This window comes from Epinephelus lanceolatus, chromosome 2, assembly GCF_041903045.1.
Source record: "Epinephelus lanceolatus isolate andai-2023 chromosome 2, ASM4190304v1, whole genome shotgun sequence".
Lineage (NCBI taxonomy): Eukaryota > Metazoa > Chordata > Actinopteri > Perciformes > Serranidae > Epinephelus > Epinephelus lanceolatus.
In genome coordinates, this window is record NC_135735.1 from 29,494,135 (window position 1) to 29,638,313 (window position 144,179).

The 144,179-nt window shown below is 42.1% G+C and overlaps 3 protein-coding genes across 13 annotated transcripts; 2 read left to right on the forward strand and 1 right to left on the reverse strand.

The window, feature by feature from the left end:
- The first annotated feature begins 4,074 nt into the window (after window positions 1-4,074).
- pax6b (paired box 6b) lies at window positions 4,075-35,523 on the forward strand. Of its 11 annotated transcripts, none has more exons than XM_033625046.2 (15): window positions 4,075-4,192; window positions 14,123-14,192; window positions 20,430-20,611; window positions 23,400-23,453; window positions 24,351-24,374; window positions 26,848-26,978; window positions 27,305-27,340; window positions 27,426-27,641; window positions 27,973-28,138; window positions 31,184-31,342; window positions 31,585-31,667; window positions 31,770-31,920; window positions 32,536-32,648; window positions 32,906-33,047; window positions 33,765-35,523. In XM_033625046.2, exons 3-15 carry the CDS (start codon window positions 20,599-20,601, stop codon window positions 33,848-33,850), a joined length of 1,374 nt encoding a protein of 457 aa, XP_033480937.2. In that variant the 5' UTR covers window positions 4,075-4,192; window positions 14,123-14,192; window positions 20,430-20,598; the 3' UTR covers window positions 33,851-35,523. The 11 variants fall into 11 exon arrangements, with proteins under 11 accessions (XP_033480937.2, XP_033480960.2, XP_033480979.2 ...); XM_033625069.2 differs by lacking the exons at window positions 4,075-4,192; window positions 14,123-14,192 and adding exons at window positions 14,223-14,381; window positions 23,103-23,176; XM_033625088.2 differs by lacking the exons at window positions 4,075-4,192; window positions 14,123-14,192; window positions 24,351-24,374 and adding exons at window positions 14,223-14,381; window positions 23,103-23,176.
- Window positions 35,524-39,173: 3,650 nt separating this feature from the next.
- On the reverse strand, window positions 39,174-100,774 carry elp4 (elongator acetyltransferase complex subunit 4). The gene is made up of 10 exons (XM_033642225.2): window positions 100,578-100,774; window positions 98,046-98,081; window positions 90,936-91,057; window positions 88,884-89,018; window positions 87,282-87,418; window positions 84,335-84,419; window positions 80,970-81,158; window positions 76,057-76,165; window positions 72,271-72,377; window positions 39,174-39,913 (listed from the first exon to the last, which is right to left on the reverse strand). Exons 1-10 carry the CDS (start codon window positions 100,753-100,755, stop codon window positions 39,785-39,787), a joined length of 1,227 nt encoding a protein of 408 aa, XP_033498116.1. The 5' UTR covers window positions 100,756-100,774; the 3' UTR covers window positions 39,174-39,784.
- Window positions 100,775-100,849: 75 nt separating this feature from the next.
- immp1l (inner mitochondrial membrane peptidase subunit 1) lies at window positions 100,850-117,355 on the forward strand. The gene is made up of 6 exons (XM_033617497.2): window positions 100,850-100,940; window positions 109,692-109,802; window positions 109,901-109,989; window positions 110,129-110,255; window positions 116,525-116,635; window positions 117,195-117,355. The coding sequence occupies exons 2-6, from the start codon at window positions 109,698-109,700 to the stop codon at window positions 117,279-117,281; spliced, it is 519 nt and encodes a 172-aa protein (XP_033473388.1). The 5' UTR covers window positions 100,850-100,940; window positions 109,692-109,697; the 3' UTR covers window positions 117,282-117,355.
- Window positions 117,356-144,179: the final 26,824 nt, after the last annotated feature.

Genomic DNA, 144,179 nt, shown 5'->3' on the forward strand with positions numbered 1-144,179 from the left:
AAGAATTTATTAATACAAGGGACTACATTTACCTTCAACACTGATAGGACATCCACGTAATAGGTGGCAAATTTTCCCTTTGAGAGTGTATTTGCCCTGTGCAGTCAGTCAGCTGCAACTCATGGCAAAAAAGGCAAAGTGGGTTCATTGTCCTGTTTCGCTTCTAGCTGCCCCATTGCAGCTTTAAACCGGAGAGCAGAGAGGAAGACGATTCACACTTATAACATGGCTTTAATGTTTAATGAAAGCCTCATATATGATTGATCTGTGACACAGAAACTGAGCACGATGCCAAAAATGAGGGTAATGTTAAAAAGGTATTGTATGTTCTGAAATGTACTCATACCCAGAAGGTCCCATTTGCATTATAATATTTGAATTGAAGCAGATCAATTAGTCGATCAACAGAATATTTATCGGCCACTATTATGTTAATAAATGTATGATTTTAGTCATTTTTCAAGCAAGAGAACCAATATTTCTTGGTTCCAGCTTCTTCAATGTGAGGATTGTATGCCTCTTAATCATATATGACAGTAAACTGAATGTCTTTGGATTTTGGCTATGGAAAATCATACAGCATTTTTACGTTTTTCTGGCATTTTATAGAGCAAACAGTAAATCAATCAACAAACTGATGGATTAATCAATGTGGAAAGTAACTGCTAATTTGCAGCCCTGGATTAAACAGAAAAATTCTGAATAAAATGTGCCTAAAATGTATCTTGGATGTGTCAATAAAAGTGCGCAGTAACATTTCCTTCAAGTTGTTGAATGAAAGATGTAAACAGTAGAGTCAAAAAAGCAGATTAGACTAAAACAATTACTAGCCGACCAACAAACAGTGAAGCTCACTGTAACTGCGTGCGGATTTATCCAGGGTCATACTAATAGGTGAGAGAATTTGGCACATTTGCTGTTGTTGTTGCTGTTGAATTTTATAAACTGCAATGTCATTATTTCTTAATTCACTTTCACCCCAATTTCACCAAAGTTCCGCCATTATTTTAACAAATTGTTTGGGGTTGCAGTGTGTTCGTGGGATTTCCCACAGCTGTTCCTATTGAATATTAGTTTTGTGTCACCTTCTCTACAACAGTTTTTCCGTCAGGTTTTTTTGTTTGGTGCAGGAGTTGAAGAACATTGATATGACTGAACAATAACAGGGAATATAGAGTCTCTCATCACACAATTACTCTCCACAGTTTGCCTCTCCCTTGTGAATTTTCATAGTTATAATAACTCACCGCCCCTACTATTCTGGATAGATTAATAAACTTCTCATTGCTGCCACATAGGAGAAAAGAAACCTTTGCTCTGTTTAATGACAACTGTAAAGTGGAGGCAATCATGGGATGCCTCCCATGACATTTCCCCGTTCCTGTCCGCTCCACTTATCTTAGACAAATGGCCGTGCCAGGCCACTATCGAGATGAAGCGTTTTCCCCGAGTCATTACGTCTGTCACCGGGGCCATTTCCATATTGAAAAATCTGAAACAATAAACGACGCCTGAGCCTTTAATAACTGTGAAGGAATCATATTTGGAAAATTGCATTGAAGCAATAACCTTTTCTCCCTGTAATTAGATGACAGAGAGGTCCTGGTTTTAATTAAGTCAGCAATTTATAGTCGCACAGCCATACCTCAACATGCTGATTAGTATAGGAGGGATCACAGAACAGCGTTGCCTCAATTTGAACAGATTTGATCTAGTAATTACTGTGTTATATGGCAAAGGCCGCAGCAAGTCTCAGGCTCAAGACTCTGGTGATGCAGTGCTCCGTGAAGCATGGCCCTTCCCATCGTTACTCGAGCTGCAAATATGTGGCGAGCAAGTGTCTGTCTGAATAGGTCTTCAAAGGGGGTCATCAACAGAGGACATAATGTTTGAGGAGGCATATTAAGGTGGAATTGTGAATGCGAGGCCCTGAGTGTGTGTGTGTGTGTGTGTGTGCGTGTGTGTGTTAGAGGGGGGATTTGTTTGGGCGCAGCATCATTTATGCCACATCTTAATTGATCCCATTGGTCACTGTTAAACGTTAACATTTGCACGAGGGGGCAGAACAGTTAAGGATGCTGTTTTAGTGCTGTGTTAATAAACATGACAATTTACTGTCAATTTATGTCCTGACAGGTCGTAATGAAGACCATGAAAAGAAGATTAGCTGACAGCAGACCGTCTGGGGACCGTCATCATGAGACTGTGGGGACCAGCGCTTGTTGTGTGAGCTGGCACCCCTCTGGCTTTCTGTAGCCGTCCACATGATTGACATTAATGGTCCGGTTTTGGGAAAGAATGGTAAATTCGTGTTCCCTCTTTTGAGAATATGACATTTATCACATTATACAGACATGCATCTATAGGCGATCAGAACAATAGCACATGGCAGCCCCCTTGACACATCATTAGTGACATCAAACAGATGCTTGTGATCTGTGCCGCTAATTTCATTAGCTTCTCCAGCTAACCACAACTGTGTTACAGTGTGGTAAAGGCCTGTGTTGCATGTCAGGAAAAGTGCAAGAACTTAAGAGAGATTTTTGGATTCCTTGTTTGATATTTGGTACTTATTTGCATTTCTTTTCTAATATATGTGTTAATTCTGTGGCCTACAGCATCAGGAATTGGCTAAACAGTCATCCTTAATGTGGGAATAAGGCATACCAAATCATGTCCTTCAACAAATGTGACTTTACTGTGACACCTTACAGAGGTAGGAAGTCTTTAAAACTGAACAGGAAGCGCACAAACCAGGTAGAGATTAGAAGAACCGTGCATGTAGGCTCCTCTTGATGACCTCTCCCAATCTAAGCAATGCAAATCCCAGAGGCCTAATGGGAGAATGGGGTTAATTAATCCCAGAGGACTTCTCATATTGAGTAGAGGGGCTCCTCAGCGCCCTAGATCTCCCCCGTCATAAAGGTCATACTTCACAATAAGACAATGCATGTGTTGCCCCTCTTGACTGCTTCTCAGCCTCTCCCCCAAAACATCTACTTCCATCGCCTTCCTTCAATCAGCGTAACTATATGGCCCGAGAACAAACCCTGGAACACACTGGGACATTAAGTGCTAATACTAAATGCCGTCCCCGGGCTTTGAATCATCCATAGATCTGTGACAAAGTGGCCTCAGAGGCGCTGGAGTCTGGTGCTAAATGTCCGCCACTGGCTAAACATAATTTGAGTGCTGACGTTAGATGCTAAAGACTGTCTCTAGGCCTTGGCTGCGTGACTGCGGCCTGTGATTTATGGGTCATCATTTGGGTGACATTTTCCTCTGGTCCAACACTCGAGTCAGTTGGCGTTACGATACTTTCTTTACACCTTCTCTGCACTGTGGACATGTTTGAGGGAAACTGTGCTCAAGTGTGCGCACGTGCCACAGACGCCGTTTCCAGCCTTTGTGCTGTCGCTGCAGGGTTGTTCTGTGACAGAGGACATGTAGCTACAAAGACCTTAATACTGTGTGATGTAAGGAGGTTTGCCTGCATAGTCTAATGACCCTAATTCTTCTCAGAGCACTGCATCAGATCAATGTCGGATCAATGTAAAAAAAATTGTGCTATAATTAAAACACTGAAATCAAGAGACTAAATATCAGCTCTCTATCTGTACTACATCTTCGTCCTCACTGTAGGTGATCGACACCACCAGCAAACTCTTTCTCTGTATCGTCTGACTTGATTCCCCACTCCTCCATCCAGCAGATAGGATGGTGGTGGAGCAGTTTTGGCTGCAGAAAGAGTGTCTCCCCTGGGCTGCAGCACAGCTCCTGTCCCCTTCTCTCCCTGCAGCTGGAGCTACCAGAGCCAGATGCTACGTAGCTCCACCACCCTCTGTCCCCCCTTTCTCTCTTCCAGGAGGATGGTGCCCAGAGAGGAGGATGACAAACGCCTCTGCCTCCTCGTACTGACGGATTTGGACGACCTGACTCCAGCCCCGCACTGTTCCAACCGCCAGCACAAGATGTTGACTTAATGGAAGGGGGTTGGCTGTGGATTGGCCCATATGCGTTTGTATTGGGAAAATATGGCAGGGCGGTGTGTCTGTGTATCTGTGTATTCAATGGGATTGTGTGTGTGTTTGTGCATGTGTGTGTGCTTCTTCACCTAGCCCAGACTGCCTACATCCATCATGCCATGGCGCTCTGGCAGAGAGTGGGACTCAGACAGCTTCACTAACACACGGTCAGTTAAATTGCCTGTTAAATTGTCCTGGTCCGCAGCTATCTTAGGTGTAGATAAAAACACTGCACTTAAAGCCTGCACTTAAAGGCAGAAATTGTCAAGTAAATGCCAACCTCCCTTCATGCATAGAGAGAGAAGAGAGGGAGAGAGAGAGAGAGAGACAGATATCCTCTAAGGGAAACACATTTCCATTACAAGACAAAATATTGCAGCACACATACACAGTGTGTCTATTGTAGATGCCACAACTGTTAAGAGTCATTTATTAAGCTAAAATATTTTATCAAATAATGTAGTTTACATTCTGATATTTTGACCTATGGAATATTAAAGTATATATTCCAAAGTCAAACTTTTTAATCACTTTGGAAGATTCACAAATTTATCCAAGAAGCCAATATATTGTCCGTATGAGCTCCAGACTCACCTGATCAATAGGCAAAATTATGCATGAGCAGCAACACCGCAATACCTCTTCATCAACCTTCGCTGTGCTCCCTTAATGATTAAAACGACGGTCTCAATCCAATACGTTTGACATTTCTCTCCATGCAACCAGATGGAAAATTAAGCCTCATTCTTTTAACATTACTGGGATATTATGGATAATTGCCTGAATCCTACTTGTGTACCTGGAGCAGAGAGCTTGAGAGAACTGCTCTCCTGTAACCAGTGAGGCAGTGGGAAAGAAAAGTGTGGGTTAGTTCAAGCCTCTGGTCAGTTATTGTCAGAAAGAAAAGTGACACAATTAAAAGGGAAAAATAGTTATTTTCCCACAGAGATGTTGATTTTTATATCAATTTTGAATTTAGACATGAATTTAGATTTATAAGATTGGAAAAATCTATTCAGAAAAAACTTTGTTATACTCTCTGCTACATCACTAACTAAAATGTAGTGTAATGAAAAGATATGTTAAAAAATAATGAGAATAAAATAAAAAAATCACACTTAATGATTTGAAATGTGTTATAGGTTTTCCTTTGGCTCTGAATTTGGCCCAAAATTCAAAATGGCAACCTCTGTGTGCATTCAAATAAATTTTTAATCACTATATTAATAATTTACACTAGTCATATATTAATGCTTTCTAAAGCTACTTTTATTATTTCATAGATCACAAGCATTACCTGTGAATCATGTACACAGCCAGTGGGTGATAATCTGACACTAAAATCTAAATAGTTACAGTCTGTTGACTCACATGACTCTTTTTTTTCTATTATGCCCAAAAATAATCATAATAGACCCATAAATATGTAAAGCAAACATAAACATATCTGTAACATTTGTTTAATCAGATAGTGTGTCAGCTGTTATACCATATTTAATGCCACATACTGTGACATTTATAGCAGTATTAGGACCTTGATAAGTAGATGGATGGACGTAGTGTGCCAACATAAACACAGTGATATGAGAGGTCGTCTCTATTGACACACCAGGGAACTACATACATACATTAACTGCATCAATGAACAATGTGTGACACTGACAGTAAAGACATCAGTATGTGTCAGCAGCTCATGGAAAGCCATGGAAATATTTTAATTTAACAGCTACAGTGTGTAACACACAGAAATCCTGATGTATCTCATCAAATTAGTTGTCATAGTACTTATAAAGTTACATTTGTTCTCACTCATTGTGATGATTTATGATGGAGAACCAAATTATAAATGCCATTATTATAAGATTTTATTAAAACAAGGAAACTATATGACTTTAGAAGATGTCAGTATTAAGATTGGCAATAAATATCACCAGAATCTGTGCTCCCACCTGAGCCTCAACACACATAAACATAACTTACATATTATCCAAACATTTCTCATTTCATTCTATGATGTCATTAATGCCATAACTCTGAGAATGGACTCAAACAGTGAAAGCAATCATTCGTCAAACCACCTCACCTGAACACAAACACTGCCTGGTCACCTTTTGTTCAGCAGAGCGCAAATTAACCCAGCAGCATGTTCCGATATTTAACTCCACAACATCATCACTCAGAGTGCGTGCGGGTCTCTGGTTGGGCGCTAGGGGGCAGAAAAGCTCCACTAGAGGCGATGATGGAGAACACAGTGGCTGAGAAGTGCTGCAGCACACAGGCCAAGTTTTCTCCTGTATGTTATCATGTGAAGATGGTTTTTGTAAGAATTTGGTTTGCAGTTAGAGCTTCAGACATACCTCAAACTATTTTTATCGTTCATAATTACCTGTTCATTGTAAGCATGGCCTGCTCATTAAGTTTGCAAAGATCACTAGATCACTTGTGTGTGATTTAAGTGATTTCTTAAATATAAGTGCACTTAGCTACACAGCAGTGCAATGTAGAAAGAGGCACACCACATTATAACTATAAATTCGGTTTCTGTATGTCAAAGTTATATCACAGCTGTTACAGTGTATGTTTCTACATAGGAATACAGGGGCTGATTTTCTAGCTGTTCTTCTTGCATGCATGTTTGTAGGAGAAAGGTAGAGTGATGATGGAGTTTTCCCACTGGAGTGTTGCTACTTTGGGTCCACCTGATAATATTCTCCCTCCCTCCGTCATCGTTTGTAAGACTTCTCCAAAGTCTGAATCCTGACTCATTTTCAGGCCTGCTATTTGTTTAAGGGGAGATATGGCGAGGTCGAGATGCCAAAGTGCACCCTTCTTGTAGGCCCTCTCCATTGGTGGCTAAGCATGCAGGGAGCTGTCTGTGCGGGGAATTTTGGCTAAACGTCCGCCCATCTGCTGGCCCATCTGAAGAGGGGCAAATCTTAAAACTTCCACAGTGCAACTTATGGAGGACGTCTCTTAAGTGTGTGAGAACGCGTGCGTGCGTAGCAGAGAGAGGGGGATAAGTGTTGGGGAATGATTGAAGCGGATGTGATGAATATTCATAACCACACATGACACAGTTTTATTGTATTTCTTTGTATACCGAGGTCTGCGTGATTGATTCCAGGTGCACTTTTACGCACAATGTATGCAAAATAATCTCTTTTTTTTGCAGGTTTGGATTAGTAATTAAAATAATTTGCTGCCCTGTTATTACTGCGGTACCTGTACTGAAACCTGTCTTTTACTCCGGATCATTCATGTTTGATTAGTTTGTTACATCAGCGTAACTTTTGCTCAGGAGACTCTCAGTTGGAATTAATTTCCAAATCGTCTGGACAGCTTGAGAATCATTACCTCAGATAAATATATTACTGGGAACAAAAACGGAAGAATATTTTAATTTAAAATCCAAACGCGACTTCTTTGAGTGGAATGATAGTTAATGTGTGGCACCAACTTTTACGCGCGCGTTCAACCGCACTCCTAATGATGATAATGTCGAGCCCCCGTCCTGTTTGGACCCCCAGATGACGGGCTATAGTGCGCAGGCATCACGCTAATGCATTGTGACCGGGGGCTCTCTCCTGCGACAAAACCCCAGAGCTGTCCTCAAATCAATACATGTCAACGAAATATGAAAACAAACACCCAGACTCTCCTCGGTTAATGGGAATGTGCCTCTGATCCCGAACGAGGGGTTAAATACTGTATTGTATAGTGGAAAGTGTAAACTAACCTGGCTGTACCTGCCTTGTTCATGGCACCGTTACCTTTTATAATCTGACATAAATATACTGTATGTTTGATGCGTAAACCTGAGACAGAAAATATATGTTTTGCGAATCATTTATTCCTGTTTATATTTCATGACAATGAGCAACCGCTAATCCATGATTATTTATGAATACATACATCTATGCATGGACGACTGTGCGCGTCTTGGTTTGTGAGCTTCCCTTTTCTGCACCAACGCAGGAGGAGGGTTGCATCTGTTAGGGTCCAATGTTAGTCTTAATTACTGGCCTTCATGTTCTCCATGGCCCTCAACCGTCTTTAATTAAAACCTTGATTAGGGGGGAGGAGGTCTCGGGCAAGACTATTACCAGATGGGTTTCCAGCAATAATAATAAAGACTTTATCCGCTGCCGCTGCTGCTGCCTGTGTGCCATAAAGCGCAGAGCTCGCTACCCGTCCATATCAAAGCACAGCGAGCAGAAAGAGGCTGTTAATTACGCCGGTAATTACTTGTCTAATTACGGTTCGTTTGTGATTAGATTTAGAAACGTTTCGTGGTCTATACAGAGGCTTTCTGTCGCCAGTGCGCAGGCTTAACACTGTATAGGCTGAAATGTAGTGTGTATCCACAGCGGGGTGCTGCTGAATAACCGGCCTATAAGGGATGGAGTGAATAAGATCAATAGTGAAGCACTGACCCGAAAGTTATCTTTATTTCTCCCACAGAAGTCCTCAATAATCTATATGTTCAAGGTACAACAAAGTGCCTCCCAGAGTAAGTCACAAACATATTCGCTTTCCTCTCTCGCCTTTTGTCTGCATTATGTTTTGCACATTTTCCCCCCTCTAACCCTTCCCTTCAGAGTTTAGCAGCCTTTAGTGAGCTGTCTTAAAAGCAGTGAAGAGGTCAGCTTGTGTGTCACATTTTAACGACGAGCTTTTTCAGGACCTTTGAGAGTCTCTGGGTCCCCGTCTAGCTCACATTTTCAGTGTTAAAAGAACATTTGCGGGGGAAACACACAAAAAGCCAAATCAATAATGCATCCTGACGTATTCCGCAGAATTGCATATTAGCAATTTAAGATTCGCCACATTATGAATATATCTTGCCAATGGTCTGAAAGTCATTATGAGTGCGCACAGGCGCGCCGCCGCTTTTATATTCAAGACAGAGAAACTTGCAAATAACAATCAGTTCAATTATCCTCAAAATATTTACTCCAGGATAGGATTTGTCATCCAGACACAGAGAAGGAGGGAGGGGACAAGAAGTGATTTCTTGCTGCACTATGTGCGTCCATTTTCCAGACGGTTTGTCGTCGTTATTGCCTGATTTAGTGTGTGTTGTTTTACATAGCCCAGTTATCTGTGTGAGTTCACGTACAGCGTTGTGCCGCTGCATCCATTTATACATATCACACAGATCTGCGTTGAGTTTGTCACATTTGGTGTTTTATGTTCTGTCTCCTCTCTTGCTTGGAGCTATAGGTTTGTTTGCAGAAGGCCCTGTGCGCAGCCCAGGCATCACATGCGCGTTTATTCGGACATTTTAACATTTGTTGCAGTTTTACGCACAAAAATAGGTCTCATCCATTGTGTGGCTGGGTGCTACTGTATGTGGCCATGTGTGCAGCGGTGCCGACAGTATAATTACCTCTCCTCCTCGGATCCTCTCTAGCTGCTGCTGCTCCTCCTGCAGCAGGTGCTCCGGCCTCTCCGACCCTGCACAGAAAAGTGCCAGAGGCCAGGTGATGGCATTAGTGAAATTATATCTGTTTTTACGCGCACATCCCGCCCCCTCCATCAGGAGAGAAAAGGAGCGAGGGGCCGAGTGAGATCTTTACAAATGCCATCCCATCACCTGTCACTCACCGGGCTCGTTGAATCGTGGGGAGGTGAGCCTCTATGCTAAATAATGAGTATTTACCATCACAGTGGACGAAAGATCCGGATTACCTTCCCCCTTTTTGACACACATATATTATTTTAATTAATATAACTGCAAACGAGGCTGTGGGGAAACAACTCTTACTGCCATGGTTGGATACAGTATGATGTTAAGTCCATGCGTGGACCTAAAGTTGCTTTGTGTCAGTCAAATTTCTGTCATACTTTTGTCCTCACTTTCCCCAGCTCATTTGAACGCAACATTTGCTTATTTATTCATACTCGGAAAAAAATGCTGATCCCAGACACACTGAGTCAGCTGACTGATTAGACAGAAAGCATCATGTAAACCTGAGAGTAAGAGCAGATCATCACGGGTCTTTATAAGATAGAATAATAAAAGATCAAATAAATTAATAGATATTACCAAACAAACATAAACTGAAGTCTCCAATACAGCCCGCAGCTCTGTTTAGTTAGAGCCCAGCATCAGCCCTGCCCTGGGGATTATGTATCATGACCATAACTACCATACCGTGTGTTGGCTATATCGCACACCATGAATTACACAGGAGAATGCACAACCTCAGCGCTCAACGTTATCCACAAAAATCAGTCAGATCACAGCCCTGACACAAGTGATGAGGGAAACCCTGTCGGTGCAGAGCGTTGCAGAGGTTCTGACAGAGTTACATTTAATCTAAACATTTACACGTGGAAAAAAATCATCAAAATGTTGTTACAGTCCCAGTCTTGGTTGGATTTGAACGCCAGACCTTGACGTAATTTAGTGAGTGAATAAACTCAGCTAAAGAGCCCAAAGTCCTACACTCATGTTGGAGCAAAAATATTGTTTATGCAGTCGACTGGTTTAATATTTCTTCTTTTGGGTCCTAAAATGAAAATATACTCGAGAAAGGACTCATTACATAACACACATAACAAGTAAGCATCAAGAAGCATCTGGTCATTCTGATATATAGCACATCTTTGATTTGTTTTTGGCCAATTAACAGGTGATTTTGACACGTTAAAATATCTTCCAACTGTTGCAAAGATGTGCTCTGGTAAGACCTTTTCACAAACTGTGACCACATGTCGGAAAGTCAATTTAGTTTTAATTATTTGCCAGTAAACTTCAGTCTAATTGCTCGTTGAAAGTACCAACACAAAGTCCAAGGTCGAGACGGTCTGTTAAGTACAAATCATAGGTGTTATATAGATACAATCCTCTTCGGTGGTGCTGAATCCAGGCCAACACCCTTTAGCTGATGCGTAATTTACCTCGCCGTGCGTAATTAACTGCGTCGCCGCCAGACCCCGGTATGTGTAACACTTTATTTTGAACGGTGCAATACGTTTCCATTAAACGTTATTAAAGCGCAGGGAGTGACGAGCTCTCATTTGTCTTGTCAGGACATCTGACAACCTCGTTAGCTCCCATTTTCCCCTGTCAGCTCACAGCGCGACACGGACACTGACTTCAGCCACTCCTGGCAAGCGAGTGATAAATGCGCCTACTCAGCCCTGCGCAAAACAGCAGCATTATTGTTGCCAGCACGAAGCATCAGAATCAATCACAGGCAAGTCTGCGTGGCAGGTGTCACTCTTACGTTTGTTTTTTTTTTCCTTTTTAGATCCAGCCCACTGTCAATCTTTAATCTAATTTAAAGGGTCATAGATTTGGGGCATAATATCCCCTCGTTTGGACTTTCTCTCTCTCCAGACTCGGAGGACTGACCATGTGCACCACCGCCGACACAGCCCGCATTTAGCGCTGCACACAGGCCTCACTGGCAGATTAGAGGTGTCGCAAATGGAATTGTTATAAATATTTGTGAGCAAATGGAGGATCTTGTTATTTTGAAAAAAAAAAAAAGAAAAAAGAGAGGGGGGAGAAGAACACTTAATGGCATGGGATCTTTCCGCTCGCTGCACTTTCAGATGCAATTGTAGATCGAAGTCAGACTTGTCACGTTGAGCCAAAGTGAATTCCTAACATCCAGGACGTGCCTGTCTACTCCGGACAAATTGCATCCAATCACCCCGGGGGAATTCGGCTAATGTCTCGATCCAGGGCCGGGGAGCATGGAGAGAAAACAAATCAAACTCTGCACACAGAGCGTGTAGGGCTTATTAAAACATTTCACACAGGGGGAGAGAGAGAGAGACGAGGAGTATGTGCATGTGCATGTGTATGTGTATGTGTGTGTGTGCGCGTGCGTGTGCAATGTGGGGTGTGTGTATGTGGGGGTAATTAGGCTACATTATCTTTGGAGACTGTATCTTAAATTGAAAATATCAGATGACCAATCTAAACATCTCTGCACACGACATGCCTGCTGTTTGAGTGGCAGCAGGAGCAGGCCTGACAATTTTGCCCACTCCACGCCACATCAGGCTCCACTCTGACTAACTTTGTCCTCTCTTTACATTTCTTTAAACTATTATAGGTCTGTTAAGTTTCTCTTGACGCGAAAAGACAAAATAAAATGCAAATTACAGCCCATCACCTCATGCATACAACAAAGTTTCACCCAAACGCAGGGCCCTATTTCACAGCCTGTTTCAAACTTGACGCTCAGATCAAACTCACCTCCTCGTCTCCATTGCAATTAATCCTAATTTAGATGGATGAAATGCCCCCTTTGAACAGCAGCATCCACTCCGCGTGCACCCTCTGCTTTCTGGTAACGTGCTCGGTCCCCTGGACATTTTTCTCTGTCTGCTACAGCGGCAGTAAACAATAAGCTCATGAGGCGTAGGCTATGGCAGCATAATGTTCTGCATGGTTAGAGAGGGGAGGTCGATCATTACACAATTTGTTTCAAATTTGATCAGTCAGAGCGAGCGAGGGATTGGCATATCCCTGGAAAGCGCGCGCAGGGGTGCTCCCACAGGTTTAGGATTATTTCCCATAAGTTTTATACATGTTGTCCACGCAGGCCTGTTTACATCCACGTCAACATGTAACTCAGATTAATGTCGCATATTTAACTTTTACTGTAATGTTTGCTAAACATGCATCAGCAGTGGAGACTGAGATAACATGCAGGCTGATGTTTGCCATCACGAGTATTTGAGTTGCAAAATAGTTTCCATATATTCATAAAAAAATCAGAAACAACTGTCAGTGTGGTTTAGAGTGAGTGTGTGTGTGTGTGTGTGTGTGTGTGTGTGTTAGAGAGCGTGTGTGTGAGGGAGAGGGGGGAGAGGGGGGGAGAGAGGTGGCGTTGTGCAGCAGCGTGGTGACGGCAGAGGGAAAACCGGCTGGACAGATTTGCGTTTACGCCTGATCTGCTTCTGGAGAGCGGGGCTGTGTGGGAAGGGAAAGGGAGCACCTGGCCCGACCGCTGTATCCCATCTCGTTTTATTGACAGCCTGATAAGCAGGGACCAAGCCGTGCGGTTTCCAGCGCGGATGTCGAGCACCCTGCTGCGTTGCACAGTATCAAGGCCTCTTAATGGCTGTCCCTCCAAATAATGGCCCAAACACAGCCAGTCCTGACTGGCCCGTACCTGCGCTGCCCCGGTCTCTTCCTGAGAGACAGGCGGCGGCGCGGTTGCCCATTTACTCACCGTCTTGTTCAAATTGACACAAACATCAGAGGTTGTGAAATAGGATTGGAGGCTTTTAGCCCGCCTTAGTAAAAGGCAAGCCAAAGCCCCATTACGACAACTTTATAGGGCTGTAGAAATAAAAACGTTTTTAGCGCAGGCTGAGGGGAATTGTCTCCAACATAACTCGTGTTTATGATTACTATTCTGACTCTCTGACACAGAACTGTGCCAGGGTGATACCAGGGCTTTGGGAATGTGTCTGGACCTACTGCTCAAATATAGGCTATCGTGAGGAACCGTGAGAGAGGCATTTTCACAGGTCTACTGAGTGGGACTTGCCTGCACCTGTTTTGCCCACACCTGTTGCACACTGAGCATGCTCACATTAAAAACACAACTTGTTCATGTCTTAATGTCACTGCCTGGCCTCTGTTAGTTGCTTGCTGTTGAGGGGGGAATGCAGCTTTCAAAAATCCATTGTGATGAATATGTCATGTCTGTCTTTATCTTGCAAAATGTCTCCGTTTTAAAACTTTACAACTAAAAAAGGCTACATCATTCAAGTCCACGCTGCGTGGAGTGAAAACGCATTTTATTAATCTGTTTTCAGTTGCAGGATGCATGACTTTAATTTTTAAAATCACTGGACAAGCATCTTGTTTTGTTTTTTGTGTAACCGTCCTTTTAATCTGGCACAACAGGGGACAGTGTGGATAAAATAAAAACTAAAATATAGTCAAATTAGATTAAATTAAATGTAATAAAAGATAAAACATGACGTGGCCCTGCAGAGCAAGGTGTTAGCTGTCAGTCCCTGCACACAGCAGATAGTGGGACAGTAAACAGGCCGGTGTGCTACACATGTATACGCTACCTTGTGCACTTCCCCATTCTGTGCTCTGTGTCCTGTCCAAGGTATGACGTCGACCCGTCGCTCCAGCCAATCACTGCCAACTTGAGGCTGATGCTGAAAGGAAAGTTGCTGGTAAGAGCCGCAGATTTTTTTTCCCACTCTCATTGACATTTCAACTCCACGACGGATCCAAAGGTAGATAGATTTTAATCGGGACCTATAAGTTTCTGTCGCTGTGACACGGAGGAGAGATCCGGGGAGGGAAGAAGCGACTTTTTACGCACAGGATACCGGTCACACACAGCTGCTGCCTTTCATCCGGTGAGTTTGGACGGACCATATTTCAGTTTCTTTTTAACATTTAAAGCTCTTATATGTTTGCAATTCTCCTTTTGGGTGTGTTTAAACTCTGGAAACGTGCGTGCTTTTCCTGATATGCTCCAAACTTTAACAGGTGTAGAGAAAGCAGAAAGTTGCACGCAGAATGATCATGAGCCTGATGCATGGGCAAAGTTAGGTAAAATTACGGGTTAAGTGGTTGCACGTTGCTCCGTGTTGCCTACAGGAGGTGTACACTCACACAAAGTTGAACACAGCGAAGTGACTTAGTTTTTGTTGTCATCTATCCCACACACACGCATACAGCGTGTAATTAGCGATCTTCACTGAGGAATTAAGCGCACGTCACTCCGTTAAAAAGCGCCTATTATTGTGAGCTTTACGCCGGGGGGAAATTAAAGGCTTCGACCTGTACAGTAAATTGAATGCGTATGGGGGATCTATTCAGCTCTGCTCGATCCATCAGCGCGGTGGAAATGACGCTGTCCATCAGCGGAATATTTCACTTTGCTGGCTGCGCTTATTCATCGCGCTGCAATCCACGTGCGAGTTTTGGAGAAGCATCTTAAATATTTTTGGCTTTAATGTGGAGTGAAAGAAGTGAATGACCGTGTTGTAAAATAAGTTTTCTAAATTTTGACTCCAATTTGCACAAAAAAAAAGAAAAAAGTAAAGTGTCAAAATTTAAAGTAGTACAACTGAACATGCAGGGAAATGACATGTGCGCCCTGAGGGTTTTCACATTGATGTGGGTTTATAAAAAAGAGCATGTCTCTTGGTTTTTTTGTTTGTTTGTTTGTTTGTTTGTTTTTTTAAATATATATGTTTCTATTTTAGTGCCACCTCCAGTAAGATGAGATTTTATATGTTTTTTATTTTTCCAAAGTGAAGACAAAGATATAATCTGATTTCCAAACAGTAGCTGGGAGACTTTAAATGTCTCAGGTCCAGGCTCTTGTATGTTTGGGTCCAGTGTTTCCTTCTGTCACGCTTGCCGAGCAGCGCTGTGACACCATTAGCCCCGGTGTTTATCCCAGCCTTCAGCCTTTTGCCAGGAGAGGGCTTCTGTGGACTGTACACCTTCTGTGGGCTGCACGAGAAATCCTCGATCCTCTGCGTGTTTCTCTACAAAGTTCAAAGATCGTGCACTTTGCATCAGTTAAAATAAACTAAATTTATAGTCATGTATTTATTTGTCAACACCTCCTGCTCCAGGAGGAGGGGGGTGCACAAATACACTATATTTATATGTAGACCTTTAATGTGATGGAACATGTTTAAAAAGCGCCTGTGAGACAAATGTTTCTTATAGAAAGGCAGAATAAGAACCATCTGCAAATATTTCTATTTTCCCAGACGGAGTTATGTGTCTTTATATGTATTTAATGTGCTTAGAAATGAGTGGACATTAATGGTGTTGTCTGTTCCGGGATGCGCCTCATGTGCAGCACGCTTTTTTTTTTAAAAAAAAAATAGGAGACTGATGAAAGATCTGCGCAAAAGTCAAACAAGCATGTGACTGTTTAATCATTGTTGACAAAAACAGAATTGCACGCTGTAAAAAGTGCAAATAATTTATGCAAATAACGCAGCGACGTCCTCATGAATCTCTTTGGAGAGAATAAAATCTGACAGTCCGGGGCTGTGTGATGAATGACAGGTCACCTCAACAAGAATGCTGCTTAGGAAATACAGGTTGACATTTTGTATAGTGATCATTGAGATTACAAAATTATGAACACCGATGAAAAATAAAATAAAAATTGTTCTAATTGTAAGCTCATTTTGATTTGATTTTTAAAAATAAACATCAATTGAATTTTTTAAACCTCATTTACTTTTTTAATCGTGCTTCCAACAATATTTTCAGAAATAAGACTGTTAAAATTACCAGCTAATAATTAGTAAGTTTCCTCATCATCAATAATAACTAAAGTAGAAATAATAATAATACTAATAGTAGTAGTAGTGATGATAATAATAATAATAATAATAATAATAATAATAATAATAATGATGATGAAAATAATGGATCATTAATTGCTTAATAGTGCTTCTACATTAATACAAAATAAAATAAATAAATAAGATGTGGATTAATGCATTAATTTTCCTTTTTAAAAAAATCTACATAAATCAGGGGGATTCAGCTCGGTCATCTTTTATTAAAGACAAACAATCTTGTCACAACATTGTAACATTTTTAAATAGACCTCCCCAGATGTCCTGCTATATAAAAGGTGAGTGAACTATGACCTCCAGTGGGGGATCATCACAATGGCAAACAAGTGTTAATGAATACAATAAAATAGAAGAGGATTTAACAAAAACTAAAATAATTGGAGGCAATATTTCCACCAGTTTCACACTTGATGAATTTATCTGGTGTAAATGTGTATCAGGCAGTGGAGGGTAAACTGTAATCCCAAATAAAAGAGTAAATTAGGGGGGGTTTAACCTGCACTGCATCCTCCTCCCTGTCCCCAAAACAATGTCACTGTTTTTCACTGGAGCTCCCCTTATGTTTTTTCATTCTTTCTTTTTCATTTTCTTTCTTACTTTTTTTTTTTTTTTTTTTTTTGCATTTAAAGTTTCTAGATGGGTACAAATACCACATTGCCTCAGGGGAAAATAGCGACCAGATTAGGCTTTCTTTTCAAGGCCTGTGGCATTAGTTGCTGCTAATCCGAATTGGGCTAATTGCTTTCCCAACATCGGCCTATTCCGTTTTTTTTAACAGACTTCCACGGCAACCCTACCTTACAAAACAGAAATCATATATAAATATATATACAGAAAAATATATCTTATTACAGTGTTGTTGTTGGTAGATGGAGGCCTGCTTGGCATTCTAGTGAAGGTCGTGAAAAAGAAAGAAGAAAAAAAAATCTCCCGAGAGTGAAGACAACGAATTAGCTCCTGGAGCGGATTTACAGCTTAACCAAAGAAATCAATAACCTACTGGAGGTATTGTTTCCAAAGAAAACTACTTGACACACTCATCGGGGAATCTGTCTTTTCAGCGAGGGCAGGTTAGTGGTGTGAATTTTTGACAGCTGCAGTCTGTGACAAGTGAGTGGCAATAACATTTGCACTACAAAGGTGGGCTATAACCACAAGTAGTTTGAATAAAGGGATGAAGGCTGTTTTTTTTTTACTTTTCTCCCCCCCCCCCTTGTTTTTTCAGTTTAGATCATATTTTAACATTAAATTGGACGAGATGTCATCAGGATCTTGTTACACAAATAAGCTCAGTTTTCAGAGTTAAATATTTAAATTATTATTGTTAAAATTAAATAGACAGTTCTGAGCCAACATGGTGTCACTGAGGCTGACCGACATGAGAACGCATAAACACTGCAGGAGTTCACTCTTCTTTGGTCCTGCATTCAACTCTGCATTGTGCATTTAAAAAATAAATATGAACACAATGTTTCTAACTTTAACTCTAACTAACATCCTCTCTGCAAAATAAGTTCAATCCATTAACCTCTAGGAAATACAATTAATTCTGATTTCTGTTGTTTGAAAGTTTAACTCCACCTTCAGCCTGTCCACTCATTCAGGTTTACAGTAAATCATAACCAACACGAGGTCCCATCATTGCACAAAGTCCAAGCGGGTGGGGTGACTGGGTGAGGTGGGGGGAGGAGGAAGAGGGGGGGTGTTTGTGGTCTAATGCATGTCTAATAGGGGGGTCCTTGACGTGAAAATGTTTGGGAACCCCCCCTTAGCTGATATAAGCTGCAGCCATTCACGGTAGGCCTATAGGCTGAGCCACCAGTCTAAGTGAGTAGAAACAATGCAGGAAGGAGAAACAGATGAATGTGCTCGTTTAGTTTACGGGTTGTTTGATGAAGGAGTATTGGCCAAAGTGTTGTTCCTCACCGCGGGACCCTCGGTGACAGTTTGAGCCGGTCCTCTCAGCTCATTATCTCGCCGGCCCACTGAGGGCCCCATTCAAGCCGGGCAGTCCCCTCTCTCTCTCTCTGCCTCTCTGTCTCTCCCTTCCTCCCTCCCTCCTCTCCCCTCCCTGCCTCTCTCTCTCTCTCTCTCTCTCTCTCTCTCTCTCTCTCTCTCTCTCTCTCTCTCTCTCTCTGGCAGCGTCGTTTGTCTACTCATTGAACCCATAGTCAGGAATGCGATGGTTGTTAGGGAGCCCTCTTTCACCTCCAAAGTGTTTTATTGATGAGCTCTGACTTCTCCTACTTTTTCACATGTCAAAGAAAGTCAAGTGTAGGCCTCCATGACTTCATTTCATGGCCTCCCCATCCAAAAAAAAAAAAAGAAGCAATTTCTCTCCCCTCCCCCTGCTTATGCTTGTCCCCTCTCTCCGCTCTCTCCCTCTCTCTTTGCCCTTTCATGCACCTCCTTTTCTGCTTTAGTTTGGCTTCCACATCCATACAACCCTCATTCTCTCCCCTTCGGGTTCTCCTCCTTTTGGAGTAAGCGACGGGGCTCCTCAGTGCTGAGACTGGTGCTGCCCAAAGCTCCGGGTGTATGCTCAAACACGGGCGCAGAGGGGTTGCTTTTGGGTGCGTTGAGGTGTGCGTTAATAGCCAGTCATTCAACCGGCGCAGTTTGGGAGCGTGTGGCCATGGCTACACAGTCATTTGCTTTACTTTATTTACGCGTGCTATTTGCTGTCAGGTCGCAGGAGTGACGTCGCCGCGCCTCGCAAATGTGTCCATAAAAAGCACCGGAGCTTGCCTAAAGGCTGCGCTCTTTACGCATGGTGTTCTTGTTGACAGGAGGGGTAAGGCTATTCAGGGGAAGGTGATACCCAAAAAGAATCAACAAAAGCACGTGGTGGACATTTGTGGCTGTGTTTTAGTGCAGGGAAGGTCAAAGGCAAAAGATTTTAAAGTAATATGCTTCCGTTTGAAGCTTTTAGTGTGACAAAACAACAACAACTTTCCCCAACTCAGCTGCACTTGCCATGCTGCACTAGAGCTCTCCTCTCAGGGATGCATTTCTAATTTAGGACAATATAGAGTTAATTCATGTGCTGATTTAATTTAAGTCTGTATGCTTTTAAGAGGAAAAGTGGTGCTTGAACATTTAGTATTTTGCCAAAGTGTAAATTGTTATCTGTCAGTGATGATTACCGCCTGCTGGTCTGCATTTGACACGTGGTTGCAGAAGCCACAATAAACAAATAAACAGACAAAAACACTGTGGTGACATTTCGCAAAACTTTTCATCACAGCAGCATAATTACACACGTCCATGTAGCATTAATACCATCTTCCATCTGATTTATGAAAAACACGGTGCTTTGTTAATTTTCATGTCTGAGCTCCAACATTCACGCGTGCTGCTACTGCTCCACTGCCACTTCCCGTCCCTCCTTGCAGCACTAGTTAGCCTCAGGTTGGAGCTGAACATGCCTCAGATTCCCTGCGCAGACCCAATTCAGCCTGGAAGAATAGAGCCTTCCGACCAATGGGCATTTCCGAGGCAGTTGCTTTGCAATAGGGCAATATTCAGCAAGTGAGCGCAGGGTATTTGCATGCGTGGGCTGATTAGTGGGTTGGGGAAGACGAGACTCTCTCTCTCTCTTTCTCTTTCTCCCTGTCTCTCTCTCTCTCGCGCGCGCTGTGGCTCGGCCCCGTTTCCCGCTTTGGCTGTGGTGCAGGGGGAAGTGTTTATATGGGGGATGATGACAGAGGTCGGGTCGCGCTAATGGGCCAGTGAAGAGCGGCGGAGGGAGGCGAGGAGAGGAGAGGAGAGGAGAGGAGAGGCGCGCACGGCAGACCAGGAACACATACATTAATACACTTGTTCCATCACCAATCAGCATAGGTGTGTTCATTCTCTTACCCCCACCTCCTTCTACCACCACCACCACTCTCCCTCCCCTCCCCTCCTTCCCTCCTCCCCTCCCTCCCCCTTCTCTCTCTCTTTCTCTTCCCCACTCTCTCTCTTTCCGACTCTCTCATTCGCTCTCTCACACGCCAGCGCACATCCTCGCCAAACTCCGTGCGTCCTGACATCTGAGTTCACTGTCAATCTCTGTCCCCTTCGCAGGGATATCCCCTCCGTCTCCGCCGAAGACCACTGGAAACTAATTTTTCCTCTTCTAAACTTCCCGAGAGAGACTGATCCTGGTCGGCTTTTTTTCTCTGTCTCTCTGTGGTGTGTGGAGAACTAGGCTGCACAGCCTATAGTTTACCAAGGACTTTGACAACGACGCAGGATGCCCCAAAAAGGTGAGATCCTAATTTAAAGTTTGCCTGTGTTGCTAAATAATATAATTATTATTGTTGTTATATTCTCAGTATTTATTATAATCACATGTATTATTGTGTAATATCATAGTATCTTAGGTCATTTATTCTCGGCTGTATAGGTTGAGGGTTCAGTGGTGAGGTTGTGGGTGTTTTATCGTTTGGACTGTGCAAGCCTGTCTCCTGACTGGACACTCTCAAAAGTGCGAACAGCCTTTAGCGCCTCTGTCTGTTTTATCTGCTCGATTTTGTTGGTGTGTTTAGGCCCACGGATAGCTTACCGCTTATTTATGACAGTAAAGAGTAAAAAGTCACGTTGGGCCAGGACAGTGATCATCGTGGAGAATGGGGCGCAATGACCCGTTGAGGAAAGGTGTCAGATTGATTCATGCAGGCGAGTCACCCAAGCGCCTTGTACCAAAAAAAAGCAAGCTCCATGAAGCAGTTGGGGAGGAGGAGGCCCGATTTAACGTGTTTGTGTGTCAGAGGAAAAAACAACTTTATTTCTAAGCTGTTTCCTTTAATGACAGCGGGTTCAAGTATTACATTTTAGCAGTGAGGCTGTGCAGTATTTTAAAACAGTCAGACACTATCTTTGACAAACCAACAGTATAGTAAATAATGTTTCAGATAATTTCAATGACAAAATAAAACAAAATATACGGATGCAAACTGCTGCTGCTTTTATATAATTTTGTCAACACAATTAGACAAAAACACGAAATAAAACATGCATTAATTTCCTGCAATTGTGTATTTTCTTGTGTAATGTTAGAAATAAATTCATCCTAAAAATATAATAAAATAACACAAAAATAACAAAAGGCCCTTGCTTTAATAATAAGTCAACACACACTAGAATTTTTGATCATTTCCTTTCAGATTAAACCTGTTGGCCACATGCATGCTAATAATTTATCCACTAAATGTATTCTGCAATATGCAACACATTTTTAAATTTATTTCTACATATATGTATTCTCTTTTAGCCTGCATCTTGCACCAGGGCCATTGTAGCCAAGGCCTCCATGCACTATTTCTACATATGAATGTTGTGTGCGCGGCCCGAATAAGCATATTGAATTAAGACATTGTTGTTACGGATTACTAAAGGAAAAGAAATGCAGATTAGATCGTAGTTAACCTCGGGAACAACAACGTTTGAGCTTTCGACCTTAAATAAATGATTAACCACTTGGACCTTACAAGGCTAAAAGCTACTGACTGCAGAGCATTTTCAAGCTGGTCAGGATTAAAAAATGTTGTTTTTTTATTTATTATTTCCCCACATTGACATCATGGCATTAGGTTAATAATACAAATAATGATGTGTGAATTAGTTGCAGATTGCTTGGGTAATTTTAGGTTATGCTAAACAGGCTAACTCGGGCTATGTGGGCCAGTGTGATGGAATCTGAATTTGATTAATGCAGCCTATTTGTTAAACATGAAAGAAAGCTACAATCTAAATGCAATGGCGGCCCCTGCGTGCGCGCATCCCCACACAAACCAGCCCAGGACTGAACACAGCCTGTTAGAGACGTCGCTATCAGGGCCATTTTGCTCTGCACACAACACAACTTTGCATGGAGGGAGAAAACCCGAAAAACTTCAGACTTCTCCCTCCCTGGCCCCCTTTTTATCTGTCCCCCCAGTCAATAGCTTCTTTAATGCATTTGTCTTTTCCAATTGAGCGCCCTACTGCGCTGTTGTGTCTTTAAACCCGCTTTACAACCCGCACCAGCAGCACAAAATAACCACCAAATATTTGTAACAAGAAATTACTTTTTAAATTTTTTTCTTCTTCTTTAAAAAAAAAAAAAAAAAAGCAGGAGCAACAAAACCACATTCACGCACAAGCGGCACCGGGGTCACGGTCGTGTGTGTGCGTATGTGTGTGTGTGTGTGATGTGTGTGTGAATGGTCCCGGAGGGGGTGGATGCATGCCTCCGGCTCTTTGTATTAATCTGAACTTGTTGGTGTGTTTAGTGGGGAAGCTGTGTGTTTCTAGTCGCGGAGGCCGAGTTTTCGCCCCGGGTTTGAGGTATACGGAGGCAGAAAAGGGGGTGCATTGTTGGGAGTCCAGCAGGCTTTGTGCACCAGCTTTGTACCCCCTCCTGGTCTGGACTTTTGCAGAGCAGTGAGGCGAGGCAGATAACGTGTGTCACTGTACAGTTTGCACGATAGACTCCACAAGAGGAGGGATATCAAGTTAGAAAATATAAATAAAAGCCTCTTGCTGTGACTATAAGAGCTGCTTTATCAGCCTCGAAAAATAGTGCTGTGAAATAGTTGCAGGCCCAAATTTCACATTTATTTCTGATGTTCAAATAAGCTTGTCCCCCGCGCGTCAGTTTTCATTTCCTGCTTGGTAGCAACATTTAGGTTAATTGTTAAATGTAGGGCACAAATACAGTGAGTGCATCAGTATAGCTGTGGCTGTGCTAATGTGTTGTTTTGCTTTGTCCTATAGGGAGACATTAAGTAGTGAAAACGGCAGATGATTGACTAAATTGTAATAGAGTGGACAGTCAACTCTGTTTCCAGGCAAGTTTAATTAAAATACATACATACACTGAGGATGTGAAAATTCATTATGCATCAGTAATGTTTTAAGCACAAAGATCCGCAGACATTATAATCGAACGATGCAGATGAGAAACTTTATTTATATTTTAAAAAAAAATATTGCAAATAAATTGAAATGTGATAAAAGAGATGTGTACATGATGCCAACCAGCTTTGTTTTTTCCCCTCTTGTGATGCTTAGAATACCACAACCAAGCCACGTGGGAGTCTGGCGTAGCCTCAATGATGCAGAACAGTAAGTTGTTTTCATATTTATATTGGTTTTATTTGTGTGTGTGTATGTGTGTGTGTGTGTGTGTGTGTGTGTTTGAAACTTCTGATTACAGCCACAAAGTTTTAATGTGGCTGCATGGAAGCAACACCCACTGACATTATGCACAGGTTGTTATAGCGCAATAACTTTAAGAACACTTTAAAGGGGAAGGGAAATGTACGTGCAGGCATAAATTTGCATGACTTTGAGGTGCAAGGGGGGAGGAAATATTCTCAGTTATTTGATGGCCGTTTCATTGCTGTTAATTTATTTTTTTTGTTGCAATGATAGGTAGAGAAGTTATTATTGAACAAGTTAATCACACGTCGTCCTGCTCCAGAGAGAGAGGGAGAGAGGGGGGGGGGGGTGGGGGTGGGGGGGGGTGGGGTGGGGGTGGGGGGGGGGGGGGGGGGGTAGAGGGGGTTGGGTTGAGAGGGAGATTTTTGTTTCTGCTTGAGTTGGTATTAAATAATTGCACAGCCGTCTGCATTAGCGTTAGAGCTGGCTGCCAGGCTGCATACAAGATTAGCTGCGTAGAGAAGAGCCCTGCATGAAACATGAGGAATAGCAATAATGTCTTATGTAGATTAGTCCATATTCTTTACGGACAGACAGCATGAGCTAGAAAGAAAATGCTCGTATTATAACCGCAGGCCTCACTGTTAGGTGCACAGCGGAAGATAAATATTAACAACCATATTGTCGTGGGTGCCAATCAAAAAAAAAAAAAAAAAAAAAAAAAAGCTACATGAAGTTGCTTTATAGGCCTCTCTGTGTTTAAAGTGGCCCAACATGAGTTGCATATCTGTCTTATTCCTGGTGTGTGTTGAAACAAAGAAGGATAAACATGAAACATTTTCTCTCTTGCTGCTGGACAAGAGGTGTATGACATCTGTGATGAAGGTGTGTGGGATGATTTTATTATATTATTCTCCATATACCTTGATGACGTGTCTGTGCTGTAATCTGTGCGCATTTAGTGACTGATTAAAAAAACAACATATGTTTGAATCCAATGTTGGACCACATGACAGTTGGATTGTTTGATGTGTGGAGGTGTGACAGCAGAGATACTTTTACAAACTGCTGGCATTAGAGTTTTATTTTATTATTTTATAAGCCGCGGTGCTGTTTTTTTTTTTTTTGTCTTTTTTTGGTGCTTGCCAGTGTTCCATTATAGAGATGATGGGTCCTTATCAAAGCTGTGTACAATACCCAGTGCTCCTGCTTTGCAGCGGATTGATGATAATGGGATGCTCCCATGGCTTGGCGTGTGATGTCTGGTGCGAATTGCCGAGGAGATATCATTGGGCCCAGCCCTTTGGGTTGTCTAAAGGTCGCGACGGCCTCGGTGGCTTTTGTGCTAATAACTCCTGGGTGTATATGGTGGGGAGCGTCCAAATTGACACCATATGTTTTCCTATTAGTCGACTTGCAATAGAATACAAGGCGCATAATCAGCGCCAGCGGGCGAGATCGACTCTGGGCACTTGAGGGAATTGTGCCATGATTAAGACTTAACCTTAGGAGAGTTTGATTTTTATTTGATGTCCTTATCTGACGGTTTTATCGATCCGGAGGATTTATATGATAGCTATAAATCAGAGGTGACGGAGCAGCTCTGGAGAAACCCGCAGAGCAGGACTGCTTAATGCGGGCAGGCCAATTTCAGCATAAGAAGTCTATTAATTCCACTTAATCCTGGAATTACCAAAGAGCAGGAGGGATGATAATGGATTTACTATCAATCAGATCCACGCTGGAAGATTATTACACACAGCGGCCAAAGGGGATATGTTACTCAGTTAAACAGGTTTATTTTCAATCATCTATAACACACACAGGCCCCTTCTGATCATTGCTATAAAAATAAGTCTGCAGTTTAAAGCAGAGTCCTGTGACATATTTCAGAGCAAAGACGCCTACCGATTGCACACAACAGGACTGCAGTGGCTGTGAGCATTTGTTGTCAAATACAAACAAGGGGGGGAGAAAAAACTGCATGTCACTTTTAATATGTTAAGAATCCAGGCGCGCCCTCGTTTGTGTGACCGCGCGTAGCCCCTGGCCACCTTAAAACGAAGTCTCCCTCGGAGGGTAAACGAGTAGCGTCCAATTTTGTCTGAGTGGTATCCAAATGCAGACAGAAAGGGTCGTTTTATCATGCTACTATTTGTCGTGACGATGCGATTTTCAAAAGCAGAGCGGTGTCATAAAGTGACATGCCTGCCACAAGTGCTCCAACTGATCTTTTCAATTAGCCTCCCATGCATGATCCGAGGCGACTTCCGCCTATTTCCAGAAATTAAGCTCAAACTTGACGTGCAGCTAGCTTTATTTTAAAGACAAATGTCAGGCAGGCTCATCATATTTTCCCCCTCTTCTATATTTGGAGCTTATTTATTGCTAAGGAGCCTCTGCTCCCGGAGTCAATGCACCGGGCGGCAGCGCAGGGGAAGGGAGCGGAGAAACAGAGAGCAGCTCAGGCACTCCGGGGAGTCAGCTCTCCCATTTGGCTTCAGGTTTGCCGGTTTATTCTGTGCTTTGCCGAGATTCCATACAACAATTAAGGAATAATTTCCAAAAGGCTATCTTTTTTAGACAATAAGCAGCCATGAGAAAATGCTATTTAGAGCTAGTATCCAGTGTGGTGTCTGTCTTATTGGTGCGTAATTATGGTGTGTTTTGGAGGATTATCGTGGACAGATTTAAAGTCACTTTCCAAATAGCGATGCTTTTGAATGAAGGCTAATTTAACACGTTATTTCAGGTCTTGTATTTTATGTGGTTGTCGGTGCTGCTGGTTTTTATTTTGAGGTTAGTTTATGAGTGAGGTGCTGGTGTTGGTGACGCGCAGCTGTATATGAAGGCATGGATAACGGTGCGACTGTTTTGATAGCGAAGTTTGCCGGTTTCATAAAAGGTTGGTTGAGTTTCCTCGTTGCAAAAGGCTGATTTAGTTGTTAATTTATTATTTTGAAAAACATATTGTGATGTTTTGGTTTAGTTTATGCGCGACTGTTGTCGTTTAATCCATGTTCTGCATGTGTTTCTTAACAATTGCGCACTTTCAAGTTTGTCTTCAGAGGAGGAATGCACCGAGCTGTGTGACAGTTTCTTAAAACCATTGTTTTATGAGTGCACTTGGATTTAAACCCACCTTTTTAACCAAATGACAGTTCATATTTTGAAGTCGATTGCAGTAAAGCGTGTGTACTCCTGTTTGCTGTCTTCATGTTTCATCTTTAACTCGGTTATCCTGAGCGCTTCTCACCATCTTCCTCCTCATTGAATGAAACCCATTTGATTTATCACATGTCTTTTAATTAGAGCTGTAATGCGATGTGATGACTCCGATGCTTTTGTCTCCATGTAGGTCACAGTGGCGTAAACCAGCTTGGTGGTGTGTTTGTTAATGGTAGACCGCTGCCGGATTCCACCAGGCAGAAAATAGTTGAACTTGCTCACAGTGGTGCTCGACCCTGCGACATCTCCAGGATACTACAGGTGACAATCACACTCATTTCTGAACAGAAAACAGGTTTTATACAGACTTTTGTTTTCAGTGCATACACAGTAATTTTTTTAAAAAAAATATGGAATTCATAGCGGTAGGTTTTTAACATTAAATCCACATTGTATGTAGCATAAATGCTGCATTTTATGATTGTTTTTAAGTCAGTAAAATAATTATTTGCTAATGACATCACTCCGTTTAATGGATATGTAATAAGGCCGACAAAAAGGGAAGTATCTGCCTGCTATTATAAAGAATAAATCTATTGTAGGAAATGCCTAATATACCATTGAAGGCATATTTTTTGTGTTTATAGACCCATGATGAAGTCCAAGTGCTGGACAGTGAAAAGGTGATAATTATTTGACGCCATCTTAGAAATTCCGTTAATAGTCGTAAATAATGTATGTCAATTGTGTCTTTTGTTTCCTATCCAGGTATCCAACGGCTGTGTGAGCAAGATCCTGGGCCGGTATTATGAGACTGGCTCCATAAGACCGAGAGCAATAGGCGGCAGCAAGCCCAGGGTCGCCACTCCAGAGGTGGTCGCGAAAATCGCGCAGTACAAGCGGGAGTGTCCGTCTATCTTCGCGTGGGAGATCCGTGACAGACTTCTGTCAGAGGGGATCTGCACCAACGACAACATACCCAGTGTAAGTGTGCTGACTGTAAGTTGTGTGCATGATTTAATTTGCCACATGAAATGACTTTTTTTTCTCATGCACTGGAGGAAAAGGAGATGGGCAACCAACCATTCAGTCTTATTAAACACACTGCGTTTCAAAGTGTGGGGCGCGCGCATTGCTGCATATGTGATCACCCAAACATACAGTCAATTAGGAGCAGCTCGCTGTCCATTTGCGCGCTTTGCAGGGACATCACATTGTGCGCATTTATTATGATTATTATAAGGTCTGCATGCGTGCGTGTGAGCTGCGCGCTCCGTCTAATCTTTACTTCTATCATATGCAATTTGTCATTCAGGTGTCATCGATAAACAGAGTCCTCCGCAACCTGGCTAGTGAAAAGCAACAGATGGGCGCAGATGGCATGTATGACAAGCTGAGAATGCTCAACGGTCAGACAGGAACTTGGGGGACCCGGCCCGGCTGGTACCCCGGAACATCAGTGCCAGGGCAGCCCAACCAAGGTGAGCCTCATTATCACACAGTGGCAATAAAGACACCTTGACGCACGCACGGTTGTACAGGTTGTAATCAAAGATGGATACAGCCGGGCGGTAGAAAGAAAATATTTGACTGTTTGAAAGTGGGTGCATCACCACAAAATGGCATGCTCCAATATGAATAGTCTTACAGCTTACTATTCCAGTGGTTCCGGTCCACGGCTCTGTTTGCAGGGAAGGTATTGTATTGGCATGCTTTGATGCCCTGAACAAGACCCCCAATTAAGACTAGTCGATTAGAGGAAGCCATAGGCCATGCATGCAGTCTGAATGCCTCCACTGTCCCAGACATGGATGTGCGTGACAGCGGCTTGTCCTTTCAGCAGAGGTGTCCACCCAACAGCCTGCATTTCCCTCCCCTCCTGATGGGGAGGCAGAGCCGGGGAGCTGTGTGCGGGGATATTAGTACAAAGGAATGTTTTCCTTCACACGCAATGATTGGTTATGGGAACGGTCCGCACTACGTGTAATTGCTCATTAGAGAGGGCTTTGTCTCTCATTATGGCAACATGCAGGAGTGTGGAGATGGTGAGGCTGCTGTGGAAATGTTCCACTTCAGAGGGTTTCCTGTCGGCCTACTGCAGGCCAAACACTGAGCACTATTGGAAACACCACCTTTTTTTAATACGCTTACTCCTTAAATATGCACGCATTGAACAAATATGACGACGACGCACTGAGTTTGATTAATATGCAACAGAAAGGGGGGAACGCAAGTGCTGGAATTCAGTCGTCGCAAATAATAATTTGCATTTGTTTGGTGACCATTTGGACACGTGGGGCTGTTATCGACGAGCAGTAAAGCGTAAAGGATCATATTAACAGCTAAATGACTAACTTTATTTTGTCATCATTATCATAATAATAATTATTATTATTGTTATAATAATTATTATTTTATATAATAAAATGTATTGTGATTACCCTTGGTTATTATTGATTCACAATTAGGCGAATATTGTATGATTATTAATTATTTTAACTAAAGTAATAATAATAATAATGATAAATTATTTATTGTCTTTTAATTCAATGCCTATTTAAGTAAAACTGTTGTCTCAGGGGATCGAAAATATGTTTTCCATCCGACAGCCGAGTAAGCAGACAGAAAGGCTACACGGAGAGTGACAGGGCCCCCAAAAAGAAGACAACTCTATCCAAAGAGGACCGAATAAAAAACTCCTCACCGATTTTGTCTTTTATCTCTTTCTCATTCTCACTCGCTGGCTATATGGCTCTAAATCCCGTCTATAGGATTTAGTCTCTCACTTTCTCTTTCAGTTCTAAGCGGTTTCTCAAGAGTGTTTTGATCCGGTCTCAGCAGCTGAAAGGTGCCGCAATTGGTTCGGTATCTCTTTTTTTTTTTTTTTTTTGCTGCTTTTCCGCCTCACTGGCTGAGACATCGTGATACTAAAGAATGAGTTTATTTCCCAGCGCTTTTATAAAGAAAACAAATCCCATCCTAGCGTCAGTGGGTCTGGCAGACGGATAATAGCTGCACATTCACTCCTTTTTATGGATTATCCGGAGTGAAGAAACAAATAGCGTGGATACAAACTATTGGCCTATAGAAGAATACTTTTGTCTATTTTTTTTTTTTTTTTTTTTTTTAGCAGCGAGGGGAAATTGTCACGAAAACATGTGGCATCCAGTGAACCGAGACTTTCACATTTAGACACAGCAAATATGTTTTCAGGCCTGCAGCAAAATCGCATATAATCTTTTTCCCCCTATAATTTCTACATCTCTGGCACAAGACAAAAGAAAGTTGGCACAGCCAAACTTTATTTTTTAGGTGCTTTATGGACACATTATCCTGAAGCACCACACTGCACCTGTTCCGCACTCTCTTGTCCTTGAGCAAGGCACTGACACTACGCCAATCTGGTTAAAAACATAAACAAAAATCTGCATACAAAAAGCTGAATTCCCCCTTCATGAGTTCCACTCATTGCTCCAGACAAACATCCGTGAGATATTACATAAACCACCCTCTTATCAACGCACCCCTGCTTACATTCGCATTAACTTCTCGGTGTGATAATGATGTCCAACAACAAGACAGACATTAGTCGATAAGCCTCGCCCTGCAACTGAAGGGGCAGTGAATAGATTGGCCTTATTTTGGTTGTTCAGGGGGTTGCATGCTCTCTCCTCACTCATTTGTTTCCAATTGAAGACAGAAATCCTGACTGGCGTGTAGCTGGCCGGGGGACGTGATTAATGATGGTAGTGGATAAGGGTTAACACACTGGACTCAAAGCTCTGTTGACTGGGATCCTCGTGCGCACAATGCCAAAGTACTATAGCCTGTGCGCCTCCAGAGAGAGAGGATCCTTTTGTCATCTCCTCCAATGGCCCCCCTCCCATATATTACACCCACCGAGGGCTCACTGCTCGTCCCTGGCTGTGTCCATAGTTTAATGGTTTCCCTTACTCCTGAAGGCATTGTATCATTCTGAAAAGCGTCTTCTCCTATTCAAAAGTTGGTGGTCACCTCAATGGCTATACCAACGCCCATATGGGAACGACCATTGAGGCATTGCTCTGCCCTAGAAAAGGGGGCTAGAGAGTTTGGGGTTTTAATACATTTCATAGGCTCTGAAAAGAGGCTCGCCACATCTTGTCACATTTCTCTTAACCTTTTGAGAACACACGCCATTGTTGGGCAGCGATAAGTACGCGGAGCATTTCCCTCGCCGGCCTGTTTTTCCCACAATATTTTATAAACAGTTAAACGGCGAAGCCCTTTTTTTCCATATTGTCCCCCTTTTCACGCAGGCAGTCGTCTGTGATGTGGCAACATTAAGAGGAAACTGCAATAATTCCTCTGATTTTGAATTTAATCAACCATGATAGGAGCTTTAATTAATGATGTTGCACCGCAGTCTGTACAATTAGCTGCAGGCAGATACAACACGAGACCCCTGAATTAATTATTCAATTAGCTTAATTGAATGTATATTTTCATTATATGCTTTTCTTTCTTTCTTTTTTTTGTAACTGCAGACGGCTGCCAACAACAAGACGGCGCAGGAGAAAACACAAACTCCATCAGCTCGAACGGGGAGGATTCAGAGGAGACACAGATGCGTCTGCAGCTCAAGAGGAAACTACAGAGAAACCGCACGTCCTTCACACAGGAGCAGATTGAAGCACTGGAAAAAGGTCCAGCAATCAATCAATTATACATTTATGACATATTTGTTATTAGTAAAAATACACAATTTGGAATGCTACATTTTTATTTTAATATAATGAACGAATAAGAGGCCTAATGTCAGACATGGCGCTTGGACTTACTTGACAAACATTTACTCAACTAATAGCCCTGAAAAAATTAAATTACCCTCCACCTAATTTATTACTTAGTTCCTAACACTTTTGTTGACCCTTCTCTTGCATTACAGAATTTGAAAGAACCCATTATCCAGATGTTTTCGCGCGGGAGAGACTAGCAGCGAAAATCGACCTGCCTGAAGCAAGAATACAAGTGAGTGATCACACCTTTTTTGAGACAACAAATATGAGAAAGTTTTAAAAAGTTGCACACAAAAAAAGTATGAAAAAATCTAATAATTATCTTTGATTGCAGGTATGGTTCTCAAATAGAAGAGCAAAGTGGAGGCGAGAGGAGAAGCTGCGGAACCAGCGCCGGCAGGCCAACAACTCCTCCAGTCACATTCCCATCAGCAGCAGCTTTAGCACCAGCGTCTACCAGGCCATCCCACAGCCCACTACACCGGGTAGGTCCACCACAGCTGGGATAACACTTACACCACACCCCCACCCTTAACAATAGTATTTTATATGATATGAAAATAGAATGTGTCACCTATTGTTGCGCACAAATGCTGCACACATTAATTTAATGCATTAATCACACTGCATTATTACTGCACTAATGTAAGTAACAACACATTTAAATGTCCATGACAGGATCCATGTGAAATATTACTAAATATTATTATATGTCAGCCTGCGGATTAATATAAAAGGGGGGGAACGAGGCCTCGGTGGCTGTGCGCTCTAGTTCACATGAAGAAGCACCGGTGGTTTCCTTTTGATGGATGATTGAGCAAAACTTCTCAGCTGACTATCTGCGTAATTACCGAATCAGGCACGAGGGCACACCGGCAGAGCTGAAGCTCATGCTCACAAGTCAATCACCTGAGACACACATGCACACACACTGTACAGTATGTGTCCGGGCCTATCAGCCTGTCAGATAAGGCGTCACTTAACGCACGCACTACTTAACACTAATGAGACGGTCTCTCACACTGGAGGACTGTGTGTGTGTGAGTGTGTGTAAGTGTGATTTCAGCGGGTTTTAAACACATTTTCATTTTCATTCACAGTGTCTTTCACCTCGGGGTCAATGCTGGGTAGACCTGACTCTGCACTCACAAACACCTACAGCGCGCTGCCCCCCATGCCCAGCTTCACCATGGCAAACAATCTACCTATGCAAGTAAGTACAGACCATAATGCTCTCTTGTCAATGATGTTTAAAGACATGTGATATTTCTATGATAAATGATATATCTGTAAGAGTGGAATCAAATACACCATCAGTTTTTTCAATTGTGTTTCGTGGCCAAACAAAAAAACTTAAAGGATAGCTTTATCAACTAAAAATCTACATTCAATTAAATCAAGCCTTACAGTATTACAGACTACAACTATGGTTGGCTAAGCTAATGTAACGTTCTCTCCCCCCATCTATAGCCCAGCCAGACCTCCTCTTATTCCTGCATGCTGCCTACCAGTCCGCCTGTGAACGGGCGGAGCTACGACACATACACGCCCCCTCATATGCAGGCACATATGAACAGCCAATCAATGACCACTTCTGGTACCACCTCAACAGGTAGGCAGAGAGTTCAGCATGCTTGGGAATTAATCATAACCAACTAAAAGTGCACTCTTTGAAATATCTGCCACCTTTCCTGTAAATTAGGGGGTACTACATAGCCATCTTTGATTCATGCTCTGCTGCAGCAACTTTTTCCTTTTCCGTCCATATGAGAAACTTCATGGTTCAAATGGATCAATATCTCCACATTCCATATCATTTTTCCCCCCTCTGCAGTTGCATGAAGCTCATTTCATCGCTGCTCAACGCCATCATGTCAATCCTACAACTCCAGCCCATAGTTTAGCTCCACCCCATTAGGATGCTTTTACTGAGAGCCATATATACCGGTTATAGTCATGAAGAGTTAATCATGCATAACCACATTTCCTCTGTGCTAAATTGCTAATTAATTTGATTCATTTGCTGTTCTACTCTCTCTGTTTAAATGCCATTGCCAAAGCCTCAATTTATCGAGCTTGCAAGCCTTTTACTGTGCAACCATGTGCAGAGCATTGTGACTCACTGCAGCTTCACTGCTCCTCCACCTATTTGCAAGCGTTTAAGGCAAAACACTCTGTGCTATGTGGCTAACTAGTGTTAACTGTCACACTAACTGTGCATGGTGCATCCACTCATCTAATTTAGCATGTTAACTTCTGGGGCTTTATTTTTTATTTTAATTTTTTTTTTTACATTTTTACTGACATCTCTCTCTTTTTGTCTCTGCAGGACTCATCTCTCCTGGAGTGTCTGTCCCTGTCCAAGTCCCAGGGAGCGAGCCTGACATGTCTCAGTACTGGTCAAGACTACAGTAGAGAGAAGAGCTACTTCACCCTGTAACCACCCACTCCACCATCGCCCTCCGGCAGTGCTCCTCACACATACACGGCACAGGAGAGTAGAGAAGGCGAGAGAGGGTTGTGAAGAGGCAAAGGACAGGAGAGGAGAGGAGAGGAGGAAAAGAAAGAGAGAGACTCTGGGAGAGCCTTGGGATGTCTGGGCTTTGTTTTTCCAGTGGGACTGTGTGCTGTTCTGTAGCTCTAGGCACATTCAAACGAGGACTTGGAAGAGAGAACAACGATGGAAAGACAGAAAAAAATGGACCTCTGTAAAGTGCCCGGTGTTAAATTTTTATGGAACAAAAACTTATGTTTTTTTTTCTATTTCCAACTTCAGTCATTGTTTCCTTTTTTCTCTGGTGTGTTAGTAAATGGCCATTTGTATGTTAATATGAAAAACCAAGATCAAGTACTGATAGATGGACTGCTAGAAAACCATGTTGGTCTTGCGTTTGTTTGAGAGAAGGAGAACCTGAGAGATTCTGCCATGACTATCTTTTGATCTGCTTATATCGAGACTTTCTACCAGCCTTTGCATGGTCTCTGGACGCTGTTGCATATCATTAAAGACGAAAAGCTGGAGGGAAGACTCTTACTGTGTCAAAAAAAAAAACAACTATTTATTGGTCTTATTTCTTATGAATGGATATTTAGCAGAGGAAACTCAAACTCGATCCACCCACTGAGGCTGTGGTCTCGACTCCTCTGATGTGGGCCTGCATTTGCTGGCTTATTAAACATGGATCACTATCAACAGCTCAAAGCGTGCAAAAGACAGCGCGGGCAAGCGACACAAGTTGGACCTCTTGCTTCGGTGGTTGGATTGACTCTAGATTACCACGAAGAACATTAAATGTGGAAAACAGGTGTAAAAGAAAACCTGTAGTCTGTAAATGGTAGACTGCGTCTTCGATATAATCCAGTTTGTTTATGTCAAAATGTAAAGTACTTGTCTTCCCTAGAAATCTTCCAGAAAGATTTCTCCAATAAAAGTTGATTTCATTTATATCCCCGAGAATATTCTATAAATGTTCCATGCATCATGAAATACATTTCTTTAGGGTCAGGTACAATTTGTCTCTTAGGTATAGTTGTATTATAGTGTCCTATGGTCAAAAAAAAAATTTGTGCAACTAGAAATATTTAATTCCTATAATTATGATTAAACATTGCTTGACAGAGTTTTAAACTTAAGTGTTTGGCAGTTGTTTACAAGTACATATCAGATTTAATCATTGTTGATTGTAAAACAGACCAAAGCCTTTGTATTTCATCTAGTACACAATGTTTTTTTTAAAGATATTAGTCTTGTGTTGCAAAATTTTGTAAACACGTTCTGTTCGATTACATTGGCTTCGAGTTCGTGAGACTGCAGTCGAACCCCGCAGTCCTTATTTATAATTGAAGACCATGGGAGGGTTTTTCTAGCATCATCTGTCATGCTCTTTTGAGTTTTGCATTTTTATTTCAGTGTGTACGCAGAACACGGACACACACTGGGTTTACGTCTGAGCAATGCTTCTGAGATAAAACGTCTACACGCTGTCTCTTAAATATTTCAATTTAATTTTATTTAAAATGGAGCTTTCTAAATGTATTTTGTGAAAACTATAAAACATTTTGTACAGTAAAATTGTGTCTTAAAGAAAGCCTTTTTGCCTGTTCAATGCTGTGTCTCGTGCAGTGTCGGTCTTTACTGAGCCAGAGACGAAAATTTGGACATAAGCTGCAAATTTAAACAAATATAAATGCTGACAAATGCCAGTACAAGGGCTTGTAATACACACACAACACTTCCAATTCCCACCAAACAAAGGTGTCCAAAATAACAAACCTCTCTTGATGTATGGGCTGAACCAAGTCGACACAGACCACACAGCACAACACCGCCGCACAATGAGAAAGGTCAAGCAATTCACCATCACTGGCTCTTGTTGTAGTAGAGTTACGATGGTATGAAAAAAAAATACAGAACCAATGAGGAGGAGGGAGCAGAGGAGAGAGGAAAAAAAGTCATGGAATAAAGCAGTCAGTGCCTAGAGCGAGGCAAAGGAGCGATTGTGTGGCAGAGTGAGTTATTTTGCTTCACTTGCTGCCTCAGCAGGGGGGTTGTGTCTGTGTGTATGTGTGTGTGGATTCGAGAGGGTGTGTTAGAGGGAGAGGGAGAGCATCTAAAAGGAAAGGATGTCCAGGAGAGAGTGAGGTCAGGTAACATTCACACAGCATGCAACAGCACCAAACATCTTGCTAAACTGATTAATTGAATTTACATGTCTCACTCAGTATTTAATAGTCCAATCAGAATTTTGAGGATTGGGGGTTAATCAGATTTTTAAGAGGATTCTTTTTTTTTTCTTCCTGCGGCTAATGCACTTTCTCTATTAATTTAATCCAGTTTATCACGCAGATGGAAGAATTCTGTTTTGAGAGCACGGGGGAAGAGAAGAGAGAGCACAGGCTGGGTGACTGCGCTGAGACAGAGGAAGAACATCAATAATTACAGAGAGAGAATGAAAGAGAGATTCAAAATGCAAGAAAGACTGCAATTAGTGGAAGTCTAAATAATACACAGCTTCGGGATAAAAAGGTTTAAATGTAATTCTCGCTTGGAATCAAAGTCAGCCAATATAAGTTTCTGGGAAAAGTTCTTGAGAACTTTTTGCTCTTTGATCTGTTTTTTTTTTTTTTTTTTTTAATGAGACACAACAATTCTGACCTGGAAATCCGAATTCCCACAGCAGCCAACAGAAGCTGACACACTCCTTTTTAGAGTCAGCAGTTAAAGTTCTGTGCTCTAGTCTGCGTGTGAGTGTGTGTGCTTTAAGCAAACACAAATTAACGTTTCCCCCTCATCACTGTCAATACATAATAGTCTAGCTTTGTGTACTTTGTAAACTGTATTTGACAGACATGTCATGAAGATATGTCTGCTTTATTAAACCAAGAATTGTCAGAGAGAGATCCAGTGTGGTAAAAATGTTATATCCCACATTGTGTTACTTTGAATAGTGCTGTGATGTGACGGCCATTCAATAATAGAATTCATATGATAAGCTACTGTAGGAAAACAACTATGGCTTTGGATGGGAACCAATAGGGCATGAGCGGCAGCTGCCAAAAGACACGATTATTAAAGCGTATTCTCAACACTCGGGCCCGTGGCCTCCTGTCTTTGCTAAAGGCCAAGAGAGGCATTCAAGAAGTAGGTCCTCTGAAATGTGCCAACAGCACTGAGTGCTCATCTCATGTGTTGCTGTTGCAGGTTTCATTAAGATCAAATAGAAAAAAAGAAAATACCTTACATGTAATATGACATACAGGTATGTATAGTTTGGATTTAACACTTTGTTATAAAATCATAACACTATACCATGTTATAAACCATTATTCAGATCTGGGCAGTAAGAAGAATTCCAGTATATTATTTCCATGGCAGAGAAAGGCTCAGTCAATATTTGTGAACATGAGCTACTCTCTCTCAAAGCCAGAAACTACAGAAGTCAGTCTCAAACTTGTGATGTCATCAAGTATAAAGTTTGGAGCTGCTCCATAGACAACGAAAGGGAGATGGATTTTGTGGAACCACAGAATGTTTGTTTTCTTTTTTATACCCAAATGAGCATTACTATATTGTAGTGTTCTCAGATGTGAAAAAGAAAATGTACCCATATACTCAGAACATTCCCCTCAGTGCTCTCAGTGTCATCTGTAACATATTTCCCAATTCACTGTCAGCGGAGCAGCTCTAGACTTTATAATTGATGACATCACAAATCTAAGTTTTAGCACTCTTGATTTGGATTTGGCAGATAATTGTTCATGCTCACTGATATTTTTGTACTGTCTTAGACCAAATGAATTTAATTTATTTTTAAAATGGGTGTAATTCCCTTTTAAGAAGAAGAAAAAATCCAAAAGAAACAAACAAATAAAAACCATTATGTGTGAGCTGTCCTAAGTGCATCATCTAAAGGCATCCAAAGAGCCTCATATCATGATTTCTCTGCAAAAAAAAACATCCCATTGAACAGGAGAGAATACATTCTTGACCTGATTGTTAAGTTCCAGTTATTGTGTCATTGTGTTTGGAGGCTTAAATTAACTGTGATTTCCTGGTAACCTGAATTACTCATTGATACTCATTACAGAAGCATGTGTGACTAATCATAACTCACAGTATTATCTAACCACGTGCACCCAACTTCATCAGAGGGCAGAACACTACTGAATTCATATCCGTATAAGAAGTTGTTTTTTAAATAAATGTTATTTATTTTAATCTTGGTTAAAGTGCACAGCTACACGTGTAATATATGTAAATTGAGTGTGCATAAAGATGACCCTTGGTTGAACGTGAGTGCTGAGACGCATCCATCCACGGAATTCTCCATGTACATAGGTATGTGAGGACCTTCATTCTATATAATGTGAATTAAAGAAGCTGACATTATAAAACTTTTTTGATGGTTTTAGGTCTTAAAAAATGATCCACTTTCTGAACAGACTAAAGAATAAGTGAATCAGCACAGTGGTGACATGGAGACATGGCACGTGTAAACAACAGACATGCCAGTAGCATGTCAACATACACAAATGCCAAACTGAATTTATTCTATTTTTAATCCACTTTAAAAGTGTACCCTGAATATGTCAGCTCTTCGACAACAATAACTTGGAAAACAGTTTTTATCTTGACAACTCCAGCTTTTGTTCACCTGTATAAGTGACCTGTGTGTGTCATCTCTCTCTCACACACCCGATATAAGAGCACTCCATTCATGCATGAAACTGTCAGGTAACACTACCCTCTCCCAACACGTGTTGCAGATGGTTACCAATACTGCCAGTTTTCGCAGGCAAAAATATTCAAACTGGCATCAGCGGCAGACTGAGGAAAACAAAAATGAAACATTTAATTTTTCATGTTGTTTTTTTCTCTGTTTCTCCATGTCACCATTTGACCTAATTTGTTCTTTTGGGCTTGTCATGGCAAAGCAGCTCATCCAGCAAACATGCCTGATGAGGTGTGAAGCCTGCACCCAAATCCAGCTCTCCTACCCTCTGCCCACATTCCTGCTTAGCTCTCCAGCTTACTGGAGGTAAACGTCACTCACCGGCACAGTCTCAGGGTCAGATGGAGGCATCCCTATCCGAACCTGAAACCAGTGATGCAGACCAGAGATCAGTCATTCATAACATGCTCACTTTACATCCACTCACAGGTAGTACAACTTTCAGACAGGTGTTGAGATGCTGTTAAGTGTAAAAAAAAAAAAAAAAAAGAGCATATTTTGTGTACTGTGGGTTTATTTTCTTTTATTTCTCTGAACAAAAAAAAACCATTTCATTGCAATAACCAAGAAAATAAACCACTATTGTACATGGTAAACTAGTCAGGAGTGGCCACTTGTGTTTGTACAGTACGCTCAGAGCTTGGGAGAATGCAGTTAAATTATTTAATGTTTGCCATAAGAAAGAGTGTGTGAAGACTAAAAATATTTTATGATTACACTTTGCTTGTAATCAAAATCCTCAGAGATAAAGAACAACAAAAAACAAACAAAATGTACCAAATTTTACGTAACCCCTCCATCTTGGATTTTAATTGGGTTAAGTGCCAATCGTTTACCTTCATATAACATTTCTTTGCAACTTACAGTGGGGAAAAAGAGAGCGTACTGTGGGTAAAAACTGACTTGAAATATAGGATGAAATTTGTCCGTTAAGAGACGAGGTACTGTGGATGTTTAGATCTTCACCCCTGGCTGGGACAGTTGGCAGGTGGTAATGGCTGGCAGGATTATTGAGGTTGACATTATGTGGGAGAGGGAACAACCTGGTCACCACGGTAAAGAGGGCAACGCCGCGGCATTCCAGGTGTTGGCTGCCCGTGGCGACTGTGTGGGAGCTCTAGAAGTCCAGGTGTTTGTTGCCGGAAGTGCCAGAGCCACAGGCTGAAGCCACCGCAGTCGCTCCTGCCAGCTCCCCCCTGCTCACACGACTCACCGTCTCAGACAAGTCTGGAGGCAAATGAAGTCTCTACAGAAATCAGAGAGAGACAGAGAGGAAGAAAGGGAGGGAGGACAGAGTATTAGATCAGCTCGTATGGAGAAAAAAGAAAGCACTACAGTGGATCAACATACAGTAGATGGTACACTTCAGTGATGTTTATTCACAGAGAGCCATGTTGGGTTGAAATTGCATTAGATGCTTCAGCACTCCCCTCATCGTGGGGTAAACCTGCTAGCGTGCTACTAAATGCTTCAAAGAGCTTTAGGTCTGTTACAGCTCACAGGGAATATGTGTGTGAGAGTGTGTGTGAGGTAGGGGTGTTGTGAGAGGATGTATACGGGACACAACAGGGCGCCTTTATGAGATGGAAGAAAGAGAAATACCCCTTTTCACTAGAATTAGCCTGTGTATGCAGGTTTTTTAAGACACAGGAAAACCTGTTAAGAATAGGTGATAGATTAATTTCCTATTGCCAGTAGACCAGAGCAGTATAAACAGTTCTGCAGTAGACAAGTATGCCTTTCTGTTTTTGTTTTTGTTCTTGTTAGACGTGATGAATGGGCTGGAAAACAGGTTAGTAAACAGTAGAAAGCAGTATGGAGGCCAGTGAATATCTTACAATTATTTCCTCTATTTTATGTCTTACTCATTCAGTCTCTCAAACTCTGTGGCAAGTGATTTTGAACGATGTTTGAGCGTTGCAGATGGACGGTAGTTTGTGACAGCCCATAATTGTATCACGCTAGCAAAGGGGCTAAAATTAGCGCGTCCATCCGGGTGATGTATTTCTGTCACTACTGATCAGAGCTGGAGCTGATAAATACCTGTGACTACTGCAGAGTCATTTGTCCTGGGAGTGAATACCAATTGTAACATTTCCCAATCAAATACAAAAGCCAGATGTGTATGGGTATAAATGGTTTTTTTTGTCCAGTGTGAGAAGGGCAAAAGTGTGTGTTGCGTATGCAAAATTTAGACGTGTTTGCCCTTGTGTTGGTTCACTGTGTTTGTAGCACAGGTGATTATGTTCAGCTAATACCAGAGTCATTAGAATCAAGTCTTTTAGCTGTTTCGTTGTAAAGCTTATCTATGGAGCAGCCCTGTGCCAACTCAAAGCACAAAGACGCAAAGAGGTTAATGAGGGCCACTCATGTAAAGCCCCCTAACACCAACACGCTAACTACTATAAAGCTTAAGAGGGGCTGTGCAGCTCTGCTCTCTCCCCAGAAGCAGCTAAACAGGCCGCCAATGGCACTCCAGGAACAAAGTCTTGAAGAGTCTTGCTGAGAGCGTGAGAGGAGGTGAAGTATCTCCAGAGTCAAGTGTGCGCCTGACAATGGTGTTGAGTAGCATGTTGCTCGAGTGTCTATCGAGGAAGTTGAATCAGAATACAGGCATCCAGGGCACAAGAGACGTTAAACCCTGTAATTTGCCCCTGAAAGAATCTGCCATGACATCTGACACCCACTGGTCAAAGCCTGCACTCCCACCCAACCCCAGCCCTCTAAACCTCCCCTGCCCACCACATCCTTGCCCCCTCCAGACATGCAGCTTTAGGAGAGCCCTTCCACTCCCATAGATACTTATCTTTTACTTAATGGCTAGGTGTTTACGTACAGGGTTTAACATTGCAATTACAAAGAGATAATTCAGGACTACGCAACACTCTTTACCCCTCTAGGGTAGACTACTTCCTCCCTTTGCTTAATACTGTTTTTAGGAGCAGTGAAAGGCCTCAGTCTGAACTGCAAGAATTTTTACATCACTGATGTTCATGTCTGATATAAAGCTTGTGCTCCTGCTACTGCGACAAACAGGTCAGAGGTACGTCCTGCTCAAGTGGTCTCCTCTCTGTTCAACTCACTGTCTTTGTGTGTGTGTGTCAGAAGACCGTTTGTCAAGCAAGTGGAGGAAACAAGAGGAGTACACTTCACGCAGCCCTGCAGATTATCTGGGGCAGGTGAGCTCTGAGACATTGTAAAGAACCTATAATTTAATGTAAGATGGTAAAGGTAAGGTTACAAAGGACTTATAGAGGCATGGACGGAAAATCCCACTGCGAGAGAAGACGAGATACATAATGAGCATAAGCTAACTCTACTGACACCACAAGGGGAATGATTGAGTTGGTAGAAACACACATGATAAATTAGTTAGACTTCTTTCTGTGCAACTCTTTATCCGACTCCCTCCCTCTCTCACATGCACACAAACATCCATGCAAACTCATATATTGGCCTTGAGGGGGCCTCCAGAAGCTCCAGCTTCCACCCCTGCCAAACCTCACCTGTGTAACCTTTCGTGTCTTCAGCTCACTCGAGTGTGATTGAAAAAGAAAAACAATGCATTGATCAAGCCTGGACTCAGTCCTGCTTAGTGCACTGCAGCGGAAACACGGTAGAGAGAGGGGTAGGAGAAAAATCAATCACATATACATCACCCTCAGTGGGTGAGTAAAAAAAAAAAGACATCACACCGTTGTCTGGCTGTCACGCACCCACGGGCCTGGCTACACCGTGTCTGTTTGGCTCTGAGCTCCGTGAACCCACTGAGCATGTGCAGAGCGAAGGTCAAAGCAATCCAGAAGTGCAGCTCAGCTCCTCTAACCTTTGAGTTCAGGGGCAGATGAGAACAATCAATGCTAACATCAAAGTTGGAGGGAGGAGCAGACAAAACCAATCGATTGGTTTGACACAGAGGGAAAAGGGAGCCTGGTAACAGTCAGCAACCATAAGGGACATCAGTGACAGTCTATATTAGACTTGTTAACTATGATTGGTTATCAGGGCCATGAAAACTTACTTCATATTCAATTCAACTCCAAATAAACTACTCTCATATCACTGTCAATGCAAGTTAGCTGGATGAAGACAAACCAAGAAAAATATTTTAGTTCATTTTCACCCCGTTTTGAAATTAACACCCAAAGATGTGATGGCAGCCAACTGCAGGGCTGCCATGAACATTTGCATTGACACCAAATGAATGGAGGTCAGTGTAGGACTTCGACAGACATAACCAGGGAGGCTCTGAGTCTGCTTCCCTACGACCTGCACACTCCATGATGTAAACAAGGACATCCGGAAAACCCTCAGAGGCATAGTGGGGTGTATGTGTGTGTGAAGTCTTTCTCTGCTGCCTGGCAACCTTCATGAGGGTGGAGAAAGAGGAAAAAAAAATAGGAGGGGGGATTGTTGGATGGGAGTGGACGGCGGGAAAATAGACCATTGGCTGTGGTGCATTGGTGGAGGGTGTTGGGGGGGCGGGGTGGATGTGTGCCACAATGTTAGTGCGAGTATGTGTGTGCGACCGAGTGTATGTTAGAGTTGTGATGTTAGTGTTCCCTCCCTGGTGGCGGGCAGGGGTAAAGGTCTGTGCTTCAGCTCCGCTCCACAGCCAGAGGGGCTGGGGCCATGCTGGCAACAGGGTGAGGGGTGACAAAGCTCCAAACGAGCGCTAAGCACTTGAAATGAGCCCTCAGGGCCGGCCCACAGACTAGCTTTGCCTAAGAGGGTTACTAATATCACCCCACAATGGACAATTCCCCTCAGCTTACTAAACACCCCAAAGACCCGGTTCTTAAGGAATATGGCTTTTCATACTGTTGTAACCGGTCATTCACAATCTCAGCATATGGCAGTGGCTGTTTGTGGATATCACATCAGCGTGTTATGGCTCAGAAAAGCCATCAAACCACAGTTTTTCTAAATTATAGTTTGGTTATGTAAGTGCATTATATTCCAAGATCCAAACAGACCGATTTTTCCAACTGGAGCTTAAACAGGACCTGCTCACACAAAGCAGCACCATCAAAGGCATTCCACTGGTGGTAACGGCTTGCTAATGACTGGAGTATTAGGTGTTAATTTAACGAGTCATTTCTTCCATAGAGTTTTAGCCACACTTTCAAATGGCCCGTGTCACTGTACAGCTTAGAACTATGGGAAACCCAACACCTTGTTGGAACACATGACGACCGGTCTGGCTGTTCCAATCAGATTAGCCGATGTTGGAACATGCTCATGGAAGTGACACGATATTTACCATAAACAGCTACTTAACACAATCATTGTTGTAATTTGGTCAGCATATTATAAGCTCTATTAAGTCAGTGAAATGAGAGAAACCGAACATTGTATCACTAAGCTGAAGTCATTACAATCACAGAGGAAATGTCGACAAAGCAATCTGGCTATATGCTGTGAATACATGAATGAGAAATTCCAGTTATCAAATTGATGCAGAACACACTAATATATTCTTAAAAATATAGTTTGAATTGATTTATATACCACAAGTCCAGTATTCATGGACAGTGGTCACCTCAGAGGTGATTCCTTTTGCCAATTCCATTTCCCTGAGCAGCACAGCTGCAGTGCAGCCACTGTAAACTAATGTGTGCGACGTCTGTCTGTGACACCAGGTCAATGTCCTCCATTTCCAGTCCCATTTCTACAACCAGCCAAGGGTCAAAATGGTAGCAGAACGAAATTGGTAGAAATTTCCCAGACTTGCTGGTCTATCCAGTCACTAAACCAAGCTAAATCACCTCCCAGTGTTGTAATCCCTCACACCTCTAAAGTTACACTGCATTGTGTGGGAAATCATTTGCTGAACCTATAGGAGCTAGTATTAACTTCAGCACACCAAAACCCACATAATGAAGTGATGTGCTTTTCTACTGATGAGGCAAACTATCATCACATTCATGCTGGATATTTCACTGAACACTTCCGCTACCCTATAGAAAAAATGCAGAAACAGTGCTGTATAAATCCAATCACTTTTGTAATTCTAGCCCACCTGTGCCTAACAAAAGCTGAGAAGAAGCTCTTCCTTCCTCTTTTTTTGTGGTAACAAAGAGTGCAACACGATCCCTGACCTTTCCCCAAGAATAACCTGTTGACGAAGGAAGTTTTTATCCCTCAGACTTTGTCATTTTTAGAGTTTGGAAGATGTTATTTCATTAACCTTTCTCCTTGTTTCTCACATACATGATTATTCTTTTGTCAAATACATGCCAAGACATCTATTTTTTTTTGTCAGCGATTTTTTTTTTGCCTACTCCCTGCTACACTGACTTTTAGCAGCTTGTAATGGTGGTGATTAAGGAATTTAAACTTATTCAATCAATATAGCATCAGCTCAAGTCCAGTATAAAATTTAACATAACATGGAGGGATGGGTACATTTTCCAACTCTGTCCCTTCGACACGGAAATGATGTAAAATTAAATGTTTAGTGAGTAACATAGCAGCACAAAAAGAGTATAAGAGTAACAGGAAAAGAAAGAAACAAAGGTAAACCACACCAGAGCTCATCTCGAGTTTCTTTTTGGTAACTGGACGATGGTCACCTGCTCGCCATGTCACCTGCTGCCTGATCCAGGATAATCTGAGAGGCAGGCATACAGACAGTCAGGCGTACTGACAGATAGACAGATACAGACACAGGCTCCTCATCTCTTCTGCTTCATGGCTAATGCATCTGACAGAGTAGGCAGCAGGCAGGCAGAAGGATGAGTAAGCATTTTGAGTGTAATTATATTCCCAAACACTGGAAGAATGGGAAGGGACTAATAACGGCCTGAATTTCATTAAAAGTGAGCATGTCCAAACAGGAAATTGATTAGCTGACAATATTTCAAGGTTTCTTAATACCTAATGGAATGCTTATTGCTGTTCTCTTGAATAGCTAGCCCCTCACTTACCCTTCACGCTCCACAGACTGATGTAAAACAGCATTTGATAGTATCTGTCATGTTACTAAACATGACATGCATGGGAATCAGTTAGCTCCGCGATGCTTCTGAATAACCAAATGGACAAACAGGGGCCAAAGTGTAACTGCGCTGTAACACAACAACTTGACTTGTTATCTCGGTCGTCATCATCTTCAACTGAACCCTCCTCTGGGGGCCTCCGTGTGGGCCTGTCAAGGGCTTTGACAGGGGCAGCGGCGTGGGGCCATTTTGTCTCTTTTCAGTTTGGTTTTGTTTCTCTTTGGAGGGCAGTGTTGGTATGGACCGTGGGCGTTGTAGGGTGAGGGGGCGAGGGCACGTTGACCCCAGTGGTGGTGGGTAGTAAAGAGGGAGGGGGTTAGTTGGTGTTATGGACTTGGGCACAGTCAGGGAGTGCTGGTCCGCCCCTGGAGTGACATGGCGCCTGGGGAGAAAGGGAAGGGGATGTAGGGCGTAGAGTACAAACATGTCTAAGTGCTGCCTTCACTACGGATAGGCCCATAGCAAAGAGTGCGGCTGCATGGGTTATGACAGCATATCTGGGGGACCTCTTGTGCCCTCCACCCCTCAAACACACATTTTCTGCCTCAAACCATGACTCTGATATACGTACATCCTCAGGTTAAAACATCCACTGACACTTTTGGTAAAAGCAGGTTCTCTAGTGCTACATAGATGCCCTACTATAATAATCACACTTGGGAGTGTGATGTCTAAACATGCACTTTTTTAAACTTAAAAAATTTCTTTGTCATTAATAGAGATTTTAGATTAGTTTGAGCATTTAGGTTTGTATAAAATGATGATGGAATGTGCAAAACAGTATGAGAAATCAGATGACTAATAATATTTGAGCAATATAAGTAATGGTTTTAAGGAACAGTTTTTTAAGACATGATCTTATTTGCTTACCTGTAGAGTTAGATGAGAAAATCGACACCACTCTCATATCTGTCCTTTAAATAGAAAGCTGGATCAAGCAGCCAATTAGCTTAACTTAGAATAAAGACTGAACCAGGGGGAAACGGCTGGACTTGCTCTGTCCGAGGGTAACAAATTCCACCTACTAACATCTGAGAGCTCTAACACACCAAGCCGACTGTTGGTCAATGTCCGGCTGTTGGTGAGCGCCTGTCACCCTAGTTTTGCCGATGTATTCTGTAATGTTGGCACTAAGCTACCCGTGTTGGCTTCTTATCGGCCGATTCAGCATGTTTAATCGGCGTCAAAGACAGCAGAGTCAGTCAGTGAATGAAATCACTCTGATTGGCAGTTCAGCACAGTGCAAAAGAAGAGAAACGGAAGTGAGGAAAGTAAACAAACAGCTAAAGTCAAAAGGGCGTGAGATTGTGCTAACTGGCTAATTAGCATCTTGATTTCATGCTGACAGTCTTCTAGTTTAGCTTTTTGAGTGACAAATACAGACTACTACCACCGCCTGCTGCTATGGAGAGTTTTTTCCACTTGTGCAGGTGCAGAATGTATGCACTGTTAGCCATTGGCTGTTACTATTTGGCCGAGACACAGGTGACATGAGGCGACACAACAGTTGGCCTTTGTGGACACTAATTCTTTGATGTCGGTTCAGTGTGACGGAGCCGTAAAGCTCACTACTTCACACCATCTATGTGGTTTGTTTAATCCATAAAAAATTGAAGTGTAAAAACAACAACTTGTGTTTTTTTGGAGGGGTTTTCTGCAAAACTCCTTCATGGCCTGTAGCAGTGATTTCCTTGAGTCTCCGCTGATTGCCTGGCAGCCTCACAATAACATCAAGATAGAAAGAAAATAAGCACATTTCTCAAAATGTCAAAATATACCTTAACATCCCTGTCCCAAATGGCTCTGTTGCTGCTGTAGTCACCAAAAAATAAAAGTCAGAGCATTACCAAGAATATTTTGTCATGTATTATTCATTCTTTTTTCTGTGTTGCACTCAGTCTACAAGTGCACACACCCATGTACAAAAGCAGACAGACAGACACACACTGCCACTTGTCTATGCATGTGTCACACAGAGGTATTTACAACATGAGCGCACAAAGCCAACCAGTACAACTAGGGTTCCCTGAACCCAGCTCTCCTTCCAACAGAACACCCTATTACTCCTGTTGTCTCCTCTTCTGTGCTGTGATGGAGTTCAGGCAGTTTACAGGCATAACATTTGGCAATGCGAAAGGTCGTCTGGAGGTTACTGTGTCAGCCTGGGTAAGTGGCTGACCCCTTGGGATGGGTGGGGGTGGTCACACTCACTGAGGAATGGTCTGCTGTTGTGCTACTGAACGACCAGGACGTAATAGGGCTCACCAGAACTGTATATACTGGGACAGAGGAAAGAAGACGGCAACATATTGTCGCCATTTGAAATATTTCCAGGATCAACGTGATGATGTTAAAGCTCCCACCACAGGTCTGTGAACCTCATCTCCCAACCACCTGCTTTTTGGTACTGCACAGATTTTAAAGGCACAAGACTCACACTGAGAGAAATACATAGCAGAAAAAATACAAACTGTTTCATACCTGCCTGGTGCTGCTCACTGTTACATTCTACAATGTTCAGGATCATGTACTCAAGTTCTACAGCCTCAGATCTTCAGGAACTTTTCAAGTAGTTGTCGTCGTCACACAGACAACTAATATGTACCAGCATTCATGGAGCTAATGTCTATGAGGATTTCTACGCTATCAATCAGCAAAGGAGGAGAGGAAAGTAAACAGAAATACTGCAGAAAAGTTGAATGAAAATACACTTTCTTTGTAACTCAAGACAGGAGGACATTTACTAGGAAGAGCCTTTATCTTTACGTCTACATGAAGTGAAGGGGACAGTACGTGAACGGCTTGAAAGCATTTAATGTTGACCTGTTGTGACAGTACCTAAGAAAAATGTGTGCGCATCTCAACCATCCACAAAACACTTGCAGAAGATAATGTGCTGATGTGTTTGTAATACTTTTGATGTCTTTGTGGTTGTACATATGCGTGAGAGTGTGTGTATGTTTGCATGCATCCGTGTCTGTTAGTCTGCCCCGGATGAATAAAGGGGGGTGGGTATAATCCATCACCAGTTGATAGTCCTGACAAAAAAGGAGCCCTTTTTGCTGAGAGGACAGCCCTTGTGTGGACAAAGACCACCATACTGGGGACTTCATAGGACCCAGCTGAAAAGGTGTTGCCCAGAGTAACCCCATTCACATTAACAGGCATGCTGGCCAAAGCCAGTCATTACTGCTGACTTGGACCAGCCGGGCCACACATAGACCAGCCTAGAGCCTCTAAGGCCATTCACTCCACATCAGCCCACAGGCAAACAGCCTGAACTCTGCCACTGGGGAGCATCTAGAATTGTTACCATTCTATTCGACTGTCCGTCTTGAGAGCTTCAATATATGCAGCCTTTGAGTGCATTAATAAAAAGCATGGATATACAGTTTTAAAGAGAGAGAGTCTTGGCCTATATTTGTTATAGTTAACAAACTATAGTAACTAAGGAACTTCTTTTAGACTTTTAGAAATTTAGTAAGAAGAGAGACATAAGAACTTCTGGTGCTACCGAATAATACAAACAACTACTTTCACAAACACTATTAGTGTTTCTGCAGACCACATACATGTTGCTGGAAAAAATCTTGAATTGTGTAAAATGATAATGTCGTGGAGAACAGAGCAGAGTGAATACAAAATTGCTTGAAAACACAAGACACATCCATCCACTTGTCGTCCCCCTACTGCTGTTGTTTGTGAGACTCTGAAATGAGGGTCACCTCTTTTAACGTTACACATATGAGAAAAAAGCTGATGTGCTCTCTGTGGACTTGTACTGGAATCGCTGGGGGCTGAAAATGCTTCGTTCCACTAATCTACTGAACTCCAAACGGCACTCTGGAAAACCCAAATCTGACCTATTCTCCGTCTCCACTCTGCTGCAAACTTGCAGCGCAGCAGAGAAAACATGCAGAGACGGGAAAGCTGAGCCAAGAGGCACAAAATACTGAAATGTTGAAACTTCTTGGATAAAATAATCTATTGTTCATTTAAATAGCAATTTGCATTCAGTGTAGCTACTTATGCATATTATGCATTGCATCCTTTGACACACTTCAGTCTCCTACCCCCTCCTTCTCTCTTTCCCTATTTGTCTTCCATCCTCACCCCAACTCCACCTCTGCTCTCCTCTCCAGTATGCTCCCTGTGGGCAGGTGGTTGTGTAAATTTAGCCACAGCTAGGTGAGGTGCTTCCTGGGTAGACTGTTGGCAAAGCCACCTTTAGGGTGTTCAAGATGTCAGAGGGAATGAGACATCACCTCGGCTGCCCTGTCAAAAAATTCACCACCTTCCATTTCCCCCGTAACCTCTAGGTCCTGGAAGCACTGTGGGTGACGGGGAATTCTTGTTTTGTGTTTTCTAATTTTGCCTGAAACACACCAGCCATTACCTAACCTGGAGCGCTGGCTGAGTGTTAATTGTGAAGCATTACTAAAGCCATTAAAGCAGTGAGCCAGGGCCTGGGGAGGATGCATGCTAAAGTATAAAATCAAGGAGACAGTGCTAAATGCATGTGCTACCCTCTCTGCAAATGACCCCTATAAAAAGTGGCACTGCAGACAATGTGTACATGTTGAAACAATGATGAGAAACGCAACATATCAAAATACTAAAGCTGTTTTCACTCAAGTAAAAATACAGTGGCATTATAATGAACCGAATTTACAGAAGGTGTTTTTTAGAAACTCCTTCACAACAACCTATTTTTTTCTGTTACCCATTGGGCACTTTAAATCATAAATCAAATTTGGTACTACTACGTTTTTTAAATTACTCTAAAGTGTTTTAGAGATGATTGGAAACGGAGGAATAATCAACACCATACAAATCTGCAGGTAGTATGCTGCAGTAAGAGCTTCCTTAGTAAGGTGATTATTAATCGGTGTAAAGATGACATCCCTTTCCTGATTTCACAAAACTGCATCTGAAAATACGACGATTTTTGGTCCAAAATTCCTGTATTTACTGAGCTTTTAATTGGATGGTAGAGTTTCTGGCAACAGTTAAAAAAAACAGAAAGAAGTGGAATCCTTCCTGTGGTTGGGGTGGTTAGGTTTATTTGCCAAAAACCTTTGATCATAAAACCACAAAAGCTTGAGGAGACTAATGAGTAAGAATATTAGTTTGACGGTGTGTAATTACAGTGCAATTATGTTCAATGAAGTAGAGTTTAAAAAAGAAAAAAAAAGTAAGGGTAAGTACAGAGATGGCTTCAGAGGGCTGTTGAGTTGAAAAGAATAACAAAATTGGAAAGCGTTCCAAATGTGACTATCAGCTTCTTCATTCTCTCCGATGTCGAGTTAGGCGTTTTGCTGGGAAATGGGCGGCCTGCCAGATTGGGGCCAAGTCAGAGTTGTCAGGGGATTACAGTTCTGCCTTGCTCACTGCAGGGGGTGCGGAGTGGGCCTCAATTACCCTGGAGCGGCGTGTTTGATTTGGCCCGGCACTTTTGGGGACAGACCAAAAGCTGAATAATGCACCATTAGCAACTCAAAATCCTGCCCTAAAATGAGTCCACTTATGCATCACATACAGTAATTGTGTGTCTATCAAAGGCTGGCAGGTCTACACCAATTACCCTGATAACAACAAAACAATCTATGCATAATATTATCTGCTGAACACCTGTGGGCAGCCTCAAACATCCAAGCTTCGCAGGTTTAAAACTTCTACATCTCATTCAAAGTGTCATCAACACACCACAGTGAAATGAAGTGTCAACTTTAGAGTGCTAAAACACGAAAATGCAACGTTGCTCTGAGATAATATGGGGATAAAAGTGAGATGGTAGAACTGTTTATGTTTGTATTCACAAATATGTGAGATGGCAGAAAGAGTGTGAGAGAGGAGAGAGAGGGAGAGGGAGATCCCTCTACTCTGGCTACAGTTGGAGCTGTGCAATTGAATTTCACAGGATATGAGGCAGCAAATGGCATGTAAAGGCTGAAGCGTCAGACGGTTGCTGCCACACGGGCCAGACAGATAAGGGAGGTGTAAGTGAAATCATTAGGTAACTCTGCAGGACATCAGGGGCAGTTTGAGGTTGGCAGGGGGCTATGAGAGCCAGAGGTCCTCCTTGAGCTCCATTGAACACCCACTCAGCCTGATATACATGCACTTACAAACACACAGGGAAAATCACTTATACAAACACAAGCCGCAAGACAAACAAGGACTCAAGACAGAGACACGCCAACAACCAAGCGCTGTTTTTTCCCCTCTCCACCCACAAATACAAGCACATGAACACACACACAAGGATATGTACTCATGCACGCATACACATACACACACACAGCACTTCAAACTGCAGACGCCTCATTGAGGTATCAGCCCCAGTGATTGTGTTTGTCCACCTGGGTATGAAAGAGCCATTCTGGCCGGTGTGGAGGAAACAGCAGTGTGGTACAGCTCAAGCCGGAGCCCAGCTAGGTTACGTCTGTCTCAGGCTCTCAGGGAGGGGAGCAGCCAAGTGTGGATGCACCTCATTACCTCACTCATCCACACACCAATTACCCCTAAATAAATACACCCAGCCCACAGGCAGCAACAATGACATCCAGCCTGAAAGGGAAGAAAGGACGCCGTTCAGAAAGCATTTGCACGCACAGAAAAGTGCTGTTGGATAATGATGAAAAAAAAGTACAGAGAAAAGAAGCAAAAAGAAGGACATGCAGGGGGCTCCAAGTCTTCTAAAGAGCTCAAAGACGAGACAGAGAAAGAGAAAGAATGAAACAAACACTGAGCAAGCAGAGTGAAGTGATTCAGAAAATGATAATTTCTTGCTAAATTTCACCCAACATATCCGCAAATGATTGTTGTGGCGGGGGAGGGGCAAAGTTTAATTGTTTTAATGCATGCAGCCATGAGATAGCTCTGCCGCCGACTAAAATGGTGATCGCTGTAGAGCCGACACATATTTGCATGTAAGACGGACCGCTTGGGGTAACGGTAACAGCAGTGTGTCCGAAGGCCAAAGAACATTGGCTAAAAAGAGAACCAACTTGCAGCCAAAGATCTTGTTCCCCAGAAACTCAGACAAAATATGGCAGGTGGCATGAAATGTGACAAGGAACGCTCCGAAGGAATACACTATCTGGCCGCCCATAATCTGAGAAAACATTTTAAGCTGTTAGCAGTGAAAAGTCTCTGTAGCTGGAGTGAGAAGGTGAGCGAAGGATGCAGGAAAGGTGTGTGGCAGAGAAAAGAAGACAGATGTGTTTTCAGGGAAGGGGGGCACAAACGAGGAGAGGAAGCCAAGAGTTCCTTCATGCCCCCTCCCTCTCTCCCACTCTCCCACCTCCCTCCATGTGGGATCTTTCTGCATGAGTGACTCTGTCATACCTGGGGGACACGACGGTCTCTCTCTCTCTCTCTCTCTTCCTCTGTCTGTCTCTTTCTCCCCCCAGTTCCTTCCTACCTCTCCTCTTGTATGTCTGTGCTGTGACTAGAGTGAGCCAAGCCTGGTTGGTTGTTGGTTGGCAATAAGAGGATTAAAGGAGCAAGTGACCAGCTGTATGAAATATTATCATCATTAATGTTATCTTAAAATGATTAAAACTAAAGTCCATAATATATAAAGTTCTAACTCTGAATCAAGGAGCAACTTGTACAGTAGGTGAGCCACTTTTCTCACAGCACCCAAAGGCAAAAGAGATGATTCACTTCCTCCTCTGACACCTGAACAGTCATGTGATGGGTGCAACTGTAAGTCGCTGAGGGTGGCGTGTAAAGGGGTGCATCAGGATGTCACTCATGATAGGCTGCTCTCCAGTTACCTAGATGTACAAGCACGTCCCAAACTTGAAAATAACCCACGTGACCAGGGCCGACCGGTTCACCTGACCAGAGGCAGATTCCTGGTTAACAGGAACAACGGCTGGGAACGTGTCAGCTTTCCACGCTGTTAATTCGGTGTAATAAACAAAAGGTGATGGACAGAGTGGAAGTGAAAGGAGCAGGTTTATTAGGATTCCTTCCTGATGGAGGGCTAACTGAGGGAGGGCACGTCGAGAACGTCTGGTGCCACAGGTGGGTGGGGTAGCGTTGACATGCTATGGCAGCATAGTCAAGATTCCTGCTCAACCCTCCACTGGAATTAGACTGCATGGGAATCCCAGGCTCTGTCGCATGCAACACAAAAGGCACGGCCTGTGAAGACCTACTGGCCTTTAACTCACCACTGTGTCTTTCACACAGGTTAAGCTAATATGACCTGCAGCTGGACCTAAAAATAGAAGGGTCCCTTAACACTGTTTCCCTTCTTCCTCCCTACTTGGCTTGGATGTTCCTCCTGTGAGCTCTAGTGTTTTTTAATTTTCAGCACCCTGCAACACCTACACATGCTGTTGTCAAACCCTGCTGCACCTTTCACACACACTGATATACTGTGAACGCATCTTAATGCTTCCTGTTTTTAGCTGATTAAGGTCTGCAGGCACACACACGTTTCAATAAATCAGCACTATCTCAGAAAGCAATAGAAATGCCCCAGCGACTCATCTGAACCTCCTTCGTAGAAAGGTTCGCGTGACCTGTGAGGTTTCACACGGTACCTGTGTCTGAGAGGAGTGTACAGGACATATGCAGATGCCTCGAGTACACACCCAGAGATGCTTGATGATCTGTGCAACCCACAAAACATAGAAAAAGAAAATCATTGTGCTTTTGTTTGTATTCATCAAAACATGTCCTGTGGGCAGGACCTGGCATGCCATGCAGTACTGTCATTTTACACAACAAATGGAAATGATTTCAGTCACTCGTGATAAACTCATGGCATCTGCGGTTTGGAAATATAAACTTTAACTCAATGAAGGATTTTTTGCGGGTTTGAAACCATTGATATATGGATAATACAAGTACGGCTTTAGTTCAATGTTATAAATCCTTAAAATTTTGAAAACGGCGCAGTCTGTTGTGCAAAATGTCTTTGCCACGATGATTAGCCTGTGACACATTATCATAATTTACAATAATTCACATTAAATGGATTCTGATAAATCTGGTTTTTACTAAAGTACTTTCATTCAAATGCAGAGGACCAAAAAGTTAAAATGAGTCCAGCTTTTGCAATGACACAATGCAATGTAATCTATCAATGCAGGGGGTTGGTGAATCAAATTTGTGCAAGGACACATTTTAGGTTAATTATTTTTGCAGCATGCATAGTGTCATTTTAAAGTTTACTGCACAGCTGCTGAGATGGAGGATAAACTGAGTGTCACCGTGACAACTCTTTTTTTTTTTTTTAATTTTATACAGGTAAATCTGATACGTGTAAGATTTGTGGCAATGTGACCTCAGTCTGACCAGTCCCATCACTACACATGTGACTTTAAAATCTCTGCATCACAAGATGAATTATAATTCTTCCCTGGTGGTCTGATGCACATAAGAGAGACATCTTCACAGAAAGTTATTAGTCAAATGTTTGCTCTGTTCTACTTACTCATGCAATGACGTTTCATTTGCTTTTGTGTGAGCATGCCAGGTGTCACATTTTATTATTGCTCTTTGGCACATGCTTATCAATTCAGCAGCATGACCTGTTCAGACAGGTATTGGTAATGCTTGTTGTGTGAAAATAGGATTAGTATCCTGTCTGACGTCTTAAGTGTTGGAGCTGTCAGGATGCATAGAAATAAAACATCCTACATATAAATGCTTAATATACTAATATCATACTTTTTTCCCTTCTTCCAGTGAATGGGGGATGTTTTGAATTATTTGGAATATATGTGCATAAAAAGGTGACTTCAAAACGTATTTTAGTACTTATGTATATTGAAGTACTTGCAAGGCTAAGTTAGATTAACTGTACAACAATTTTATCACCATTAACACAGACTGTAAAAGCATGTCATCCATCTATTCAAGAGAACCCCCCTGAATACCATTACTGGGCTGTGGTAGGCACACTATGACATAACTTAGACAATAGTTATTGTAACATATGAGTGGGGAAATTATTTGTATGGTGTCAGTTTAAAAGTGTGCAATGTAATCTAACAATCCTACATTATGATCCAATCTTAGAATTAGCAAGACAAAAATGAGGCATCCCAGTTATATGGGCCATATACATTGGCAAATACACTTCATCTGCCAAATCCCTAAATTAACACCTTTTTTGGCGAGAATGCTCCATTTGGAACACGTCACACAAACACCACAGCTGGCATTCAAGGGTAAAATTAATTACTTCAGATACATGTGCTTCCTCTCAAAGTGGCAGACTTATTTGCATTGAGGAACATTCAGCAGAAGTAATCGATGCACACACAAAATACGGCCACCCAATGACCCCGGCCCCGTCTCAAAGTCCCTCCCCGTCCCCGAAGCCCTGGCGGCTCATCCATGCATGGAGGAACAAACACAGGTAGCGAGAGCAAATCAGACTGCAACAAAACACAGAAACATGAATGGGAAGCATTACAATGACGGGCTGGATGCAGGACAATGGGCCCGACATTAAACAAACGGCAAATCCCAGGATGGGCTGCGGGAGTATGATACAGATTACAGGCACCTAGTCCCTGCCTGGGGAACAGGGGAGAAGGAGAAAAAAGGACACAATATTGCAATCTGACAGCTGACGTCTTCATATAAATGTATGAATTTACATTCCAATTAGAGGAAATTTACATCTTAATCACAGCGAGCAGTGTGTCGGTCCCTCGGTTAGTGTGTTGCTACGGTAATGAGGTGGGATGCTGCTGTGCTCTCTCATCCAGACAGTGATCTGTCAGCAGACGACACCTCCCTGTTATGAGGGAGCTGCACCCTTAAATGCAACCGCCACCACAATCCAGTAATATCCGTTGAAATCTGTCTTAAATACCAACAAGGTGTGAGCTGCCACCCGAGGATAATATGCCAAATATGGAGTTTGAAAAACATCAAACATATCTTAAATACAGTGCACTGAACCAGGAGTGTCTTTAACTGTCACTCAAGTGACAAGCTTTCAGTACTCTATGGCATTCCATTTCTAATTTCCATACTAATAATGGGTATATTATCTTTAATGGTTTGACTTTGTTTCGCGGCATTTGAAATGGATGGTGAAGCCGTCTGTGGAATTATTCAAACATATCATGTCATCAGATCACATGCTGCTCTGGTGCTAACAAAGGCAAAGTGAATGGGTGAGATGGAAGGATTGGGAATGTGTCATCAATATCCCTCTGGTCATCATTCACATCAATGTAAATCACAGCATCCAGGCTCAACCTCAAGGAAAGCGCATAATGAGTCGGTCGGAGGTCGTGTGTATACTTGTGGGGAGAGGAGAAAGGCAGACAAGTGCAGACATTTGAGAGGAAACAGTAAAAGTCTACTGAAAGAAGTTCTTGTTCAAGTTTGTAAAGTCTCTTTGAGGACACTTGTTGTGGTTTAGTTCAATTAGCAGACAAGAGCTGCTGGTTTGAGGTTTTGGAAGTGAAACCACACAGGCAAGCCTGAAGCCTGGGTGGGCAGGGTCCTTTTACAACAGAGGAAGAATATATGTCACAATGCTGTACTGATATCAATTTTAATGAGTCCAGAAAAGGGACCATTTAATGAAAAACTTCAGCATTGAAACTTTGCTGAAATAACTTCAATCCAGTGAAATCATTTACTTGTAGAGCAGCGCTGATTGCTGACAATGCAATCAGGAGGAGCAGATTAGCTACCACCACATAGCAGAGCACATAAATCAGTTTAACACAGTCCTTTGCCATCTTCACGCTTGACTTTAATACAGGGATGTGTGAACAAAAAATTGGAGGTAAATGAGGCATGGCTTCTTTATCACCCACCTCGTAGCCAATCAGGCCTCTCCCGTCAGAGATGCTGCTCTAATGGCTAATATCTATGGAAGCAGCCTATTACTGGATACTGCCCGTAATTAAGACAAGTCAGATTGCACCAGGCCAGTGCCTCCTCTCTGATATGTAGGCTGCCATTAAGGCCAGAAGTGGTGATGCGCTTGTACACTGCATTGAGAAAAGACAGAAGGCTCATGTGTTAAAAAAAAAAAAAAAAAAAAAATCTGAAAAATGTTGCATGTCCAGAGTAGGTTTCAAATGTGTCCCAAAACATCACATGGGGTGATATGTGGGGCGTGGCTGGGATTCCACTTTAGCCTGCAGGGTGTTTGGAGAGGATGCCGGGAAGCTGCACACTCCCCCTTTGGCACTTATCTCGCATATTCTAACCTTGCAGATTGATTCCCACAGCAGTGCTGCCGTGTCTGTGCACTTCTGTCCGGCCACCCAAATGAGCTTGCCTATCTTTTTTTTTTTTTTTTTTTTTTTTTTGGGAGGGGTAAATGAGGTTCAGCAATTGAGTTTAGCTTGAATGTTCACAATGATTACAACATCTTAAAACAGGCACCAGTTTATAAGATGCCAAGCTGACTTTGTGTCTGGTAGCAAATGAGGTGAAAAGGTTGAATGTGAAGGCTGTTAAGTTGGAATAAGGGCTCTGAATGTAGGGAGAGCAACACTCACTTAAAAAGCTCACTATGATTAAAAAAAGAGGAGTAGAGGGAGGGAGCGTCTGACAAAAGAAAGAAGAGTGAGGGGGAGGGAGGTAGAGGGAGTGAATTTGAGATGGGAAAGCACTTCTTTCTGTACACAGAGTGACCTTACACTCTGCCTACTCTAATATTCACCACTACACATGCTTTTGTGCGCTATTCTTTGCCCATCCAAGCACGCAAACCCTCCTCTCGATACACACACTACTCATCATTATACAATTTCACTAGCCAGTTATTCAGGACTTGCACAAGCATTAACACTCTTGCAAAGACTCAAAAACACATACCGAGATGTGTTATCTATTGAGGGGTGCAACTAAAGAAATTCAGTGTACTGATTTAATTATAATTTTGTGCATTACATCTCTGGTCTCCTTGCAAGACTTCTGTTGATGCAGAAAGCTTGAACGATGACTGCTGAATGTCAGAGTGTTTTTAAGGATGTGCATCAAAGGATGCTGTTAACTTTCATGTCCTGTGAGATTTATCTGGAGAGGGACGTTCAGTGCGAACTTTCCTCTTGTTGAGGTAAGCAGGTTACTTCTGATATGAGTAAATGAACTCACTCAAGAAGTAAAAACTTTGATATCTGCATCAGAGACATAAAATATTCCCATCATAACTTCAATGGAGCAAACAATACAGAAGAGATCTTCTAACTTTTTTGTTCTTGGCAATTATGCTGAGGAGTGCAACTGGCTTACTTTTTGTCAAATAAAGAAAAGTAATAAAATTGTAAAGGCGTGTAAGGACACACCGTGAGGATTAAATGCATGCTAATCACAGGCACACAACACATAATGCATGCACACACACATTCACGGTGGGTGATGAAGCAAGTGTACGTGACGTCCCCATACAAACAGTCTGTGTAAGTGAGCGTACAACATCAGGCCATCAGATCACTTCCCTCTCCAAACATGAAGCCTTTAATAGATGTGAAACTCCAGGCCCCGGATCTTTTCACACCACTGAATCGCAACTCACACAGAAGATCAGAAGGCACAGGATGACAGTGCAAAAAAACAAAACAATGAAACAGACTCCTTACAAAGACGATATATTTATGATGGGGGGGGGGGATCAAGCAGAAACATACCTGATCTGATCTGATTCATACAAATCTTTCTGGACTTGACAGAAAATATACTTGTCTGAGGGGGGAAAAAAAGATTCATAAGAATCCTCAGACTAACATATGGAGTAACCTTTGTGGCCTTCCGGGACTTGGGGGGTGGTGGTGGGCTTATGCGGGGGGGTCTAACGCTCCGAGGACCGTAGGCACGCTAGGGAGAGGTGAGCTGTCACCCCCCATTATGATCACTGCCTGAGCTCAGAAAGGGGGAGGGGTAGGAGGAGAACAGGCGAAAAAAAAAAAAAAAAAATACTGGTTCCTCGCTAACCGCCATCTAGAGCCATCCCCGGGCCTCAGAACCCTCAGTCTACAACTGCCTCCTGGGAAACACTTGCACGCAAGTCCTCCTCATCCCTAGCTAGTGGTAGGGCATAGTGTGTGTGTGGGGGTGAAGGGAGGGGTTTCTGCGTGTAGAGTTGGGCTGTGTAAGCAGAATGTATGGATTTTGCGCAACAAAAGGACAACTGTGCATGTTTTCTTACTTGCTTCAGAGTGAGGGGATACACTGATATGCAGTTTAGCTGGGTTAAGAAAAGGGAGTGATGCAGAGAGAGACACAGAGTATCTCAAGGCAACCCTTGTTGTTATTAAAGTTTAAAATGAGGGCAAAGAAAAGGCAGGAGGTAGCTCAGGGGCTCAAAGTGATAAGACTCCCAGCAGAAGTGCTTTTGATAATCAATAACTGACAGAATTTGTATACTTCAAAAGGGCTGCAAAGTCATTTTCAAAATGATGTGCAGGACGGCAGTGAAACTGCTCAGAAATAATACTGGCACATCAGCCTGAGCACGGCAAACAGACAACTTATTATTGTACATACAACATGCTGCAATATTATATGCCAGTGGATAAGAAGCTTGCCTCAGATTTGACCTTTTGCTGCCTTTTGTGTGAGTTTGGGTGAGCACTGCTTAGGCGCATTCTGTTCCCCAGATCCCACTCCTAACACCCCTGTCACTCATCATCACTCATCATTGTTAGGGACAAAAGGAAAGTTTGGTTAAGCCACACACTGGAGTATTCTCCCACCCAGTGCCTCCCCCACCTTCACACATTCACGTATGTGTGTTAGGTAGCACGCGCATGCGCACACACACACACAGAAAAATGCACAAAGAAAATTGTTCTATCTTTGCCACATAGACACAAGACCACTGGCTCAAACATGCCCCTCCATTCACGGATAGGGTCGCAAACTTTTCGATAAAGCGCCATCACCTTGCCCTCTAACTTGCCTTTTGATGTGCAGGCTTGTCCTTCTGATGGCCCTCTGACTCATCTGATGAGTGTAATTAAAGTCTATTCAGAGCTCTATATGTGTCCTAACTATCCTCCGTCATCTGGCCGAGCTTTTCAATAGCCACCTGTGAACTCTGAAGGACAGAAACACTTGCCCTCATAAAATTCATGAGCGCTGCCACATTCAGCGGCTGGCCAACTCCTGTCAATGGCCAACACCACTTTAAACAACTCTGTGTTGACTGTTGGGTGAATCCTTTTTAAATACAACCATATTCAAAGTAGCAGGGGTTAAGTAGCTCCCGTGATTAGCTGAAACAAATGCCTTTATGGTGTGCTTGGAGATAAACAGAAAGAAAAGAGGATCAAGACACCCAATTTGTTTTTGTCAAGCATGGACTCATCGAGGGATTGCTGACAAAGAAAGCATTTAGCAAAAAGGCTAAGTGTCCAAACAAATGAATGAAGTTAGCACTCATATTCTGTTGTGAGGAGTCTAGATATGATGGACTCCTCACAATAAGATGACATTAGTCTCACACTGCAGTAAGAACTGAAAAACAAGCTTTAAAGAAATGTTGAGATTTCATTGTCAGCCTTCACAGACATGCCTGAGTACTGTCATACAGCATTATTGTTAAGGAGCCAACTGTCTGCTGCCTCAGATTCCATCTGTGATAACACATTTGGTACTGCATGTTAAAGCCACTACAAGGAACTTTTAACTGGATATGCAAAAGTCTCTCGTTTCTGCTGATGTCTGTGCGTGACCTACAACAGCAAATGAGACCATCAGTGTGAAGATAAGCTATTTCTATATAGTGTATATCCATACCTTTAGGAAACTGCGTCCGGGTCCGCCCCAGGCCGCTTCCAGGACGAAGCAATTTACGGCACTCAGACGGCACACTTCATCTTACCTAGCGGCTTACATTTAGTGACTCTTATAAATAGTCGCTATTCCTCCTCCTCAACCCGACGTCCACGGGAAGTTAAAAGAGAAGCAATCATTGGGTAAAAGTTCTGTGAAAGCACTGAACACCTCATCCGGGCCGACGACAGGTACCAGCCAGGCGTCGACAGGGTCCAGCGAGTGCCGAGAAATAAAGAGGCGAGGCACCGCTCCATACTCAGTCCAAGAAGCTGTGGAAGTGCTCGCCAAACAGGCCTTCAGCCTTACCAGCCGACCGCTGCGTTTACCCCAGGGGCAGTGGCGCTTACACTGGAAAGGTGGAGCTGGGGCGCGGCAGAGGTGAGCTGGGATCCCCGATAGGAGCGGGGACAAAGTTTTCCCGTCTTGTTGTTTCATTCATCGCCAAAACAAACACATGCGCGAGCCAGGTAAGCGTCTTTACGACAATATGTGCTAGAGCTCATGGGAAATGTAGTCTTCATTCCGGCAAAACACTACTGCTTTTGTCCACAGGGTCGCCAAAATCAACTCAAAATGAAAGTTCCTTATAGGGGCTTTAATATAGGTATATAGGCATGTGTTGCTGATGACAAATCTATATGTTTACAGTGAATGAAGTGGTAATTGTAAATGCAGCAGCCATGGAGTCACCATTAACAACAATCCTTAAACCAAACATAGGTGTTGGTTTCAAGGGGTTGGTTTAGGAATGCAGGGGACATGTAGCAGAGGACTTTTATTTTGACAAAAGTTAAGACATTTACACCACAAACTGACGCAGAAAAGGCACAAATTGGTGTATAACAATTCACCAGAATGCATGAAATAAAGTGTTTAATGCTCTAAATTTTCTGGTGGAGGTGCCAACCCTCCCTTTTGTATGTGTCTCCCCCAGTGTTGACACCTAAACCTAAACCTTGCGACCAAAAAAGTATTTTGTGCATTTTTGTGCATATTTTGTCAAAAAATAAGTTATCTCAGAAAATGGCTGACACATTAAATTTGTTTTTTACCCCACTTCAACAAATATAATATCTGTATAATAAAGGATGTGTCCATTGAACTCCACTCTTTACAAACTGGCGGTAAAGATGCCCAAATTTGTTGTCTGCCAAACTACAAACGATCAGAAAATTAGTGTGGACAGCATCCCATTAGACACATTATTTGTGTTTTCAAATGTGTTCACATTACTGCAGTATAACATACATAAACACTGAGCAGACACACAGAGAAATGCATACACACACTCCTCCTCCTGACCCCCCAGGACACTGAGCAGCAAGAGTGTGGGAAAGTTATTTTTAGGACCCAAGCAGAGAGCCTTCCTGAGTTTGATGCTCCTGCTCCGGATCAACATTCCACCTTTGAACCACTCCGACCATGGAGCTGTTTGTGCCCATGGTGGCAATTTTAACTTTCTCTGTGGACCAACAGCAGTGAGGGGACTGTTTCACTTTGGCTGGTTTAGAAATACACGAGCCGAAACAGGACAAGCTCTGCCTTTAGACCCTATCAAAATCTAAACAATAATATTAAATGTGTTCTGGCAATTTTAGAATGGAGATTGTTTAGAGCATTAAACGTCTGGATTACAGACTGAAATCACTGGCATGCTGCGCTAACAACAACAATCACATGCAAGTAGGCAACCGTCAATTGATTTCAATTGTGAAAATACATGAAATCAACTAACCTATGCTGACAGATGAGCAACTCCCATACGCTGCAAAGTAAAATTACTGTTTTTGTCAATGGAGTTTAGTGGCTTTGAGATAACAGCTTCAGTTCCCCACTGGGAAGGGCTGTCTGATGGCAAGGTAAAGCAGTGAAAATATTATAAATATAGCGTACACAGCTGATATTGATTTTTTCCAACCAACTGAGGCAGTGTTTGCTCAGCGATGTTTCATTTTATGTATGTGACGCAGGGATTTTGGACTTTTAAATACCGACATGGCGCTTTTTAAAAACATATGCATGTATGCAAATGCACATGTCCTGTTTTGTGTAGTCCAATATACAGAGTGACTTATTATTTGAATGTCTCTTAAATGACATTCAACAGATATATTTACTTTTGTTCTGGCATCATGTATGTACTAGATAATAAGGAAAACATTGGGAGTGCTGCACTTGGTCAACAAACTTGGTGAAGTAAAATATCGGGTGCTCTTCAAGGTCAGGGCAAATACTTGAATAAGAAGGAAAACAGTCACTGTCCATCTTACTTGCAATGGAAATCCATGGCGTTGTAATCAGAGTGCCTCATACACTTTTCAGACTGCCTACCTACACCATGGACATTCATGAGTAAGCTAGCCAGTCATTGTTTTTTATTCTTATATATTTGCTAGTTTCTATTAACAAACAGGTCAAAGTATTAGATTAACACAATCGAGGATCAAAAGAAAACAATGAATTATGCTTCACACAAGGAAAAGAGTAAAGGTTTTACCACTCTGGCAAATAAACAAAGAAAGTGTTTTTAAGACTTGCACAAAAGTGCATGGACCTAAGGCAAAATTAGGAGATAACCATAAAGTGATTCAGAAGCCACGGATACAGTGAAGACCCAGTTTATAAGCACCAGGGGGCCTATGGTTCCCCAGTCACTACCATTATGCTAATGGCGAGCTCTTTCTGAACATACTTACACATACCCTATAGTACTACAAGACCCCATGGATGTAGGGTGGCATGCAAGTTACAGCCTCTTTCCCTTTCTCTCTCTAATGGGAGCTGAGGACAACTAGGGCTACTTTAATCAGGTCTGAGTCCAATGTGGCCAGTCTAGTCTGATGGGGGCTGAGTGGTGCATGGACCATGTTAAGGGTTCACTGCTCACTGATGAAACAGCTTCACTTCCAGGGCGAGTTTGGGCAGACCGCACTCTTACTCAGTCTGGCAGGAGGAGCACATATGCCCTGTTTTATTTTCCTTTAATACTGCCCGTTCGCAAGAAACGTTTCGGCATTGTGTTGATATAGTATCGGGGGCAGCACATTTGGCAAAGTCCCAGATACTCTCTCACTGTGCTTGGACTCAACTACAGCAAACACAACTGCTACTTCTGTTTCTCCCTAGGCATACGACAATAAAAAACTCACTGGGGATTATTTTAGTCAGTGTTTTTACTTATTTCTGAACCTTGACCTTATCAGGTCAAGCACGTCCTCCATGCCCAGGATACCTTGACTTCATGTCAAATCACCTACACCACGATATGGGGCCATATTTGAACTTCTGGCCCTAAGCTCAGTGGATTTGTCATAAAATTAGACATTAGTGAAATGGTTTGGTTTCCTCAATCAACAGATTTAAAAAAGATCACTAATTAGGAAGTCCAGGCTCTTATCACAACACAACAACAAACAAACCCCAAAACATGCAAACGTTTGCAACCCCCAGACACCAAGGAATCAGCACAAAGACCTTACAAGCTGGGCCTTTTCAAACACACATGCACATTTGCAGAATAGATAACATCCCTGTTAAATAATAGATGCAAATCTGATGTATGTTGTGAATATTGTTTGGCTAAGGGGTCCGATCGCGTGCCACTGACTGGCCTACACCGGGCTCTCTCTCTCCCTCTTTCTTATACACGCACAAACCATAAGCACACCTCATTCCAAAATGCGACAGAGGCTGGTGTGCGCCAAGAGAGGAACTATAAATTATTCAATCAGAATATTATTCCAAAAGGTCCATTCCCATCTGATTGTGATTCCCAAGGCAGGCGTAGGAATCACAGGCAGATGTATGAAGAACCTAAGGATTTTTCTTGCATGCTTCTAATAGGTTCAAGACATCCAGTAAGCCCATTGTTTGTATTTAGTTGACTCTCAGTCTGCGAATAGTCATTGTGATCCACTAATGGAAGTAAATATTAAATGACCCAGTTCAGTTCTTTCTCCATATGAGTTCTTTTTAACATTGGCTTTTCTCTGATCTTTAGTACCAAGCATTATTTGAGACATGGGGAGGCAGATATACGACCAGGCGTGGAATACAAACAAACATATAAGCAAATACACAAACAAGCCCTGAGGACCCTGTCTAACTCATTCTGCATTCTACAATTCTTTCTTTCCCTCCCTTTTTATTTCTCTCTCAATAAGACGGTTTGGTGCCTCTGAGGAAAAGCCCTCATTTTAATTAGACCTGACCTGAGAATCACTTAACTGCTCCTCTCCGCTTATGCCTTCCCCCTCCTCTCCAAGCCTTCGCTCTGTTCCTCACATAGGTCCATTAACACCCTTCCCTCGGCACCCACAGGCTTCAACAGGGGGCAGACACAGGCGTTGTCTTAAAGACGTTTTGAGGACATGCCAAGAAACATTAACCTACTCCATACACCTCCCTCGGACTCTTTCAGTTCTGCTTCCTCTTCTCCTTAAGTCTTCTTCTACTCAGCATCATCATCCACTTCATGCCCCTTTTCTGCTCCCTATACGCTTCCACAGATTAAAAACATACTCAGCTGGCTGATGCCAAGTTCATGTCATGTGGGATGGAAGGTTACTGGACAACTTGAGATGGTTTATATGAAGGCAGAGTTGGTCGTGTGAGGGTTAAAAACACAGTGCATAGTCAGTTTAGCACTATATTTATTAAATTAGTGTTTAATTACCTTGAATGTCAACTTTGGCTGACATGGCATCTGTGTTTGTTTGCTATTTTAGGTACTCATTTGTGGGCCAAAACAGCCTGGGTTAAAACAGTTCAGGGGCTGTGTCGGTGGGAGTGTATTGTTTCAGGTACTGGTGAGATGACAAAATACATTCGGGATGTCCAGTTTGAGCAAAAAATCCAAGATTTTTAAGGCCTAACAAATGCCAAAACGCTGCACAGCAGTTCATTATACCCTGAGGAAGGTTTTTACAACTCATGGCAGCAATCATTTTTCTTTCATTGTGGCAATTGTAAGGTAAACAGCAGAAATACAGCATTAATGCTACAAAGTAACATTAAGTTGGACATCGCGGCTCCTAGACATGCTGCATTTCTGCAAAAGTTGGGCCAGGTTCAACTCATTTGCAAGAAGCTTTCTGAAAAATGTTCTTGTTAATCATTCTGACTTGGGTGATGAAGTGAACTGTATTTTGAAGTCCAAAACTGTGAATTATAATGACCTTTATTTATCAATGTGGCATGAGGCAGTGAGATCCTCAGTCTGAATCTGCCCCAGGACCTTCATCAAGTGTCACCCCCCATACACCCAGCTTTCTCTTACTGAATCTCTCCAATGCTAACTTAAAAATGATGCATTAACATCAACACAAAAATCAAAGTTCCCAAGGCTTAAAAGTTTTCCTTAAAGCCAATCTATGTGTCCAGACTATAAAGCCATCCAAGGGGCAGAGCTCAGTCAGTGACACCTCCAAAAAGCCTGCTAAGAGAAGACTAATTTGACACAAATCCCCTTCTTATACTGTATTTGACCCCATGACCTGCCTCTGGCACCCCGGTACCCCACAGGCACATTGCCTGTCAGTTTAAAGGGTCAGACAAAGGTAAGGGGAATGTAATTGCGTACCATCTGCATTCTTCAGAGCTTCATCTTCAAAGCATCTTGCATTGTGAAAGTAGTGACAGAAGCCCGTGTCGGCTTAATATGAGTGAGTGAGAAAATTCTCACACACATTGAGTGTCACCTATGTGCATGCATTTCCCAATAAGTATGTACTTGTGCCGTTGCATGAATGTCAATACCTCTATGTGTGGGTGTAAGCAGTGTTTGTGTATGCGTCTGTGAGTATGTGTTAATCTCGTCTAAACACCTAACACTCCCCTACCTGCTCAGACAGGGCCATGGGTTAATTCTGGCTTCAGGCGTCATGGCTAATAACTGCTCATCAACCGCAGTTTGAACTCTTGGAAACGTCGACCATTGTCTTGGAAACCTTATCACGGAACAAACAGAACTTTGACGATGATGTAGGGACGAAAATCAATGTACTAAAACCAATCAAACTGGGAAAAATCAAGTGTCACAAATAACAGAATACAAGAGCACGTCCTTATCGACAAAATCTGCACTCTACGTGCTGGCAAACAAATACTTTTCTGCGTTCCTGAGGCACTAGGTGATAGAGGTGTGAGTCAAACAACAGTTAAGAAATTAGTTACCAGCATGACTTCATGCACAGTTGGGGTGACATGTAGCTGCCTGACCGAACCGGTGAGAAGGTAGCGCTGTCAATCACCTGTCACTCATCACCACCTAATCACAAATCAATCCAGATAGATAATAAATAGAATGAAGCTGCATTTGCTGCATTTAAAATATGGAGTCAAAAGTTGAAAGAAGTTCAAAGCAGCAGGAGAGGTGATCTGTCACGACCACCATAGATGTGTGTAAGAAAAACAAACTATGAGGACTTCAGAAAAAAAACCTCAGTAGGAGAATGCTGTATTATGTTGCCCCAGGCAGAGGAGTCCTGTAGCTTGAGTAAATGAGGTGATTAGCAGGGATGGTGTGAGCTGTCACACATCAGACACTGGGCTTAGAATCCAATCACCATCTCATGTGTCAATCAGTGGCCCACCGAGGCAGTTAACCAACAGGTCAAACACAGTGTATGATGAGCCACGTAGTCGGAGCGCAACGGTAGCCTTGCATGCAAAGGTATACACAGGTACACTGATACAAACCAGCCTCTGCAACCACTGACAAAGAGCCAACATGCACTCATACCTTCGTGACATCTCCATCTAAGGTGATGTACAGAAATAATGACAGCCAATAAGAGTGCCAGAGAACCCAACACGAGAACACAATTGCGTACTACAATGTGTGTTTTGATTGATTTGATGCATGACTGGTGATATGATACAATGTTCTCTGGGAATTTCCCTGACACATAAAAATGTGTCATGGCCAAGGACTGTGATTGACATTTCATATTATGTACTCTCTTGTGTCAACAAATGCAGCCATTTTAGAAATTTGAAAACTCCTCTGTGGACTGGATTTCTTTTAATCCTAAGTGTATGAGGGCAGCACAAGAGTATGGTTACCATTCAACAACAAAAACTCCAATAAAGTTCCTTAAACAAGGAAGGCAGACAAAGCTTGGTCTTTACAATGTGCTGCTGGGATATATGACACAGTATCCAGGCCCCACCGAGCTACAGGGATGCTCTAGGCCTCTGCCCCCTGGCCTGCCCAATATAGAGGCCTAATTAAAAGACCATTGAGGATAACCACCTTGACTTTTACGGACCATATAAATCTATACTGGAGTGGCCCATTCAGGGGGTCAGAGAAAGGAGGGGGAGCGGGCCACTGCAGACAGGAGAAAGGGTTAGAGAGGATGGTGAAGGCTGGCAGAAAATGAGAAGGGGTTGACCGTAGGATGCGGAGAAGGTTCGGGAGGGGGTGGGCATTCCTCTCCTCCCCCTCACCTCCTGCCTGAGACAATAGGACTCACTAAGAGCCAAGGACCAGAGGGTGTGATAAGGTAATGATAATGTAATGAGGACCAATCATGAGCTTGAGCTAAGAGGAGGGCCCCTTAATTTGTCTCTAGAGTGGTAGGTCAGTGACAGATTGATTGCTCTGAGTGAGAGTGATGATGTGACACATGCAAAATGGATGCGTCTCTGACGGGAAGAGAAAGAGAAAGAGGATAAGAAATCATAAATCACAATGAATGAAGAAATGGAAAGGCTATACAATCCTGTGCTGTATGTGTGTGCCCTATATTCTATACAGGCTCAAAATGGTCAAGCTAATTGAAGGATTTTAAACAATAAGGCAAATTTTAAAAAGTTCTAACCATCCCTTATAAAAGATGACATTTTCTGCGTAGAATCGCCCTCGGTCCTCACTCCAATGTGACTCAGAAGACGCAGCAAAGGCCCTTTGGATATCTCATTTAGAGTCGCTGGGGCGTTTGGGGCAATGCCCCACCTGCTGGCAGCAGAAAACAGTGTCATTTTAGAGGTACTGACTAACGTAGGAATTAATAATCGCAGATTTAATGTGGAGTGGTTCTACAGGAAAATGTGGCCAGTTGCTAGCTTGTCAAAGACGGTGCTTTATTGCTTTTCGGGCATGTTATTTGGATAGGACGGTACCTGGTCTCAGGATATCAAGTATCTTTCCAATGCTCTTTCTCCACCAAAATTAGCATGTATATGCAGGTTTTTTTAAATGTGGGAAAACCTGCTAAAAATAGGCAATAGACTCCTTTTTCTTTGCCAGCAGACTACAGCCATGTACACGGCTCTACAGTAGACAAGTATGCCCTTCTGTTTTCATATGACTAGACGAACGCACAGGAAAACAGGGTTAGTAAACAGTAGAAAGCAGCATGGAGGCCAGGGAAATTGTAAAGGTGGTGATTTCTGTTTTGTAGCTGTTACGTTTTCATGCTCTCTTTTAAACTTAGTGGAATGTTGTTAGAGCATGATGGACAGAGACGGATGGAATTCGTGGCAGAACAACATTTCATGATGCTGGAAATGGGGCAAAAATTATCACGTCCATCCGTGTGTCGTGTTTCCATTACTGCCAATTGAAGCCAATCAGAGCTGGAGCCGATACATACCCATGACTACTGCAGAGTCATTTGTCTGGGGAGTGAATGCCGATTGTAACTAAACACAAAAGCCTGATCTTACTAAGTGTTAGTATTTTTCTTTCTGCAGGGGCACAAGAGGACAACCAAATATGACAGCAGCACCAGTCATCTAAACAACGCTGTAAATTTGGGCTTGCAAAGCAGAACAATTATAGCTACCAAGACTGACAGGTTATACAAACAGGAAATTGAGCAGCATAACTAGCAAGCTGAAGAGAACAGGTATGTGCTTACCTTTATTAAACTGTGTAGAATAATGTAAAATGGCGCTACGTGCAGATTGTTTGAACCCCCAAAATTTTCCAATGCATATTTGAAACAATGTGTGAGGGCAACTCAAGGCTCCAGAGGGATTATGATTATCAGCCAGTTTTAAAGGGACCTCTAGCATGATTCAGAGCAAACTGTACATACATGTGTACAGGGAGAACCTTGCTATGCCAGTGGCTGAGATAGTGTCTGCTGCTGTGCATGCTGATGAAACGACTGATGTATTACACAAATCCCAGCTGGTGCTTGTATCTAGATACATACTGCCAAACAATACAGTGAGAAAAGTTTTGTTTAAGATTATAGAAGTAGAGGATAGAGCCGCTTTGGATCTGTCAGCACCGTCAGAGTTGTATGGAAGTTAAAGGACATGCTAATCGCACAAACATATGACTGTGCCGCCATGATGAACAGGAATGTCTACAGACCTTGATGAAGGAAACCCATCCAAATGAACATTTTGTGTACTGCTATGCACTAGAGCTCAATCTAACCATGAATGACCATTTTGAGGGTGTTTTTTTTCTCTTGAGGGTGACCTAACCACCTCAGCCACCTTCTTCTCCAAGGTCCCCAAAACCAGCTGCAGCTCTCGCAGAGGCAACACAAAGGACACCCCCAGCTGTTATCAAGGCAGCTGGAGTCAGCAGAGGCTCTTGTTCGGTTCAAAGGGAATATATAAGAGCAAATATTACAGCAAACTGAAATGCTGGCTGGGCAGAAGAGTCACCAATACCAGTTACGGATGAGGCATGCAACATCATCATCTCACAGGCTGAGCGGTGTTTTTCAAAGAGTGACCACCTTGTTGCTGCTTAACTAGTTGACAGCTCTTTTTTTCTCTGTTTAATTTTTTAGCAGCTACAAAATCAATGCAATGTAGATGAAGATTTGCCAGGCATCCTTTGTCATCAAGTGAGTAAGAGATTTTAAGTTTATCTTGCTGATATAATATGGTTTGTATGTCCTCACCCCCTCCTATTGCTATCCTTCAGCAATGTTTGCAGAGTCAAAATATTAATAACTGCTTGTGGAAGGATATTTTCAACCTGCAAATGCTTTTGATCACATTCAAATAAGTGTACAGGCTACAGTGCAAGGGAAAGCTGCGGTCCACTGCTCCTTTTTCTCACCAGGTCATGGCTGCTGCCAACTAGGGAGTGAATGAACACTGACCTGCCAGATATAGTACACAGCACCTAACGTACATAGCTTGTTCCCTTGAGAGCTACTGTGGCTTAAACTGTTTCTGATAGTGTCATGGATGGGCTGGTAGGACATCTGACTGAAGCTACTGATAGCTGATTCTTAATGCTTTTATTATTTTAGTATTAAGATTTTTTTTAAATTCATGATATTTCTGTAAAATCAAACATGTCCATGCATCAGTGTTTTGAATGGTAATTAATTAATACTCCTTTAGTATATAGAAAAATGTGAACGGCACCTTTAACTTAAACTGCCATTACTGTTTTTGAACTACATATTTGTGCATATAGATAGAGATTTTTTTCACTCTGTTGCCTCTTGACACCACACTGCAGTAAGTGTGGCAGCAACAGTGAATAATCAATAGCTTCACCTTTGATTTTGACACCCAATAGTAAAAACAGGTTGGCAGAACTCGGCTAATGTGAGAGACTTCTCATTATCATCAGCACTTCATTTCAGCACTGCTATGAACACAATGAATGGGAAAGAATGTGACTTAATAGACAATTACTTTACTTCTAAATGGCAAGTTACTAAAAACATATTGGATGAATAAAATTGGGGAAACAAATGAAAAAAAAAAAAAAAAAATCTGCCTTTGATTGAGAGGCAGCATTAAAAATAACACACAAGGTTAGAACCCCTAACACTATGTTTTGTTTATCAGGAAACTCTGGCTATGCTAAGTAACCTTGACAACTTACCTCAATACTGAACTGTTTTCTCTTTAGCTTGAAGGCCAGGTCCTTGTGGTCAGGGAGTTTACTCGCCAGACAGTTTAGGTGAGGTACTTGGCGTACATGTAGCAGACCTGTGAAGGGCAGTGAGAGCAGATTAAAATTGAATGGGCTAAAGAGTCCTTAAAAAGCACAGTAAAAGGAAGCAAGTTATTACAGTCTAGAGCTGCTGATAAGACATCACCTTCGGCTCTGAGAAATTACACAGGGTATTTTTTAACTATTTTCCGACATTTACTTGACAAAACGATGAATCAAGAATAATTGGCAAAATAACTGATCATGAAAATAAACGTTAGCTGCAGCCCTATTTCAGACCTATTCACATTGTGCATGTTTTAAGTTAAACCATGTCAATAAAGTACAACCTAGACAAATCTTGTTAAAATAATGCAACTTATAAAAGTTTACTCATGGTACACTTGAGTAAAAACGAGCAAAAGGAAATGCCAAAAAAATGTCTTTATTGTTTACTGTCATGATCTTTCATTCAAGATATTCACAAATATATAACCTTTAACTGGATTAACACAACTGAAAAAAAGTTCTTGTCATGAAACCAATACTTTTCTCCAAAAAAAAAAAAAAAGTCTGCTGTAATTACAGGCACCCCTTCATCTAATTTTTTGAGCAGCCTGCATTTGCCAAGATAACAGCTTTGAGTCTTCTCCTATAAGGTTTAATGAAGTTGGTGAACACATGGAACGGGATCCTTCATACAGAATCTGTACAGATCCTTCTGATTGTGAGGTCAACACTTTCCTCTTCAGCTCATCCCACTGATTTTCTATGTGGGTTTGCTCTCATCTGACCATGTAACCCAGTCCCACTGAAAGTTCCAGTAACGTTTAGCAAACTTAAGTTTGTTATTGATTGACAGCAGTGACTTTTTTTCTGCCCCCTTCCAAACAACTTGTTGGCATCTCGTCTAATGTAGTTTTGGAGACTTTCTGATCCCAAGACTCAGTTTAGCTCTTCAATTCTACAGCTGGGATCCTTGTAGATTTTTTTTGCCAGTGAGACCATCCTCCTCATGGTGTGTGGAGTCAGTGAACACACTATATGTACATTACTGCTGTTCCTGTTTTAATGTATTGTGTGTGTGTTTCGTAGTTGCCCTCACACCTGGCCAGGGACTAGAGTTAAAAATGAGCAAAACTGGCTAAACTGGTACATTTACAACAATGTTTAATAATGTGCACTGTCCCTGTAATTTTAAACTGTACAAAAACATTCTCTTCCAGGCTGATTCTTAACATCTCCTGTCGCTTTAAACTTCTTAATTGTTCCCCTAATAGTGTAAATTAGTATTTTTGACTGTTCAGAGATTTTTTTATATCCATTTTCTGATTGGTGCAGCTCAACAACTTTTCGTCACATATCGTCACTGTGTTCTTCACTCTTTCCTATAGTGATGAATGACAAAGGGAAAATGGCCTGTGTCCCCTCATATTTACACCCCAGTGAAACAGGAAGTCATGGTTGACCAATTAAGAATTTCTGTTCAAACAGGTAAACCTAAAATTGTAAAATATGATTGATAATATACTTACTAGATTTACTTATACTAGATTTTAATCACAGGATTTTCTGTGGGTGCCAATAACTGTGGCACTTCACTGAAAAGGTAAAAATTTTTGAGTATTTTGAGTTAAAGACAAAGAGGATAAGCAGCAAAGACATTTTTTCACAGCCCGTTTTGCTCAGGGTGCCAACAATTCAGGAGGGCACTGTACAGATGACTTGTTTGTTGTTTTAATAACAGGAAATTTCTATCTAACTGGGGCAACTGCCAAAAAAAAAAAAAAAAAAAAAAAGTTACAAAACAGTATCCTCCTTTTTTCAAACAACTTTTGTGACCACCGAAGGTAAATGTTGTTTTTATTTGATGCAGGCATGAAAAAACTCTGCACAAAACGCAATGTTATGTTTGTCCTTATTTGATCTGAAGCACAAAGTGTGCCTGTCTACTTGAGAGAATGGAGTGACTGTAGTGGGACAGGCTTTTGCAAACCAGTACTTTCCAGACATCTACAACCGCAGCACAGTTACAGTAGGTAAACTCCACTGACAAAAACTAAAAACATGGTAGTATTGCAGTGAAATAATACAAAAAAAGGCTTCTTATCAAATAACCATAAAGATTGCTATAGCAGCATTCCTACTCTCTTCTTTTTTCCCTACAGGCTAGAGCATGGGTTTACTGTAAAGGAAATTTACCAATTAAAAGAGACATTACAGCAATGAGGGACAGAACGCAGACATGCAGGCACAGGACTCCTGCAAGGATAGAAGGAAGCTTTGGAGTATTTTTTTAACTCTTCGTTTTTCTTGTCCTGTCACCGCGAAGTTACATTTTCATAAAACTGGAAAAGTACTGTAGAAGTGGGGTGGTATGGATTAGCGTGAGAGAGAAAAGAAGAGATCGAGGGAGAAATGGAGAAAGGGAGACGGACAGAGAAAGTGGGGGATGGTGGTTTCTCTCCTCTGTGCACTTGGGTGATTTCCCCTTGCCTGATTTGCAGTGACAGGCTTCCCAGCATGCTTTGAGCAGCCCTGAACTGCTGCCGCAAACACGCACGCACGCGCATCCGCACGCACTCTCACGCACTCTCACACTCGTACCAGATGCGTTTGCACTCATGACCACACATCACAACAATCATGCACATAAATGTATTTCATAACCCAACCAGAATCTCTCTGGCTGGTTAAACAAGAGGGCAAATACATTTGTGAACAAGAAATTCAAATAATATTAATTGCAAATTCCAAAGAACATTTCTGTACTACAAAATTATTTTAAAAAATGATGCACTACGCTCATATGTTGAATGGCTTTACATGCCACCCACCTTTACAATGCAGAGGAATGTGATCACTATGGGATGTGTTATCTAAATAAAACATGCTGTTAGATGAAACCAAAATATGCCATTGAATGTTTTTACTCCTTATCCCTTCATCTGTCACAACCAGAGCTGTCTAACCCGAGGAGGGGAGGAGGGAGGGGGGAAATGAGAGGAAAAGCGCAAGAGTGAGTTGGAGAGTTCGAGAGGCACGGCTAAAAATACCCCACTCGCTTAAACTGACCTTTATGCGTGAAGAGTGTGATAGAAAAACGGGAGGCAAACGGGACAAAGAACGAATGATAAAACCATAGAGGAAAAGTGATGGTGAGGACCAAGAGCAGAGACAAACTGTGTCCCCACTCCCCACCTCCTTCTTCATTTCCGTCTCTCCGACCGTCCCTTACTGGTGTCCTCTTCTCCTACTGAAAGCCTTGCCCTCCATTTATTAGCAGAGCATGCTGGCCATGGAGACATTGAGCGAGGGATGGAGAGATAGAGGCAGAGAGGAAGAGAGAGTGATGGTGAGAATATCGATTCCCCAGTGTTGGTCTGCTCTGCTCCAGAGCCTCAGGGGTATGGGACTGGGGATGGAGAGGGGGCGAGGCGAGAGGGAGAGAAGGGAGAGAGGCTCTGCTGGAGGGGGGGAGGCAGGGATGGAGGGGGTGAGGGTGCGAGGGAGAGGGGGTACAGCGTGGCAGCTGAATCCCCCCCGGCCTGTCTACTGAGGAGCACGTCTGATTGAGCAGCAGCACACTAACACGCACTGACAGCCTGGCCTGCAAGGGGGCTGCCCTGCCTCCATCCACAGCCCAGCCCCAGCCTTAATGCACTGCTTGTGTGTATATGTGTGTATATTTGATGGAAAAGAGACAGAAAGATAAGCGAGTGTGTGTGTTCTTACCATGGTAATCTTTGTAGAGTGGGTTGGTCTCTCTCTCAGAGCCTTTGAATGATTCCAGGGCTATGGCATTGTCACATAGCCTGGTTATGCTGCCCATTAGAGCTCTGTCCTGTAGGGTCCAGAGAGGGAGAGAGAGGGAGGGAGAGACAGAGAGAGAAACATGAGCAGGTAATTAAAAGCCTCCTGACGGGCCATCAGTGTTGCAATTAAATTAGGTCATCATGTCCCGTGGCCAGGTCATTTCTGCCCATGGCTTAGGTGAGGGTGATGAGGTATAGAGGGGAAAGAGCCCTGATAGGGGTTACACAGGTGATGTCAGGGCAAGCAAATGGACATACAATTTACATCAGGCATACATCTAAAAAGGGCGGCTTGGGAAAAGTCAATGGCAACACACTGAAAATATTTGAAACAACTTTTACAAAAAGGCTCCCAGTTGGTGCACACTCTCAAACCTGCACACAGCAGGGGAGGATAGAGGTGAAAAGGGAGAGAGCAGCAGAGGCTCGATGGGGAGAGCTCCCCCTACTGGTTAGGTCAGTGACTTGACAACAAAGAGGACACATCAGGGGCGAATACAGTAGATAGCAAGAATGAAGGCGAAGTATACAAAAGGGTGGAGGCAGAGGGTAAAGGGAGAGGAGGGGGGAGAGAGAGGGACACTGGGATGGAGGGAAAGAGGGAGTCCTGCATTATTAATCCCTTTGCCTCTTGAATCATTCACATCGTTCTCTCTGTGTTGGCTGCCACCGCCTAATGCAGTTTTCATGCCTTCATGTCTTTTCCCCACTCTTTCTTCTTCCTTTTCATTTTTGTCCTACTTTTAAAGTATGCATATCCCACCAGTCAGGACCACCAGCACTTACAGGGTATCTGAGGTCACTGAAAAGCAGCAATTAAACCCAGTGTAAGAGTTAGGCTACAACAAATTATTCACAACACTAATGGTACAGTAAGGCCAATAGTGTCTGTGCGAGTGAGAGAGTCTGCTAAAACTTTATCTGTGCTAGTCTATTAGGCCATAATAATTCTTCTGTGCTTACTTAAATACAAAGATGAGTCTCTTTGGCAAACGCTCAGAAGTTTCAAAGTCAGAGGAATCCAAAGTGTCCACACAGAGCTGCTCAGTACAGTGGCAGAAGGGCGGAATGACGTCAGTAAGACAAGCACGTGCTCCACAGCTCCTCGAGTTTTAGGAGGTGGACATCTTTCTTTTTTAATCTTATTTATAATAGATGAAGGGCTCAAACAGGAGTCGCTTGAGTTCAGCAGTGAAAGTCTATGCTGGCTTAATTAGCTCAGATTCCATCAGTGTAAATCCCACGAACACCCTGAGCCACAGCTGACAGTCACTCACTGACAGGTCATAGGGAGAGCCCAGCGTTCATTTCACATGCAGTATTTTAACCTGACTAAGTAAACCACAGTTCTTTCATGTAACCAGTCACTGATGAACCCCAATTTTATCACAGTTGTTAGGCTCAGTTGGTTTTGTTCGGCTGTATGGCTGTCTGTACTTGTGTGTTCTTACTTGAAAATGTGTGTAGGCTATGTGCAGAATATACCCAAAATTCAATACATAACTCTGAGGGAGGCAGATGCCTTTCAGTCTGTCTAACGTCTTGGGAGAGTAGAGTCTATATATGAGACAAAATATATGCACATCACTTCCGAGGCTAGAAATAGACACACGAGTTTCTCTAAAAATGTGATTTCAAATAGGAACACAGGCACAGTTTCTCCATTAAAAACATCTAACTGATACGACAGTTATTTACCAACATGATTATATGGTTATATGCCTTGGTTTAAAACCTGGTTTAAAATCTATTTCACAATTCATAATATTAAAAGACGTATTAAGAAAAAAGTACTGTTGGTAAATTGAAATTAACAGCCACTCAGTTACATTAGCTAATTAGCCAATAAGGTCTACCTAGTATTTAGGAATTTAATTTAATAATTTGATTTTATAAAATGCCGTTCAAATTTGTATTTCATGTTATGACTGATTAATCATTTTAATAATATTTTAAACAAAATACCATGCCACCAACATTTGATTTGGCTTTACAAATGAAAGGATTTGCTGCTTATCTTTGTTATGTGTGAAAGTAAATGAAATATCTTTGGGTTTTGGACTGATGCACATCAAACTTTTTGGATATTTCGTAAACTTATGGCATTTGCACACCTATTATTTGTTTGCTCTGGTCCAAATCTGTTGATGAGTTTTACCAACTTAGAGTGCTTTACCCTTGGTTCTGTTTCTTTTCATACAGAGAAAAATCACATGGTCAGATGCGTCTGAGGTGGGAGCAAGACAGTAAATACAGGAAGAAGCTCTTGTGTTCTGGAGTCGTGCACTTACCTCTGTTAATGAGAAAAACATTGCTATGAAATTAAACATGAAGTTGGCATTTGCTCATAACCATGGTAATTATCTGGGCAATATACCAGGGAAACTATACCAGCAGAATGCCAAATGCATTTCAATGAAACATCTTGAAAACACTACACTGCTTCACACTTTGCACAGAAGATGTGCTGCCTTCAGACGACTAACAAACAAGGGAGCTACTGCTACCACAGAAGCAGCTACAGTTAGCATGCTCTGCCGCATCCTAGAATGCAAAGCACACCTGGCTACAGGAGCCATTTAAGCTCAAACTTGCAGAGTACACCTGGTGGTTGGGTCAGACTGAGGTCACACCACGATCCCACAAACAAACTGCTCCAGAGCTCATTTGGGACCAGACCAAGACCACCTCCTCTCTCATATGATTGCAGTGATTACTGCATTCACACCTGCTCAAACAAACTGCACCAAGGAAGAAAATAAACTGAAGAAAGCAGGTGTGAGATTAACTGATTAATCAATAAAAGAATCTGAAGATTAATTGATAATGTAAATGATCATTTTACACTCTAAACTGAAATGAATAAAAGTAAACAGAAAGTCAATTGGATATTGATGGTATATTTCAGTAGAGTATTTAAAAGAAGTGGAAGTGTTGTAGGCCCACTACCATGCTAACTCTGCCTGACCAGCACAAACCCTGAGTCTAAATATTTGCATAGGTCAGGACACCACTTAGTCTGAGCAGCAGGTGAGGTGTATATGGTTAAATTTTAGGGAGGACTGTGTAATTTGTGTTTGTGTGTGTTTACATGTTGGGATGTGTATGGTGACAGGAGATAGTATGATGGAGGAGGACGGAGCTAGGACAAGCCTAATTAATGTTTCAGATGGACTGTGGCACTGGGCTGCTGTGAGGAGGCTTTCAGTGAGTTGCTCAACTTCCCAAGGTGCTCAATAATGGATGGAGAGTCCAGTATGGTCTCAGCCAGCTAGCCCACTGCTACTAGTCTAGACAGTCTTCCAAAGGCCACATTCAGTTAACTAAGCTAATTATCTAAGCAAAGGCGCTGGCAGAAAGAGGCTCCGCTAACATGTCCGTTCTTAATATACCGGCCGCACTGTTGTTATTAATTTAAAATGAGCAGCATGCACACCTTGGTGACCTCAGCTGATCAATTAGAATCTTTTTCATGACAACAACACCAAGTGTGATTAAACTAATCACAAGGTCATTTCATAGATGCCCATCTTAACAGCCTCTCATTACCTCCATGTTGGCTTCGTCACCCAACACCTGATTCAGTCCAAAATTTCCCCCCTCTTCTTTTCTTCCCCCGCTCATTCACTTCGCTCCCCAGGGTGGAGAAGGAGGAGGGGACAGATTAAGGGTTTGGAGGCCAGGCCAGAGAAGGACAGGGGGACTGCTCCCACCACAGCTGACATCTGCTAGTTAGCCACTCTACCTTTTTTGACTAGGCCAAGGCCGCTGTGCACTGAGTATATAGGCTTGGAGCCAGAGCATGTTGTGACAACACAGCTGTTCTGAAAGTTAAGCACTGACCTATATCTTTGTAAAAAGGATCAGAGACCATGCGGCTTCCACGCTTTTGTGAATGAGGACTATATGGAAGTAGGATGTTTTAAGTGTAAGCGAGATAAAACATTTTAGTAGAAAGTCTCAGATGGCTTTTCTGAGTGTGCTTCTATAGTCGACTGTCTGGGGGAGGGCTGTGGTTTGCCATATGCCTCAGCAGATGACTCCACCTTCACACTGAGAGGCCAGACTGTACACAGACGCATGCACGCGGACTCATACACTCCCCCCACCCCAAACACACACATACACACACCAACACAGCCAGAGACACACAACTACATGAAGGGATATTTGTAAGAGAATAAAATGCATACACAGGCACACACTCTCATTGTGTACAGCTTCAAGTAATTAAAAGCCCAAACAAACAAACAGACTTAGAGGCCTTTGAATGAAGTGTGCACTCGACTGGGTCTGTTGGGGGAGCGATGCGTGAGGAAGAGGCCCCCGCGCAGGCCTGAGTCATACCAGGGTGACACTGGACCACAGGGTCAAGAGGAGGCCCCACTACAAAAGACCTCAAACTTTGTTCCCCATTAATGAACAAGACAAAGAAGGAGCACATGGGCCAAACATCAACCCACGCACCAAAAATCCTAACTGTCTATTATCTGTAAATTCAAGCCAATTCAACTTAGGCATGCAATTTATCCCTCCAGTGGCAATTTAAGGTAAGTGGTTTAGGACACAACAGAGGAGCAAAGACAAAGAGGTGAAGAAGAATGAAGCAGAACCCACTGTAGTTATGATTTGCAAACTGTCCATGTCATGGTATTGGTGCAGTATAACCTCATCTCAGAAACTCATAAACTGTTCTCGACTACTTAAAACTTGTGTAAAAAGTGTATATATATATGTTTTAAATTAGGTCAGCAAGTATAAACAAATAATATAAGCTGTATTCTGATGTTTATTAATTGTGCCGCATTGTTCTCGTGTCAAAAACTCCCTTACCTGGATGAGATGTGAAGGCACAGTAACTACTGCGACTGACAGCGATGACCTCAGTAAAGCACGCAGTCCATAGAGAAAGGTAGTGAGGGCGTGGCCATTTCTAGGGTTGTCACGGCAACACAGGTCATCACCCCACAGAGCTGAGCCAAGAGAGTGGAGCCCAATTCGCAGGATGTTACGTGACTTTGACTATAAGAGAGAACAAGCACGAAGAAGGGGTTTAGAAATACTTAAAAGAAAATGTGTACAAAAAGTTCATATAAACATACACACACATACTAACGCAGTAACACAGTTTTATTTGATTTTAAGTTCTTCCGGTGCATCTGAAGATTAACAAATTGCTGCTTTTGGATTGTTTTGGGAAGTATTCCCAAACTCTGGGAGAGAGCGACTGGACAGTCTGCTCACCAGCACAGACGATCGGAACACAGTGCCCAAACGTGACTGGACACAACTGCCCAATCACAGAGGCCATCTGACACACGCACAATGGACCTGTCAGACAGGCTTCCAATATGGCCGCCACCCAGAAACCCCAGCACATTCTTGGCACAACAGTGATGCTCTGCAGCCAAGGGGGCCTGGGTAAGGGTGGAGTGCCTTCCCTTGAAACCCCCCTCCCCACCTCCCCACCACAAGAGATCAACAGTAACCCACTCTCATGACGAAAAAGTGGCCAAACAGTGGTGGGATATATATCACTCAAAGTGAGAGAATGGAGGAGCCTGTCCGAGCTGTGAGAGGTTTTTAACCTTTACTACAATTGCCTTTTATTTGGGGTTTCTTCAGGATGGCTCCTGATTACTGAGGTGAGAGCCAAGAGTGATTAACAAAGCTCTGGCCTAAAATCTGCTCACTTTTTCCTTCCCCCCCCCCCAACCTTTCCTCCCATTTATCCCTCCCCCTCCATTATCTCAACCCTCCCAAAATCTCCTCTACCCCACTCCCCATCGTTTCCTCTCCCAATAGTATGACCTAAGCTTCGTTTGGACCTGGATCAGAATCACAGGCATCTAAGAAAAATAAACCCCATTGTTTCTGGGAGTTTTTCACAGTTGGCTCATAGTTTCCCAAAGGACAACTCTCACACTGGACTATACATCCATCCTCCTCTACAGCATTCACCATCAGTGCTGCATCTCTATACCTTATATTTGTGTATTAGTGTTGTGTGTTTGTGTGTGCCTTTGTCATTATTAGATATGCCCTTTCTTTGTTTAACAGGCTTTGCCTACGCAGGTCTTGGGGGCCACAGAATTAGAATTCTCTTTCTATGTCTGCAGCCCAGCAGGGGGGAACACGACTGTTGCTGTGGCATCAAGAAGAGAGGCCAAACTTAACTCCTATAGTTTAGCCTATAGAAAAATCAGGGAACAGTGCCAGTTGAGTCCAGCCAAGGACCCGAGGCCAGCCATATAGACTACAGCCAGCCTGGGACCACAACCTAATCACCAGCCAATCTCTGCAGAGACTCATAGTCCTGCTGCTACCCCTGTCCCACTCATCTTAGAGGACTTCAAAAAAATAAGCTTTGGGGGATTAATCCTTGTTCTAATCGGTTATTTACATAACACAGTTTATATGAAATCTGCATCATGTTGACAGTGCATGATGGCAGGTGAACAAATAAACATATAAATGCGCGCACACTGACTATCACCCATACTGGGCATTCTTGTGCCAGTGCCCATGCCGCTCTGTGCCGGTCTGCATTCCTGGACTGTGCCAACAGCATGTCAGGCGGCCACACTGCTTTAATGATGTCAGCAGTTAATCTGGCGTGTGAGTGACAGCGCTTGGGGAGGGAGGGTGGGGGGTACTGGAGGTAAATCCTGTGTGTGACTGACAGGGGGAGAGGTGGCTCCAGGTGACGAGCAGAGGGGTCAACGAAAGTAGGTGAATAAGGCGCGGGAGGTGCACGCACACAGACACACACAGACACACACACACGCGCACACACACACCTACACTGTATATATACATATATACAGGCACATCACAGTGTTAAGAGGATTACACCAGGTCCTGTGGGAAACAGACGCGGCCATGGATGTTTCTGGCATTCTGTAGAGGGCCGATGATTATTAAAAAGATGTGTGTCAAAGGTAAGACACACACAGCTGGGACACACAGGTGAGGCCAGCCCGAGCAGGTGACAGAGAGGTGAAGAGACTCCAGAGAAGTGGTGGTTGGAATGTGACAGAAGAGCTTGGGGTCACAGATGCCGAGCTAGTATCGCTCTTTTAAAAATGCTCCTCTGATGCATATCACACATAAATATTTAAAAGCACAATTGTTTGTCTGGGCTCATGAGTGGGGCTACAAGCACACATTTTGCAACACAAACACGTAAGCACTAGCCAGTCAAAGAGTTCACCTCTAATGACATTTGGTGAATGAAAAGGAAAAATGCACACCTGCCTTTTGTGTTGCATCACCGCTTGCGGCAGCTTACTACATGCCTACTGCATTTTTGTCAAATAGAGAGCCAGAACGAAAAACAAATCCACAAACACTGGGACACTCTGTTACTAATATTGAGTCAAATCAATAAAAAAAACTGATGGCATTTTCAACACTCCACTCTAACTCTACTAGTTAAATGGGTGATGAGAACAGATTTGCCCGCCATTTTAGTTGCAATCAGAGTCTATGCACTGATCAGATACCAACTTTATTAATAAACTTTAAAGTAGTTTCACACCCGCATAAAATGGCAGGTTTCCCACAAATCAATTCCTTGTAGCCTACACAGCAAGTTGCACTGTGCAGGCACTGGCATCTGCCGCTGATTTGCAATTTGCCAATATTTTGTCATGTTTACGAAGGGTTAAACTTGAGCCATGCAATACAACAGTGATAACAATGCTTTCACAGCCATACAGGGTCAGTAGTATACAGCTGTTCATTTTTTTTAACACTACGGTATTGAATCTGTACTCGGTATCAGCCGTTATGCAAGTTCAGGTACTGAAATCAGTACTGGTAGAAAACATTTTTTTATAGGAACATCTCTAGTTGCAAATGTAAACACATATAGTCCAAGTGTGATTGCTGTGAAAGGATGTGTTGATTTGCTTAAAAAGGTTTGACAAATTGGGGCATCGGTGGCTTAGTGATAGAGCAGGCGCCCCATGTACAAGGCTGTTGCTGCAGCGGCCCGGGTTCGACTCCAGCCTGTGGCCCTTTGCTGCATGTCACTCCCTCTCTCTCCCCCCTTCACGCTTGTCTGTCCTATCAAATAAAGGCTAAAAAATGCCCCAAAAATATCTTAAAAAAAATAAAATTAAAATAAAAAAAAAGGTTCGACAAATTGGAGATAAGCAAGGAGAGAAAAGCAGTCATTTACTTCTGGTTCTTACCATGGGGGCTGCTACTTCAAAGCCCTCTCTCTTTATGACCTCTTGAAGTGACTTCAGCAACGCAGAGTAGGACTTGAGCATGGTACTGTAAAGAGCACAGGACAGAGGAGAGAGTGGATGTAGTGGAGGAGACAACCAGAAAGAGAACACAAAGGGGTTACTTAGGACATGTAAACTGTAATTGAAACCATTTTGATAAAACTGGGCCAAGCCTTTCACCGCAGTAGCTTAATCCTCTATGACTGCAGCATGTTCCTCCTGACTGTGCTTTTCTGGAGCCACTGAAGCAGACAGATGATCCATATCAAGAGATCCAATTAATTTATTTGGTTGATTAAATTACAACATGACTGGTTCTCTGTCAGCTCCCCGAGGATCTGATTGTGCCGAGACAGACAGACAAACAGTCAGATGAGAGGTGCATATGCACAAACATACACACAACAAAGACGATAAGTGAGAAGGAGGGGGGGAATTAATGGGCTGATATCTAAAATTAACAGGGAACAGCATTTTGGTGTTTAATCAGGGGTAAGATGTGCACTACTGACAAAGGCCATACAGTACCATCAGAGCAACATTTAGCAACAGTCAAGGGATGGATTACTGCTGAGCCCACCATGTGCTTATAGGATGGCCAATAGGAATGTTAACCCCATCTTTTTACACAGGTCCCCCAGAATGCCCCACCATTATAATGACCACTCTGTAGTGAGTCACAGTGGGCTGCTATGTCAGTTGTCAATTCGACCTGCAGGCTACAAAAGCTGATACACATAGATTGGTCACACGCCAATAGCCCTGCATAAAGAACAGTAATACACACTCGTGTTGATTACACTTGCGCCAAATACATCCATGTACTCTATTTCAGTTATTCAGCCCAACAATGGCGCCTCCTGACCCCGCTGGGGCTAATGATAGAGCTGGTTTGGTGAAAGAGGGACACCTACCCTCCTTGGCCTCTCTGCCCATGCCCCTGCTCTGAGGTAGGGGGCTGGGATGGTTTGACACGCAGTTGAGCGGGAGGTTGCCTCTGGTTGGCAGCCATTGTGTGGGACGCCATTGTGTTTTAGCTACCCCTACTGAGCACCCTTCATTCAGGTACCAAAAAGGTCTAGGTGCTTAGCTACAGGGGCTAGTGCGTCAGCTAATTAGGATCATACACGGGGAAGCTTCTTTATCTCGGTGTTCCTCTTTCAGTGAGGGAAGAAAGGAGGAGAGAAGGGGGATGCTTGGTCTTAAACAACAGGATCTGTATCACCTAGAGAGCAATTTGTGCCAATTATGCCTTCAAGTGAAACGGAGCAATTTAACAGCTAGGGTATCAACATGGGGCTGTGGACACGTGCAAGGGGGAGTAGCCTGCTTCGGAGTTTGTGTGGTACATGTGCGTGTGCAATATGCTGAGTGTGTGTGCGTGTGTACGTATGTGTGTCAGTATTGGGGGGCACAATGGTGCGGTGCAGGTGTAGTTTCCTGCTGTCAAAATGTCTGTAAGATCTATGACCCATTCAGGCGCCACAACGGCACAACAATACCACCATGTCACTCTTACTCACTACACTGCCACACAACACTGAAAACATCAGTAGAGAAGATATTAAATTTGTTAGCTATTAGTAGATATTATTAGGTTTTGAATGGATATTTTGTAATGGAAAAAAAAGCAAATACAGTCGGCTTCACGATCCACACTTGTGAAAATGCACACTTTAAACTGTATATCCACAACATCTAATGTGTTTGCATGAGAGCTCCGTTAAACAGTTTCTGTTTGTCAAAATAAAGGAAGAGGGATTCTATAAAGCCTCCTCCACATCCTCTGTGCTCCAGATTGCTGTATTTACCCAGTGTGTGCAAGTGTGCCTTCGTGTGCCCTTGTGTGTTCAACAGCACCCTCTGAGTAAAGAGCCTGCATGACCTCTGAACCCTAAATACACTCAACGCAGGAGAAATCAAACAGACACTGAGCAAACAAGACCCTTATTTGAATAGACATACACAACCTTTCCAAGAGGCTGAATGTCTTAGGCCAATGGCAAGCTTTTCGGAAGACAGGATTTATATCAGCTGTTTAAAGTGTAAAAACACTGAGCTTTCAAAATGTATTTAAAAAACAACACTGTTTTGTTGAAATAAGACATTTCATTCAAATATGATGAAACCATGAATGTTTAAATGTCACCTAAACTGATTAATATTCATTTATATCTTTAAGCAAGGTAATAGATCTCAATGACTATTTATACCAAACTAAGAAAGTGTACTGTACTTTATTGGAGCTGAAACAATTAATTGATTGATTCGCTGATATATAGAAAATTAATTAGCAACTATTTTGATAACTATTAAATCGTTTCAGCCTTTTTCAAGCAGAAACGTCACACATTAACCTGTTCCAGCTTCTGAAATGTAAGTATTTCCTGTTTTTTCTGTTTTATATCAAGGTAAATGGAATATCTTTGCTTTTAGGACTGTTTGTCACACTAAACAAAACATCTAAATATGTCAACCTGGGCTCTTGTTTCTACGTAATGGGCTTTTCTTTCTTGACACACAATTAATTTAGAAATGTAAAATGATGAATTGATCAGTTGCAGCCACACAGTTTATTAAATTCTTATGAATGAGTATCACAGTGCTCTACATGATACAAGGAAGCACTGAATTTGAATTATGTCCCCTCAGGTTGACTTTTCTTTAACGCACACGCTGGTTGCAGGGCTTATACAGTATGCTCTCCTTAAATTATGTTGGTCTGTCTGCATTGTTGGTTTACCTGTATTCTGTGAACGATGCCATGTTTGCTTACCTGTGTTCTGTTGAAGATGTCTTATTTGTGTAACTGTGTTTTGTGGATGATGTCGTGTTTGTGTGCCTGTGTTCTGCGGATGGTGTCTCATTGGTTTCCATGCGTTCTGTGGATGATGTCTTGTCATTTTACCTGTGTGTGGGTGATGACTGGGTGGGATGTTCTGGAAGGTAGAAGCGGTGGCACTTGGCTGCCTGGCGAATTTCTGGCTCCATCGTCTTGGAGACGTCATAATAGTGTCCGAACCGGGATGAGGATGCCAGGGCAGTCTAAGGAGGAGGTCAACAGGTCAAACTCATTTTAAAGTATATAAAAACCAAAATATGTTTAATTAAAAAGCATTGCGTGTATCTGAAATCATCCGTGTGTGAAGATACTGCTTGCTTTAGTCCACTTACAACAAACTGATTGTGTGCACTAACTAATTTCCGCTAACAATAAAACAACTCATAAAGAAAATTAATCTTATTTGTCTTTCTACTATGTTAAATGAGTGTGCTTCACTATACTATGGTAATGCAATTGCATTGTTTATGGGTCATTCCTCAACATTCCTAAAGCAGAGAAGTTAAATAACCACTACGACCACGTTCTTAATCATTTCTTCACATAAATGTCCACTTCTGGCTGTGAAAGCAAACGTGTCAGGGACGCAGGGGAAGGCGGATGTTTTCCTGCAGCTGAAAGAGAGAGTTTTAGCTCTTCTCTCTCGGTGAAACCAGGGATTCCATTGTTGGAGGGGCCCTTAATCTACTCCTAATCTGGATTAGGGCCCCCGGTGTGTCCCTCTCCTGGCGGGACGAGGGGGTCAGCAGGGCAGGGGGGTCAGGGGCTCATCTTCTCTTTGTGAGCTAGGCAACCCGCTTAGCGTTCTATCCCCGCCCTGACGGCCTCACCTTTGATCTGATGTCTTCATCGGGAGAGCGACACAGTGGGCTATGCCAGGAGAGGTGTGTGTAAGGGGAAAGTAAGCGTTGACTCTGGGGGTGAATTTGGGATGCAAATCCTCTGGTGGGGCTTACTAGTGGTTTGTAAAGACGATTTTACAGGGGAAGGGGGAGAGGTGAGGAAAGGACACAGATATAAAGAAGTTTCCAGGGAGAGAGAAAGAGGGAGAGGATCCCCAGGGACACACTGTGTGCTGTTAATCCACATAGCGATATGGATTATAGACTGAAGGGGGAGACTGCAGAGAAGTAGAAGGGGAGGGTCACCTCTCCTCAAAGCGGAAGAAAGAGTGTAGGGCTGCCGACCCTAGCAGGGGGAAAGGCAGGGATTTGGGGGAAGACAGAGGTGCAGGTCTGGGTCATAGGGTTGAGCGAGCAGACATGTCAATGCACAGGCTGCAAAGTACCCTTGTTTCCCAGGCTAAGCAGGGGTGCAGGCGTGTGTGTATGTGTGTGTATATATGAGTTGGGGACCAGTGAAAAGCCTACCTATTGCCAGCTAAGTGTGAGTAATCTGGTCCAGCTCTGAAAGGAGAGGCTGAGGCCTCATTCACTCCACAAAGGAGTTTAGAAGCTGATGGATTTAGTGGTAGAGACAATTGCCAAATCACTAAGACCAGAGAGCCAGTGCTGTTCTTTCTCATAAAATCAATAGCGGATATACATGTTGAACTTTTAATAAAAGTAGTCTGATTATAAAGCTCGGTATATCCTGCAGTATATTCTAGTCTAAATACGCTGCCATCAATAACAGTCAATATAAACTGTAATTCGGTCACCCGATTACCTGTACTTTTGGAAGATTCTGATAGCGCCAGGCAATCTTCATGGCATCCAAACTGTCTTGAGGTTCACATGACAGCCTGGGCTGCTCCACTGGTTTGTGGATAGCAACATCGTCCAAGATGGGAGCCGGGAGTTCCTACACAAAATGATACAATTAATATAATAAGTTAAAATGTGCTGATTGTGAATGGTCCAAAGACATTTTAATTACTCTTATTGTTGTAAAATACCAAGCAGCAACCGCAAACTGCATTTCTTTCAATGGCCACTTAAGGCTGGCTCCAGAAGCCAGTCAATCCCCACGGACCCCCATGTTAAAATGCCCAACTTTACAGTTAACATGTTTACAGCCTGGTACAAAAATGGTTTTGGTCTCTAGAGCTTATTTTACTGTTCATGACAGCTGTACTGAGGCTTATTTTTTCTATAACTCGCCCATTTGAATTTTATTAAGGCTTTAACTTACGCATAATTAAGGGCGGGCCGCACTGAGTGACAAGCTGTCTGCCTGTAGTGTCCTCGGCTTCTCAGTCAGACCCACCCCTCAGTCCTTCACAGCTCCAGCCTCTTGTCCAACTATGGTCAATTCTGGCTCCAAAAAACAAGATGGCGACATCTGATATGCTGAACTCCAGGCTTCAAATCACCTTTGGGTGATGTCGCGGTGGCTATTGTCCATTATTTCTACAGCCTATGTGTTATATGACTTGTCACAGTGTGACAAGACAGTACAGTCTTCTCTAACAGTGCATTATGTGCATGCACTTAAGTGCCGGCTTTCAACAGTAACATAATTTCTTGACTGTTATGTAAACGAAAAACAAACCTGGTTTCTTTAATTGTGTTGAAACAAGTTAAAACTGTGAGATTTTTCCTGGAGAATCCTCATTTCTTGGTCACGTAGAAACTTAACTGGGGTTTAATGGGTTTTTTAAAAAAGCACATGCATATGACAACAAAACCTTTACAGAGGAAAAATACTGCTGTGGCAGCAGTGCGGAGGGATGAATGATCATTGTAGTAGTGTGTCCTTGTATTAAATACAATAAGATCCAAAGTCTAACTAGACTGAAACTAAAATAAATCAGACTTACTTGCCAAAGCTAAACAGCAGACTGTTAATTCAGACTGATGCACATAGTGAGAAAAACAGTGAGATTTCTTGAAAGACAGCCTGTTCTTTCACTGTGCAGTAATTTATTCCCAACAAAATGAAAAAAATCTTGCTAGCTCTGATTCAAAAACATGGTATGGGTGGGTGGGAAATCTAACTGATTAGCTGATGCAAGTAAACATGGGTTTATAAGTGCCTGAGGTATTGCAGCGCATGTGAAAGTGTCTGCATTAACTTGATTTCTGCCAATAAGCTTGTTTCTTGGGTGCATGTTAACATAATGCAAGAAGTACAACCTCAGTATCTGAAGATTAGCATGCTGTGAATGTAGCTGTGAAAACACTAAATGATGTGATATATCCCCACTGGGAGTCCCCCTCTCTTAATAACCCTTTGATATGTAAAGAGAGGGTGAGACTGTGACCCCTCCCACTATCAATCAGTGGGAGAGAGGCCCTCCTCCTGTATGCTGGGTGGCAGTCAGCTTCTGGAGCTTCGGTCCACTTCACAGAGTGATGCATCGGGAAACATTTCAACAATGCCACAACCATGCCACCCTCGACCTCTCAGATACCCCCGCTGACCCTGCCACATCTTGGGAAAAGCTGTGTGCCTACAATACCCACTAATTCATGGTCCGACCAGAGTGAACCAGGCTGAATACTGTACAGTGGGAGCTGATTCGTATATTTTGACACAAAAAAATACTTCTACAAGTCGGCAGAATATTTCCAACATCTTCTCATGACTAAAAGGTAAACAAAAGTTTTCTAAAATGTCTTTTTGACAGAACAACAGTTGTACAAGGATGACGTTAAAGAAGACATATTGAGGCCATCTTTGTGGATGGTTTGTCAAGACTTGTAGCTTGAAAAAAAAATACACAATACTTATTTCATTTCTAAGAGCTTACAGAAAAGACGGCACCTCCTTTCATACCTGTAAGATGTCATCTGGGTTATCTTGAGCTGCCGCCACAAACAGTTCATGTCGACACACCACCCCTTCTGCCAAGAAGTACTTCAAGATCATACGAGAGTAGCTATCATATCGGTCCTCCTCTAAAAAAAGAAAAAGCCAAGAACAATCAGAATTTAAGTGCATGTGGAATACTTATAAACACACACTCTGTCAGTCAATGCCATCCTGCTAACAGTGTCCACAAGGCTTAAGGAAATTATTTACTGATAAAATAGATACAACATCTTCCCTATGAAAAATATATCAACCTCAAGTCTATCATTGGGTGTTGTCGCATTCTGACCATTCATTCAGACACCACAGATCCAGAAGTTTATCACCTCATCACAGTTGTTGACTGTAATTGACATAAGGACCATATTCGGGCTACCTTTTGTAGGGAACAGATGAAGTGGCAATCGACATGGCACAGAAACATGTGACCGGACTATCAAAGTGGGGCTGACATCTTCAGCTCTCTTGTTACGGTCTTCACAGTATTCCTGTCCACCTATCATATCCCCAACCAGCATTGGAGGTGAGAGGGAGGCACCTGTCTTAAGCACTCACTGACACCTCACCCCGAACGCAAAGGTGCCCCAGATGTCAGGACAACTGACAAGAGGAGGCAGAAGTAGGATAAGATAGCGCCTGTCCTCAAAATGCTTCCCGACATCTGGTTCACTTGAATCTCTCTGTTTTTTGTGTGGATTCTGATGGCACTGGCATCCTTTCATTATCATGTTTCTACTGTCATTCACATCAGATGTATTTATTATCATAAAAGTAGGTTAAAAGGCATATACAAGTTATATGAGAGACTTTTAAAAACAAGTGGGGAGGGTAATTCTCAGCTTGGAGTGATGACATTATAGTCTCATTTAAAGGGATGTCTCAAACACTAAATGGACGGGCAAGAGATTCTAAACATTGAACATACTTTCCCAAAGGTAGCCTTTCTCTGTATACACAAAGCAGCCACCCGGTCATTCAACACCCCAAACCCGTAAAAAAAAAAGCCTGCATCATCATCACCATGAACCCCCCCAGCAGGGCACATAACTCTACCCAGCATGCTGCTGCTGCTTCCTGTCACAATCATCATTTTGTAAGGATTTCATAGGCCTCTCCACACAATGACAAACAGTGGGCACAAGGACAAAGGCAGCAGTGACAGTTTAAGGTAGTGGGCATACAGCTGACAGCTTGGGAATGACATCCTGACGTGTCATCCTCAAACATCCGGAGAATTCCCCCCTCCCACGTTCCCGGTCTATGTCCTCACCTACGCACTTAGGATGGCACAGGAAATTCCATGGCTCTTCAATTTGTTGTCGGTGGGGCTCCCTGTTCTCTTATTGATGGGTTTCTAGGTCAGCAGGCCTTTGTGGCTTTCAGCAGGCCCCACAAAGACTCCCAGATGGGCCCTCTCAAGATGGGGCCTATTGTGGCTGTGTTTCTATGGGAGCCTTACAAATGGAACCTCCAGGAGTCATTAGGCTGTTGAGGCGGGGGGTAAGGGAGGGGGTGGGAGGTGGTGGGGTATACAAGCAACAGGGGGTGGGGGACGGTCATATCTTTGAGGTAGATCAGTCACTCTGGACAGTCATGGGATGATTTTTTCTTCTTCTTTTTTTTTTTGCAGATTCTGACTAAGGTAAGGGGGGGGGCTCTGTCTCATTTGCCTTCAAACAGGGGAGTGGGAGTGCTAGAGTCCTGAATCATATCTGCTAAAGCTGCAGGGGGAGGAGACAAAATATCTAGGTCAGGGTGTTTTCCCCCTTGTATGAATCTTTGGTCAATATCATTTCTACTGAACAGCTCAAATTCATTTAGGACATACAGCAGGTAAATAGAATGAAAAAGCACTTGTTCTTTAAAATAACTGTATAGCCATTGTAATTACTGCTATATAGGAACTGCACTCATTAAAATAACTGAATCACCATTGTAAGTACTGCTACAAAAGGTGGGCTATACTAGGTTACCATTTAATGCCAATTAGCAGCATCTGTCAAGTCCTATATACTGTATATGTCCAGCATATCTCTATTGTTAAGCTTCAACTTGTGACCGTTGTTCTTCTTTATCAGATCAGTTTATTGGTATTATTAGGCACATGGTGTTATGATTATTAAGACTGCTGACACATTAAAACGTGCCGTTTTTTCACGCACTGGCCTCTTTGGAATTGTTAGGTATCTGCAATCGCCTCTTGCAAATGTAAAAGTTACAGCTGAAAAAAATCCTCCTTATTTTCTTATCTCTTTTGTTATCATTGCAATTTGTCATTGTTTTAACATTCATTGTATTGTATTGTGTATTGCATGTCCAGCACTAAATGTCGTCAGTTGTGTTATTGTCTTTTCACTATGTTTACGTTTTATATTTTAATGCTACCATAAGAAATTCCTTTTAGTGGGACAACACAGATCTGAACTAAACTTTTGTCATGCAACCTAATATAACCCACCCCTATAGAAGTGATTGTAATCGTGATAAAGTACCTTCAGGGTTTATGTCTTTTCATCGCATGTTGCTATAGAGTCTCGATTTGATCTCACTTTATTACCAGACCATGTTCTGAAATGTGTCTTGCATCCTAAGACATTTTACATAAATACAAAACACAACATTCAGTCAACCAACAAAACCATACTACAAACACTACTTAGTTCATCAAACATTACAAAAAGTGGATGCAGTGCTGCCTATGGGCCTTTCTCACAGCGGACATTTTGATTTTTCATAGTAGGAAAAACAGCTGTTACTAATAACACAAATGATGGCTCTGTTGTGTTGAAGTGCTTCAGTGAGAAGGGTAGTCAGCAAGCATACAGGATACAAGGATCCTGAAATCAAAGCAGCTAAATGGAATTCCGCCATTATTAATTTCATTATTCACACCTGTGTTGTTCCTTGCGTGACAAAAAATGTCAAGTAAAAAAGGTCTATTACATTCAGTGTTCGACGCAGGTGCACTGAGGCTACTTAGGACCCAAACTCTGATTTAATAGTCTGACAGACGGAGAAATTAAAGAGTTCCTTAATCTTTTCAGCTGAGCCAGTGGGACTGTAGAACCTGGTATTCTTCAAATAAAATGTGGGAGGGGTCTAACGTAGTATTATCAGCCAAAGAAACCTTAGGCGGAAGTTAAGTGTATGCAGTTTGAAAACGTGACAGAAGTGTTTGACCCGCAATCTTTGAGCAGATCTGTAGCAGTCTAGCCAGTTTAGCTTTAAGCTGAACAGAGAGACAATTGTACCATGTACTCAGTCCACACTGCATAACACTGTTTTATAGCTCAGAAAAACAATAATAGGATCTGTTTGTCTGCTCCAAATGAGCTCGGTTTCTTAAGAAAGTGAATGTGCAGTTGTACCTTACTACAGATATAACCTATAAGTGCACTTCAGGCTAAAGCAGCATCAACAAGTTCACTAGGAGATCAAAAATTATTTCTCTCCAATTCCATTCACACCACTCCATTAATCTGTCTGTACAATATTGATGAACACTAGGATCATTCTCATCCTCATCCTCCAACAAAGACAACAGTGTAGTATGATCTGAAAACTTCAATATAAAAGTACTGGGAATATCAGTTTTACAATCGTCTTTGTAAAGTGTGAAGAGAAGGGGAGTGCTTACATGTCCCTGAGGTTCTCCTGAGATAGTAACCATGAAAGTAGAACATGTCTGTTTGACTTCAACTATCTGTATTTTATATGTGAGAAATGTGCATTACCACTGAATCACGTAAGGATTAACCTTTAGTTAAACCATCTTTGCCAATAGAAGCTCTGGCTGAATTGGATTAAATATTGATTATTTATATAAAATCTAAATAGAGAGCCCGAGCTGTAGCTTTAGGCTTGTCTAAATGCTTCAACTGCAACTTCTGTGCTGTGATACAAACTGGTGTGCAGTTTGCTGCCTACAGACATAGGGCATCTTCATATTAGGTGCAACTGATTGGTACCGTGCCCAAATACAACTACCCCCTCCCCAACTCCCTCGCTGCTCCGATTTTACATCAACGTCCATACCACAGTGCACTTGCATCATCGTCTACGTGCCATTTGTTTATATTGTCGCTACAGTGTAGAAAAGAGCACCAATCAAAAGATCCCCAGCCCAGACAATGGAGTTGCACTTTGCATTATGCCTGCTATTGTTTATATTTTTAGAGACAATGTCTAGAACGACCCTCTTGCCTGCCTTCCTACATTATCACCAGTTGCTGTGCAATTCATAGGATAAGATCTGCACATGCTTGGCATGATTTCAGGAGACCAGCGTCACTGAGAAATGTCTTTGCAACTCCACTCGCTGCCTTTACTCAAGTTAAATGGCAATCCATCCAGTGCTTTGGGGTCAAGTGCACTCAATCTAAATGTGGGTCCCTACGTGAAAGCCTCATTAGTGAGTTGCTGAATCACAGTTCTTTCAAATGTTTTCATAATAACAGGAGTCATCTCCCCATGACGAAAATCCCCAAGTTTCTTACGACATGCTTGTTTCTGGAAGAGGCATTTAATGTGAGGTCTCCCACATTTCAGGAATTATGTGTGTGTTAACAGAAAACTGAAATATATAGGTTGCCACACAGCCAAAAGCTTGGCTGCAAATATTTTCAAACTAAATGCATGGAGGTTATCTGGTCCTGTGGCTTTCCTCTGATTTAGATACTCAAAAGTGCTCCTCACCTGATCTCAATTATTCCTTTATCAAACCCAGAGAAAAAATTCTCTTGGTCACTTGCAAACTCTGCCTCATTGTCTGCCACTAATGCTTTCCGACTGGTTAACAGTCCAGTCATCCCCTTCATAATGTCCCACGTGCGTTTGGTATTGTTGCTTTTAAAAGCCTTTTAGTTGTCTTGTGTGCCCTCTTCACCTCTCTTACTTTCCCCCTTCAATCTTTTTCACACGCTTCAATCCTCTTGTGTCCCTGTTCTGGAAGGCAACCTGAATCATCATCTAAATAAATATGTTGTACTGTCTGACTATTAGACCTCATTAGTTTGTCCGATTTTTTGTCAGATAATTACAATGGAAATTCTTTCAAAAATAGTTATTATTGTCATAAATCAAAACTATGCTCAAAACTAAGATAACCCATATCCAAAGTCCACGTTAAAGCTTTGAAATATTTTAACGTATAAAACAATTAGGCCAGATTTAACAGTAATTATTTTGGGTACGTTAAATAAAAAACACATTCACTTGAACTAATGAAACGAACCCAAACATGGTCACCATAATAAGAGCTGGGAAGCTTTGTTCCTTCTATTAGAAAAACACAAGAGATGAGAGATCTTCAGACAGCAGCCATACTGGGCTGATCCCCCTCTGGTTGACAAATCAGGATGGACAGCTCAAGACACTTCAAAGGCAGTCTGATAATTTTATGTCTGTGTCTCACAAACAGGCCATCACAGCTAAAGGGGCAGACTGTAGGAGACGACTGCCTGAAACAAACACAAACAAACACACACTCCAAACTCCCCCCATCCCACCCACACAACAAAACAGACACACAGACAGCTCAGTGCGCACATGCACACACACACACACACACACACACACACACACACACACACACACACACACACCACTCTTTCAGAGACAAACACAAGAGAGCTCACACACGCATTTCACCTTTACTGTGTCTCTCATTACCAGATGAAACCAACCGTACATTGATTCACAAAATGGAAGGGAAGAACGCATTAGTGTATAATCACTGACTCCTGCATCGATTGGGGGGGTGAATTAAAGGGCAAAGCAATATCATCAGTTGGTATAGGCCTTTGCTACACACAAATTACAGCTTCAAGGGGAAACAAGAATACCTTAACCTTACTGTCTACTAGTGCATATAGCCTAGCCTATGATGAATGATAATAACAATAATAATACAGGGGAAGACATTTATGTCCCTAGAAAACCCACTTGCTTTGAATGTACTTCCGAAAACTTCTATAACACATCTGCAGATGAGCATATCAATTAAGGATCACAGTGGACGTGTGAACACCTGGGATTCTAACTAGAGACCCTCAGGTCACGAGTCTATTTGCCATTCTGCTAGACGGTGACACGCTAACCGCAAAAAGCCTGAGAACAGACAGACAGTATCATTAGCTGAGGCACACTGAAAAGTGCTGCTGAATTCAGTATGGGGTATACATTAGATTTTTGGCTATATATTCTCAGTGTTAGGTTAATGTAGTGTCATTTAAAATCTACACAACTTAATAAGTGAGAGAGTTGCCAAAAGCATAAGGCTATAGTAAGGCTGTACTGCTTCAAACAAGAGCAGCATATATGCATCTTCCTGGCTTTAAGTATCTAGTATTGTGTATGTTGTATCATTTTTTACACCAATGCGCTGACGTCATCCAAGGCAACTTCTACTGTAACATTACTCGCAACCTTCTATGACTCATCAGAGCAAATTAAATGACGTGGCTTGAGGTATTGAAACTTTACTTTAAGAACTATGATAAACACATCAAACATGCTCATGAAGCCTAAAGGCAAAAAGGCTAATTGGAGTCAGGAAGAGTCACCTGATGTTGTGTATCGTGAACCATGGAGTCACGCATACTCTATTTAGCACAGGTTGTGTACGCTATCGTGTATTATTTGCTCAAAGCTATTCTTGATAAATAGCTTTAACTCAAGATTTTGGCATCTGATAAAAAGTTAAGAGATCATCAGCAAAATCACTCACCAGAACATATAGTTATAGTGTCTACTAATAATAGATAATGCTATCAAGTATATCAATTTCATGGAAAACAGTCACTCTTCAGTGGGGACTTCATGCTGCATTAATGAGGTAACACAAAAGTCAAACCAATGAGGTCATCACACATATTTAATTATCCTGACTTTTAGGCTGTTCTGTCCAAATGCAACACCCTTGTCTCCATAACTGACAGCTGATTGGATGGAACTTACAATTGATTCCTCACTGTCTTATGTCCTTGTGACCTGGGAAATATGTCACAAGGAGGTTATCATTCCATTTAATGGGACCTTTAAACCAGTGTTCAATTTGGCAAGTGAGAGGCTCACCTATGAGAAGTACTGTTCCAACTGCTAACCCGCCACCTGTTTTTCAAGACAAAAAAAGGAACAATATTAGTATTTTCATAAATATCAATCACATATTACAGTCAGCTGTCCACATGAAGAACAACAGCTACTACAATGACCAAAAATATATTGTGTTAAAATCGTTCTAACTCAAATGGACAGCAGGGTCCACATAACTTAAATAACAACAAATGGAGAACAAAATCATCAGAATCACTTTAAGAAAAATTTGATGAACAACAGAAACACATACAGCCAGTAAAAATCCGACTGAAATTTGGATTTGTGTAATTTGTGTGTTACCATGTGTAATGTTCAACATGGCTGATGACATTGCAAAGAGACTCATCATTGAGGTTAAAATAAAACACATCCATTTGATAAAACTAATTGTCTTTATAAAGATGCTATCAGAAAGTAGGACATCTGGAATGCAATGGGGCTCATCCTCAGAATCAGCGGCAAGTTTTTTGTTGTGGAGTAGTAACAGCTCATCAATATCCATTTTCTAAGTGTATGTCACAGCTGAAGTGTTAAGAGCATGCTTGGCGCCACTGTTTAAGGAACATTATCATTCACCATGCTCACATCATTATTACTATCCTTACCATAGTTATCGTTCTCAGTGTGGATGCTCAAATCTTTGCCCATCATAGCTTTCATTTTTGGTGTGGAGCGCTCTTTAAATAACTGTGAACCACTTGAAACCGAAGTGGCTAAATGAGCATTAACCTCAAATCATTAATTTTGTTATTTACATGTGTGCTATTCCTTCTGTGTCATGATATCAAAATGTCTCCTATGAAAAAGGCCTACTGAAGAGGTGTCTCACACATTTCCACGCTGGTTTTTGCAAGAATTTATTATTACCAGCTCTGACAGTAGGGCTGGCTTTGTTTTCACCTTGTGAGTCTATTTATGTGTGTAGGATCACATGGGCTAAGTTTACAGATTGGTGTGGTCTGAGCAATGGCGCCAGATCTAAGAAGGTGGAAAGTAAGGAAAGGGCCATGGCCCCCTCACACACACATTATGCCCCTGGCTTTCCGATGATTTCTGATTATTCTGACTACTTTATGAAATTCAATCAATACACCCACAATGTTAGCTGGTTCTACTAGACCTTGCTTCTCTGTGGATATTGTTGCTTTATTACAACACCATTATGTTACAGAGAACAAGCATAAAATAGATCGGGGTATAAAATGCTTTTAAGGACAAATAAACAAGAAACCAAGCATGGTACAATGTTTTGATTGACACATTACAACATTCATGTCAGAACCCCTAACATATCAGTTACATAAAAATCTTGCACCTGAAGATATATTGGCCCTTTTCAGACACAGGAAAACATACAAATTCCCGATGTTTTATGAGCATTTCTGGGCTCACAACTGCATAAAGATGCAGGGAGATATGGGCCATGCAGTGTTGTTAGCGACTTACCTTTTATCTATTGCTTTAAAATATGGCCAAAAATAAATACAGAACAACCCAATGCAGTCTTTAAAAAGAACACCTGAATGGAGATGAGGACAGGGATAATGTTGTTTTACCTAATTCTAAATATTCCAAATGTATTCTCTCCTTAAGAACATGTTTGTTCACATAATAATGGTTTAGGAACAACCAGAGAGAAAATTTCCACATAAAATATTTGCAGAAGCTTTATCATCTGTTCATCCCTGCACTCATGACATATGCAGGGTTGGAAATTAACCTTTTCTTGTCCACCTGCCACAATGGTTGGTGGATTCCAAAATCTACCAGCCACACAAAAGATTCCCATTGTTTTTTGGCTAGTGAGTGAAGCAAATCTAGCAGCCACTTGCATATTTTACCAGCATGTGGCTGGTGGCTGGAGCTGATTTCAAACCCTGTATACGGTAACAAGTGTGTCAATTAATGACACAACACAACTTTTGCTGACTAGTTTTAGGTTATCAATCATCAATCTCACCTCGCAACAACATAAACTAGTTCTCATTTTATATCAGTTAAGTGGATTTGGCAGCCTCAATATTAAAACATGGCATGCCAATTTTATCAACACATTGTTTTAATGCATTCAGAATAAACACGGATGTCACATTTTTTGGACAAGTTTGTTTCTTGGGGGTTTAAATATGACAGAGTTAAGCATGCTGCATTTCTGGCATCAGCTTAGGGGAAATCACTGCTGACAGCAACTTCAAGCAAATACCTTTCCGTGGGCCATGAACCATCCATTATAAATTATTAGTTAGAAAGTAGGTCCCGACTAAATAAGCCTGAAAGCAGCATAGCTCTGTGATGCTAACGTTAACTTTAACACTTTGAGTCCAAGTTGTGTTGCCCTGACAGCAACAAAACACCATATTCTGTGTTAATTCACACATTTCCTATTAGACAAATTAATAAAAACATTATTTTTTGACCTGACATCAATGTGTCTACCTGATATTACACTAAGAAACACAGCTAGCCTGTGTAGCTAGCAGTAACGTTAAGTCTCAACGGCAGACTGACCGAGCAGATAGTCGAGTGACGTGACACCGGTCGAAACTAACAGTTGTCCATTTTGAACCGAGGGTCTGGTACCAGGTATGGAAATTAACTTGCTCCTCGTTTTCTTCTGAAAACTCGTAGTATTGAACGGTGGACGTTCAGCCGACGGTTTACCCACACTGCTCATGGGGGCTGCCATAGTGCTTGTAACGTGGTGACGCCTGTTAATGTTTTGGAGCGTATTGTCCAATCAAAGAAGACTTTGGTGGCGCTCGACCAATGAGGACAGCGATTGTTACTGTGCCGCGTTTGGAAGCTGTCAAAGGGAATTTCAATTTGTTATGGGGAATGCATGGTCGGAGCATTGACTCAGACAGTCTGTAGGTGAGTAAAGCTAATGTATCTTATCATATATTTATCTTTTTTAAATTTATATTAGCTTATGTGTTCTTGACAATGTCCAGCAGCTATTCTGTGCCTGAGAAAGTCACCTAACGGAAGGTTTTGAGCCGCTATGACCTTGTTGCTTCATTGCATAATATTACAGACACCTTTAACTGTTGGACAGAAGCAGCCCCTTCGTTTACAATCAAAACCCATCTCTTGTTTAGCAGTTAGAGTAGAAGTAACTGCAATTAAAACCGTGTATTGATGCACGACTTGTAATAGTTGAACAATACAGAGTATATCACACCACGATACCATCCTTAACGTAGATGTAAATGAGGAGAACATAGCCTACACATGTGGATGGGGAAACTGTGTTCAATTAGCAGGAATCAGCGGTACACTAAATTGCTTCACTGCATAATAGATTGCCTCAAATGTGACTGAATTTTCTGATTCAATCCGATTTAACACACATAGCAACATGTAAATGAGTGACATCCCTCACACCTGTATGTAAAGCAGCCATAACTGCTAGAAAGTGGACTGTTATAGATGAAGTCTGCATTTATGATTTGCAGATGTACAAAAAAAGCAAATTACTACAGTATAAAATGTTTTATGTTTTATTCCAAATGTTAAACAAGAACAGAAATGCTTGGTGCCAGTGTATTAATGACAAATGGCAAAAGACTATGATGTTGGCTGTAGTGAATAATCATAAGGGATTATATCACAATAGCTACACTGATCATTTATCCCACCTCTGTTCGTATCCATTGCACTCCATTCTGCTCCCTGTTGAGGTTTGGCCTTTGTAAATGGGCCTTATGTAATGTGGTGTAATAAATAAATAAATAGGTCATCGATTGCAGTTGTACAAGTGCATCATAAGACAGAACAGCTTCATGTGTCTCTGCACGTGATAGCAGCTCTATGTAAATTGCTATGTACTAGTAGTATTTGTAGTTTTATAAACTGTAGTCATTTTAAGTTGACAATGAATGTCAGTGTGGATCCTTGTGTGTCACTCTCCCGATCACACCCAGTTTAAAGGGCTCAGCAGTTGCAAGGGTGACAGTAGGACATCTTCATTTCTGAACTGAAATACAGTTATGTTACTGCTACGTTTTCCTGCAACATGGTAGTAAAGTGAGACCCAGTTGTAGTCTTCTTGGAATGACCGATGGGAAGAGGGGAAACGTGTTACATATCTGTTCTGTCTTAAGCAGTTTTCTATTTGAAATAAAAGATAAAAAAGAGATATTGTAGACATTACCACTGTTACAGAAAGTATTTGAAGGAGCTTAATATAATATTCAGGGCATAAGATTCAGAATCTGAGCTGGGATTGCCTGCACACAACTGTCGACATGGAGGTGGTTAAGCAGCTAACATTTCCAGCAGCGTGAACAGTGCTAACAGTGGCAACAGTGCTGACAGAGCTAAGGATGTTAACCAGGGAGGGAACTGGAGGGTGGGTGTTACGCTTCTGTGACAACTCTGTTCTGCAACCGTAGGTGAGGATGGCATTATTATCAGCGGTAAGTGCTGTATAAGAGTAAAGCAAATGGATACGATTAGCTAGCCACTGCTAACACACACAGGGACTCACATGCACTAACATGCACGCACCTCCAGTCCATCTACCACAACAACAACCAGGGAAACTCAGATTATGCCACACACAGAGGAAGTGTTAATTCAGTCTCTGCTCTCGGCGCCCATTATGCCACTTTATCCATATGTGGCAAATAGTCATTTGCTGCCGTATTAATGCTCTGCATATCACATGCAGAACCTGGGAGTGCAGTAATTACTTTTTAAATGATGTTCAATACTGATTTTGACTCAGCGGGGTCCAGAATACACCCATATATCTACAACATATTTAAAATTTTATTGAAGATATCAAATTGACATTCAAATTTGAGCCTATTTCCAACACAAAAGAACTGCAAAAGTAGATTTTATTTAAAATGATTGAGCACATTGTGACTATGCTTCTGGCTGACATCTCCAACATTGTCTAACAAAAACTTCAGTACTTTGAACTCATACATGAGTTTGTAAGGGAGGTTCGGCACTAAAATGTGGAATGTATACTGCAGCACTCTCTGCAGGAGACATTTTGATGTGAAAGTGGGGAAAAACACAGGTATATCATAAAATGATTGATTTATTCAATTAAGCTGCTTTGATTACAGGGTCACTTTTACACTATCATGGGACACTTGAATAATACTGAGTCATCATGACAAGTCAAAATGTCTGCTGTGAGGAAGGCCAATGGAGACCTTTTTCACTTATTTCCAGAACTCTAAATGTTCTGTTAAATGGGGCAAACTGCTGGCAGGGGAAAGGTCAGTTTCTTTTGTACTGTATAATGTCCACTGTTAATACTGGCTGACTGATGAGTGATCAGTGTAATCCTTAAGACAGCTGTAAAACAGCGTTGTGTGGCAGAGAGAGGCCAGAGGCAGCACAAGATCACAGGATACTGTAAGGCTCCAGAGGAGGCAATAGCCCAACTGCTCACTTTACAAATGCTCTCAGCAGAGGCAGTCCTGCTGTTTTGACAGCACTGTTGAGATTTATGTGCGCTGACAGGAGACCAAGGGAATATATCATGACTGACAACACTGGGCATTGTGGAAAGCCTATATGAGACAAATAAGATGCGCTGACTGACCTGCATCTTGGAAGGAGGAGAGCCTGCTTCAGCAGTGCAACATGCAGGATGTTGGAGTACATTGCTGTGGAAACTTTCTCCACATCCTCTGAACAGTGCGTCTAATTTCTAATTCTCTTAAATCCCAATTTAACTGGTGGGCTCTGTAGCACAGCTCAGTGTGTGGTATTGTAAACACAGCAGCCTAAATGTACAAAAATAACATAATTTTCGCCCTTTTTCAATGTGTCATCTGTGCATGTGTGTGTTTTTCTGCTGAGTTTTTGTCGGGTTTATCAGTCTCTGTATCTGATTGAGCTATATAATGGCAGCAGTCATAACATGTCAAGCCTTTCCTGGTCAGATTGTTTTGGTTTCTTCAGCTTAGTTCTGCCATCAGTGTTGAACTGAGAAAAGCAGTGCATGTCTTGTGTCTGGGGGATGTAAGATTATCATCAACATGCAGCGTATTTGTTTTGTTAGCGCTGAAAGTAAAGTAATAGTCTAAGGGCACAAGTACAATGAGCATAGGATGGGATTTGTACACAGCTAATTTTGTCAAAGGATTGAACTTTTTCCATTTATTCAGCACCCTGTATTTTGAATAGCTTTATTTTGATTTGATTTTGCTGATATTGAATGAAATACAGCGAGCCATATTTATCTTGACTTATAGGGTAGAAAAAAAGACAATGAAAAAAAAATAACATGGTTTTGTGTTTAGAATGAAAGGAAATCACATTTTTAAAAATCATAGGTTTGCTTTCAGGTTGAGGCTTCTGTCGTTAGCCAGTGTTAAAATACATCAGGCTTTGTCATGAGCTGGTGAGTGCAAAACACAAACTCCTTTGTGAATCTGATACAACACCAGATAAGATCTCTCAATTCTCTCAGCACCAGGCCAGCACCACGCATTCGCTTGTGGTCAATACAATAAGGCTTAGTGGCTGATTTTTCCATTCTGTGTAATTGTCTGGGGACTCTGTCAACCCACACTTCCTTTCAATTCATAGCAGTTGTATTCATATCACTTGGCTATTATTTGCTCTGGCTGACCCACTGATTGTAGGTTTAAACCCTCAGCTCCTCAAATAGTAACCTCGCTCAGCTGTTTCACGGCTATGTTGCCGTTAGCAACGATGAAAAGAGCAATATGTAGATCAGTTGCTTCAATTAAGCCTCAGATTGAAGGCAGACCTAGAAGAGATGGGGGCTAGACGTAGTACTCTGTGACTGGGACTTTCACATCTGTCACTCTCCATCCAGCCAGGTGTCTGTGTCTAAATCAGCAGGATTATCTCTGATTGGACTGATAGTAGAAACAGACCCCCCCCACCCCCCACCCCCCCCCCGGGTTGCCCAAACCTCCTCCTTTTTATAGATTACATTAAGATCAAATCAAGGTCTGCTCAACAGGACTAATGCCCCACCCTCCCCTGCCTTCTGCTGCCCAGAGGAAGACATCAGAGGTGGGATTCGTCCCCTCTCTGGTGCTGCCTGCTCCTCCAGACTCCCTTCCATCTGGGATCCTCAGGGAGAAAAAGAATATCTGACAAGGGGCTTGTAAGCCTCTTAGCCCCCCTGTTGCCCAGCTCTCTCTCAGCCCATGTTTTCCTAATTTAGTTGTGTAAGGAGTCCACTGCAAGGCCCTCATGTGCTGTTTGGATTGTGATTCTCTTTGTGGTTCTAATAGACCAGCCATGTTTATCAATTAACACTATTCAGCCAGTGGCAGGTTCAAGTCTCCTGAGACCTATAGCGGTAATTCCTTTTTCAATATTTCCTTATGGCTTCAATAATGTGTGTTTAATTAAGTATCAGTTTTAATATACTGTTATTGACTGCACTCTCACTACATTATTTTTTCTTGCTTACAATACAAAAGTATTCAATACTTGGCAAAACGCCTTGGAACTGTCTGTGTAACTTTAACAGTAAAAAAAAACAAAAGTCTGTTTTGTTTTTTTTTAACAAAGTTTTTTTCAATATACCAATGTATTTTTATAGAATAATTTATGACATTAGCAATTCTATATTTTAGTGTTGTCACCCAGAAAAATGGGTGTCTTTGAATTTTTTCTTATTCAAAGATAAATACAGCTAGGCTATAACATGACAATGACAACTTTTCTTTTATGGGTAGTAGCAAAAAACAGCAGAATGACTGGAGTAAACATTAACAACAGGAGAGAGCCAGAAAGCTCAGGTACCAGTTTATCGATACTGCGGAAAATAAGTACTGAAACTATTTCAATTAATCCAAATTATTGTATTATTTTGTAATATTGTATTGATAAATCAATGTTTTTACCAACACCACTATCTATATCTTTAATTGCAAGCTTTAAAATATGTCCTACATGTTGATGCATAAAGATGCCACCAGTCTTGATAACATTACAATTTACTTAAACATTAGAATATTGCCAAGGTCGTTTCTTTGTTTTCATCCTGAGGACGCATCACATTCAATGATATGAAACAACAATAACAACTTGCCCAAAGCATATCAACTTTCCATTTTCTTGCGGATGTGTCTGTCATAGGGACATTCAGGAAGCCTCTTTATTCATGTCAATGCTGATGGCAGAAATACACCTTGTTCACGTTTTATTTTTTGCAGTGTCTCAAATCGTACACTTAAAATGCTTTTGACAGCTCGGTGGACACGGTGATGGGATTCCCCACAACTGCTGCACTTTATGCTTGTAGTTACTTAGTCATATGAAACATACAAATTGGCCAATTATCTGGAGGAAGGTCGGGAGGAGAAGAAAAAAGCTCTTTATCAAAAAGATCTGTAAATATTTGGTAGTTCCTTGTGTGAGAAGGTTCATTTGGGATGTTTTATTTCTTTCTTCTTTTTTTTAATTTCACATGTCTTGTATGCTATGTTGATGTAAGCCTGGATAATGTATGTGAAATTATATGTTGTATAATCCCATATAGGATGGGCCAGGTGTTGGCATGACACAAAAATACAGATTCTAATACAGATTCTGATACCTGAACTTGTGTATCAGCAAATACCGAGTACTGATCTGATAGCATTGCCTTAAAAAAAGAATAACAGTATACTGCTAACCCTGTATGGAAGTGAAATGACTCCTATCATTGTTGTATGGCATTGCTCAGGTTAAATCCTTTGTAAAACATGAAAAAATACATAGAGAGAATGAATGCCATCCAACTTTGTATTATATCCAGCGTAAAATATTGCCAATTTCTGATATTTTTCTAAGAGCTAACATTCCACTATTTGCTGGAAATCAGTTATTCTTCACCACTTAAAGACAGCTGTTGTCAGTGTCTTCACTTTGTAACTTGCTGTGTAGGTTATTGTTGAGCAGTGAAGAAGAATTGATTTGCAGGAAAACTGGCGATTTATCCATGTGTAAAACTGCTCAAAAGTTTATCAATAAATTATATGGTATCGGACCAGTGCATAGACATACTCTCCGATACTCCATCCATTATTTTAGACATGATCTGAGGTATTCCTGATACTGGTATCGCAATTGAAACAAGTCTAACAAAACCAAAAATGTAAATTAAATGGAATAAAAATTAATATAGTTTCTGTCACAAAAAAAGTATTTTTTTAATTTATCGACTTCTGATTTCTCTGTCCTGGGTGAACAGGGCTCCCTCAGCAAGAGGATCACAGAGTTAAACACACAGTGAGGTGTTTCCATCCACAGCTATTCATTTGGGATCCCCCTCTTTTCTCCACTGTAGCGCTGCGCTGTGACTACAGGAGGCCGGTGGCCACAGATGGTTCTGCAGAGTGGGCTGCGCTGACTTTCTTTGTTTTCCCATGAACATGTTTGGCGTGTAATCCTGGATTAACAGAGAGACTTTGTGTTAATTTACAGCTGTAATACAGCATTCAGATAATGTTGGTGCTCCCCAACACACACACACACACACACACACACGGGTATTAGGGGCAAAAGATAGTGTGATCTGCCCGACTCTTTGCTCTGGGGAGTTAGAGGTAATAGAGATCCAATCAGATGTCTCTGTAGATGTCCACCTCATTCTGAATCCCAGAGGAGTCAATGCTGATCATATATACACTTCCTATGAAACACATAGGTAATGCTTTTGTCTGTGCACAGTCACACCACATCACACCACATGCACACACACACAGTCACACACTATCAATGACAGAGGGTGCCTCAGAAAACCAGGCGGCTGCATATGGACTCTCTTGATATCAGTCACTGGCCGTGTGATCTTGTTATGCAAAGTCCCTTAATCCCTACCTATGATGAATGCAGCCCGGGATGGAGGGGGGAGCTGAAACAGAGATATGAGGGCAGCTGTTAGGGAGGCTATCCACTGTGCTTTGCGAATGAGTGCTAGCAAAGATTCCCGATCCCCAGCCTAGCAGAAGGAAGAGCACATGTGAGATCATGTCTGAGAGTGCATTACCGTACCACATTGACAGAGATGCTGGTGGAGGAAGCTGAGGGCACGACGAATAGAGCTGAACATGTCACCTTAGCGCAGACCTGAGATTCACATTAACCTTTAGACCACTTGCTTCCCAACAGAGGAATTACAGGGCCAGAGGTGTCGTTGTACCAGCTGTGGGAGGACTGAGTTTATAATTCTTGTGGAACAGAACAAGAGACCAGAGCAGAATGTGACTGGGAAGGGGCACTTCATTTGGGCCCTGCACTGAGCATATATGTGTCCCCATTCACCTGTTCGAGTGCCGTTATTCACAGTGGCGGCAAAAAGCAGAGAGTTGCCAGGGGTGATCAGCGAATGGGGGGAAGAGTGGAGTAGCAGCACACAGGGAGGTGAAAGGATGGAGTTGGTCTTTTTGGATCAGAGCGGATGGTGAATGGGCCAAAGAGACAAACCATGCTAGGGATGAAAGAATAGATAGAGGGTTTAATAGGTGGAATATAGTTGGCATGAATGAGAGAGCATTGTGAGTGTGTGTTTGTATGTGTGTGAGAAGAGCGGAGGGGGGTAATGGGATTAGGGGTAACACCTTTGGCAGGGCTGGGAGAGCCACCTGACACCCGGTCTGTTGGGGACCTGGGGAGAAAGGGGGGGTGGAGGTGGTGGCGCAAGGGAGAAATTGGGGGTCTAATCCGTGTCCATCTTTGGGAAGTCATTCCCAGAGCTCTGAGGATTTGGGGCTTTGGTTTCCGCTCTACTTGCTTTTGTTAATAATACCCTGGGAGGGAGAGAAGACATGGAGAGAGAAAGAGGGAAAGAGACAGAAGGAATAAGGGAGATGGAGAAAAAGATTTCTTTACCCTGTGGTGGACTGGCAGGACAGCGGTCTGAGCTAAAAATGTTTGAAGTGCAGACTAACGTTGAAGCCAAGCTGTATTCTTTCCCAAAAACATACAGTTTTAATCTGTTTGTGTATTTGCATGTGTGTGTGTGTGCAGGTGTGCCTGCGTACACACTGTGCACGACAGTGTAAAGATGACTTACTTTCTTCGGTCCATCCAACAGGTTGCAGCTTGAGTAAAAGTCAATAACCTGAGTGCGGCTGGGATGTTTGCTCAGAAGACACACGGGTAGTCCTCGTGTGTGTTTGTGTGACAGAGTGTTCGCAGGGCAGGTGGAGGGGTGTCTTTGTGTTTCTATGGTGCTGACATAAGTTGATAACCGCTCTAATGATTGCAGTGGTAGCGGAGGCAGCACAGTGTCAGGGACTAGCCCCAGACGGCGTGGAGCTGCTTGGCTGGATGTGTCACAGCCTCTGTGTTTGTCCGTCACCTGAGCGCAAGGTGTTGATTGGTCCATCCCACGCAGGATCAAAGGTCAGGGCAGTTTTCTGGTGTGAACTGGCCGCTCAGCCTCTGAGAATGAAACACCAGGGAATGTGCCATCTTAGCAGTAGGCCAGCTGTGACAAGCTTGTCCACACCTTCAGAAATTAACCCCCAAACAGCTTTTGTTTTTAGAAATCGTGTAAAGGATATAAGCCTACCATAAATGGATCAAACACTGAATTCTTTCCTCACCACAGTATGTACAGAGCATGATAACTATGTACTCTGACACATGTGCCGTGACCTACGGTTGTGTTTTGTGCTGTAGGTGGAGATGTTCCGCAGGGTGCTGGGGAAGACCTTGGGGTTTGTGGGCTACACAGTCCAGTATGGCTGCATCGCACATTGTGCCTTCGAATACATCGGAGAATTTGTGGTGGTTCGTATCAAGATTACACAATTGTTATTATTATTTCAAATTGTTTTAATTTATCTTTGCACAAGAACTAATATATTTTTGTGGCTGTTTTGCCTCAGTGTTCTGGTCCATCCATGGAGCCCACCATTGTCAACCATGATATTGTCTTCTCAGAACGGATGAGTCGTCAGCTTTGCAGAATACAAAAGTGGGTTCCAGTCAGTGGATGCATGTGCAGTAGGCAAAACGAGGACACAGCAAGACAAACAAGATATTTTTTCCATTTTATGTGAATTACTGCACCATGACTTGTTGCTGAGTAAATTAATGTGTTTATTTTTTTTCAGGGGTGACATAGTAATTGCAAAGAGTCCATCTGACCCACATATCAACATTTGTAAAAGGGTTATTGGACTGGAGGGTGACAAAGTCTGCACAAGTTCTCCGTCAGATCTCTTCAAGTCCCACACATACGTGAGTATGTTTACATTATACGAGCCCATATTGGTTAAAAGTCATGCTGCTTTTCTTATACATCCTGTGATTACCTGCTTTACTGAGGAAGGCTCCTGGCAGCAGTTTTCGAGTCTCTTTGGAAGAAAAAAAGGTTAAAAAGATACAGTAAAATGGAGAATGAATGAAGAATGTGTTTACAACAAAATACTTGATAGTTTGTTTTCACCCTAAAATGAGAAACAGAATCTCTATGCATAATGCAAAACCGTCTCTCAGTTTGTCTTTGGTTTTCTTTGTATGTGTGTGTGTACTGCAGTCTATAGACTATCATAGTTGTTTACATTTTAGACCGCACACATCCATTTTGTGTCATTGGTCAAAATATCAGCTTTTGACAACACCTATATTTCCTCAGAACAGTGATAAAACCAGAGAGTGAGCAGGGGTTCTGCTGCTGAAACCACTGTCATTGCTTTTCTATTACTACTCTCCCCAACGCCCACAGCTCAGGCCTGCAATCTCTCTGAAGCCTGTTAGAGTTAGTGCCAGCCGAATGGACAGACTGATGGGTGGGCGGAGGTGTGTGTGTGTGTGTGTGTGTGTGTGAGTGTGTGTGCGTGTGCATACGTCCTCAAAACAAAGGTTGCATTGCATGTTGCATGTTTTTGAATTTACCGTGTGTTTTATAGACTATGGGCAGACTATTGAATGAGTTCAGTGAGACATAGCATAAGGCCAAGCCTGTAAGTGTCATTCAGCAAATGAAATAGGAAATAAAGAGGTTTCCTCTTCTACTAGCTTCACCCCCCACATACAGAGGACTGAACTTTGTGATACCTGACATCTTTGCGTTGTGATTCGTGATCCCAGGATGAAGTGACAGATGTTTGAGTTTGAGTCATTTTTAAAGTTGCCACTAGGTGGACAGGGACTATATTTTTAGTTTGTCCATCAAGTTTAGGATAAAGCTCATTGACTTCCATTCATTTTGGATGTTTCTTCACTTCCTAATTAATTAATCCAAATCAAGACCAGGGGGAGCTGCTTCAAACCCATTATGAATGAATAGTGACACTTATTTTAAAGGAACGGTTTTGCTCGTAAACTCAGTATCTTTTTAACAGGATTTTTAATTTTTAATTGTGTAGGTTTGTGTCAAATGTAACTTTTTAATCCAGAAAGGGACAACCAGTGTCTCCATAACATTCATGAAAAACATTTGAGCATTATGTCTTTCACCATACATACCAGGATGAACATGTCACTCTCTTTGCTGGCGAGCGCTGTGACAGCTTGACTCAAATAAACTTTAAAGAAATCACTGTTATCAACTCACACAAAAAAGATTGATACCAGTCATGATGTGAGAATACACAATAGTGTATTGTATTATTTAACCCAAGGGCCTCTGTTCAGTCAGTACATGTGGATCGAACAGTGCAGTTTCTTTTGTGATCAGAATATGGCTGCAGTTAGTTGGGTTTTTTTTTTTTTTTTTGTTATCAAATAGTGTGTTTGGTTTAGACAATTAAATGTCAAACACAAATGCACATATCTTTCTTATCCTTCTAAGTCCAAACGATATTCAGTTTACAGTGGTATAGAACAAAGAAAAGCAGAATATCCTCACATTTGAGAAGCTGGAAACAGGATATTTGGCTTTTTTTCTTGATTAAACAATACAATTAGATGATTGTCAAAAGTGCTGCAGATTATTTAAAGAAACAATAGATGACCAAATAAATCTGCTGAACAACACAGTGCCTGTATACTGTATGTCACCACTGTCACATCAGGTTTTGTGTCTTCACTTCTCTTGTTATATGTCATAAATGCTGCTAAAGAACTACTCATTTCTGAAGAAATAAAATGGCTTAATTGAAAAAGTTTTTATTCCTGAAAATGTTGTATTGTATTTGACCCACTGATATTTCAAATGGTTACAACCCTGCATGTTAGATGTATTCATTTTATCTGATTAAGTAATTGTTTTAAATGCAGTAAAATATTACAACATATGTATCTGGATTGTCTTTGGTATCTGGTTGATGATAGGAGTTGGGCTCATTATGCAGAAAAATACTGAGAGCGTTTATGATCTTTTTTTTTTTTTCTTCTTCTTTTTTCTTTTTTTTTTGGGATGGGACAATTCCCCTTTTTGTGACTGCATTTACAGGCATAAGTAAGTGAGCTCGTGTGTTGTTTGTTGGGGTGTACATTTTAAAAAATACAGCAAATCTTGCATGCTCTAAACTGTTACAGTTTTCAGCTTCACAAACAAAGCAGGTGAGACGCTTGGAATAACCACCAGGCTTGTCCTCACAAACTGATTATTACTAAGCATTTTTTAATATCATGAAACCTAATATGCTGTCCCATGTTAATTTTAACTCCCAGGAGCAAAATCACTGGCTTTATGTGACAGCATCAGAGGTAACTGAGAAAATACCCCCTGTTAACATAAATGTTTAGGCTCCCTCAGGGAGTTTTTCCCCCAGAGGATGTATGTGTGTTTGTGTGTGACTATTAGGGTGTTGTGAGGCATTATGGGTGGACCTGTAAAGATGAATTTTGGAAGGCGGTGTTAGACCCTGTCATCACCTCCTTTTTTGCTCTGACAGGCAGGCAGGTCCTCTCCACCCTCAGAGATCCAACAGCAGACTAATTGCCCTGTCACCTTTTCGGAATCATTTCTGTGTCTGAGCTATTGTGTCAAAACAATGACACTTGATCCCTAATATTATAGCAAAGAGCGGCAGTGAGAGGGTGACAGAGGGAGAGATGAAACGTCCTCATACGTTCTGTTCTTTGCAGTAAAGATAGACAGAGTAATACGGTGAAAGATGAACTCTATAAGCCTGTATGTATTTAAGCTGAACATAATTCACCGCCTCAATCATGTTAACGTAATGAGCACTGTAATGGTGCGGCTGTTAAACAACACACCTCCACGGCGAGGAGAGCTCCAGTTTCAGTGCCTCTCGACACATCTCTGACAGGTACACAATGCCTCGTGTCGACCCAGCCTGCAACCACAGAACGTGTGCAATCTCTGCCGTCCATCACACCAGAGCCGCCGGCAGACTGCAAATCTAAACAGTACAACTCTGCGTTGGGCCTACCTGGATCTTTGGAAATCTCTGCAGTTGGAAACATCTGCCGATGACAGTTTTATCTGTTTCACTGTCAGAATCACATGTTGATACTGTTTATGTGCTATAATGACTCCACACCCACAGAAGAGCTTCTTAAACACAACCTTTTATGTGCATGCAAAAATTACGCTGATGGCTTTGTGGCTATTTACAGGTGCTTGAAGCAGCAGTTGTCTCTGAAAAGCAGAGTCAAGGATGGTGCATTATCTGGTTACACCGCTGCTTTGCATCAGCCTAGTTTTAATTCAGAGCTTCGCCTTTGACTAATTTTTTTCTCCCCCCTTGTTCGCACACCTGCGTCTTGCAAGGTGATATGCATAAGCTTTTATCCTCATGCTGGCCACAGTACAGTAGATCACGTTTCAGACCTCTTCACTCTCTCACTTTTCTGAAATACTCCTTAAAGTACTTTTTTCTTTACTCAGACTCAGGTTTCTCTAAAAGGTGTTTCTCATGGGACGCAAAGTCAAAGTGCAAACTTTAGCTGTTGTCGATTGAATTTATTGACCTTCATGGTGATATTAACAGAGGTGGCACCAAGTCATTGTTCTGCCAGTTACAATTAAGTCCAAGTTTTTACACTTAAGTCCCCAGGCCTAAACTTTCAAGTCCTAAACAAGTCATAATGTGCTCTTTGCCAAATGTAATGTCATTTTAAAGACAGAGTAATAACATGTTACATTTACTGTCAAGCTAATGTCAGTTAAGCATTAGCTCACTGACAATGTTAATATTAGCCTGGACTTTGTGCAACTTCAAATGTGGAACAAAGTTGGAAGTTGTTGCTGTTTAATAAAGGACTCAAATTAAATTAAAAATGGTGCAGTTTGATACAGGCTATATTCTCTCAAAAATGCAAACCCATCTCCATGATTTTTTTTTCTTTCCTCTTTTTTGATATAGTCAGTAGCAGTCTATAACAAAGTGATATGCTTATTCTACATTAACTATAAAAACTACAAGTATTCATACAAAAATCTGTTAGATAATTAATTTCTTATTTTCTTTAATATTTGTGTCATATACAGGTATGCAGTGATGATTGTTGGTGACATGTATGTTGCTGTCGTCTAATGTCAAGTCTCTGTTTGATTGTGTGACAAGATGATACAATCCAGTAGCTAGTTTAAACACAAATCTGTCAAGCTAAGCACATCTACAAGTCCAGCGAGCAGCGATGGCTTTTAAACATAAAAGCAACAGTAAGAAAGAACAAGGGAGAAATGAACAATGTAGCAAATCTCCCTAAATTAGTTTAATTTGGCTTTTTTATAAACAGTTGCCAGTGGTGTGTGTGTGCGTGTGCACCTTATAACTAGTAACTAGTGTGCACTGGGGCCTGTGGTAACTACCTTACACCACTGGTCTACATCTGTAATTTTTGACCCACGTCTTTCATACTGCAGTTCTTTTTCGGTCAACCACCACATAAATTTTGTACACAAATGAAAATATCTTTGGTATCATATTTTCCAACTGGCAGTCACTAACGTAACCTTCATTCTTCGATGGTTGCTACTGGAGTAGTTCAAACAAAGTTGATCTGGGCAATTGAGTGTGAACTTGCTGGGAATGAATAGTGTTCAAATGATAGTTGATTCAGGAAATAACATGAAATGAATTGACTCATGGCACTTGAGGGAAGGTGTCAAGTATTTTCAAGTCAAAAGGTTCAAGTCTGAGTGAAGTCAACAGTCCTTAAAGTCCAAGTAGAGTTGCAAGTCTTTTTTGATTTTGTCAAATAGAGTCTAAAGTCATCAAATTGGTAACTTGAGCGTGACTCAAGTACAAGTCATGTGACTCGAGTCCAATACCCAGAATATTACTCAGGCTGGATCCATAATAGATCAGAAGGGATGATAAGAGCAGTTATGAAACGCTTCCTCCATTTCAAGAAATTAAGTTTGTGCGGGCAGTGGTTTCACCAAATTCTGGACAGACTTGAAATTTCTTCACCAAACCTCTACATTTGTAGGAAGAGCACAACGAAGATGATACTTTTTCATGGAAGATGAGGAGAAACGGGGTTCTGGTTTGGCAGATGACAAACGGTGGTGTTTCTTTTTCCTGTGCTTGGGAGCCAGCATATGTTACCATGTTAATGAGGTGTAATGGTGGGAATCCAGCATGCTGACATATGGTTCTCAGATGACTCCTTTAATGATATTCATTTGTGTCGTCGTTATTCAGTGAGTTGTTTACCTCGTGTTAGGTCAACATGTCACTGGCTCGTGATTATGTCACATCATCTGTCTCAATTATCGAATATGAAACGTAAGGCAGCATCCCGCAGTCGGACTGAAGACTCCAATCAGAGAGCAGGGTGATGGGACTAAGAAATATGAGCAGAGGCGAAGACTTGACGTCACCTCAGCGTGGACAATATTCTGCTCCTGTATTCGTGTTATTCTCTTTCCTCCAGAAGACTTTTGCCGTTAAAAAGTTAGGCAACACAAAAATAGACTCGTGGATTGTGATGCCCATTATGACAATATAATGTGTTGTTGATCCTGTCTGCACATATAGGGGGGACAGCGCACTTAATTAGGGCCTTGACAAGCCTACTCTCCTAAAGTGATGAGATTAATCATAATTGGTGTCACTGTGAATTAGAGCCCGCTTGGATGACCGCCCCACTGGCAGGTCGGACCGCGGTGGAGACCCTTGGACACTGCTGCTAGCCGCAGCTTAGCCCTCTCTATCTCCCTCGTTCCCTCTCTCTCTCTCTGCCCAGCTATCTCAGGCCCCTCTCTTGCTTTGCCCTCCCTGGGTAAGAGGGGAGCAGATCTCAGCCAACAGCCTAATGACCCCGTTTGAAGTTCTTCTAAATCCCCCCCGACCCTGCCCGTTACCCATGACCCCTCTCCTAAGACGGTTCGGGGTTAAAGAGGGACAGGCAGGTTGACGTTAAGATAGGCTGAGGAGGGAGGGACGGCTGAGGCGACTCGTTGGGGGTAGGGGGTGGGGTTAAGGTAGATTCTCACTACATAATGGGTCATCTCACTTTTCCACGTTTAAGTGAAGTAGCGCTGCAGTTTCAGAGATGTTTCTGTTTGATTCCTTTGTTGTTGGGTAAAATGGTCTACATGTTAATCATTTTTCTGCCCTGTTTCTGTGTGCTGATGTTTTTAGGTTCCAAAAGGCCATGTATGGCTAGAAGGGGATAACCTTAGGAATTCCACTGACTCAAGGAGCTATGGCCCAATTCCCTATGCCCTCATCCGAGGGCGTGTTTGCTTGAAGGTAACTAGTGAGGTGCACTGTATGTTGTCATGTTTTTTGTTTTTTTTGTTTTGTTTTTTTTTTTTAAATGTGTTTTTCACAAAATCATGAAACGACTGAGTAAATCTCACCTATAGGGGCTCTGACAGTCTTCACTTTTTTCCATAAATCCATTATGGCCATTTTTTAAGCATAATTCAATGACGTGAGTCAGTTGGAAGTTCAAAGCAAGTGTGTCTGATTGACCGAAGCCTGGACAACATATTGTCTAGCTTTCCATTCTGCCGTGTTGTCATGTCACTGGATGTCATAGCAACCACGACCCTGGAAACAGGTCAACCAACCTTCTGTCCATCTGATTGGACAGCGGCACTCCACTGGAGGCCCTATTACGACAGCTGATGAAATAACAAGATCTTCTATGTAGTCAAACACATCACTAAAAGCCACATTAGCGAACGTGTCCAAGATGTGAGATAACGTGTTGGACATAATAGCTAGAAGTCCCTTATTTATTTTTCTGTGAGTCTTATCTCTCTTCTAACCCATTGTTTTTCTCTGTACTCTTTATCCCACACAGCTCTGGCCGCTGCATAGTTTTGGGACCCTCAATGAAAGCCCAACCAGACGGATCGTTAAAACTCAGAGTGACTCAGACTCAGACTGACTCATTCACTTTGTTTGTACTGTGCGTCGCTTTTTTCCCAATCATTTTTGAATAAAGCTGATATTTATTTAAAATGGTATTTTAAAGAGTGGTTATTCTTTAAACAGGCCAGTATTTTAAAGGGAGAAACACCATGCAGTCATACATCTATAGATTAATTATACTGTTTTATATCTGACTAGGACTTGTCATTTGGGGCTTACAATGTGTTGGCTGTGGCTGTGCAGCACTATAGGAACAGCAATGTGTGAGCAGCAAGCAAAGCTGTGTCTCTGTGGAGCTGTGGAAAAGTGGTTTATGCTGTTTTACATTGATCGTGCTCCTGCAGTAATAAAACACACAAATAATTAAGTTTTAAATCAACACATTAAAGTCTAAATCATACCCAACAGTACATATCCTAGAATGGTTACTTGTGGTTTCATTTAATTGGCTCTGAAATGCATCTAAACCACACATTTGCAGGACAGTTGTACATGTGCCTTAAACAAGGATAGTTACCTAAATCTCTAATCTGTGACCTTAGGAAAGACATGTCTCATTCCCTTAAAAAAGATATTATAAATTTCATGTTTACCCTTTCTTAGTATTATGGTAAAACAAAAGCTCTCTTATTGTTTAATATTTCATTAGGCTGCCGAGGCAATTGAAAAAAATGTTAACATTTCCCATTTAACCATACAATATTAATAAGCACTTAGTAAGGGCCTCACTCACCACTGAAAACATTGTGTGTCTGTGTGTATATGGAGCCAAACCAGAGTCACACACTCAGTATGTTACATGCACTTAAGACACAGTATTATTGTCAGCTTTCTGTAGTAACTGAACATCATGTAAACGTGGTCTCTGTTATCTGGGTGAGGAGGAAATTGGTAAACACAGCTACTTTTGAGAAACCTAAGTTCTTGGTCATATATACGTTTAACCAGGTTTCTAACAGGGTTTTTCTAGGAGTAAACATACAGGAAAAATTGTTCTCTGTCGCTAGAGAGCCTAGAGCATGGCATTGTGACTTAGAAAAGCAACAACTCTCCAGCATTCTGACCAGAGGGGGAAACTAAGCTGGTTGTGATATCATATTTTTCATCAGCCTGCACTGCTGCCCCTTCCTAAGGCCTGCTCATCCTGCTCAGACCTTCCTGGACACAGGGACATAACAGCACATTCACATACTGAGCTGTGGAAGCTCAGCTGGTCATTCTCCGAGGCATAGAGGGACTCTTCTCCTTAGAGCTCCCCAGGGGAAGTGAGTTCCAGGCAGCCGTGGGTCCCTGTCCAGCTGCTTCCTCTGTCTGGAGGGGGCCAGAGGGTCAGCGACAAGGCTCCCTGTGACACTGAATTATCTGCCTGAGTGTGATTGTGCCTGCTGGGAGGGACGCTCAAGACTGTGCGAGCGTCTGTGTGTGCATGTGTGTGTACATATGAAAAAAATATTTATGCAGGGATTTGCTTCAAGCACATCTTTGTTTCTCAAGGTTTAATATTCATCTGCTGCGTGTCAACACGGTGCCAGTGTTCAGCTGAAATGCTGACATAAGTAATCTTAGCGTGCCCCTTTAAAAATACTGCCCCATAGAGGGAGCTCTGACTGTTTACTAATGTAACTCAACTTTAAGGTTAAAGCTGAAGATTGTGCCTCTGTCTTTGTTTTTCTTTTCAAGGGCAGGCAATGTCCAGCATCATGCCTAACCACACTCTCCGTATATAGTACCAAAGTTTGATCTGCATATTATGTGAAGTACACAGATACATCCTGTATGTTGCTTTCACTGTCGTACTTTGAGTTGTGTCAGGGGACCAGAGTTTCAAAGAGATGACCAGGCAGAGGTGTATATCATTATCATGCTGAGTGGGCACAAAGCTGGGAGTGAGGCAGGAAGAGATAGAGATTGGAAGAAACGGACAACAGACAGCTGTGCTGAGCTATGCAGCACCACAGAGTCAGGCTGTGGGCTGTCAGCAGGGCTGAGGTGTGTCTGCTGCCTCCGTCACAGAACACAAGTGTATTGCCTTTATGTTGTGACAGTATGTCAGCTGGATAGCTGGTTTATCGTGCTCAATATCTGATGTTACATGGGTATGGATATTTATTACATAAAATTACATGAGTAATTACTGTGGCAAAAGAAAACTTTAATTTTTCTGTGTGATTTTTGAGTCAAATATTTGAGCATTTTCAATATGTAATGTAAATAAATGGCAAAGTACAAAGCTACACTGCAAAAATAAATCAGGTGGTTTAACTTTAATACTTACTTCAATTGCTGCCTAAATATTTAAGTCAAATCAACTTGCATTTATTAGTTGTTTGAGCTTAATCTGCTGAGTTTAGTTTAGCTTTGGATTGATATCGGCAAGTTCACTTGATTGTGTTGAAACTTGTTTCAACTTAACAATGTGAGTTCAAAATATGGAAAACCTAACATGCATTCTGCTTACTTCTCCCAATAAGTGATCTCAGCTTAATTTTATTAGTTTAATAAAGTCTTGACAATACATTTTGAGTAAAGATAACCTACAAGGATGCTTTGTTTTAACTTACAAATTCGAGTTACAGCAAAAGCCCATTTTTGAGGCAAAAATGTCACTTTTTATTTTTTTTTAAAAAAATGAACACAGTAATACAAAAGAACCAGTCACACTTACACAACCATCTGTTTACTTGCGTACTGGCAGGCCTCAGATTTGTTTGTTAAAAGGCTCCTCCAGTGTCTAATATTGTTCTGCACATATAGTGTGCCCTATTACATTGTCGGAAACATGGTGGAAAGTAGAAAAAAATTATCAGAACCTATACAGCAGAACCAGAGTTGTCATCTTTTTAAATTCTTCTTCCTTGTCAAAATTTGGCAGCCATATTATCCACAAGGCAACTCAACTACTGACTGTTCAGTCAGACATTCACATGTGTTATGCTAGTAGCGGCTAATGCGGCTTAGCCTTAATAAAAGATTAAGAGCAAGATACATAAGCCTGGTAATTTTTGCAGTTTGTCTCGCACTGTCAGCACTTTTTTTGGCTGATCCAGTATGTTGAATTGTCATCAGTGATGGCAAAGTCCATCAGTGGGACGAAATCACTGTGATTGGCAGTTTAGCTTAGTCCATGAGAAGAAAAACGGAAGTAAGAAAAACCATCTGACTAAAGTCAAGAAGGCATGAGAGAATAACAGACACTTTTTTGCCTTTTGAGTTTGTTAAAAGAAACAACTCGTAAGTGGCTCTGTTATTGTTCACTAGCGCAAGGTAAATGTCCTTTGTTCTTTCAAAATTAAGATGTGTTCTTAATGTGCTAACTGGCTAGCTGGGATCTTGAATACGTCATTTGTTTCCGGTTTCCTTTTTGGAATAACGAAATACAGACCATTGTCTTCTGCTGGTTCTGGAGAGTTTGTGCTAGTTGGCTGTTGGTTGTAGTCTTCACAACATGTTCGAGTGCAACTTTTTGGCCAAGACAGGTGACGTGAGACAATGCAACAGTCAGCGTTTGTCACCACTGGTTTGTTGATGTCAGTTTAGTGTGTCGAGGCCTTAACTCCACACCCTCAGATTTTGTTTCATTTTGAAACTTTTAGTCTTCAGACCCGACTGACCCTGCTTCAAGTGACTTGAAGCAGTTCATCAGATTTCACTCAGCTCCCCCTGGAGGCACAGAAGGCTTTTTACAACTTTATTCACATATGCAGTTGTGCAACAACACTCGTAAACAGATTTTCATGTATAAAATTGGAGGAGTTCCTCATTAAGTTTATGGTCTATGTAATGGAAATTACATTAAAATTACTTTAGTTTCCAAAAATGTTTTTAATTTTTAGATGAAATTGCTTTCTTTTGTTTAAAATGAATAATCTGTGGTGGGGAGGTTTGGCACCTCTCGCATCTCATGCCATTTTGCAATTGGCTATAACTCCAGATCCAGTTAAATAGCATTTATGACTTCCTTGGTGTCCAGACCCTCGGCAAACCAGCCTACAAATTCATCCCTTTGTTGCTTCTCTGCCACAGTCAGTGTGTGTATGAGCCTTTAAAGACAAGGGTTTCTCCAAACTACTGTAATCATCCTAAAGTGACAGAATTAGCAGAGCAAATTACCCTGATAAAGTGCTCATTATGTTAAGTTAATGAACAGTGGCTGTAGGTTTATTGTCTTGGGCTTGTTTTCGTATGTTTACCAAGAGCCACAGCAATGAGGCAAAAAAGCAAAGTTATCAGATTTTTGTTGAACAATTATCAAATCTTTTCTGGGCAATTCAGATATTCAGAGAAGATCTGAGTAGATTTCAGATCAGGTTTGGATGTTAATTTCACCATGTGCACAGGACATTTTGATCAGTGTATTCCTTTGAGAGGATGATGATGTTTATTTTTATTACTATCATTATTATTATTATTAATATCTGTGGTAGTAGTAGTAGTGGTAATAGTAGTGGAAGTATTATTATTATCATTATCATTGAAATGTATTTATTTTTTTTACCTCAGCATGGGATCCTTATTCTTTCCCTTGCTACTGTATTTCGCAAAACTGTTGCACAAACAAAATAAAGGAGTTAAGCAAGAGGAAGATGAGAAATAACTGGAGGGGGCAGAAGGGACAAGAGGGAACTGGAGTGGAGAATAGTTGAATATGGGGCAGAGACGGGAAGACAGGCACTATCTGTTTGCTTGATTCCTTAGTTCATTTCAGGTTAATTGAATCCTTTAAAAGCTCAGAGACACGTGAAAGAGGAGAGCGGGAGGTATGGGTAAAGAGAGTAAGAGAACCGCCCGTCACTGGTAATGGCCTGGTTTGTTTGTTTTCATATCCATGGTAGGGAACGTGACCCAAAAGTAAACTTGGGTCAGACGCTGCAGCATTACTCTGACAGCCAAATGTCTCTTTTAGTGCAGTCTGCAAACAAAAATATCTCTGTCCTAAAGACGCATCACCGGCAGGGGGTCACTAATGAAAACTTATGCGGCCTTTATCACACTAAACTTTTGCCTGTCAGTAACTAAGTCGAAGCCATATCAATCACACTGCTGCGTGAATTCAACCATCCCTCAGTTCTCCTCCTCCTCTCTTTGCATATTTCTATTCTGTTGATGAATCCTGCTTTCTTCCCTCACTCTCCCTCCTCCATGCACTCGTGTTGCCGTTAGCTGATAAGGGAATTGCTCCTTTCATTGACGGATCCTTTCATTCGCTCCTTTTAATCAAGCCTGTTAGTACTTCTTAATTAAGACATCACAGTCGCGTTTGATCACACTTGCTTTTCTGTGTGTGTGTGTGTGTGTGTGTGTGTGTGTGTGTAAGAGAGAGGGAGGGAGCATGAAAAAGAGTAGGGATACTCTACCAGTCCCTATTCTGTGTGTGAAGATGACTGAGCAGCTTCAAGTGGGGCAGATACACCTCCTCCAACTCTGTTCTGCCAGCCCTTGAGGCTTGTGGTGTGTACATCTCCCAAGCCAACAGGCGTCAACCTCCAGAGATCCATACTAGACAGATGGTATTGGAGGCTGGGTAGGACGGCTATCGAGCTCCCTACTGTCAGTTTGTTGTGATGATCACACACACCAGGCTGTCAATACTCACAGTCCACTAATCAAAGAGGAGGGGAAAAAAACAACCCGACACAAAGACTATTTAGAAGGCAAAACTTAACTTTTGCTGGATTTCATTAAAGAAGTGAGACTGTGAACTTCTACACACCAAAAGTTACATTTGTGCATGTTTGCTTGTGTTAACACAGTGTGTGACGGTGAAGCTGAGGGTCTTGCAGGTACATTAGCCTGCCTTAAGCTTTAGTGTTTTCCCCCCCTAAAGGCAGTCAACACTATTCTTCCCTCTAATGGTGCGAGTGGGTGGGAATATGTGTAAGTACCAGGTGGGGGGGGGGGGCTCTGCTGCACATACAGTACACTCACTGAGGGTCCTAATGGAAAGCTATGGGACCTCTATCCTCAGGCAGGGAGTGATGCATAGAGGGGAGTGTGGGGAGGGGGGGGGGGGGGTGGGGGGGTGACAGAAGCCTCAGTCTGACAGGCCTGACCTATATCCCTCTTTGCTTAATAGAGAGAGGGAGAGAGTAATTGGTAGACACACATTTGCAGGGGCGCTTTCTTTCTGGATAGTGTTTTCTGTGGTCAATATATAGAGCAGGAAGCGAGGGTGTGGAGTTTCCCTCGTCGCTTCTGTCTCTTGTTTGTCACCTTTGGAAAAGACCCAAGTTAATAAGACAAGTCTTGTCTTGACACACAAAAAAATGTCCGTGTCATTAGCATGATCGCACATCCAATGGCTGCATTACTAAAACGAACTAAACTGTGTGTCTGTCTTTCTCTCTGATGGTCAGTCAATTAGTCAGTCAGTTGGTGTGTGTGTGTGCTTGTGAGTCAGAGAGATTAAGGTACAGTGTGTGTGTGTGTGTGTGTGTGCGCAGTCCCCCTGGCATGTCCTGGATCCTGTAGCGGGATACACAGCCCTTTCTGCCTGGTTTACTGATGGGGGCTGTTCGGCTTCCAGACAATTTAGCAAAGGAAACTCTGCACAACAAACATAAACAGACACAGACTGATCCAGGCAATAACAGAGAGAGCATACACAAAGAAACACACAAACACAGACAGTGACACACGTGTAGATATGCAAACAAAAGACATAGTAATTATCATACATGAAGGGCATGGATGAGTACGCACCACATGGATGATTCAGATGACACTTTGCCATCTACCCGAGTCCCGTCTCTTATTCCTATACAATCGCTCTTTCTCTCTCTCTCTCTCTCTCTCTCTCTCTCTCTGTGCGCTCCCCCATTTTCTAACTACAAGCTGAAGATTCTCCTCTCCGGATTAGAGCTCGCAGCTTCCCTTTCTCTCAACAAGCAGCCCATTTGCCCCTAAGGTAGAGGAGGGCAGGGGCAAAGAAAGGGAGAAGAGAAAGGAAGGAAAAAAAGAGAGGTCAGGATGGAAAACAACTTAGATCCTTAGAGCGGGACATGGGCCCGAGTGGTGATGGAGAGCTGGCATGGGGAAGCAGAGCATTGCGTGCGTGTGTGTTTGTGTTCCTCTTCGGTCACTGTAGTTCAAAAGCTGAACCGCGTCCAAGCCTTGGTAATGATGCAGCCGGCCACAACAGACTACAATAACCAACAGTCTATGGCTGGCCAATTACTGTCCGCCGCAATTATATTTCCAATTCAGAGGTAACAGGGGAAAGTGGCCCAACTCAACTAATCATTTCGAGCAATTACTTTTAAAACTAATTAGAATGTCAGGTTCGGCTGTGCGTGCCTGAGCTTGGGGGAGGTTTTTGTTTGTGTTTTTGTTGCTGTTTTCACTTTGTCAAATGGGTGGACTTGAAAGGAGAGAGCAAGAGGAGGGGGCAATATCAGCAACAGTGCAAGCCAAACATCAACCACAGCCATGGATTGAGAGACTTGGTCATTATGGGAGTTCGGGGGAATCCATTGTGCAAGAGAGAATGCTGTGTTCATTCTGTTGATGTCGGGCACTTTGCTAGACTGGTAAAAAGAAGTTCTTGGTGATGTCAGCTGAAATGCTGTGAGAGAGCAAACAGCCCATAGATCTGCTGAGCCTCTGAACTGGAGAGAGAGAGAGAGAGAGAGAGAGAGAGAGAGAGAGAGAGAGAGAGAGAGAGAGATGTGAAGGAGACACTTTGTCATAGAACATCATCAATCTGTGTTAATGCCAGTTGTAAAGAATTGAAGACTTTAAATGAATACTTAACACACACACTGATCATTTGTATATTAATTAGTCATGCTGTGTTACCTTGAATTCTTTTTTCGCGAGATTTATTGATTGATCGGTTTACAAACCAATGTCTGTGAATAGATGTTTTGATATAGTTTTGCTGTTAAATGCGGTTCCCAATCAATAAATAAATCAATATGTTCGCCTTTTGTTAATGGAGGCTTGTGAGAAAAACAAAGTTTTCTTTCCTACTTGATAAACAAATTGTCATTTTGTGGTTAAAGTATTCCTTTAAATGATTTCAAGATCAGCCGAATGGAAGGTTGTACTGCAAAGGTCATGTACCAGTGGGTTTGAGAAGATGCAAGTGTGCACGACACTTGCATATTAAATTATGCACTTTTGTAATAATTAAATAGCATTGTTTACAGGGGCATCCTGGGAGCTCACCAGGTAGAGTGCATATCAGTAAGACTGAGTCTTTACCGCAGCGGCCCGGTTTCAAGCTCGGCCTTGGCCCTTTGCTACATGTCCTTCATGTATTGTCCCTATCTAAATAAAGCACAAAATGTCTAAACAACAATTTAATTGTAGTGTTAAATGACTTTGAGTTCATTTGTATCATGACGATGTCATGAAATTGAGTTGTGTGCTGCAAACATTTTTTGTTACAATGATTGATTTCCAGCAAATTAAAACATAACCAAAACCTCACTTATAAAAAATGAAGAGTTTAGACTCAATTAATGGATGAAAGTGGAACATAGTTCTTTGCTTTCAGCATCAGTTAGATTATTTTATGTGAATTTACATACATATGCAATATTATCATTCTATTTAACATGACAGATTTGCAAGATCCCTTTGACTGCACAGGTATAGAAGTCAGTGTTGTTGTAAAGACCACAGAAACCAAGACCATTTCTTGACCAAGACCAGGGTGTATCAAGACCTAGAGAAGACTGACTCTTTTAGGGGTCGAGACCGAGTCAATACCAGACCAGACCAGACCAGACCAGACCAGTGCGAGTCCTATACTGCATGAAAACGTGGAAGTTGCAAACCATAGGCAGTCCTCAAATTGATCTGAAAGATCCACATTCTCAAAAAACACCCACAGAAAACAAAAGAAAATTCCTCTTCATTCACCTCTTTGCCATATACAGCTTGTATGTGTAAGTGTACCATGAAAAATGTCCTGATAAAATAATCAAAAGAATTGCAGAGGGGAATTTTATGTGTGGGAGTTTTCCTTTGTTTTCTATGATCAAACAAATTCAAACAAACACTAAGGAGATGAATTTTGCTCCTTTTTTTGCACAAGCAATTTCATGATATCCTTGTAGATGTGGTCTTGACTGGTCTTAAAACCAGACTGATAGAAGTTAACTAAAAACAACATGTAATAATTCTGATTACTCTCCACAGAGAACTGTTGTACTGTATGTACTCCTTTCATCAACTCAGAAGTTCTGTATTGAAAGCAACAACAGTGTTAATCGTGGTTCTTTACAGTAACACTGGTAATGAATGAGCCACGTCACGTCACAGACAGAGAGATTTAACAGACGCGTTGTGCAACTGATTCAAACTGTTTAAAGGAGCATTTCCAAAAGCTGCTGCTTAAAAATACGACAGCACACCAGAGTGTGGGTGCATGTTGAATGTGAGTGTGCCAATGTTTCCAATCGGAAAATCTGCAAGATGGGCTGTGTTATATATTTTATGAGTCTTGGGGTTTCTTTTTATACCATACCACTCCCAGACACGCAAATACCTGCTATACATACAGCTGCTTAAGACACACACACGCAAACACGGTGACTTGTAAATGTAAAAAGCTTGCTTTAAAAAGAAGTGCATGGCCCACCTCAATAAGACTGATTCATCCAATAATGCACAGCAGGCTTACAGCAACTCACGCAAGTCTGGTAGACACGTGTAGTTATTTAATGTAGATAATAAAAACATTAAATATTGTTGTTTTATGTGATTAATTTGCATTCTTTGGATGATAATATTGTACATTATATGTAACCTTCCTGGTGACTCTGTCATACATCAAAAAAGAGTTTGTTAATTATTCTTGTTTCTTGCTTTGCATTTCACATCCATCATAACGAATGCACTGTAGATCTTACTGTTTATTTTAATCCTAGAAATTTGCATTATTCAGTGTTTGCTTCGGGCCATGAATGTCCAAATATACACACATGTACATGTGCTTTACACAACCAAACACAAACACACATAAATGCCTCTGGTAGTTGTCATAACAGACAACCCCTGATGGAGTGATGTCTCATTAATAGACAGCTTGCAGCAAAAGAATGGCGTTACCTCTCCCACTTTTCCCGGGCCATGGTGACAGTCCTGCTTTTTTCAACAGGCAAGTGTTTTCTTCCTTGATCCGTCACTCAGACACATCCTCACTGTAATGTAGGGTTGTAAAATGTAATGTTTTTCATTCCTGTTAAACATGTCATTGTAGGGTGCACTTTAAAGGAACAGCGTGTTAGATTGAGGGGGATTTAGTGGCATCTAGTGGTAAGAAATGCAGATTGCAGCCGGCTGAAACTTCTCCCGGTTAGAATTCCTTCAGTGTTCATTATTCAGGATCAGATTATTCAGATCATGATGTTCAGGAGGTTTTTACTAGCTGTGGAATTATCCGTAGAGGTCTCTTCCTGTCAAAAAAAAAATAGACTTGGTGATTTAAAACTGTGAAAAGACTGAATAAAGCAGTTTCATATTAAAAAATATGTGTATTTCCAATGCTTTCATTGAGGAGAGGCTTCTATCTACAGTGACAGGCTTGACAATGCGAATGACCCTGTCTAGAGCCAGTGTTTGGTTTGTCTGTTTCTCAGCTACTGTAGAAACATGGCAGTGCAACATGGTGATCTCCATAAACGAAGACCTGCTCCCTGTATAGATATAAACGACTCATTCTAAGGTAATGAAAACACAATGATTCTTAATTTCAGGTTATTATACACTTAAGAAAACACAATTATATTATATTATTACCAACATATCCCCTAAATCCAACACACTGGACCTTTAAGGTATGACAGTTAACAAGTTGTTATCAGTCAAGGGAAATTTAATCGACTCCACTCCTCTGTAAAGAAGAGAACAAGTTTCCTGTTAGATCACTGTCACACCCTAATTGACTAAATGTTTTAGGAAATTCAGTATGACAGCATGGAGTCCAATAAAGCTGTTTAGCCTGAATACTCACAGTGTGAGGCTCTGCATGTGTGCTGTATCGTGTTTCTGAAAATAGTTTTATTGTGAAATGAAAATAAGCCAAATTAATCCATCTTTTTTTTGTTTCATACAAACCAGGTATTCAAAGTAACAAAATATCTGACAGTCCACATGACAAACACCTTCCATGTGATGCCAAAATTCTACTTTGTGTAAAAAGACAAGGCTTCTGTTATCTTCTTAGAGGTACTAAAACACAAAATACATGCACTTGTTGTACATGGAATAAATGGAGACTTGAACCTGTTGAATGAACTTGTCTTTCTTAGGTTATTCAGCATTTATTTCTCCAGGGAACATTATTAAAACTGGTTTCTCCTATAAATGTGGCGGTCTTCAGGTGGGCACTTGTATCAGTTATTGTTCAAAGCATCAGTCAGTCACAGAGTTACCTGGTAATTCATTCTTCATCTCTCTTCTATGCAGCTTATTTGTTTGTGTTTGTGTTTGTGTTTTTTTTTTTTTTTTTGTAGAATTGATGGATGGATGATTTAGACTCAAAGTCACAAATTAAACAAATTGTGAGGGGAACGCACTTTATTCTCATAACAATTTGTTTCATGCCATTGCACAGTCATGTAATTATCATTGTGGTAATTAGTAATTAGGTAAAAGGGATCCACAATTGTTGATTGTTATTTGTTATCTAATGCACTAAGGGATGAGAGGAGGAATAGTTGGACAGAATGTTCTGATGTTTGCTTCCTACTTTTGTGTGGCTGTTGTCTTTGCTGATATGCAATTAGCTGACCCATTAAAATGCCTTATTATTTACAGCTACACATCTGTAATTGATGTTTGCCTTCATCGGTGCCCCGACCGATCCTTGTCGGAGCATCATGCTCATTATGTTCACTGCGAGGATCTCCAGGCTGGAGATTAGAATCAGAGTTTTCTGGAGTGTGCACACTGTGAAGGAGAGGAGTCGAGATGGAAGAAAGAGAGACACATAGAGAGGAGGGGCAGAAGCAACCAAAAGTGGAAAAAGAGGAGAGGTACTTTGATTGACAGTTGTCTGGCCTGGTGCCTGCTGAGGTTGTTCCCCCCGTCGACTGCTATTATCAGCAGAAGGACTTCCCCATCGCTTTGGCAGGGACTGTGTCACCCCTCTCCCCTGGAGGATGCTATCCTATTTGGGAGGAGATGAATAGGGGTCCCCTCACCCCGTATGAGGTCTCTGTGGACAGAATCTTTACAGAGGGAGCACAGTGGAGTAAACAGGCTTTATGTCAATACCAGCATCTCCGACATCATAGCAACCACTGGCCCTCCAATTGTCGGGTTTCAAACTGGTCCATTTGGAGAATATGTGATGTTGCTGTGGAAGAGGGGCTCAAGACATTACGCAAAAATCCTTTGTAGGCTTAAAGGAGTAGTTCACATTTTCTGAAGTGGGGCTGTATGGGGTACTTATCCATAGTCTGTGTATAACAACGGCAGATTTCAGTCAGCATGCGCTCAGTTTGTAGAAGCAGCAATATCGCTGACAAAAAAGCTAAGCACTGTATTGGTTTGGACAGGGGCAGCAACAAACTTATCTTAGCCTCCTAAGAAAACTTCCACCTGAAAACACAGTTTAAGTGCACGCTATATTAAGAGTATTTTCACCACTTTACCTTCTCGTCAGACAGCCTGTTCTGGTGGGGAAGCCCTTAATAGCTTCAGTTCCCCATCTCTGCTCTTGTTAAAGCCACCAGACTCTATTCAAAGAAATAGTAATATTGGCCTGCTGAACACAGAAGCTCCTGTTCCACTGCTGCCTCAATCACTTAGTTAGTTTTTGTTATTCTGTGACTTTGGTAAATCTGAGCTCACCCTTTTAAACACCAGAGTCACATAATAACACAAACCAACTGATCGAGGCAGCAGTTGACCAGCAGCTCCTGTGTTCAGTTTTCTCAATGAAGTCTGGCTGTCGAGAGAGTCATAATGGCTTCAGTTCCCCATCTGAAATGGCTGTCTAATGGCAAGGTAAAGCAGTGAAAAAAATCTACATATAGTGTACAGTTAAACTAATATTGATTTGTTTTATAAGTGGGATTTTTTTAGGTGTCTCGAACGTGTTTTGTTGCTTCCTCCACCTACAGCTGTACATTGCTCAGCTTCTGTGTCCCACTCCTGTCTGCTTCTCCAAACTGGGGTCGTGTCAACTGACGTACTGTATATAATACAGTGACTATGATGATGATGATGATTTTGATGATGATGATTTCTTTATTTTGTTTCATGTGCAAAAACATGTGCCCGACCCTCATAGGTTTGCAAGACACCATAACAATGATGTTGCCATGAACAGTCCAAAGTACATGTTATTTTACTGCTCAGTCCTCAAACAAAATCCTTGGCCTTCTATCCCAGGCCTGAAACAACTCAGATTTTTCATGATCATCCAACCAGAAGAAATCAACTTAAATAGAGGTCATTTTGCTGACAAGTACATCCCTTATGTCTTCACATACAGGACAGTAAAACAAGAAAAGACCCTCATTCCTGTGGGGGTGGCATGGATAAGTACCTCATACAACCCCAGTTCAAAAAATCTGAACTATCCTTTTAATACACTATTTGGAATAATTAATTAGAAATATATTTATTGAGTTTCTGACTCAAACAAGTGTTTATAATTTCTCCACCTGTGGATTTACCGCAACACTGTTGTCAGTGGTTCAGAAACAGGAATTACAACAGCTGTCTGTCACCATGAGGTTTAGCTAAGCTCAAAAGGTATGAGATCTTGAAACCAATCTTGGACTTAAAGTGCGGTGAAAGGGTGTGAGACTAGATAGCCGAGCAGCTCGGTGTTCGTTTGTGTACCGAATGAGTCATTATGGTGTGAATTTACAATATCTTGGTCAGCATTAGTCATTCAGTTATGGTAATTAAAAAACTCTTTGAGTGATTTTGACATGCAACTGATGGAACAGCTTGTCACGACATTTGTCCCCACTTTAGCATTTAAAGCTGCGTGTCTGAGAGTATTTGAGGTGCGCTGTTAATTTCTAAAGGAATGCAGACAGCTCACAGACAACACACAGACAGCTGCACTGTTGGGTGATTGGCATGTTCAATGTACTGTGTGTAATACAAGTAAATCCTTCACTTAGGCAGGTGTGTGCATGTGTGTGTGTGTGTGAGAGTGTGTGTGTGTGTGTGAGAGAGAGAGAGAGAGAGAGAGAGAGAGAGAGAGAGAGAGAGAAAACACAAGAGACGCTGAGAGAAAGAAAGTGTGTGCCTAGGTGTCATGGACAGGTTTATTAAATTTTGTTCTTCTGACAACATCCCTGCAGCAGTGGGTGTGGAGAGCCTCTTGACTCACTCTTAAATTTACATGTGTTGTTCTTTCTTACTCTTGGATCTGCGGTGATAAAGGCCACCAGGAGGGAAAGTCTCAGACAGACATGTGAGCGCATATGCTTGCAGTTTTGAAGTCCATGTCTAATATTATCAAACATATGATTTTCCACCATTGAAGAGCCATCTGGACAAATGCTATGCTTTTATCTGCAGTATTGTGGCCCTAATGTGGTTAGTGAGTGTGATAAATACAGAGAACAGTATCCCTGGTGGGAAACTATAGAGATGTATTGTACACTTTATGTTTACCAGGACACCTGAACCCACTCACCTACAGTGGCATCCCAGCTCTCAGCCTGCAGCAGCCTATAGCTGACCAGACTTGGATCAAGCAGCAACTCTTTTTCACACACACACATGCGCACACACACACACACAAGCACACTTCACTTCTTCACTCTCAATTTAACCCTGGTGTGTGATGGGGCCCATGGTTAGGCTCCTTGCGGGTGTTAATGGCCAATGGAGCAGATATCGTAATGAGTGATCAATCTAGTTGCTTGCCGTCACAGCAACACATTAGCCATTCATACAGATTCAGTCCACTCGCCCAAGCAGAAGATCTGGATGCATATTTAATGTTTATCTTTTACAGATCTCGTTTAAGCGGACCTGTTCGTAAAGCAAAGTCTTTGAAAAGGTGGCAAAGTCCATGTGAAGCCAGCGCCCGCCTGACGGAATCAAACAAGTTTGCACTGGATCTCTAAGAAGTGATGCTCCTCTTTTTAATGAAGAAGCAAAAAAAAGGCAGAAAAAAAACTTCTGCCTCTGTGAATGATAATGAGATGATTATTACGATCTGTTGAAACTATCTTGCAATTAACACTAAAGCTTGCAAAAGGTGCATTACATCAATTAAATGAAACCTAAAAAAAAGTGTGGCAGGAGATGAAAGAGAGCTGATGCATATAATGTCAGGATTGAAACGCATGAGGAGAATCACAGCAACCCAGGGAGATCAGGAGAGTCGCTGAGAGTGTCTGCTTTTAAGTACCTCAATCATGCACCTGTCACTCCGTTTCCTCACGTAGACATCAGTGTTTACCAAAATGAGGGCTGACAGAAGACATCAGAGCTGGTTTGTGTGCAAACAGCTTGTGCGGACAGCCTCATGGAGCCAGCCACTTCTCGCACGCTGATGCATTTTTTAGGTTTTACAATCATGCAAGATCCCATTTAAAGCTATCTGAAGCAGGAGAAACTTACACTTGTCAGGAAGTCATTTTATGACAGTTTGCTGAGACAGCACGGGCACAAGACATTTGTGTGCACACTTCTCCTACCATGCCTCGCTGGCAGGCTAATTGTAATTATTATCTCAGGCCAGTGAAATACAGTATGAAACACACGAGGGGATCTCTGTAAGTTAAAATAACCCTGAATACATTTGCAATGGAAACCCCCATTTCCGAAAGCTCAACAATTGCAGCATCATGCATCCCAAGTCACCCGAACAAAGTCTGAAAGCAGGTTTCAGGCAAGGCTGGTTCCAATTCAACTGTGATAAATGGGCAGATAAGACAATCAGTGCACACCGTGACATAGCGCAGCGTTAGCTGTCAGACCAGCACTCTGCTGGGGAGTCCAGGTGCACCCACGGCCCTGCAGCCAAGGAAGGAGGGAAGAGCAAGGGCACGAGGAGGCGTCCTGCAGCCTGTGTGTATAAATACCCAAACTACAGTATAAAAGGTAACTCCACTGTCAACCACGTGCGTGTTATTGAGGCCTGTAAACATGGAGTGATAAATATTTTCGGGATAATTAAAACCAGAGTATATTAAGGACTTGCATCAAGATAGGCTGCTCATAACCCAAAAGCCAGGATGGAAAACAGGCCTGCAGTTGAGAAACCTGTACCTGTGTGAAGTGGTGAGTTGGCACAATACCTAAATACCATTTGCCAGTGACTGACAAATGTAAACTGTGTGCTTGGCTGGCTGAAGAGTTTATGAATGGGGGCAGGCTGTTTGAAGTGCTTCTGGTGTATTGTTGTGGGAAATGTCTACATGTGTACATGATTCACTGTCTCCAAAGGGTGCCAAGGCACAGCAGGGGAGTGCCCACGTTGCAGTTCTCTCATCTCCAGGATACAATAATGAGTCTAATTGTGTGTCGCTCACTTGTACACACCATGCGGCTGTTATTGCCTCTTTTTCTAGCTCGCTCTCAGTGTGGGAAACAGGCGCTGCTCCACACGCAAAGCTCCCATCAACCTCAAACCAAAACACCTTGCTCCATGTAACACGCGCCGGAGCCTGAAATACTTCAATGTAGATGAGTTCATGGTTGCAATGATGCTGCTTTTACTGCCCTCAGCACTGTGATGACTTCACCTTTGTGTCATGTACAGTAACCGCTGCATCCTCATGGGCAAAGTATGTTTTATGTTGGACAGAGATTTAATAGAAAGAGATGACTTTTTTTTTCTCCACAAGGTCATGCTGGAGTTTCATTAACACAACATTAACTGGCAATATATTTCTATAACATTGGTTAAAAGATGATTCCCTGTTAATGTAGAGTTCAGTGGATGTACGGTTGTGAGTTTTGTGTAAATAGAGATTTTTCTGACAACAACTTAAGCTTTTTGCAGGATCAAACACACACACAGCATGGCCCTGTGGCAACTTCTGGGACATGAAATATTTCATGTAGTATTGAATATTTTGTGCTGCACTGAGAGAGCAAGGTGGATGATCAGCTTTTAGCAGCAGTCATATTGTACTGTGGATGAAGACATGAGATTTTTTGTTAAGTTGTGCAGGCTGAAGCACAGAGAGACCAGTTTAGGAGGTTGATATGACAATATTGCCACCTAGAGGCGCAGGGAGGACTGAGGCAGGAGCACTGACTAAACCTCTTTTCCTGCTACAGTCGATGGCAAAGGCCAGTGCTCAGCTAAATGCATGTGTAGCTGCCATTTCACGGCATTAACACTATATCATCAGCGTGAATTCGAGGCTATATTTGTGTGCATTTGTGTGCACCTGCATACATTCACCTCTCTGTTGTGTTTATCAAAAGGATAGGATAGAAAGAGGCATCTCTAGCTGCATTATGGTTACATCAGGTGGGTCATCCACCGACTGTCATCTCCATTGAATCCCATCTGGCCCGCAGAAGTAACCCGGCACATGCTGACCTGCTCTCATTTGAGATGCGGGACATGACTATAAAGAAAAGGAGAAGCGGAGGAGGAGAGAGGGCTCACCTGTGAACCAGAAATGCCCCGTTCAGGTGGGACCTGTTTTGACCTGTTGCCACGGGGACCCTAATGTAAGAGGTGAAGGGGGGGAGTGGCCATCTGGTGTGTGTTTGTCAGTGTATGTGTGTGCTTTTGTTTATGTAGCTATCAAAAGGCATTAATAGGCCAGTGGATTTTTTTTCAAGCAGCTGTTGCCATAAACAACATGAGATTATGATAAACAATCTGAACTTGTGGAAATTTGCCTTTGTGTTCATAATGAAAACACATAACGTACAACTTGATGCATACAGTTGACATCTTTATGTGATACATTTTTTTAAATGTATGTAACTCCTTTAGTAAGGGGACAGGCATGAGCACATGCTTCATTTCAGCTTTGGAGATGAAACATAGGGTCTTGGGGTCCTCCAGTAGAAATTTTGAGCATCAAACACTCGATTTCCTGCATTCTAGTGAATTTTTATGCACCAAATTGTCCCTTTTCTGCATCAATTTGTGGTGTAAATATCTTTAATTTTGTGTAAATAAAAGTCCTCTGCTGCTTTCATGTTTTTATAAAGGGGCACAAATGCACATATTCTAAATATCAGGAGGGTTGTGTCCCCAGCATCCCCCCTGATATCTTCGCCTATGGGGACTGGACATATATAAAACTCCACAATATACAGAGCTTGTCATTCGAATCTTCAAGACTGAGTTGAACTTTTAAACACTAAATACTTAAATACCTCTTATTCTGTGTATTTAGATTCTGAAAAACTGAAGCCGATATTAAACTGTGATGGGAGCTGAGGGCTGTGGAGTGTTTCAGTAGGCAGGGTATAAGTAAGGGAGCACAGACGGAATATAAAGCTGATGAGCTTGCCTCTTTAACCATGTATTATTTTATGCAACCCTGCTTGACATGGTGTATCACATCAAACATGCTGTAGCTGTTTATTCTGTGTGTCATTTGCATGTAGGTGATATATGAACCACAGATGTGGGGAGCAACAGTGTAGACAAAGTGTTTGTGTGCATGTGTGCACAACCTTTGACCTACTGTTTTTGTAGTTCTAGTTTTATCATTAGTATACTTTTTATCATCAGTATTGACTTTTGGGAATCCTCTGACAATGACAATAATGTGATCCTCTATTTCTTACAGTCAAAGGTCGGCTGCTTCCACGGTTGTAACAATAACAGTCACAACAAAATCACACAGACTAATCGCAACCATAACATACACAGACTCAGACAGGGAATGACCTTTGTTGTTTATATGGAGGAGCTGGTTGTCTGACAATCCACACTGGCGCATGCAAACATATGAGCATGCGCAAACATATACGGACACACACTTACCTCTTGAGAGTATCTGAAAAAAATCTAATTGGGATTTAAATTGGTTAGAGGCCTGGGGGCCTTGTTTGGCTGCGTGGTTTGTCTGTCCCTTGTTTCTTTCTCTCTAAGGTCATTTAGAAAGTGCTTGTTTAGGGATGAGTGATTAGCAGAGATGTCCACGGGCTTCCTGCTAATCTGAGGCTTCCTGGAAAGGCAGGGCAGACCTGCTACAGTGGCATGGCTCCAGGGGCTTTGCCATCCAATACAGTGGGGATTCTGCTGTGGTTGTGAGCTCAGTGAATCAGTATCATGGAGGCTTTTGTGTTTAAATGGCATGTGTTGTAATGCACACATTAAGAATTAAAGTCTCTAAGTTGAGGTATTTCAACAGTATTTCATTCTCTAACCCAGACCCTCTAATACCAAGAGACAACATGTTATCACATTTAAACGACGGCATTGAACACACACACACACACACACACACACACATTTATGCACATGCAGGCTCGCACATGCACACAAACAGACAAGCATTCGATGTAACAAAGTCCTCTGTTGACCCTGACATCCAATTTAACAAACACCAGTTTAAAGTCCTGTTGACAAGAAGCAGGAAGCGAGAAGAGAAAGAGGATATGACATGAGGAGAAATCGGCTCCTTCTGTTCCTTGTCACTCCATATTATTGAAGACTTACCCAACATGCACCTGGGGGAATCAGTGTCTGTCCACCCGAGTCTCTCTGTCTCATGTTGCTCTGCCTCTCTCTAACACACACACACACACACACACACTAACGCACACACATATTCCCTCTCTTTCCTCTCTGCTTCTTTTCCTCCCAGTCTTAATCAAATGTGCTCCTACTGTACACTCTCTCTTTTTTTAATCTTTTATTTTTTTTGTCTAAGTGTTTGGGCTCCAACGGGTCCAGCGTGGGCACGTATGTCAGCCTGTGTATGTTTATACATATGTGTACATGTGTGAGCAGATGTTTGCTCGGGGCAGTCTCACATGTCCGTCCCTGATAGCTCAATGGGAATGTGGGACAAACTTGAAATCACAAAAGAACTTTGCATTGAGATGTATTCGGCACACATAACGGAATAACTAATACAGCTACCATCAGCTCATCTCTGTCAAATCACGCTGTCCCCATTTTTGGCCTGACTATTCATTACATGACAATTTATTATAATTTGCATTATTTCTATGTGTTCAAGGAGGAGGAAAAATACATCTGTTAATAGTGCAAATCCCTTGATAACGTCCCTGCAGAATGGGCTTCTCCTCTCCATCTGATATTAATAGGTCTTAGAAACACAGCTACAGTTATTACAGTTATTTATATATTTTACTTCACAAAGCCGGCATACCTCAATGAGCACCAAATATATTTCGTCAAACTCTTTAATGGTAATTTAATGAACCGTGACCTTTGGATGACAATTAATGCCAGATGTATTTTCACAATGTTCATTTATTACTGGCTAATTTTACCTTGCCTGCATTTTTTTCCCCTCCTGCGCTGATATTCATGCAAAGTCTAAATGAGCTCTTCATCATTAGTTAGCCTCGCCAGGACAAAGGCTTCCACGTCCACCTCCTGGAACAGTATTTGGAAATCCAGCTATCAATTCCTAATGAATATGTTTATGAAAAGCAGAGATGGTAACTTCCCTTTTTTATCATGAGTGATTTTGATAAAGACGATAACGCCGGATGGATGACTTTATTATGGGGGTACAAACATATATAGCTAGACGCTGAGATGTGTGTCACAAAGATTACTTATATTGCTAATGAACAAATGTGATTCTGTTGATTATTTCCTTGAAATGATTTACCCAGGACCAATCAATCCGAGATTCTGGGCATCCTCATGAAGTGCTTTTAATTTATAAGCCTTATCATAAGTCTGGAACAGTTGGGTTTTTTTTTTTGATCAAGTGAGACAGTCATCACAAGATCTCAGAAATATCTAGTTTCCTCTCATTCCTTTTTCTCCCCCCACTACTTCTCACTATGTTTCCAGTCTATCATACATCCCCCCCTTACTGGGATCAGTGGGGCCATCACGCGCACACCTTTGATGTCTCCCAGAGTTAAGCTGGTTTTGAAGTCAGATTAGTGAATTGTAAACACCCTTTTAGACCTTCAGACTCTCCCTGCAGAATGAGGCAGAGTGAGAGAGAGAGAGGGAGAGGAAAGCGAAAGAGTTGTGGGATTAACCCGTACACTACAGCTCAAAGGTGAGCCGATCCAAAACCACGCTCCATATTGCCATGTGCAGAATCACAAAACTGAGGGGTTCGACTCGTTTATCATTTGCTCCTCTCACCCCGTCTCACCCTTTTTCATTTCATCTTATTTTGGGGGGAAGCTGTGGAAATGGCTGGATTGAAGCAGACAGTAGATATGTGTGGGAGCAAGAGTGCCCTCTCAACTCAGCACACACACACACACACACACACACACACACACACACACACGCATACACACATATATATACACACGTGTACGGAGAGAGGGCAGTGTTTTTCAGACGAGAAGCCCGTCTGTCTCTTTCACATTCCATTAGTTCCTGGAGCTACATCAGAGGGCAGAGAGAGCACACAGACATTCCTGCAAGACGCAGATGTCAGGATCAAAAGTCAGACTGACTCCTGTACGCAGCAGGGGAGAAAGACAGAGAGGAAGAAAAGAGAGGGAGAGAGCAAAGGAAGGGAAAGAATTTATGCTGGGTATAGGGAGGAAGCGCGGCTGCATCTTTTTGAACATCCCGTGTGTCCAAACCCATAAAAGCATTATGCTCTCCTTCAACAAATCCTCCAATTTTCTGCAAACAAAGGCCTTATCTGCTGCCTTGTGTTTCCATCTACACCTGTAATGCTTTGTGTATTTACTGCTCTCAGGGCTATTGTTGCTATTGTTACTTACTGCTCTCTCGCTGCCAGGCTGATGGGAAACCATGCACCATGCTGCCTACATCTTGTGCCTTGTTTCAGTTATTAAAAGGCACGGGACCAGATGGTGTGTGTGTGTGTGTGTGTGTGTGTGTGTGTCGTGTGTGTGTGTGTGTGTGTGTGTGTGTGTGTGTCTCCAGGTCTACACTTTGGCTCCAGGCTCCTCCAGAACTGGCACAAGCCCAACTGGGTCATCCATGCAAAGACTCTCTCTCTCCTCCTCACCAAGAGCGCATCTGTGTAGGCCTTTACATGGGGAATGTGTGTGTGTGTGTGTGTGTGTGTGTGTGTGGTTTAGTAGAGATAGAATGTGTTATGGAAATGCAGAGGGGGGTGCCGGGCAAAATACGGCCGCTCCTCAACAAAACATAAATTCTGGTCTGCATATGTCCATCTCTCCTCCTGGGTCTCTCAGTCTCTCTCCCTTCTCTGTGTTTACTTTCCATCTCATTTGTTTTTTTATCTCCTCCTTCCTCTCATCTCGAGCCAGCAGAGCAGCCAGGTGAACACTCAGTCAAGTGATCAAGTGATGCTATTTTTTCCTGTTTTTACAAGAGAACTAAAGGAAGTGGGAGAGACAGAGGAGAAAATAAAAGAACACTGAGGGATTAGGAGGGGAGGGGAGAAAAAAGCAAGAGGGAGTCAAGGTGGGTAACAGCGAGCCGCAGACATATGTGCAGGGACACTGAAGGTAATGGTAGAGGATGGGAGGGTAAACACTTTCAGCATCGGGGCTGAGAAAAAGATAGGAAGACAGAAGGAGTTAAGAAGAGCCATGGGCCTAGTAGAGCTGTCAAGACGGCCGGGGAGCTGCGGGACTACAGACTGTCAGGAAACATCGTGTCCCTCCAAGAACAACCAGAACTTGTCTCAGCTCACAGCTTGGTTGTGATTTTACAGATCTGTCTTTAAGTAGCAAACAACTATTTTAATATCTCCTCATAGATTCTGCTCAAGTACGTACATGTCACTGTTGTGTTAAGCGGGCTTGAGACGAGACATCGAAGACATCTGGGATTCAGCTCAGAGCTTCGCCACAAATCTTTTATCCATCATATTATGTGTATTTCAGTTATGAAACAAAGATTGAAATTTGGCAAGCAAGAGACTGCCCCCGTTTGCTTCAAGCGGTGCTTTCACTTCGTGTAACCTCCAAAAAAAGTACTTTATTTGAGTATTTCCATTTTGTGCTACAAATATTGTACATTTTCCTCCCTTACATTTATGTTAAAGCTAGGATAACTTGTTACTTTGCAGATTCAAATCATTAAAAAAATATAATTAACAAATAGTATCTGCATTAGTAATTGTAATTTAATAATATATCATAGGCTACATATTATTCTGAATTTGGCAAATCTGCATAATGAGTATTTTTTACTTTTTTTAAAGTATATTGTATCTTACCGTGGTCTTGCTACTTCTCCTTTAAAGGTCCAGTGTGTAGGATATAGGGGCATCTATTGGCAGAAATTTTATATAATATTCATAACTATGTTTTCATCTGTTTATAATCACCTGAAAATAAGAATTGTTCTGTTTTTGTTACCTTGAACAAGCCCTTTATGCCACGAGTGGTTCCTCTTCCACAGAGTCCACCATGTTGTTCTACAGTAGCCCAGAATGGACAAACCAAACACTGGCTCTAGATAGTGCCATTTGCATTTTCGTGTTAGCCACCGTAGTTCTTCTACATTCAATTTACCTTGCACAATAAACTGTATAAACAGTAAATATATAATTTCACATATAAGGGATCTGCGGGGCTCGACTCCTGCCTATTCTCCCACCTGTCTCACTGCTAATCTCGCCCTCCACCACCTGCCCCTCGGCCCGCAGAGACAGAGAGCACTGATTACATTAGTCCTCAGAGGGCTGACCAGATCGATACAGAGTCACTGTTCAATCCAATACAATCACAGCCACTCGCTAATGAGAGGGAGAAAAAGATGGACGGGGAAAAGAGAGATGAGAAAACTGGTAAAGCTCTGTTCTTGTTTTTTTGGTCAAAGTGGAATTGTATCATGGATTTGTCTTTTGTGGACCACAGTTACTGAGAGCTCCATTTTTCCTTGATCAATACTGCATCATGATTTTTGGCATTTACTGTGCACCGACTGTGCCAGTGTCCCTCTTTGCTTTCATATGACGATGTGTCTGTCTTCCACACTGCCTGTCTCTGACTATCCCATTGTCTATCACCAGCTCTCTTTTTTTGGCTCCATCTTTCTCTCTCTCGCACATCGCTGTTTAATGATGGTAATTTTCTACCCAGGTCCGAGTGTGAGCTGATGTGGCGAGGCTCTTGGCCCCCTGCTGTTCCTGATGAGGCATGATGGGAAATTACCCAGAGCTCTCTGTTGTCAGATTGTAACTCACTGTTTGGTTGTAATAAGCAGGCAAACCCCTGCACGCGTGTTCACGCACACACACATGTATGCAGACACCTCTGATTGTGTGCATTAATTACACTGTGTGAGATCACCACGGTGACCACAGCTGTGTGGGCCACGCCTTGCTTTCCGGGTCACTTGGGTCATCAACTCCCTATAACAGCTACAGCACCGTCGCTGTCAGACAAAACAGCACATAATGAGAGTTCTCCTCGCTGTGCTTGCTGTTCAGATACCACTCAAACACTCTCCATCCATCCATCTATCACTTCCTTTCTTTCACTTCCCTCTCCATCCTGTCGCTCCCCTCAACGTTTCCAGGTTGTCGAAGATGTGTGTGTGTGTGTCTGTGTGGCCGCCTGCGGTTTATTGACTGACGTGGCTGAGGTACAGGACTCACTGGGGCACCACCGCTGGGTGAGTGGATGGTGGTGGAGAGGGCGGAGTGCGGGGGGGCTGCCCCTGTCACTGTGGTGTGTCACCTCTGCAGCAGCGCTGTCACCAACAAATGGAGCTGTAGTGGAACCCTGTAAAGAGAGTCCTGCTGAGGTACTGTTTGAATCAGCTTGGGGCCAGTGGGGGACTGCAGGTTCTGTTTGATCAACATCAGCGGATGTTGGGAGGATGTCCACTGTCAGCTTAACTACAAATGACCATCCACAGTCAACACAGACAGTGGGTATTTTGTTATAAATGGCAGTATATGTAAGTGGTTTAAGAGAATTACACGTTATATTCTTAGAATACAGCTTCAGATCAAAGTAAACATGTATAATTAACTGGGGCTGTGTCCTTGATTTGGTCTGAACAAGGAAAATTTCAAAAAATCACTAAGGTCACTTGCAGTCAGCTGTCTAGCAAACCTGTATCCATAGGTGTAGATTTCGTGGGGGAAGAAGGGGACACATCCCCCTCAGTGTTTCAAACATGTGTATTTGTACCCACAGTAAAACAAAAACATGAACGTGGCTTTTATTTTTATGAAATTAAATACATTTCCATCACAAATAGATGTAGAAAAGGTAAAAATTGATGAATAAAAATTCACCAGAATGTAGAAAAATGAAGTGTTTGCACTCAGAATTTTATAGGGGAGGACCTAAAACCACCCAGTTTCATATGTGCCACCCAGTGTTGAAATGAAACCCACGCCCTGGCCTATATCAAATTTAGTCTGAATGTGAGAACACAAGCACAGCGGAGAAGATGTCTTGCCAAAGTATTATTTAAACTCTCCACCTATCAAAGCTGGCACACAACCCACCTTCAACATTGCAGTGTAGTTGAAATTATGTCAGTTGATGTTTCAACTTTAAAACAACATTTAATTCTGATGGTTGGAAAAACGTTAGCAAAATTCTCATAAATCAACATTGACATTTCAGAAATGTTTCAGTGTTGAAACAATTTTGAAACAACATTTGAAGTTTATGAAACAACATTGATTCATCTTTTAAAATCAAAACATAATTCAGCAGTGATTCAGTCATGGCGTATGACATTGATTCAACAGTGAACAACATTAGAATGCCAGCTGGCATGTTTAAAGGGCCCCACTAGACATGCTGAAAGACATATAAAGCTACTCTCTCATTTGAATAGTACTTTGTGTCTGATGAAGATTTTCCACAAAAAGAAAAAGAGATTTAAGCAGTTAAAAAGCCATAAAAGCATGTCTACTCCTCCTGCTGTCAGAAATCAATTTGCAAATTTTTGTTTTAAAAGTTTCTTCACCTTGAAGTCTCAGTATATGTGTGCAAGGGTTTTCACTATTTTACATCTCACTTGCATTTTTGGCCTTGGTTGGCATCCGAAGAAGTTGAGATGTTGCAAAACAATGCTGATACTCACATGTTTTAACCTCAGATTAAAGGTGAGAGCAGCCAATAAATGTGAGAAGTCTTCCAATGTCAGACTCTGCACATACATATATCATTCGGCACACTCAAGGTCAGTGAGCCAAGTGAAGAATCAAAAATCTAAAACTAAATCTAAAATATGCTATACATACTGATATCATGATGATCTCCAGTGTCTTAGACATGCAGTGGCTTTAAAGCATATTAGGAACATTTCAAGAAGTGACTGTTTAAGAAGTCTAAATTATGATTGAATCTGAAATATAATATATTCTAAAAATATGTCCACTCATGATGATAAAGTACTTTAGACAGGCACTAACTTTAAATCATATTAGGCGCATTTCAAGTAGTCCACTGATGAGGTTGATGGGGACAGATTTTCCTAATTATGGTAAAACTATGAATGACAAATGATGCAGACAAAGAGGATGTTTAATAATCAAAAGCAAATGTGTAGATTGTTGCAAACACAGCTGGATTATAAAGAAAATTATTTATAGTATTAAGAAAATGTACCGACTGTATATTAGATGATGTAATGATCTCTTCAGATGATCCATCCTACTGTGATGCCTCACTCTGATCCACAGTGAGTCTCCACATCACATCTTTGATATATCTGTGATATCTGTATCATATTGAGGGCATAGTAATTACATTTCTCCCCGCAGCGCTGGCTACCATGCCCAGCACCTCCCTGCATCGCTGTGGAGATACCCTTCTGAGAGAAGCTTTGGCTAAAGGATAACGGTCAGCATTACCACTATCGTAATGCCGATGGCTGAATGTGGGCGAAATGGCAAGGCCCAACTAAACT

Coding starts and splice junctions, on each gene's coding strand:
- pax6b (XM_033625046.2), top strand. Junction 28,139..31,183: donor GCCAGGGCAGCCCAACCAAG/GTGAGCCTCATT, acceptor TTGTAACTGCAG/ACGGCTGCCAACAACAAGAC. Junction 31,343..31,584: donor GATTGAAGCACTGGAAAAAG/GTCCAGCAATCA, acceptor CTTGCATTACAG/AATTTGAAAGAACCCATTAT.
- elp4 (XM_033642225.2), bottom strand. CDS start 100,755: ATGGCAGCCCCCATGAGCAGTGTGGGTAAACCGTCGGCTGAACGTCCA. Junction 76,166..80,969: donor TGCCTTCACATCTCATCCAG/GTAAGGGAGTTT, acceptor TGGACCCTACAG/GACAGAGCTCTAATGGGCAG. Junction 39,914..72,270: donor GAAAACAGTTCAGTATTGAG/GTAAGTTGTCAA, acceptor TGATTTCTGTAG/AGACTTCATTTGCCTCCAGA.
- immp1l (XM_033617497.2), top strand. CDS start 109,698: ATGTTCCGCAGGGTGCTGGGGAAGACCTTGGGGTTTGTGGGCTACACA. Junction 109,803..109,900: donor ACATCGGAGAATTTGTGGTG/GTTCGTATCAAG, acceptor GTTTTGCCTCAG/TGTTCTGGTCCATCCATGGA. Junction 116,636..117,194: donor GAGGGCGTGTTTGCTTGAAG/GTAACTAGTGAG, acceptor TATCCCACACAG/CTCTGGCCGCTGCATAGTTT.